The sequence below is a fragment of the Erpetoichthys calabaricus genome, chromosome 9 (genome assembly GCF_900747795.2).
Source record: "Erpetoichthys calabaricus chromosome 9, fErpCal1.3, whole genome shotgun sequence".
In the NCBI taxonomy this organism is placed as follows: Eukaryota; Metazoa; Chordata; class Cladistia; order Polypteriformes; family Polypteridae; genus Erpetoichthys; species Erpetoichthys calabaricus.
In genome coordinates, this window is record NC_041402.2 from 182,958,650 (window position 1) to 183,073,258 (window position 114,609).

The window sequence follows — 114,609 nt, forward strand, 5'->3', positions numbered from 1 at the left end:
CCATTTTTGCTCCTTAATTCCAGCAATGATTAGAGAGAGAGAGAGAGAGAATGAAGGCCACCTTTTCTACTTAATATCTGGGCTGGAGTAAAGTAAATGTATCCAAGTGCAGAGCAGGTCCAAAGTCATGCTTCCATAGCTAAAAGATCTCTCCATTCCATGTTAATCAAAAGCGTTTTCTGCAACCAGAGGATCAGGACCTCCTAAAGGGCGGTGTACAGAGCCTGTGTTACACGAGGCAAAATGAAGGGCTTGGCTGCGGATGTCAACTTTTAACATTTATCTGTAATCTAATAGAATTGAGTGTACTTTTGCTATTCTTTTAAGCCAAGCATTTCAGTAGGAACTTCATATCATTCAGTAGTGAGACTGGTCTGTATGATGGAGAATTAAGTGGACCTTTAGTGAGCGCAGGAATGACCAGGGCTGGTGCTTGGCATAGTTTTCTATTGCCGGTTTATCTTTATTGTCAAACATGACCAGCATTAAAGGAGTCAATTTAACAGAACGCATTTTATAAAATTCCACCATTAGGATGTTAAGAATGACTTGATGTTACGGTGGTCAGGACACGGTCCCCCTCTATTTCGGGTGCTCCATCTGTGATCTTTGTCCTGGTGTTGGTGGCATATGTAATGGTTTGGAGGGTAGAAGTGTCCAATAGGGCACAATTTGAAAGTACTGGCGCCGAGCAGGTTGGTGGTGACTGGTTTTTTGGACAGGACACAACACCTTTTTATAAGTTTAGCATTGCAAATGAATATAGCATGAATGTAAATAAATGTCCGATTTATGAATACCAAACTGATCTGAAGTTTAAAAAAAAAAATTGCTTAGCACGCTCTAGTGTTTTGAAATGGAAGTAATGGGGCCGGGAACCAAACATGAAAACACAATCCTTGTGTACCTGGGGCAAGAAAACGAACACTTTGAAGTATTCCCTTAAAACGTATACATTCACTTTTCAAGCAGAGGAAATATTAATCTGCATCTTGATTACACAAAAACATTTTTGTGAAATTGTAACTTTTTTAAATACCAACTCTGCCTCACCTCATTGCTGGTCTTCCTCCTGCGCTAACCTTTCGGCTCCAGTTGTGTGGCTTCACTTTGAGAAGCCATCTTGGCAGCTGATGTTCCATGTTGAGGCCCAGATATGAAATTCTGTCTCTGTTCTATAGACCACTAGACAATAACTACAAAATGTTACATGATCACTCACAGTAGGAGGAAAATTAATTTGAAGTGAATTCAAAAGTTGAATGAACCACAGCTTGGCACTATCCCATCATATTATGGGCTTCATCCAATATCCACCACAATGCAACAGTGAAACTTAAGCCAATGTTGCATTGTTTTTTTGGAACTGAGGCCTGTTTGACTTGCTGTCTTATTCTTATTGCTGCACCATGTAACATTACACAGCCCATGTAGTGACTAAGCACAGATCTTCTGGTTCAGTCATGCTCGCCCAGATGGTGATGGAGCTGGTAACGTATGAAAGGGTGACAGCTGCAGTGGGTTTGGCAGCAATCTCTGCGCCCCCCCCCCCAATTTTGTTTTAGTACAGAAGATCTCTGACAGATGAGCTTTGTCTTGAGGAAATGACTTGATGGAACTCCCTCCCTGCAGAGGTACCAAAAGCAAATCCAGAGACATTTACAGGAAAATGTGACAATATGGTGAGGGTTGTACTTTGTGTCCATTAGATAGCATGATGATGATGACACCTCCCGTGCTGGGAGAGGTTTATCAACCATGTCACTGTCACAGCCAATGATGACTCCTAAACCAGCTTTCAATCACCCTAACTGTTCTGGCACAGTTGTCATCTTATGCTATGATCACATGACATCAGAAGGATTGGAAAACCATTTTGGAATTGAACATTTCAAATGAATGTCCTACCATGTCCAAGTGACTTAATGCTGACCTTACTCTTCTCAGTCTATCATATAAAATATATAACTTGGTTAGCCAGAAATGGCATTTTATGTGGTTGGACAGCACTGGGAGTGATGGGATGTGGTACGCCTCAGTTCCATTTCTCTTGCCCTTTATTCTACATGAAAACACTCGGGATTCTGTTGCGGGTTTTTTTTTCCTTTGCGAGCCAGGTAATAAACCAACAGTGACTTCACCGTTCTCCCAAAAATCCGATACAAACCTCACGTGAACACACTCGAAGGGGAAGATGAAATAGCACAAATTGGGAGCACCGACAACACAATACAGCGTTTTGCTCTCCAAGCCCCCCATTTTCATTATCTTCCACAGAGGGTTGAGGCTGGTACTGCTGCTCGGTTGCCAGATAGTAAAGCTTGCACAGAGAGATGATGTGAATTTCAACTACAACACATATAAGGACCCTGTTAGTATTGTTACAGGTGTCCTCCAAGTCCGATATTTATCACAAGGCGGATTACATGGAGTTCATGAAAGGTGACTGCAGGCTGGTCCTTCTCTTTTAAAAACAACAAACAGAATTGGGATATGACTATCAATGTTCTCTCGAGTTTATTTTCTTCACATTCATTAATCTACCAACTCTAATAATCACCACTTCAACCTACCCTAAACACACTTTAACTTGGTCACTCATGTAATACTCTATATACTCCTCTGCTTACCAACCTCAGGAGTTGGGCAGGATATTCAAGTCTCGTTACAGCTACGTGAGCAGGAAATCTCTTTACACCACCGATATGCAGGCAGACAGAAGCCCAAGTGCATATGCCAAATAGCAATGTGCCAATAACAGCGGACTGCATAACGTGCAGTGAATCCACTTGACTTGAGCATTCCTAGTTTTCTCTGTACATTTTCCATTCTTTTGCTCTGAGGTTGATGTGTTTCCTGAGCAGATCTTTTCTCCACCCTAGTAGTCCGCTTCTTCTCTTCTTCCGTCGGCATCTTTTCACGTTAAAACCGATTAATCAGTGTTTGTGTTGCAATTACTTAGTACATTTTCCTTAATTTTTCACTTAAGTCTTCAATCTACCTCAAGAATGATTTAAGATATGAAGAGGGAGGGGAAGTGACAGCAAAAGTGGAAGGGAATGAGAACGGCACCCGTATGCATGCACCGCCCTGCTGGCCGCTGCCGAGAGTGGATTCTTCAATAAAATAAAAAGAGGAATAACCTTGGAGGTCAATCATCACCCCTAAAAAGCAGACAGTAAAGGTCACACAGTATATGTGTACTAAATTTTTAAGATTTAATATCCTGAAGAGACAAACTGACAGCCACGGTAGCATCTATTATATAAAAAAAATCTTTGGACAAGAGGAGACTTTTTCAGAGCGATGAGATGTGACTTTCTTAAGAGACACTCTCACATTCCGTGAGACAAAGAGTAGATGACAAGTAGTAAAGAATTCAAAAACATTGGTGTGACACATACAAAGCAGGTTAATTATAATAGTATGAAAATCTCCAAAGATCATATTAGCGCAAACGGAAATTATCACTTGGTGAAATAGCGGAACAGCAAAAAGAGATCGAATATATTGTTCAGATTTAAACTTTAAGTCGGAGACTGGTAGATTGTCTAATGCGTGTTGCCATCAGGGGGTGGGGGGCTGGAGGTTGGTGAGTGAAGCCCCCTAGTATTATATTAGATGATCCTGGTCTCCAATCCCATACTGTGGCACCTTTTAACATAATTGAATATGCCAAGGCCTAATCTATACAAAGCAGGTGCTGTTCAAGTTTTCTGTTACAGATTTGGATGTGGAAGTAATGAACCTGTGGTGTCTTTCGGGATGTAGTTAAAAGGCTCAATCAGAGCCAGCAGGATAAGAGAGTCACTCACAGTAACAGTGAGAACAGCTCAATACAGGCTGAACACTTGATGTCTCAAGTCTAACAATCTTAATGAAATCAAAAACATGTAAGTGCAGAATGTATCAAGCAAGGTAACGTTGGCACAGGTACATTTTGCACAGTAACAGCACTTTAGCACGCACCCTTTACACACATTCACTGCCAGTGATATTCCTCCATGCCCACTCCCTTTCCTTGGCCCTTGCTGGAGTAATTGCAGCCTTTGTCTTCAGGGTTCGGATAACTGGCACATTGGCACCAGCACCTCTTAGGCTGATCACATGGAGGTTGCTGCCCTTGTTTCTCACTTGTTTGATTAGTGCCCAAATCATAAAAGTGTAACGTTTACCATAAGTGCATGTAATTCCACATCGACCTATTCAGGAATGCTCGAGCCACATAATCTGCTGCTGTAAAAACCAAAACCATAATTAATTTAAAAGAATCAAGATTTTTTAATTTCTTTGTAGAATAGACCCCCTTAAAGTATGGTTTTATTAAGAGCTTCAATTCCCTAAAGTGGATGAGTCTGGGGATGGACGTTGTTGATCTTTCATACCAGCAGCCATAGCACCTGCACTTCAAAACAGGTTATCCACTTGAAGCCAAGCATGTTTGTGCCTGGCCAGTACTTGGATAGGAGACCATCTAGGAAAAGCTTGGGTTGCTGCTAAAGACATATTAGGGATACTTACCCCAAGGTCAGTATGTGGATCCCGCTACCCTGGCCTGAAGACCTCCAAGAGGCTGGTCCTATAACACGTAGGACCACTGCTTTCAGAACATCTTTAGCCTCAGTAGTTTGCCCATCAGACAGATACTGGGGTGGAGGATACACTCATCTACATGCTCCACAGATCCTACTCTCACTTAGACAAAGCCAGCACCACAGCCAGGATTACAATCTTTGACTTTTCCTGTGGTTTTACCACAATTCTACCCCATCAAGGGGAGAAAAAGCTTAAGGCTTTGAAACTTAATGCTGCCACAAGCTCCCGGCTCATGGACTACCTGACCGACAGTCCCGTTTCCGCTCCTGTTCACCTTTCTAAAACAGACTTTAAGCAGAATACCAGTGCTTGCCAACTATAGAATTTTTTCAGATAACTCATAGGCTGTATTAATACTAGAGATGAAGCAGATTACTGGGAAGTTGTGGAGGACTTCATCTTGTGGTGCAGGGACAACAACTTGCAACTCAACAATCGGCAGGTCAGAAGAACTGGGGGGGTGGACTTGCAATATGCCAAGATGCCTCCATCACCAGTCACAATCTGGGGGAGGACGTAGAAGTGGTGCAGAGCTACAAGTACGTTGGAGTCCATATAAACAGCTAACGGGACTGATCTGACAACACAGTGGCACTGTATGAGAAGAGCCAGAGGAGGACGGTGTTTCCTAAGGAGACTCCACTCTTGTGATGTGTACAGCAAGCTGCTAGAAATGTTCTAGCAGGTCATAGTAGTCCGTGTGCTGTTCTAGACTGCAGTCTCTAAGGGAAGCAACCCAAGCTAAAAAGAAGCACAATGCCTGAATAAACTTATCAGGAAAGCCTGGTCCATCACAGGGTGAATCCTAAACACACTGAAAGCTGTTGTAGAAAAAAACAAACTGATGGGGGCAAAAGTGGATGCCATCATTAAAAATCTCGTCCATCCACTCCAGGAGGCACTATACTGGAGCACTTTTACCCACAGGCTCATTCCACCATGGCGTGCTGAAAACCACCAGCGCGGGTCTTTTCTTGCCACAGCGATCAGGCAAGTCATTGCTACCTTCCTGGGGCACTCATTAAATTTTGAAATATCTGCACAATATACATTTTTTATTTACTTATGAATTGATTCGATTGTATTTGTCCTGAAAGTCTGTATCCTTGTTTAGGCATCTGAATTTCCACTTGGGATTAAATGAGAAGTCAAGCAAAATTATACTTTATTGGCTAACTGAACAGATTTCAATATGCAAGCTTTCAATGCAACTCAGGCCCCTTCTGCAGGCACTTTAATTGGCACCCTCCTTCAGAAGATATATAAAATTGAGGTCTCGATTCTCTCGGCTTATAAAAGATCTCTGGGCATCTTTTGAAATAGAGTAGGGCATACTCCAATGTCCTGGCTAAAACTGCCCATTACGGCCTCGTTCATTTTGTCCTCCTAATCATCCCCCGTCTCAAAGGGTGAGGGAGAGCACAATTATTAAAGTTAGGCACAAACATGGCTGACAACACATCATCCAAGTTAATGCTGCACCCCACCACCATCTATGTAAAACGTCAAGTTATATTAAATGTAATTATTACTGCTGCTGTTTGTGTAGCGTGGTCACCAGAACTGTACCCAACTTGGGGTCATTTAGGCATTACAGCCCGAGAAAGACATCGCTGAAGCTTTTCAAAATGTAAAAGCTGCAGCTAAAATAGATCCGATAAGAGAACTGGAGTCAAAGCAGAGCTCAGATAGATTTTCAGGGCCGTGCTGAAATGACTCCATCAGTCAAAAACAACTTAATTTGAGAATTCCCCTCACCGCAATGCAAGAGGTGTGCCTAGATTTTATGAAACATGCACCTAAAATTAAAAAACAAAAACCACTTGAAAGACAATTGATATGTCCTGTATTTAATGTTTCTAATATAACTATAATAGTAATGCTAATCAACATTGGCCTTCCAGATCTTTACTGGTTTAGAAGTTTCTTGAACTGGAGTAGTGTCCATGGGCCTCTCTTAACATTTGCATATTTTTTCCCCCCAACAAATCCTTAATTTCATTAACACTGAATCTTATAATTGTGTGAAGCAAAGCTAAGGGGCTCATGTTTTTCCTGTTAGAGATTATAAAGAATACATTTAAAAAGTCATAATAAATTTACATTGTCATATTTGCTATACAACAATTGTTTAAAAAAGTTAGTAAAAAAAGAGTAAAAAAATTTAAACTAAAACAAAAATTATTCTTTACCAGCATGCAGTTAAAAGTCATGGGGGTGTTTCAGATTATTAAAAACCAACAGTAGCAACACAGTTTAGTCCAGGGTCTTTTAGCAGAAATAGGCCCTGCTCCCCTATTTTAGAATAAAACAAGACTCCCCAAGAACACTTTGGCTAATACTCTGTACTTTACATACTGAATTACCAAAGCAAGCAGGCGACACGTTGGCCAGTCACTGTTGGAGAACACGTCAGTACTTCAGCTCACTTCCTGGATCCCGTGAAGGCTTGCAGCAGGTCAATAGGCAGAGGGAAGATGATGGTAGAATTCTTCTCTGCTGCAATGGTGTTGAGTGTCTGCAGGTAACGCAGTTGTAGTGCGGATGGCGATTCGGCAATGACCATGGAGGCCTCTTTTAGAGCTCTTGATGCATTCATCTCTCCTTCTGCTGCAATCACCTAGTGACAAAGAAGAAACAGGCAAAGTCATAACTAATATGGTAAAGGAACTACCAGAGTGAAGGAAAAGCAAATGGCGATAGGAGAAAAGTGTGCCATCTGCAGACAAGATCAGTAAAAGTAAACTCACCGAGCAATTTGCAAAGGCCAAGTCAAAACCTAACAGTACCTCCAAAAAGGTAAATACAACACATTCCAAAAATGTTTATTCTACACCGCTGTCTCATTTCAGGAAAAAAAAAAAAAAAGAGCCAACCAGTTATAAAACTGAAGGCAGAGGCGCTTGCTCTGGCACAAGAACCATCCAAGAGGCCAAAGACTACATAAGAGTAGAGCGCCTTATTGAGAATGTTAAGACACAAATTTGGACAGGGGGGCAATGGGATTCACACAGGACTAAGAAATAAACCCTGTAGTCTTACCTTTGCCCGGGCCTCACGAGTGGCCTCTGCTTCTGCTGCCATGGCCCTCTGTAGTTGCAAAGGCAGTTTGACATCTTTTATTTCCACTCTTTCCACTTTAATGCCCCAGGCATCTGTTGCATCATCCAAAGTGCTCTGAAAAGGGAAGAGAATGATGCCAGGTTAGTAAATGACCTTGTCTTCAGCATATTTTCCAGTAACTGGCCACTTTAGGTCAGTCAACTGCACTTGGGCTATGGTGGATTGTTAATTTCACATGTGAAGCTCCATTTTACTTATGTTAATGAAAATTCACTTTTGAATATTAATAAAATAACTCCATCGCCACATTTATCCTGAATGTACCTTCCAACCCATGAACTCAACAGTTTCTTCCTGCTCAGGACACCCGCAGATTAGTTTTATCAGAACTGTCTGCTGCCGTATGGAACATGACAGGCTGGTTTTCATGAAGATTTCAGCCAAATAAAAGTCTCCTAAAATCAGGATACAAATGGGTGTTGCTACCCAGCATTATCTCACTCTTGTCTTTTCCTTTAGGATTCACTTCTTAAAATTATTTGCCAAGTACTTGTGAAACATCCACAAAAAAACCCATTCACTCCGATCTGCGATACACTTGTACAACCCACCCATACCCACCACAATCCCACATGACAGAAGCAGGAATGCCCTCCCCTCCGATACCTGCATGTTATGTGCAATCTCCTCGCGATCAGACAGGATCTCCGCCAGGTTCTTTGTTCCCAGCACATTCCGTAGGGTAGTCTGTGCCAATAATCGTGTTGCTGCATCTGCATTAGTGATGTTGGCTACAGCCAAGGTGGCATTCTGTACATGGTAATAAACTACACCATCCACACTGACAGTGACGGAGTCTTTTGTAAGCACCTGTTGAGTAAAACCACAGGACAGGTGAGATTGGGGGTTGCGAATCACCGTATTTTGCTAAATGTGCCCTTTGGAGAACAAGTGAGGCAAACAGCAAATGGTGTAATATACAGTTAGGTCTATAAATATTTGGACAGAGACAATTTTTCTAATTTTGGTTCTGTACATTACCACAATGAATTTTAAATGAAACAACTCAGATGCATTGAAGTGCAGACTTTCAGCTTTAATTCAGTGGGGTGAACGTTTGCATAAAAATGTGAGGCAACTAAAGCATTTTTATAACACAATCCCTTCATTTCAGGGGCTCAAAAGTAATTGGACAATTGACTCAAAGGCTATTTCATGGGCAGGTGTGGGCAAGTCCGTCGTTATGTCATTATCAAGTAAGCAGATAAAAGGCCTGGAGTTGATTTGAGGTGTGGTGCTTGCATGTGGAAGATTTTGCTGTGAACAGACAACATGCGGTCAAAGGAGCTCTCCATGCAGGTGAAAGAAGCCATCCTTAAGCTGCGAAAACAGAAAAAAACCATCCGAGAAATTGCTCCAATATTACGAGTGGCAAAATCTACAGTTTGGTACATCCTGAGAAAGAAAGCAAGCTCTGGTGAACTCAGCAACGCAAAAAGACCTGGACGTCCACGGAAGACAACAGTGGTGGATGATAGCAGAATCATTTCCATGGTGAAGAGAAACCCCTTCAAAACAGCCCACCAAGTGAACAACACTCTCCAGGGGGTAGGTGTATCGATATCCAAGTCTACCATAAAGAGATGACTGCATGAAAGTAAATACAGAGGGTGCACTGCAAGGTGCAAGCCACTCATAAGCCTCAAGAATAGAAAGGCGAGATTGGACTTTGCTAAAGAACATCTAAAAAAGCCAGCACAGTTCTGGAAAAACATTCTTTGGACAGATGAAACCAAGATCAACCTCTACCAGAATGATGGCAAGAAAAAAGTATGGAGAAGGCATGGAACAGCTCATTATCCAAAGCACACCACATCATCTGTAAAACACGGTGGAGGGAGGCAGTGTGATGGCTTGGGCGTGCATGGCTGCCGGTGGCACTGGGACACTCGTGTTTATTGATGATGTGACACAGGACAGAAGCAGACGAATGAATTCTGAGGTGTTCAGAGACATACGGTCTACTCAAATCCAGCTAAATGACGTCAAATTGATTCATGATACAGATGGACAATGACCCAAAACATACAGCCAAAGCAACCCAGGAGTTTATTAAAGCAAAGAAGTGGAAAATTCTTGAATGGCCAAGTCAGTCACCTGATCTTAACTCAACTGAGCAGGCATTTCACTTGTTGAAGACTAAACTTCAGACAGAAAGGCCCACAAACAAACAGCAAACGAAAGCCGCTGCAGTAAAGGCCTGGCAGAGCATTAAAAAGGAGGAAATCCAACATCTGGTGATGTCCAGGAGTTCAAGACTTCAGGCTGTCATTGCCGGCAAAGGGTTTTCAACCAAGTATTAGAAATGAACATTTGATTTCCAGTTATTTCATTTGTCCAATTACTTTTGAGCCCCTGAAATGAAGGGATTGTGTTAACAAAATGCTTTAGTTGCCTCACATTTTTATGCAATCGTTTTGTTCACCCCACTGAATTAAAGCTGAAAGTCTGCACTTCAACTGCATCTGAGTTGTTTCATTTAAAATTCATTGTGGTGATGTACAGAACCAAAATTAGAAAAAAAGTTGTCTGTCCAAATATTTATGGACCCAACTGTATGTGAACACACAGACTAAACCAACCTGCACCACCCCACCTCAAAATTTGCATGAAAACCTACCACACTACTTTCATGCCCTACAACAATGGCAAGAGTTGTTTAACTGAATTAAGTTTCTCTTGCAGAACACTTGATGTGACTAACGCTTGTTCAGAATGTTATCAGTTAACCTTTTGTGCTAAACTCATTCCTACAAAGAGCACTCATCTACTTTTTCTGTCACCAAATCTAGACCAGTTCACCACACAAATACACAATGGCCAACTAGGCTCCACTGCACAGCATGAAAAACGAGGCCACGAGTGATTGTCTTCTAAAAGTACCATCTTAATTCAATCATTTATTTACATGTGGGACAGTCAACTCTGGTCCTGACACACCAGTGTGGCGAAAGATTTTATTTACTGGTTTACTTGTTACATATACTTTGGAGGTCAGGTGTTACATTCAATTTTGGGGCATCTAAATGGCTTTGCATCTTCTTGCAACCAATCTTTAATCAGAGATCAAGGCCTGCCATAAAATAAAATCTTGTTGGATTATTATTAATTTCTGGACATAGGAAAATGAAGCATATAGCCAAGTTGAGCCCTAAGATACCATATTTTTACCATAGCTTCCTTTGTTCAAGAAAAGATTAAAAATGTTTTCAGTATTTTAATACAAGTAAAAACACACCACAAATGATTTATATATTTTCTTTACTAATTTACGTTGCTATTTCAAAGGTAATTTGAATTTAAAATTTTCTCTAAAATGTTAATGTTCACATTTGCATTTATATTAAAAGGATGTTGCAAACTTGCCTCCAATTCTTTCAAAACAATGAAAACAAAAGGACTGTAAGGGAATTTTAGATCCATGGAGGGTGGGATAGTAGCTAAGGCATTGAACTTCAAACCCTCAGGTTGTGGGTTCAAATCTTGCTACCGACACCGCATGACCATGAGAAAGTCACTTCACCTCTGCTCCAAAACAAAAGCATTTGAGATATCCATGGTAACTTGAAATTAACCGGTTACAGTATATAGGTGAACATACTGAAGGAGTAGTGAATTAGCGCCCATTTCTTAAGACTGGCAACTTTTTCCCTAAACTACAGCCCTATAAATAAAGAGAAGTTTACCAGATATGTCCTAATGATAGCTTCAGTCAATCAAAGATCTCTTTATTAGTGTGTACAGTCCTAGTCTCCTTCATACTATTTCACGTTTGAGCAACGTTTAAGAAATCCAATCCAATTCAGAATTAGACTTCTCTTCCACTACCGCTATTAAAACAAAAAATGCTCTTAATGAGCAGTCATAACTTTTATACACACATGGAAGGAAAGTAACATAAGTTTAAAAGAGAAAAACCAGAACTAACTTATGATTTTACAATTGTTTTTTCTACATCACAACACCACCACGCACACTTCGGTATTCTAGACATGACTGATTGTGATTGAGGAACAGATAGATTTTCAATTAAAAATATGGCCAGTTAAAGGCACGAGTCACATTCTAAATGTTTACAATAAGATGTTCACCCAAAGGGACCTGGTAACAGCTCTTAAGCTCTCTCTTACATGCTAAGGATAAATACTTATTATCAAATGTATTTATTTTTTTTTTTTACTGGCAAAACAAAATGAAGATTCACCTCTTGTGGGGGAATATCAAAGCTTATGGTACGTATGTCCACCCTAATGAAACTGGTAGTGCATGGCAGGATACAGTAGAGGCCTAGAGGACAAGAAATGCAAAATTTAAAAGGAGTGAAACAAGATTTTATTATTTGCAACACAGAGAAATATATTACAAAGTTGATCCACAACAATTTAACCCCTTAACTCCGAAACACGTGACTGTATAGAAACACAAGTATAGTATACTTGTGTAGAACACGTTGCACTGGTCCCTTTGCCCCAATAAACACATTATAAAAACACACCTACAAATCTACAAAGTAATCAACTGTATAAGGCCCTGCCTCAAAATTATGATCTTGGGCAAAATACCCCATCTCAGCTGCAGGGATGGAAGTAGTCATAGTTTACAATTTGAACTTTTGTAGAGTCTCAAATGACAAGAGTGGGGGGGGGGGGGGGGTTGGAACAAACAAAACACAGAACGGTACTGTAAACCAAAAGAGGCAGCCAATTCAAATACTGACCCCGCTACTAGAAACCCTATTCCGTTTAAAAACCCTTGTGCAGTTGATATCAATGTCTTAAACAGAAAATCTCCATTTATAAGAACTGTAGGTTGACATCAACTTGCACTTGTGATTAAACATAAAATTAATCGCACAGCAGAGTATATATAAAGAGGACAGTTATACCTGGTCCTTTTGCACCGCCTGGCACCATGCGTCCTAAGCGAAAAATAACGACACGTTCATACTCCTTCACGATCTGGTTAATAAAAAAAAAATAAAAAAAGAAATGACAATCAGAAATGTTAAACACAATTACCAATTTGGTTGATTTCAAAATCCTGCAGCGCACCTGCTGGAATGTAATCCAACTAGAGTTTACACCTTTGTGAGACTGAACCTTCAGTCTTCCTCATTTATATCCTAATCTTGACAGACTAAAAACATGATTAAGCATTTGCCTTTAATGAAGACCAAAATAAATTAATGGAGATGATGAAAAAAAAAAAAAATCAGAAAAACAATACTATTTTTACATTTTCTCACAAGAACTACGGCTGGGTTTGATAGAGATCTTACACATTGCTTCTGTTGGCTAGCGATTTGTAGCAACTACCTCAACATTACAAATTATACCATATTAAATTAGCTGCACAGGACAGAGTCTACATGTACAGGTCTAGTTCTAGTGTTTTTACCTTGATACACATCCAAATGGAGAGTGGAAGCGTGAGAAGTGTAAATAGGAATGAGAAGAAAACCAGAATCCAGCCACAACATCCAATACCTTCACTGACTTCCTCTACAAAAGAAAACATTAAAATTACTATGCATTATATTAAATTTTGGACATGAGTGTCACTAGGCCTTGTGCCCTAGGAACCCGAACTATTCATAACATTTCAGTAATTATTTACTGCTCTGATACTGATCTTTCTGATCATAAAATAGGTCATTACAGTAGCAATTAATGAAAAGAATTCCTAATTAATTGCAGAATTATAGTATTTGAGGGTTCCTCTAGAGCGCCTCTTTCTCTTTCCTCATAACCGCCTTAAGTTGAGTTTGGTATTCTTCTGTCCGGCCATTTTTGGTCTGGACCATCTGCAAGAAAACGAGACACACAGGCAGACGCTGATCATTGAGATCCTCCCCCATAGACAATAGGTTATGGTGGGGGAAGGAGCAAAGCAAACAACTGCCCAAGTATGATTATACCAATCCATGACCACTAAAATTACAAAAATAAAAACAGCCACCAACACTACATTCCTACAAATTCTAAACGAGTAAAGAACACACATTTGCATAAAACAAATGGGTGCAGACAAACAAAAAAAAAATATTCACAAGACAATTGCTACATCATAACCACCACAGTAGATAATAAAAAATAACGTCCAGTGTACAATATAAAAATTGAGCCACACCAGCTTGCTCTCTAAGTTATCAACTCAGTCAAACAAAATATACTGCTATTATTTAAAAGAAGTCTCTAAGAACATTGTTACATCACACAGGTGAGGCCACTTTATCAAATAATGCATCCCTTCATAGCAATGATAGGATTTTGCTGCAGCAATTCCAGAAATTACCAACAATTTGAAATTCTAAGACTATGCTTGCTTAAGACGTATATTAACAACAGTAATTCAGCTTAGCAGTATTACAAATCAAAACATATTACAACTTGGAACATCAATTAAATAGGATTTAATTTCTTACATTTGTCTGTTGATCTTTATACTTTTCAAAGTTCAATACATTATTTTTACAAGACAAGGGGTACCACTACCTTTGGTTATCAGATCAATAACGAACCTAGGAACGTAAAATCTAGCTTTTGTGCTCCAGAAGACCTTAAAAGCCTGTGAAAACAAACGGCATGTGTCTGTGACTGATAAAACACAATGCGTCTGGAACAGCAGATCAGCAAAGCCTATGGACAATCTATTGTTTACAATTAACACAGGGTACTTTAAAATTGCTTCTGTCTGCACCACTCATCTTATATAAAAAAAGAAAGTTAATGTCTTTGGTAAGCCATATAATCAATTTACACATAGATCTGCTTGAAAGACAAAAACAACTCTGATAGAATTAGTGTATTGTGTTACTGTGAAATGGAAAACACACACACACACACACAAGAATCTGCACAATTTTAACCCAAACTGGATGGTACTAAAACCTTACACAGAAACACCCAACAGCCATATTAAAACTAACATGAAATATTTAACAACAGACCACCCACGCTACGTACACGTTTTTTCAAAGAGAAATTTTATGGGAAGGCTCTTCTCTGTGATACCTCAGAGAAACCAATGGTGCCTAAATGATTATTTGTCCCCATCTCACTTTAATGTTAGAAAATAAAAATGTGTTACACAAATGACATTCTTATGGATGTACTGTGAATTTCCCATTGGGATTAATAAAGTATCTATCTATCTATCTATCTACTGTATTTGTAGTGGCTTCATACATTCCTAAGGTGTGCAGTTTGATATGTTCATGTGGAGAAAAAAAAAAAATGTTAAAATGGTGTGTGTATAGGAGTGTTTTGATTAAAATGCTTCATGGTGAATGTGTTTCAAAGACCAGCTGTGGGGTCATATGCAAGTAATTTATTCCTTCCAATATATTTTGGCCCACAGATTTTTTAACCCCTTCTTTAGTCCCCAGCAGTTACTTTGAGTTGGACTATAGATTAATAAATACACACAGTAGTGACGGCAGCACTTCTGCATCTCAGGGTTGCTGAGACAGGTCTATCCTGGCAGCAGTGGGCTAGGGGCGGAGTGGTGGCTCTGAGGCTAAGGATCTGCACTGGTATCCTTCAATTGCTCCAGGGGCATTGTACAATGGCTGACCCCAAGGGGTATGCGAAAACTAACAAATTACTAATACAAGAAATTGTATAAGGTGGAAAAAAAAAAAAAAAAAAAAAACCACTAGAAACCTCCAAATGGGTAAAACTGTCAAGAGTCTGATACTGCATTGACATGCTATTGGACAGAAGGGACATTTGCACATTGGAAATTTCATGCGAATGCCCTACAACGTCAGAGCTTTGAGACAGATCTGTTTTCCCTGAATCAAGTAACGGAATTCAAGACTTGTGGTATAAAGCAGACCTTTCACCTTGGTCAACTGGACAAAGTTTAAACATACAATTTGTTCAGCCAAAAATGGCATTTTTTGTTGCCAAATTTCATTTGGAGCATCAATACACCTTTGTTACATTTTACGTAGCTCTTTACTTTCACACACACTTTTTTGGGAACAGACCAAGTGACAATTCAGAATAATCTCATTCTTCTAAATATCCCAACAGAAAGCCAAATAAATGCACAGAGATGGGAAGGTGAAACACCAGAAGTCAGAGACAGCATGGGAACACAAAATCGTCTCTTAATCTGATGTAACAATACTGCCATGCCCTCTGGTCTTAAAAAGACTTGTACAATCCACTTCCTGAATTCTCTTTCAGTTTAATGCATTACATTTACATATTTGGCGGACACCTTTATCTTATTTTATTTTTTATTTATTATAAAAATTGTATTTTATATTTTATTATTATTATATATTATTTATTTATTGTGTCTTACAACATTTAGGACACAACTGGTTAAATTTCTCTTGGTCTTTCCAATTGGTGCACAGGCCGGTGAAGCGACTTGCTCAGGGTCACACTTACGGAAGACAACAAATTTTGAATGCTACAATGTTCTTAGGCTGCCTAGACCAACGCCTGTACTGTACAATGTCCCGTAACGTTCAAATCTCACCAACTACAATGTCATCAAACAAATTACCCAATGTACAAAATTTTCCCCAAGTAGTCTTCCATTGGCTGGATAAATAGGCGTTGTACTCACTGTGCTGCGTTTGGTAAACAAACCAAATAAATATGGAAAATGAAGCGTTGCGCGAACTGTTATCGAACCTCCATGAAATCTACAATTTGTGCAAATTTAAAAGTCGTCCACGATACACTCGCGGGATATTCACAGACATGTTTCGCTTACTTGGAAGTCTGCAGTGTGAAACTGAAAACTGAAGCAAAGTAACGTGCCATTTCCTAATTCGGACTTTTGGGGGTTTAAACGCCTTTAAACGGGTAGTTCGAAAGAATCGATGGAGCAGACAGGGTCGACATGTCCATCAATGTTTAAACGCCCCTGACCTAAACGAACGGGACCCACGAGAGCAACTGAATTGAAGAATTGGAAAGAGAGTAAAAACGCACCAAACAAACTAGGCGTGGGTCTGCCGAGTAAAACCCGCTGCGTTGATTGGTGCTATAAACGACACAAGATGGGCTAAGCCAGTGGACCTCCATCGGCAGTGATAGCCCATTCGATCTACTCCCTCCCTTCCTCCCTCTCTCTCTCAGGGTCGCTTGATGGGCGGGTTTCCAGGTTAGCTTATTTTAAGCAGTATCTGGGTCACAAAAGCAAAAAAGGCCCAATAGCACAAAGAAGTGATCTGCACTTTCTAAAATGATCTCATTTACATAAAAGGGACACCTCGACATTTAAAAAGCCACCAGAAGGTAACCCTCTCCTCCAAGGCACTGTGCTGTTGGAGAAATCTCCCCACCGGCTGTTATTTAGAAAGTAAAGCAGGCACAAAAACATATTTCTTCCAAACCGCTGCAGGCTTTATTTTTTTCAGGGCGGTGGGCTATTTTTACTGCAACATTCAGGCAAGGCGGAGATTCAACAGACTGACGCAGCTGTTAGGAGGCGCAACTACGGATAAATAAGAAAGCCCCCCGCATCTCCAAAAAAGGCAAAAAGTAGGTCGTGCAGGAACTACGAGGACCCTTTTAACGCTCCCAAAGGATTCCTTTAATAAACAGTTGGCGGCCTTAAGTTCGTGCAGGATGCCGAAGCCCATACAATGGCATACACCATTTTGAAAGCGGGCTCGTGGGGAGAACCAAGGGGCGGGTGGCGTGGCTCACGTGCCCGCCCAAACAAACCCGCGTCTGCGAAGTTCTTCAGCACGAGTTACGAACCGACGTGAGGTTCATGTAGACGCGACTGGAGCCTTCCCAACCAACTGAGAAGAGTTCCGCCTTGTGTAACTTTTTGAAGAAAAGGCGCCGCCGAGGGGTTTTGGGGGAGTGTGTGCGCGCGCAAATTCAGTGCCTCCGGTCACCACATCCGTAAGCACATTAAAAAAGGACCTTAGAAATACGTTCACTTTTCACTTGCCTCTTACGTAATCTTTAAAACTTTAAATCGACACGCAATATCTAAATGTTCTAAGCACAGTTAGCTTACTCTGAAACTGCACACCCCGAAACCGAGTTTTTGCGTTTACTTTTTTTTTCTTGTAATTCTTCGTTTTCCCTTTTCTTTAAACCCCCTTCCCTTTCTCCTGGTCGTCCATACCTTCGTCTGCAGTCTGCGTCCGCAGAGGCTTCATCTCTTGCTTCTGTCCTTCTTCCATCACAATAACTTCTTACTGTCGACTTCACCAACACACATCAAACTCACGCGAAAGGTACGGTGCGGCGCTCATAAACAGACAGAATATGACCACGCCCCCTGACGAAAGACCCGCCCACTCGGGCTATGTATCTACGATGCGGGGGCTGGAATGCCCTTTTAACGCTTCATATAAACATTCAAATCACCGTTCTCGTAAGTTTTTAAACGTGATAACATGTCGTAAGAACGCCCCCTTCACCGGGAGGCGCCCCTCCAGAGCTGCTTCATCCCACAGGGCGGAGACCCTGCAGATGATTGACAGTATGATGGAGAGATTCATTCAGGATGGTCAGATTAGGGGGAAAATTCTTTCCCCATTTTTAGGAGGGACAAAAATATAGCATGATGAGCATTCTTAAAAATGTTTTTTTTTTAATGTGAATTATATCTTCCATAATTTTCCTGTAACCCAAAAGCCTGATGAAAACACCAGCACACTGAACGGTCACCTCTCATTGCTCCGCCCACTCCTCTCAAAAGCTCATGTTTAATTGGTTAGGGTTCGGAGTGGTTTATGATTGAAGTGCCACCTTGTTCGGCCCCAGACGGTTCTCATCCCGTTCATTTTTCTAACTTTTTAAACAAGAAGCAGAGTTCCAGCTAAGCGCAAACGCAAGTCTGTGGCAAGTATTAATGAAACTGTCTGCGTAACGCAAGATTATAATAGAAACTTGTGAATATATTTCAGTATGACAACTGCCGTTTGTAATGTCAACTCCTCAAGCATTACGCTACAGGCAGAACTTTACCAGCAAACAGAGTCAAGTACCAGTTTATAGGTAATGTCTTTATTGTTTAAGTAATAACCTTTGCAGTAATTATATTTTGGGGTAAACAGTATTTTGAGTTATTTTAAAACGAGAGCACACAAGACTGACTTTTACATGTGTAGAGCGTTTCCTAGGAGAGATTTTAATACAGTAAGTTCATTAAAGAATACATTCACAGTTTCTTCATTAGCATGATTCGTTTGTTAAGGAAGTATTGCGTTAAATTAGAACTACGAACGCTTTGAAATCGCTTAGGGGTTTTCTTTTAATATTCTCCTAACCTCCTCCTAACTATTCGACTACTCTGCAAGACTAGTTATGCAATATGTCGAGCTTTTTGGAGTCTCCCACTTTTTGGCCATCTAGACCCAAAAAACCCTAATTTTAGACCATATTTTGTACAGGAAATTTGCAACCCAGGTGTCTTCAGCACAAATGATCAGAAGGGCTTCAACTGTGTATGCCATGTCAACTGAATTAAGAGGTTAAAAACTCTTAATGGTATACAAGTGGTCAAAGCTAAGTGTTGGAACACTTCTGAAAAAATGGGATCGGAAATGTACTGTAGGCATGTGGAGTGTCAGTTTATAGTACTTTGAGGTTGCTGATTATGAATGTTATATTTTTTATATTTGATTCTTTATCAGTGACCTAAGCCTTTTAGGAGGCAGTCCTAGAAGGTTAAAAATTACAAATTGCAGACATACGCACATGAGATATCATTTTAGACTATTTCAAGGTAAGTGATTTTTAAAGTTATTTTTTATTTTTGATCATTTACTGTGGATCTTGCCATGGATCTCTATTGGATGGTAAAAAATGAAAATTTTTTATTAAAATCAAGAATATTTATTTATTTTTTGGTATTTGGTACACCATATTAATTCCTGAGGGAAGAACAGCACCCCAGAGCAATTTTCAGGTTAAGTGCTTTGCTTACGGGCTCAGCAGAGTAGGATCCCTTTTGGCAGTAATGAGACTTTAAACATTTAAATTGAGGCACACATTTTGATATTTCAAATATATGACACAACTACTTTTGTTTATTATGTATTTCTACCTCATTAAGTAAATCATTATTTTTTTGTATGAATACCCCGCATAAGGGCGGCGGCTTATGCTAATTCAGACTTTTTACCATTTGTAATGATAACTACACAAGTATCTACAGGCAGAATTTGTGCAGGAAATGGAGTACAGAGCCAGAGGGTGGCTCACATTAAACAATTTAAAGGCAATGCTACCAGATATTAACAAAGTATGTAAACTCTTGACTCACTGGAATTGTGGCATAGTCAATAAAAAGTCAAATTTTCGGTCTGTGAACGCTGTTGGAAATAATTACTTTTGCCCTGCACAAAGTCAATGTCTTAAACAAGATGTCAAATTTATAGTTAGTATAAAATCTGTTGACGGGGTTATAAAGTGAGTTTTAAAGAATTCACCCGAAGTGTATATAAGTATTAGGGAGTTGTACCTTGTTAGCCATTATGGATGCAATGAGAAGTCAAGCCAAATGACACCTTTTATTGGCTAACTGAACCGATTACAATGTGCAAGCTTTCAAGGCAACTGAGGCCCCTTCTTCAGGCAGTTTGCCTCAAAAGCTTACACATTGTAATCGGTTCAGTTAGCCAATAAACGGTGTCATTTTGCTTGAATTCTCACTGCAACCCTAAATGTATGTTGTCACACACGTGCGATTGGGAGACAGCTGAAGGGCCTAAATGATAGCAATTCCACGCCAGACCAGGGAGACTGCGGGGTGTGCCAATTGTCTCTCTCAGTCTCTTGCAGACCACCCACAGGAAATCCCACAGGGTACTGGCGCTACTAATGACGTCACTTCTGGTAAAATAAAGTACATACATAAATTATGCAATAACATTACGATACATCCTTCTTTCAACAGTAATTCGGCTGGTGGAAGACCAGACGGTGTTAACGGTTGTAGATATTCTACAAGATATTGTAAGTTGATATTTTCATCTTCCTCGCCATCATCACCATCTGTTCCATCATAATCTATTGACACACATTTAACCAATTTGATGTGCTACCGATCGACATTTTGTGCATAAATTCGTTTGACTTTATCGTTTCTCGGTGCTAGGATTGCCCGTGTACTCATTTCTTCTGCTGATAACCCTTTGGGAGGAAATTCTTCAATAAGATTTGGACATAATACGTCTTCTTTTATTGGGAACTTAAAGTGAGGAAAACATTAAAAATTATAAGAGCTGAGAGCGCAGGAACTGTGTCTGACAAAGGCATTCACACGAATGAGAGGTGACAGGACCGCGGGCATGGGCCGTGAACCGGAAATGGTTGAGAGGAGGGCAGGACTTGAAAAAAATCTCTTGGCAATAGTCTCGTCTTAAGATTCTTTTATAATAGACAGAGATGTACATTAAAAAAAAACATCAACATCAAATCAATAATATGTTGAACAATCATTGTAAAAGTTAAATAAATCGGACTCTGCAGCTGCATGAATAAAAAGTTTGCCATGATAATTTTATTTTGGTGAACAATTCAGGTAAATTACCACTTTCAGTAAGCGGAAGTGGGTCAAGCGTTGCAAGAGATTTTTAGTAATATGTGTAATGTAATACTTGTACACAAAATTTTGTTCACGTAAAGCAAAAACGTTCTTAAATATGTATTACTAATTTGTACGTCAAACGGAAAATTGTGATTATCTGGCAAAGCGGTCATTTTTCGGAAAAATGTAAAGCAACAAAAAATGCTTAGAATTTGGTGCTTTACCATAATATGATGTGAAATTACCTGAAACGTTTCCCTAAAAATATAAAAAATTTGATAAAGTACCACTTCTGGTTAGCAGAAATAGCTCAAAAGTTGATAGAAATCTACGTTTTGTACCTAATACTTGTGTGCAAAATTTGGTTGACCAAAGTGAAAGTGTACTCAAGTTATCGTGTTTACATACACAAACACACACACAGACATAATTCCTTCGGACTCATGGAGGTCAAAAACATTGAGATCCATCAAAATCTCTAAATCGACTTTTTGGAGGATTCCCATTTTTTCCCTATACAGTGGAACCTCGGTTCACGAACGTCTCGGTACACGTACAAATCGGTTTATGACCAAAAAGTTCGCCAAACTTTTGCCTCAGTTCACGACCACACACTCGGTATACGAACAAGCCAGGTTACCTTTAGGTTTGTATATGTTCAGTCTCTCCCTGTGCATTTCCTGTGCAGCGAGCAAGAGAGAGAGAGCGAGAGCGCGTGACACACACACACACACACACAGAGGCAGCGGGAGAGAGAGGCAGTGACAGAGGCACACACACAGGCAGCAGACAGAGAGAGCCGCGCACACACACAGGAGCACGAGAGAGACAGACGCGGGTGCACACACACAGGAGTGCACTAGAGACACACACAGGCACTCCAGGCTCGCAAAAGAGAGACACACGCACACACACAGGCACACGCGCGTACGAGCGAGAGAGGGAGGGATGCATAAGGTAGAGAAGGCTTGTTTTTGTTTTCAGTTCTGTTTACAGTGATTGTTGCAATGTTACTTTTCTTGGTGGTTTATTAAATTACGGATTTTTCAAATGTTCAGTTTTCCCCCTGTGCTTAAAACTCATTAAAAAAAGTGTTTTTAGCGAGCGGTTCCTAGCACTATAGCGCGAACTATTGCAGTGTTAGTTTTCTCTGTTGTTTGTTTTCTCAGTGTTATTCAATGTTTTTACATTTAGTTTACTATTACGCTGTGCATTCTATGGTATAATTAACTAAGCGTGTGCTTAAAAACTAAAAAATATATATATTTACATACAGTTCGTACGGTCTGGAACGGATTAATTGTATTTACATACAATCCTATGGGAGAAACTGGTTCGGTTCACGACCAACTCGGTTTACGACCAGAGTTTTGGAACGAATTATGGTCATGAACCGAGGTTCCACTGTACTTTGTATACGAGAAAGTAAAAAACGCAATATTAAAATTCTGGAAAGGCCGAGATGATGTACTTGGTTAATAAAGATTCTGTGCACTGCAGACTTGCAACTGAAGAAAAAAAATAAATAAAATTGCAATAAAATGGGAAAATCCGTGTGCACCAAGTTGACGAAGACATATCCCTCAAATTTTAGTTGAAGGGTGTGCCATCAATACATTTATTTATTTATTGATATTAAGAGGTCTGGTTTGCCAAAAAACCTTCCCCACTCCAATTCTCCACCACCTGTACTGTTGACACAAGGCTGGATCGATGTTTTTGTCAGATCGTTCATCACAGCAGAAATCGAGACTCACCAGAGCAGACAACATTTTTCCAGTCTACAATTGTCTGCTTTTGATGCCCACATGCCCAGTGCAGCCTTGCTGTCAGTTATAGAACCTGTCATGATCTTCTGCTGCTGTAGCCCAGCTGCTTTAAAGTCCGACATGCTGTGTGTTTAGAGGTGCCAAATGAGTCTGCCGTTCTCTGCTGACTGCTCTCATTCACCCATGCACTCAACTGCCAATCAATGGATGTCTTCTGTCTGTCTGCCATCCCATTCTCTGTAAAGTCAACAGACTGAGTCCATGCCTGGCACCAATAATTATACTCCTGTCAAAGTCATTTAGAGCACATGGGTTGTCCATTTGTGTTTGATCAAACAGCAACTTAAGCTCTTGACCATGTCTGCCTGCTTTATAGTTTTGAGATGAAAGCACACACTAGTTGTAGCAAAAGATGTTTTATAAATGATAGAAAAATCTGCTTTTCTTTAGTAAAAAAATAACCAAAACATTAGACCATTAAACAGTCTAACGTGAACAAGTTTTATACAATAGTAACTGGCATTCTTCTTCAAAAGCTCTGTAAGAAACGTTCTATAAAGTTTTAAAAGTATCTAAAAGAATATCCCCAGTATATAAAAACGGCTGTAAAACTCGGGATTCCTCTTGCCATGAGACACCGAGTTATTCCTTGCAGCACACATCAGTTTGTTTCCAAGCTTGGTGTCTTGAGTGGGTCTGTTGTCCCTTTGCCTGGACACAAAGTGCCAGTTTACAAATGTTAGTTGGACCATTCAGACGATGAAGAGCGCCACCACTTTCTTACTCTAAAAGTTCTTCCTCTTCAGACTCGGAAAAAACTTCAGAAAACTGGAAGCTTGTTTTTCTTTGTTCGGATTCTGGGAGCTGCTTGTGTTTCTTCTTCTGAACTTTCTTGAATTTTTCTTGTAAACGTGGAAGGGTTTTGAGGTAAAGGAAATCAATAATTTCTAAGGGTCAAAAGAAAAAAAAAAGTTATAGATGCTTAATCAGTATTTTCTTCACAAAGTATACACTGTAAAAGAATGACAATGTTCAGTTCTTATCTTGTAAAATACTTGGGGGGCTTTTCTATTCTTTTAACTAAGAGACGGAACTGTCCCCTCCGACTACACACGGAGCTCGATTCACTCCTGAAAGAGACTTCGGTTTGTTTGAAGTGTTTGAAAAACGTTTCTGTTCCTAAAATCTCCTGTGTGTCTGTGCAACTCTGTGACCCAAGCGTGACAGCGTATGTGGATTTCACTTTCACCAAACAACAAATCTTTTAATTTTCATGGATAGGCCTCTTCATTGGGAAGAAACACTACTTTTCCCTAATGGCAACACAAAGTAGACGATGTACAAGTCCTCCGACTTAAAGTTTAAATCTGAACAATATATTCAATCTCATTTCACTGTTCCGTTATTTCACCAAGTAATAATTTCCGTTTGTTTATGCTAATGCGATCTTTACTATCATTTTTTTTTTAATTATCTCTAACCTGCTCTGCATGTGTATCGCGGCAATATTTTTGAATTCTTTACGACATTCTACTTTATCATCTACTCTTTGTCTTTTATTTTTCCGGCCATGGGAGTGGCACAAAGTCTCGTTTAGCGGGACTTGAAAGTATCTCTCTGAAAAAGTCACGTCTCGTCCCAGGCTAAAAAGTCTCGTCTCAAGATTTTTTTTATTATAATAGAGAGAGGAGTCCATCTGACAAAGTCAGTGCATCTTACCTACAGACAGTGAAGTGACTTGTAAGGGGTCGTCAAGAGCATCAGCTTTAAAATGTGATGGACCGACTATAAGGAAGATTTTATTAGATTTTCTAGTCTCTAGTCTTTCAACAATTAATCATTTTTTTCCCCCCAAACACCAGCAGCGACCACCTACTGTATTTGGAGATGTTTATCTGCTTGAGGAAGGAATATTAAAGGAGAATTAATTATAGTAAATGTAAGTGACGTAGGGTGGTATAGTGGTACAACGGATATTGCTGAAACCTCACAGCAGAGGTCTGCATTATCATGGAAATCAATTCACTTTTTGGTGTGAGACTAAAATTTAAGCGTAGTGAGCGGATGTGGGTGACTCGACCTTATTGTTGCGGCAGTCTGAGCGTACACCAGAGGTTCCCAACCTTTTCTATGCTTTTTTTTGTTTGCACCCCCTACAAAAGTAATCTCACATCTGAAGATGAAGAGGTAAAATTTCTCATTTTTGAACCATAAATTGGACCACTGGAAGCGAACTAACTGAACTCAAAAAATAAGCTTTTAACTCTACATAAAATTCAAATATAAACTGGACAATTTATCTTTATAAATCTCAATCTTGTAAAACATGTCCCCTATAAAGCTTAGACGCTTGATTGACAATCCGTTAAGCGCTGTGAGGAAATGACACATCATCAGTGATCAAGGGGTTTGGGGGAACTGGAGACCCCCATGAAGCAACGGGTGCCAGCGTGCCACTGAGCAGTGAAACACAGTCAACGAGCTGTGAATTTCTTGCTACTCCAGCCGCTTTTAGGATCCTTCACGATCGGTGTGCACGCTTCAATGTTTAATGAATGGTTCGATGTGGTGAAGCAAAATGCCGACATACAGATGTATTCATGTTGCTTTTATATTCAAGCGTAGCATATTCCCCAAAGTAACGACACGATACATTTTAAAAGTCTCACATACCATCTTCTGTGCTGTCTTTTTTTTTTGTACCTTACAATATCATCAGAATGTACAACGGCGTATTTGAGCCACAGAGAAAAAAAAAATAAGGACTCAATGAAAATGTCTATTTTGTGATTAAAGTGGAAATTTCGGCTTTAAACTCAAAATGTTCACTTTAACCTTATAGTTTACTTTTATCATTATAATACTTTATCATTCATACTTCATCATTTATAATATTCCAGCACTCTGCACATTTACAATTCTTAGATTTATACTTGATATCACTTTCATGATGAAATGCATTAAAATATGTATGTTACATTTTACAGATAAATCGTTAACTTTGTTTAAATAATGAATACTGTTAATAATTACACATATGGGGTGACACGGTGGCAGAGCGGTAGCGCTGCTGTCTAGCAGGGAGTCACGTCCCTTGTGATCCCTGCCTGGAGTTTGCATGTTTTCCTGGTGGGTTTCCACAGTGTGCTCAGTTTTCCATCCAAAGACATGAAGGTTTGGGGATTTAGTGAAGCTACAATGACCCCAGTGCATGTGTGTGCTTGTGTTCACCTTGCGATGAACGGATACCTCGTCCAGGGATTTTGTTTCTGCTTTGTGCCGATGTTGCTGGACTGGGCACATCCCCGAACTGATGGATGCAATCATTAAACATCCTTTTCAGAGATATTGTGGCAAGGTGTCCTCAGAATTTAACGGATGTTTTGGGCACACGCATTGCATCGCATGAAATATAGACCTGGTCTTAGGCGCCTTACTTTTCAGCTGACGATCTTGACTAGGGCTTATCTTCAGGGAAACACGGTAGTACACTGGTCAACAACCTTTTGCAGCTTTTGTCTGACTACAATTACGTTTTAATCGCTGACTTTCAGAACAAATTATAGCCATTGGAAAGTCCTTTTCTGTTTTGCTTTCAATTTCATTCGTAAAGGAAATGCACATCTCCAGGTCTGCTAATATTATTAACACCTTAGCATCTGCTCTCTATGACTGTCTGTCACCAGTTTATCCAGGGTGGTCATTTGAGAGTAAAAGACTGGTGCTAAGAGTCCCTGCAACATATCAGCCAAGCCACTTGGTGTTTTCTTGATGGCAAAACACTTTATTTCAATCTCCACACAGCTTGGTTGCATTTCACATTGCAAGCTTTATCACAATAGAACATGAACACAACAATAAATACTCATTATGAAGAGCTGATAATGGCCACCACTTTGCATTGATTATGTGGTTTGATTACTGATTTTTAATTCACTGATGCCTTCATTCAAGGCAACTTGCAACATCTAAGATAAAATTGGTTACAGTGAAGTGAAGTGACCTGCTAGTGGCCACACAGTGTTAGTAGCAAGATTTGAATCCACAAACTCAGGGTCTGAAGTCCAAAGCCTTATCCACTACACCACACTGCCTGTCTGTAGGAAGAACCCAAGAAAACAGGCAAGAAAAATTCAAAACCAATAAAATCACACAGCAAAAGCAATACTCACAACTGCAATGAAAACAATGAATGATTCCCACTCCTAGGCCTTCTCGGCTCACTTATATAGCTAGAGGGAGGGCCCAGGAGTGGAGATTTCAGGGTGGTCCTTCCTCTTGGGCTCCACCCACAAAGGACAGGAAATATGAAAATATTGAAAGGATCAGAATACAATAATTGATTAATTCAATTTTGCATAATACACAGAATTAAGTGACCAAAAACATGAAAGTTATCTACATTGAGAAAACTAACCTGGAAAGGTCTTCATCTGCCAGTTTGGAACATTAAGTATCTTCAATCTGCTAAACAAGTTTTGTGTGTAGGTAGGGGTTACATCTCTAAAGAGGGAAAGAAAGAAAAAAATGTTTTTAGGGGCATAAGTTATATTACTTAGTTATTCATTATCGAAAACAAAATGGAAGCAAGGTGCCCAGACTTGTATAGGGAACACTCCACACACAGATAGACAGTGGCCATTTAGAATCACCAATTAACCTAACCTGCACGGTTTTAAAGATGTGGGAGAAAATAAATAAGAGTATCTAGGGAAAACTCACAGACACTGAGCGAGAATGTGCATTTACCATATGGACTTTCAGTATTGACGATGTGGGCTCAGCTCCATGCTCCCATCCAGCTTCTGGGAGCTCTTGAACCCGACACCGTCGGTAATGTCACCAATGAGCTAGGCAGTGAAGACATCAACAATGGTGCAAAAAGTGCAGAGTGCTTTAATTTAAAAATCAGCAAACAAAAACAGTTCTGTCCAAACAAAAAGTGTAGTTCTCCACAGTTCCAAGAAATAATCCATGAAAACAGTGAAAAGTGGGGAAAAAAAGCAATAAATAAATCTGTTAAAAATAAGAAGTTAAAATGCAGTCTCTCTTATTACGATCTCAGCATACCTCCATCTCTCGTTCTCCCTGGCTCACCCACTGCTCGCATAGCCGGCGGAGTCCCAGCAGCTACGAGCTCCTTTCGGCTGACCTCTATCTTGGCTGCCTCCAGGCATCATGGCCAGACCGTCCAAGGTCAGCTCTCCTCCCTTCTTACTTTGCACTCACGTGGTTGCACCTTGGAAGCCTAGGGAGGGCACCTGCCTTGCTCGCCACACTCCACCCGAATGTTCAGTGGGGCAAACTAGCCCCTAGAGCGCCACAGCTAACGTTCCTTCGCGGGGCCCCAGCTCGCACTGTTTCCCCATTTCAGGTGGCCAGATCCTCCTGCTAAGACTGCCTTTCACGTCTTTTAACCTCTTTTCTCCTTTGATCTTTTTCCTTTTCTTTTCCTCGATCGATCCCCATCCTTGATTTCTCCTTTCCCCTTGTGCCGGCCCGTATATATACACAAGTCTCCGTGGGCGCAGTGCCTTAATCACACGCCACAGGAAGCCAATGAAGCAATTGAGTACGACCACACCCTAAAGTAACAGATTACTAAAGTAACAGATTTAACAAATTGGCTTTTAACCTGAAGAAGGCTAACAGCCATAATATTGTGTGTAACCATTACTTATTTTTTTTGGTAGATGCAGCTCCCTGTAACTCCATAATATTAATATTTGTTTTGCATAAAATAACTTGTCACATTATTTGTAAAGAAAATTGTGCACTCCAAATTCATAATGATTCCGATTACATTATTCGCGTTTAGCAGATGCTTCTCCTGTCAGCGAGGTTGTTGTGTACTCATTTTTGTTACCGGTCTAGAAAATCACGGGGCCTGTATAATGAAGCAGAAAAGGAGGTCATCTCTCTCATGTCCTACTCAAGTCCAACCTCTCATGAAATTGCACAATTTTAATTCCAGTTTTAATTGCATCATATAAAGGAAACAGGAAACTGCCTCCTCGTATACATTACTTTGACCTAAAACTTAACCTAGATTCAGAAAGTCTTCAGATCCTTTCACTTTATGAACACTTTACTGTCTTGTATATTTAATTTTAAATGGATTAATTTGAGCATTTTGACCATCAATCTACACTCAATAACCCATAATGACAAATTGAGGAAATGTTTTCAGAAAGGTATACACATTTGTTAAAAATCAAAAACTGAAATCTCTCATTCTTGTCAGTATTCACACCCTTTGCTGTGTCATCCAAATTGCGTTTAGGTGCGTCGTGTTTGCTGTAATTCTACTTGAGGTGGGTCTGAAACATGATTGGAATCCACCTGTGGCAAACCGAATATTACAATTTATTTTTGAATAGCCAAAAAATGCCGCAATGGGCTTTAACTCTTTGTGGGCAAAGTCAGTCCTGGAGGGCCGCAGTGGCTGCAGGTTTTTGTTCCAACCCAGTTGCTTAATAAGACGCCCTTATCGCTCAAGTAACACTTCTGTTTCATTTTAGTTGTCTCACTGGTTAAGATTTTGAACCTTATTGCTTATTTTAATCTTAAACAGCTGTACTGTAATTTTTTAATTGTTTCTTATTAGCAATAAGATGCGAATCACAAAGGAAACCAGCATTTCTCCATTTCGCTTGTTTCCATTTGCACCTGTGTGTATTTATCATGCACTATTTGGTTTAATTAAATACTTGGAAGGAAAGTGAAGAGAAAAAAGTGAAGCACTGAGAATTACTCCTCCGTTTTAGACTTCAGATCATTTGGATAATAACCTTAGAAACGGGAAGAAAATCCAAGATATGAGAATGACCTGACATTGCAGAGTTATAGCACTAACAAGCTATGAAATTTAATCATTGACAAGGATTGTTTTTTAACTAAGCAACTGGGGTTGAAGAAAAACCTGCAGCCCTCCAGGACTGACTTTGCCCACACGTGCTCTAAGATTACAAGGAAAAACTCCAAAAAAAAAAAAAAAAAAAAAAAAAACCCTGTAGAGAAGAAAAAAATGGAAGAAACCTTGGGAAAGGCAGTTCAAAAAGAGACAAGTGGGTGTCAAAAACAAAGGGAGTACAGTGATCCTTCACTATATCGCGCTTCGCCTTTCGCGGCTTCACTCTATCGCGGATTTTATACGTAAGCATATTTAAATATATATCGCGGATTTTTCGCTGCTTCGCGGGTTTCTGCGGACAATGGGTCTTTTAATTTCTGGTACATGCTTCCTCAGTTGGTTTGCCCAGTTGATTTCATACAAGGGACGCTATTGGCAGATGGCTGAGAAGCTACCCAACTTACTTTTCTCTTTCTCTCTCTTGCGCTTTCTGTGATCCTGACGTAGGGGGTGTGAGCAGGGGGGCTGTTCGCACACCTAGACGATACGGACGCTCGTCTAAAAATGCTGAAACATTATCTTCACGTTGCTAGATTCTGTGCAGCTGCTTAGTGAAGCCACGGTGCTTTGCATACTTAAAAGCTCGAAGGGCACGTATTGATTTTTGCATGTTTGTTTTTCTCTGTCTCTCTATCTCTCTCTTTGTCTGCTCCTGACGGAGGGGGTGTGAGCTGCCGCCTTCAACAGCTTTGTGCCGCGGTGCTTCGCATACTTAAAAGCCAAACAGCCCTATTGATTTGTTTGCTAGAGATTGTTTTCTCTATCTATGTGACATTCTGTGCTCCTGACACGCACTCCTTTGAAGAGGAAGATATGTTTGCATTCTTTTAATTGTGAGACAGAACTGTCATCTCTGTCTTGTCATGGAGCACAGTTTAAACTTTTGAAAAAGAGACAAATGTTTGTTTGCAGTGTTTGAATAACGTTCCTGTCTCTCTACAACCTCCTGTGTTTCTGCGCAAATCTGTGACCCAAGCATGACAATATAAAAATAACCATATAAACATATGGTTTCTACTTCGCGGATTTTCTTATTTCGCGGGTGGCTCTGGAACGCAACCCCCGCGATGGAGGAGGGATTACTGTAATTACAATACAATACACAGAACAGAAGACAAGTTCTGTTTAGTTTAGTAAGGTGCCCACACCTATGTACTTAAGTTCACACTGCATGTCAAGGCAAAAACCAAGTCATGGAAGTCCAAGGAACTGTCGGTAGACCTCCACGATTACATTGTGGTGAGGAACAGAGCAGGGCAATGAATGGTATAAAAAACCTTTCTAAAGCTTTGAATGTTCCCATGAGTACTGTGGCTTTAATAATTGTGAAGAAGAAGAAGTTTGGAACCACCAGGACTCTTTCTAGAGTTTTCCTTCTGGCCAGTAACCAGAGTAAGTAGGGCTTTCATCAGGGAGATGACCAAAAACCCAATGGTCACTCTAACAGCGCTTCAGAAGTCCTTTGCTGAGATGAGAGAACCTGTCAGCAGCGCTCCATCAATCAGGTGTTTATGACAGAGTGGTTTGATGGCAGCCATTCTTGACTAATAAGCATATGGCAGTGAGAGCATGAAGAATAAAAAGACTCTGTGGTCTGATAAGACAAAAACTGAACTCTTTGGGCAGAACTCCAAGCACTATGTTTGGCGAAAACCAGACACTGCTTATCACCTGTCTAATAACATCTCTATAGCATGATGGGGGCAGCATCATGCTAATGGGGTGCAAGGACAGGGAGACTGATCAGAATTGAGGGAAGGATGAATGCAGCCAAATACAGAGAAGTCCTAGAAATAAACTTGTTCCACAGTGCATGCCACTTCAGACTGCTGCGGTGGTTCACCTTTCAGCACAACAATCACCTGAAGCGTATTGACAAGACCGTGCTGGAGTGGCTTTGAAACACGTCTCTGACCGTTCTTGCATGACCCTGCCAAAGCCCAGACTTAAAACATCAAAGAACATCTGTGGAAAGACCTGATGATGGAAGTTTATAGATGCTTCCGATGCAATTTAGGTAGAGCTTCAGAGGATCTGGCAGGAAGAATGAAATAAACTGAAAAGCTTGTGGAAACCTACTAAGAAGACTCAAAAGGATGAATTGCTGCCTACAAAGTACTGAATTAGGGGTCTGAATACTTCAATGAATACATGATTTCAGTTTTTGATTTTTAATGAATTTGTAAACCTTTCTGAAAACATGTTTTCCCTTTGTCACTATGGGTTATGGAGTGGACAAAAATGGCAAATGCATTCACATAAAATTAAACATAAAAGACAATAAAATGTGCAGAAAGTGAGTGGATCTGAATATTTCTGAATCCACTGCATATGCAGAGAATCTCTACATATACAGTCCTGTATTTATTTACCATTAGCTGGAATCTGTTAAAAATTAAAATCCAAAGCTGTAACCACAGTTTCACACTTGAAAAAGTAAATCAAGAAAAAAATACGACATACCCCATAATATCTGTTAACTCCTCCCAGTCAATGTCAGAAGCATCTTCCACATTCATCTGGTATAACCTACAAAAACAAAGATATCAAATAAATGTAATCAAAACCAAAATTTAAAATGTTGTGGCATTCAAAGATGAAAAGTGAAAAAAAGAGATCTCTGAAATAATATTTTAAAGTTCATGTTGCGATCAAATGTTCATTTACATCGCTTTAAGAGAGGCCCACCGAATCAACAAGATAATTAGAAGGGCAAGTTCAGTAATAGGACGCACTCTGGGCACACAGGAGGTCGTAGCAAAAGAGAGCATTAAAACACCACCGAGTGCCATTTTGAACAATGCTCCACATCCACTCCATGACAAATTAACACTGAAGCCTTTCAGCCAAGTGATTATTCAGCAGAAGTGTGTCAAGAAATGCGCCCGGGGCTCCTTCTTACCAACAGCAATACATCTGCATAATGCCTCACTGTGACAGCCAAGTCAGAACTTTTTTCTTTTTAATTTTCTTGCTTTATACTCAGTCTGGTGAGTGTTTAGACCCAAGTGTGTGTGTATATTTATACATAAACTAGGGGGTTTGCCCCCTGCTCGCTTTGTTTGCCAACCCTCCCGGCCTGCGCTACGCATCACCCACTTTGCATCTCTGCCGCTGATGTTGTGAAGAGAGGGTCGCTCCTCCAAAACCCCCTCTTATACGGTGATAAAACAAATACACTTTTTTTTTTTTTTTTAACCTCCTCTTTGCCCGATCAGCTGCTGGTTTGCTGTTGCTGGCTTGCTGCACACCGCTTCGAACATTTAAAAGCCTGTACAGCAGCTGTCCTACTCTTTGTCTTTTATTTCTGGCCCTGGGTGTGGTTAAATCTGTTGGCACAAAGTCTCATCTTGTGGGACGCAAGTTCTTGATAGTTTTTAATTTAAAAACCGGAATAAGAATCTGAAAATCTAACAACATCACATTAAAGTTCAATAACTTCTGAAAAGAATTATACCAAACATATATATGTAGGTTTTAAAATAAGCCCGATTTAAAGCATGACAAAAAATGTGACATAAAAAGTCACATAAAATCGTTGCACTTTTAGGCTTAGGATTTTTATAAATATTATATTATATATATATATATATATATATATATATATATATATATATAAATAATTTATATATTGTGGAATATGACCCGGACACAGACAGGCAGACACATTTATATTACCCCACACATGTTTATTCAGGGCTTCCATTATACAAATTCACTACTCACAACCCCAATACCCCTCAGTCCGGGCCAACACAATGCCTTCTCTCTCTTTTCTTCAGACCGCCTCCTTCTCTCCTTCAGAGACCTTGTCCACTCTTCCACCCGACTTGAGTCCATCTCTGAAGGGAGGCAGCCCCTTTAAATAAGCACCCGGATGTGCTCCAGGTGTGTTCCCAGCAATCTCCCATCGACAGGCCCCAGTGTGGTGGAAGTGCCGGCTGTCTCCCCGGAAGCACTCCGGGTGTCCCTGTTCCTCTTCCCCCCAGCACTTCCTGGTGTGGCGGAAGTGCTGAGGTCCAGGGTCCTCCAGATATTGGGGTCCCCCTGGCAGTGACCACGGGCCCCTACAGGGTCGAGCTTCCCAGCTCTGTACCCACAGCCCCCAGGGTGGTCGCCCCCTCGAGGTCTGGAGGAGGCACAAGCCCTCCTCCGGTCTTTTCGGGCATCCCGGCTGGGTACCACAATATATAGAGAGATTTATGTATTTACTTACTTATCGACCTATTTATATATATTTATTTGTTTAAAGAGCTTATATAAAAGGCCAGATTTCTCCCCGAGGACAAATAAAGTTCTATTTATCTATTTAGTGAGAAAAATAATAAACAACATCCAACATGCATTAAAATCTGATAAGCCGAAACAAAGAAAAAAACAAAAACAAACAAAGTGTATGAGGTAAGCATGGCTGGACAGTGGCAATCTGCCAGCTGCTTGTGTTCCATCCAATTAAGATGGAAGTGAGCCAACACACTGGAGGTCTGAGCAGTTAGGACTCCACTGATTATGTCCAAGATGGAAGTATGGCCTTATTGTGGTTTCCTTTAAGACTGATCTCTATACAAAGTTGAGTCAAATGAAAAACAGACATTGACATTTTGCATTTTCTTTCTCTAATTCTATGGACTCAAAAATAGTTCAGATTTGTTTTCCTAATAAAAAGGAAGTATGTAGCCCTAAAACTGCTATTAATTTCTTATTAGTCATCTCCAATGATTTTCCTTAATAATTTTTGCTTTTAGTTTTTGGAAAAACAAGTCCATGTCCAATAAAAATATGGGGGATAAAACACCAACACACTTATTTTCTGTCTGTTCTGTTTATCCATTTTCTGAACTTGTATTACAGTGCAGGTTACCAAAACTCTGTTGTAAATATTCCACATTTTCTTCCATAGTCACTCATCATATCAATACTGGCTGATAATCAATTTGGAGTCTGATACCGAGTCTAATTATTCTTGATGAGACTAAACATCAGATGAGCAACTTATTTCGCAAAGTAGCCCCAAGATTGGTGAAGTTTACCAAACACCAAGAAAATATTTGGAAAATAGGCTTCTCCACCGATATATTATTTAAAAAAAATGTAAAAAAAGATTTTCTCTGAGACACTTTAATGTCCCATGAGACAAGGCAGACAGACAAAAGGACAGCTGCTGTACAGGCTTTTAAATGTTCAAAGCAATGCAAGCGGCAGAGACGCGACGTGCCACCGGGGGGGTGGGGTGGGGGGGTGCCTGTTTGGTGTTCAAGTAGGGGGCGAGCAAGCAAAGCCCCCTAGTATTCATAATTTATCACTTTGATTTTGCAGTAGATGTGAATGATGAAACAACTTAAGGAAATCTATTTTACCTTTTTAAATGTTGTTTTGCCCTTGAACGCTGTATCATATTTTATCTTTTTTATATTTTGTGCTATCCTTGCATATCACATCAATACTGCCAAGACATGATAAGTGTACATAGCCAGTAAAGTGAATTCTCATTTTGATTGGGACAATTCTTTTGTCTGACATGTTCAAAGAGAAGTGAAGTAAACTGACACCTTTAATTGGATAATATGCAAGCTTTCAATGCTAAAATTTAACACATTAAAACAAAGTCTAAACAGAAACAAAGAGTTTTATCATATGATAAGAGGTCTATTTACATTTCTCGGTCTGACTCAATTTGATTACATATCCACATTATTAAGGAAAACTCAAAAGACTTTGTTGGCCAGTTATCTTATCAGATTTTGACATTGTTCTCCATTACTGTTAAATGAATCTTAGGTTGGCGAGGTCTGTTAATTTTTGACATTGACGATAACACATTTAAAAGGTTTTTGAATGCTGCTTCTTTCCTAGTATATATAAACACAGGGAACTCCAGTTTCTGTATTACATCTTGCCTGAAGAAGGGGCCTGAGTTGCCTCGAAAGCTTGCAGATTGTAATCTGTTCATTTAGCCAATAAAAGGGGTCATTTTACTTCACTTCTCATTGCATCCATAATGGCTAACACAGTACATCACCCTAATACTGCTGACATGTTGAAGAAATATTTCTTGAATATCTCAACTGAACATTAATCTTCACTTTAATTTACAATTTCAGATCTGGATTTTGGCTTACCCATAGTTCAACAATTAATTAATGGACATACAGTTAAGTCCATAAATATTTGGACAGAGACAACTTTTTTAATTTTGGTTCTGTACGTTACCACAATGAATTTTAAATGAAACAACTCAGATGCAGTTGAAGTGCAGACTTTCAGCTTTAATTCAGTGGGGTGAACAAAACGACTGCATAAAAATATGAGGCAACTAAAGCATTTTTTGAACACAATCCCTTCATTTCAGGGGCTCAAAAGTAATTGGACAAATTAAATAACTGGAAATCAAATGTTCATTTCTAATACTTGGTTGAAAACCCTTTGCTGGCAATGACAGCCTGAAGTCTTGAACTCCTGGACATCACCAGATGTTGGGTTTCCTCCTTTTTAATGCTCTGCCAGGCCTTTACTGCAGCAGCTTTAAGTTGCTGTTTGTTTGTGGGCCTTTCTGTCTGAAGTTTAGTCTTCAACAAGTGAAATGCCTGCTCACTTGGGTTAAGATCAGGTGACTGACTTGGCCATTCAAGAATTTTCCTCTTCTTTGCTTTAATAAACTCCTGGGTTGCTTTGGCTGTATGTTTTGGGTCATTGTCCATCTGTATCATGAATCAATTTGACGTCATTTAGCTGGATTTGAGCAGACAGTATGTCTCTGAACACCTCAGAATTCATTCGGCTGCTTCTGTCCTGTGTCACATCATTAATAAACACTAGTGTCCCAGTGCCACTGGCAGCCATGCACGCCCAAGCCATCACACTGCCTCCACCGTGTTTTACAGATGATGTAGTATGTTTTGGATAATGAGCGGTTCCACGCCTTCTCCATACTTTTTCCTTGCCATCATTCTGGTAGAGGTTGATCTTGGTTTCATCTGGTTTTTCCAAAACTGTGCTGGCTTTTTTAGATGTTCTTTAGCAAAGTCCAATCTAGCCTTTCTATTCTTGAGGCTTATGAGTGACTTGCACCTTGCAGTGCACCCTCTGTATTTACACTTTCATGCAGTCTTCTCTTTATGGTAGACTTGGATATCGATATGTCTACCCCCTGGAGAGTGTTGTTCACTTGGTTGGCTGTTGTGAAGGGGTTTCCCTTCACTATGGAAATGATTCTGCTATCATCCACCACTATTGTCTTCCGTGGACGTCCAGGTCTTTTTGCGTTGCTGAGTTCACCAGTGCTTGCTTTCTTTCTCAGGATGTACCAAACTGTAGATTTTGCCACTCGTAATATTGTAGCAATTTCTCGGATGGGTTTTTTCTGTTTTCGCAGCTTAAGGATGGCTTCTTTCACCCGCATGGAGAGCTCCTTTAACCGCATGTTGTCTGTTCACAGTAAAATCTTCTACATGCAAGCACCACACCTCAAATCAACTCCAGGCCTTTTATCTGCTTAATTGATAAGGACGTAACGACGGACTTGCCCACACCTGCCCATGAAATAGCCTTTGAGTCAATTGTCCAATTACTTTTGAGCCCCTGAAATGAAGGGATTGTGTTAAAAAAAAATGCTTTAGTTGCCTCACATTTTTATGCAATCGTTTTGTTCACCCCACTGAATTAAAGCTGAAAGTCTGCACTTCAACTGCATCTGAGTTGTTTCATTTAAAATTCATTGTGGTAATGTACAGAACCAAAACTGGAAAAAAGTTGTCTCTGTCCAAATATTTATGGACCTAACTGTATATTGCTGGTTTCCATTTCTATTAATCAGAAACAGAAGTCTTGCAGTTCTGTAATATTCTGCAGTCCTTTTACTTGTTCCATTATGGCTTATGTTCTGTATTTATGCTGGAGCAAAGCAAATTCCAACCCACTCACCCAAATAACCCTCAATCTTAAACTAAAACTACAGGAATATTCCCTTGAAGGAGGCCCAGAATATTCGGTTGTAACTCCCATTAGGATGAAGCAATCTGCACCAAAAAATACACTATACACCTTGACGTATGTGTAATTGATTGCATTACATACGATGCTGGAAGTTGTTTCCATTTCCTGCCAGACACATTTCGATGCGGTGTTCCATGTTCCTGAATGTATTGGTAAGCATCTCTTTGTGGGATGGGGGGGGAATTGCTGGAAGATTAACCAGTTGATTCTGACATTGCTTAAACGAACTGGTGACCCGATAGGTTCGTACCATGAACACGTGCTGCTCAATACTGTACACCACCATCCTGATGAGAAGTTGAGTGACTGAGTGAAGGGGTAAGGGCAGTATGCACCCAGAAATTGCAAATGGAGGTTAAACGTCGCGATGGCTGTCTGGCACCTACCTCATCGCTCAGATGCAGGGGCATCCCGGCTTGTTCGAAGCTCCATATACTGAGGAGCACATTGCACGTTGTTTCGTTCAGATTGCTTCATCCTAGCAAGTGCTATTACAGAATATTCAGGGCCTCTTTCAAGTGAATCTCCCTGTAGTTGACATCCTTTTCTGATGGGCCACCTCCCACAGTCCAGAAACACCTCCGAGGTCAGTCGGTGTGTCTAACTGGCTGAAGAATACGCAGACCTGTCTGCATGCCCTGCAATGAAACACCACAGGACAAAGTACACCCTGCTGCTGCTAAAGACTGACTGTAATGATTCTATGACACTAAAATGGACAAGCAGATTTGGGAAACTGACAGAGAGTGTCCGACTCAAAATAAATGCATATTTTAACAGTTTCTTCTTTAAAGTACATACTTTTTAATGAGCTTGATTTTGGAATGAATACTGCTGATGCTTTGGAATGAATTTTTCGTGTTCTGCATTTTCTTCTGCAGTATTTGCATCCTGAAAGGAAAAAATATTAAGAAATTGCATCACTTTTTTTTTTTTTTTAGACTTACATAACAAATGTTAATTAGATGTTTAATTTTGTGGCACTAGAATAGAGCTGAACAGATAACCAAAAATTAACCATTATTGAAATTGCTGAAACATAATAACATGAGCTTTGTGTAGTAAGAGAAGCAGGCATTGTTATATTTTGAGTTGATAATGAAAGGCTGCACACACAATGATACAATGAACACTCTGCACCACACTTGCAGGTGCTGTCTTCAGTTGCACAAACAACAGGCCCTACTTAACCATTGGAATAACAGCAACAACAACATTATATTTACTATCATTGAAAAAAAATTTGTTATCATTCTTATTGTGACTGAACATCAGCGCCAGCCACACAAGGAGTTCCTCAGGGCTTTGTCCTCGGCCTTCTTCTCTTCTGTATTTATATGCTTCCCCTTGGCCATATTATTTGTAGCTATGGACTGGGTTATCATTTTTATGCAGATGACACTCAACTCTATTTCAATGTCAAAAGTGCAACTTCATCAGTGTTTTCTCAGCTCACAACTTGCCTCAGTGAAATTAAAACCTGGATTGAGCAGAACTCTTTGAAATTAAATTGCAACAAAACTGAACTCCTGCAAATTGGCACTAAAGCACTACTTAAAATGAGCTCCTTTTCAGTCACTCTTGACGGAGGTCTCATCAGACCTGCCTCTACAGCAAAGAATCTTGGTGTCATTTTCGATTCCCCCTTTTCTTATTCTGCCCACATAAACCACATTAAGAAACTTTCTTACTTTCACTTCGGTAACATATCCCGTGTTCGCTCATTCCTCTCCTTTTCTAATGCTGAGAAACTTGTCCATGCTTTTATCACATCCCGCATCGATTATTGTAACTCACTGCTGGCAGGTGCCCCTTCTAAATCTTCCATCACAGCTGATTCAAAACTCTGCTGCAAGAGTCCTTACTTTAACCAGCAACATTACACCCATCCTGCTTCGCCTTCACTGGCTCCCTGTATCTTACAGGATTGAATATAAAATTCTATTAATAACGTACAAAGCTTTAAATGGCCTTGCACCGGACTACATCAGTGACCTTCTAAATCACTCTGCTCCTGTTCTCTTACTAAGGTCCTCTGATTCTAGTAATCTTGTTGTGCCTTACACTAACCTGCACTCAATGGGTGACAGGGCCTTCAGCTCCATAGCACCCAGACTTTGGAATGACATCCCGAAATTAATTAGATCAGTCAACTCCATTCAGACTGGATGATTTCTCTGTACTAGATTGTCTTACAGGGATCAAGATAAGATACAGTCCCTTTTTAGATGACAAGTAACTTGTTGGATGTGCCAGACCCCCCAGAATGGGTATACTGCCACCAGTTTAAGGCCAATGCTTGTATTGTCATGTTGTTGCTTTATACTCTGTGTCCTGGAGAATAAAAAAAAAGTCCTTTCTTGTAACTGCATACTGCTTAAATTAAGTTTTTTTTTTTTGTACATTTTGCTCATATGATCAATGAACTAATTTACAAAGGAATTGACAGGACCCTTAAGGCAATTTCACTAACTAATGCACAGAGGAAATTTAGATTGGAAGCATCCTTTCTTGCAGACTAATAATATAAGACACAAATACATTTTTCAGTATTGTACCAGTAATTAATAACTTCAATGCATCTATTTTGTTATCCAAAGAATTTATGGTGCTTTTAGTTAAAACAGTCAGACAAGTTTTATAACATTGCAAAAACAAAATGGACACAGTAAGAGACTGTACAGATACAGTGGACCCTTGACTTACGAACTCAATTCATTTGCAAGAGCTGGTTGTAACTCAAGTTGGTTGTAAGTCAAGACTATTTTTCCCATAAGAAATAATGGAAATACCCATAATGCATTCCGAACCTCCCACAGCAACACTTAACCTTTTCATAATAAAAAAGGGTTGTATAATGTGCATAATTTACCAAAACACCAATAATTTTTCTAATGTACTAACCAAAAAGTTATAAAAAGTGCCTAGCCTACCAGAAACAACAATTTCATACTGTACTCACCATTTAATTTGACATCTTTGGGCTGCAGGAAGGGAGGAGGAGGAGAATGAAATGTAAGGTGGTTATTGTTTGGAAGGAGCCTCCTTATACAAATCTTTTCTTTGTAAAATTGTCGAGATGGTGGATTTCGACATGCTGTACATATTAGTGAGATCGGTCACACGAACACCACTCTCATATTTCCTCACAATTTCCTTCTTCTTTTCGATTGTGATCACTTTCTTTACCTTCATTACCTTCTCTTCCTTCCTTAGCAATTATCGAAAAAAATTATATAAATCACTGCACTGACCGAAATTACGTCCACAAACACATGTATCCGGGCTCCGACTGACACTTACGAATGCTCTCGGCTGTTTGTTTACAATCGCACAAGCGGATACACATGACCGCATTCAGGTCGTAACGCAAGATGTTGGTCGTAAATCAAAACAAAAATTTTGGTTGTAAATCAAGTTGTTCGCATGTCAGGCCGGTCGTATCTCAAGGGTCGACTGTTACATACAGGATCAAAGTTTTTGGGCAGAGCCATCCAATACCAGTACAACTTGCCAAATATATTTGTTTGTAATGTCACGTGAACCAGATACCAAAAAGTGTATTAGAAAGTAAGACAAAGCAACGATTTCATCTGGACATCGAAAAACAATTTGTGCATCAGGCCAACTGCTGAATCAAAAAGCCTCACTGGACAACATTGCTGATTTTCAGTAAGCTTTTCTAAGACTATATATCTATCACTTAATTTTCTATTATACTTTTTACTTTTTCGTTCACATAGTATAGAGAAAGAATAGGAATCGTGAAAAAAATTCGACCTTGAGATTTTGATGAATCTTGACGTTTTAGACCTCTTCCCAGGTCCGAACATATCATTTTTGAAATTATGTCTGTCTGCGCGTAATTACGATAACTCGAAAACACTCCGACCTTGGTCAATGAGATTTTGTACATCTGTTTTATATCAAAAATAAGGATTCTTATCAACATTTGGGCCACTTCCAACAACCAGAAGTAGTACTTTAACTGAATACTTTCACAAATTTTCAAATAAACTATAGTAATAATTACAGACAGATGATTCAAATTTTGTATAGATATTTATAATGATAAATAGCAAACAGATATGAAATTTGAGAAAAATAACTCAACCAGAAGTAATCTGAAGTTTTTGTATCATGCAAATATAAATGTTTATGCAATATTAAAAACTGCATTCAATATAACGCAAATTCTTTCAATAACTATTGTTTATTTTATTTTAATTTATACATCATCGGTTTAACTATAACTTGTAAACACTGAACATGCCAGATGTTCAGTGAGATGCAAAAGATGAACAATGGGAATGTAATGGGAACAATAAGCTGCTACGTCCCCGTCGTGTTCCTGGTAATACATTTAATTTTATGATACATATTTTTTCAATTTCCGCCATCATTATCATAATTAAAATGTAACTAAATGCAGTTTTACCTATTACAATTTATTGCAACAAATATTATATAACTAGTCATTAAGCCCATTACAATAACGGGTGCTAGAACAGTAGTGCATAAACATTAGTTGGAACAGTCTATATTAAATGGCAAGGGACCTTGACCTCATTCTGTTTGTTGGTCGTATTTTTCTTTGTCTTTCAGCCTTTCTTTTGTTGACGTTTACTTGCTGAGCTGACCGTTCTTCATGGGCTGCCGCCATGTATTGTGTGTCTTTAATTTTCTGTGACAGTAATACGGTCTTGTACGTCAGTAATATACCTTTAATTTTCTCAGCCGGTAATACAGGCGTGCGCGTCGGTAATATGCCTTTAATTTCCTCTCGCAGTAATACTGGCTTGTATTTCTGTAAAATGCCTGTAACTTTCTCTGACAGTAACATCGCGCTTCGCACCGTGCCCCGCACATGCGCACTTCACCAGAAGACACACACAGGGATTTTATTAAAGAGGATACTAACACTTTTTCTATGTTTTTAGGTGACTATAAATCTTTTTACTTTGCACGTAATCTAGATAATGCATATGTAATCATGAAAAAGTTCCACCACCGTTTTTGAACTGCCTAACTGCAAAAATATCATTTTAATATAAAGTTTGATTATAAATAGAGATACATGATTGTGTATTGATATTATCAATTAGTTATGATGAGAAACAAAGATATGATATTTGAGAAATATTGAGCATCTGGAAGTGGTTCTGATGATCTTTTCCTCTATCTCAGTATACGAGAAAGTCGAGGGGAGCGCACTCCCAATTTTTTCTATTGGTAGTCTTATATGTTAATAAATACCATGATGCTTTTAAATTTCTATTTTTTACCTTTATATCCAGAATGACTGAAATAAATATTAGGGCACCTGGTGCAGGAGAAATTGCTATTTGCTTACCCTTACAGGGTTTTATCAAGGCTGAGAGGTCGCAGCTCTGAAGTATGCCTGTTATGCTCCCTGGTTTTACTTGCATTTCTGAAGTAGTAAGAGGAGGAACTGATTTAGTAAACTATTTTAAGAAATAAAAAATGTGAGCTTATTTCAAGTTTACCTTGGGTACAAGCGCTGGAATAAGTCCAAATTTTGCTTTTTTAATTAGGTTACTATGTCATTATCTCACAACTTCAAGGATTCATGTGAAACTTATATATAACTTGGATTTTAAGGTTTCAATACAAGAAAGTTTTGTAGAAATCTCTACTTCTGCACACAGGAAAACAAAAATATCAAGAAATCACATATAAATAAATACAGGCCACAATCAAAAGTTTACCACTGTACTCTGCAGCTCATCCAATTTCGGGTCTTAACTTGTTCAGAAACCTTCTTCCATGGAATATTCTTATACAGTTCATTTGTGAGTATGATCTTGTGCTCTTCTTTATTGTTTGCCTCCGACTCCTGCTCCAGTTCTTCTTGAAAACCTGTTGGATCCAGCCTGTTTTTAAAGTGGCTTTGTACGGCTTTCATCAAGGATTTCTTTTCCACGGGGGTCCATGGACCCTTAGTATAGTCTGAAAAACAAAGAAATCTTTGTTTTCTTTGTTGGCTGCTACGTTCAAATCATTAACAAAAATAACTAGAAAAATTTTTTAAACTGAGCCAAGTGGCTTGTGTAAACATTAGTATTTTAAGTGCAGGATAACAAGTGCAGGATATACATAAACACTTGTTTTGGGGAAAATGCTGCTTTTAAAATGTTATATAGTTACTTATTATTATTAAATGTAACACATTACAAACAGTGCATTACTTTTGTGTTACTTTTTTTCTTTTGTATGAAAAACTGCACATTTCACTGGCCAACATTTGTTATTAAACCCTAAACCCAGAGCTGGCTCGTGCCAATAGTTTGATGTGTGCAAGCAAAATAATTGCACCTTAATATGCTGAAAGAAGGAGATTAGACAGGACTCCCTATGGACTGGGGTGTTTGCAGATGACATTGTGATCGATGAAGTGGAGATGTGCTCTAGAGAGGACAGGAATGAAAGTCATTGGGAACAAGACAGAATACATGTGTGAATGAGAGGAAGGTCAGAGGAATGGTGAGGATGCAGGTAGTAGAGCTGGCGAAGGTGGAGGAGTTTAAATACATGGGATCAACAGTACAGAGTAACGGGGTATGTGAAAGAGAAGTGAAAATGAGAGAGCAGGCAGGGTGGAATGGGTGCAGAAGAGTGTCAGGAGTAATTTGTGACAGATGGGTATCAGCAAAAGTGAAAGGGAAGGTCGATTCCAATATGTACAGAAATGTGCTGACAGTACTCCATCATTACACACAGAAGTTAAATATGGTGTACCGCAAGCCAGTTTTCACTTTACATGCTTCCACAGGGATCTATCAATAGAAAATATCATATTAAATTCTCACTGGTATGCAGATGACACCCAGTTCTACCTTTCTTTTAGATCAAATGAACTTTCTCCAATGTTGTCTTTAATTAGTTGTGTTAGTGAATTAAAGGAGTGGATGGATGAGAACTTCTTATCTTTAAACACTGATAAAACAGAGATGTTAATTATTGGAGGTAATTATACCGATTGCAACAATATTTTGTCAAAATTTAACTCTGTTAGAATCGCCCGCAATCTAGGAGTTATCTTTGACTCTAGCATGTCATTTAAAGTGCACAATACAAAGTCATCCAAATCATGTTTCTTCCATCTTAAAAATGTTTGGAAATTTATGCACTTTATAAATAGGATTCTGAGAAATTAATTCATGCATTTATTTCTAGTAGAATTGACTACTGCAATGCGGTGTTCATTGGATGTTCAAATTGTTCTTTATATAGCTTCCAGTTAATTCAAAACGCTGCTGCAAGAATTATTACAAGAACAAGAAAATACGAACACATAACTCCAGTTCTTAAATCCTTACACTGGCTCCCACTTAAGTTTAGGGCAGATTTCAAAATCCTTCTTTTAACATATAAAGCCTTAAATGGCAAAGGTCCAGCTTACTTATCTGAACTTGCACATTAACATCTCAAAATGCTAGTCTGCTTATGACTCCAAGGATTAAAAAAATAACAGTGGGAGGTCAAGATTTTAGTTACAGGGCCCCTAAACTGTGGAATGGTCTGCGTGCTACTGTAAGAGATGCCCCTTCAGTTTCAGCTTTCAAATCCTGGCTAAAGACTCACTACTTCAGTTTAGCACACCCTGACTAGAGCTGCTGATTAACTGTACAGACTGCATCTCTGTTGTTAGTTATTAGATAGATACTTTATTAATCCCAAGGGGAAATTATTAGTACTAAAACATAAGTAATATGATATTTATAATTTGTTATTAACCTTCACCTATTCTGTTTCTCTTTGCGGTACTCAAATGTGGCACTTGGTGCCACTGCCCTCCTGCCAAGTTGTTTTGCCTGCCTAAGGTAAAGTCATCTCTGATGGAGGATTGCAGGAATCGTCAGATAGCGGGATCCTTTCATCGGATTGGCTGGCCCAGCTCTGTCTCAGTTATGGAACGAAAAGGGGGAGGCAGCTTGATGGCTGAGGTTTCCAGGATTCTAAATTATGTGATATCATCAACTGTTAAATTCTGCTCTGTACTTGTAATATTTTTTTTTCTATTACAGTGTATTATATCGAGGATTAGTTGTGTTCTATTCTATGTATTGTATTGACCCCCTTCTTTTTGTCTTCTTAGACAGTCAAGGCTGGAGGGCTGTCAAAAGACAGGGACTGTTAATGCCCATTGCGGCACTTCATGCGTGATTTAGGGCTATACAAAAATAAATTGTATTGTATTGTACTGTATTGTCTACAGGACGGTAGTGAGACCGGCTTTGTTATATGGGCTGGAGACAGTGGCACTGACCAATAAACAGGAGACAGACCTGGAGGTGGCAGAGTTAAAGATGGTAAAATTTGCATTGGGTGTGATGAGGATGGAAAGGATTAGAAATGAGGACATTAGAGGGTCAGCTCTGTTTGGACGGTTTAGACAAAGTCAGAGAGGCAAGATTGTGTTGGTTTGGTCATGTGCAGAGGAGAGATGCTGGGTATATTGGGAGAAGGATGCTAAGAATGGAGCTGCCAGGTAAGACAAAAAAGAAAGGTCTAAGAGGTGGTTTATGAATGTGGTGCGAGAGGACATGAAGGTGATGGGTGTAACAGAGCAAGATGGACAGAAAAGATATGGAAACAGATGATCTGCTGTGGCTACCCTTAACAGAAACACCTAAAAGAGGAGGTTTTCATTTTAAATATTAAACTTTCTATTTTTGCCCATCAATCTACACACAATATAACCCATAATGACATATTGAAAAAATGTTTTCAGAAACTATGTCTGTAAACCAAGAAAAGGTAGGACTGGAGTATAAATAAAAATGAAAAATAAACTAGATTCACTAGTTGTGGTGCCTACCACAGACAACAGCATGTTGTCCTAAAAATGTAGACACAAAAATAAAAATAAAATACAAAAGGCACATATCATCTAAGGGCAAGGACACAGACAGTAAACTGCGGTACACAGTTATGAAAAATACCCTGCAGAAAGTCAATTGTAAGAAAATGTGTGCTTGGTACTTTTGGAAATTATTATTTGATCTCTGCATCTGGACCTTGATATGGAAACCATCATCTGTACACCTGGCCTTCAGCACAAAATTTCTCCCATTTTAGAGTAGTGGATTCTGCAAAAACTGTAAATCCCAACTGCTGTGTGAGCCCATAGTGTTGCATTAGCAGCCTTTATCCCCCTTCTCCAACACCCATTTACTTCATTTAAACATACCTCCTAACTGGGACCACTTCATCTCCAGTGAATGCTGGTTTCGTCCAATCAGTAAAGACAATTTGCTCCACTTGTTTCCATACAGAGTATGAAATCGCTTGAGATCATTAATCTCACTCTCAGTATACCTGGTAGATGACACAGCAGAGTTCAGAGGATCATGGACACATAAAGCGTGCAATAGTAATTTACAGAAATTCTTTCTTCTGCATTCATATTAAGATTACAGGTTTTTACATATCGGTTCTCTAAGGTACATTTCAAAGACAACATAATAATCGCTGGCAGAGATACAGGGGAATTCAAGTATCTTTTAATCTATAATGATGTGTGTTTTTAATTTGTTGCAAACCTGGAATGAGGAATACATATTTTTGCAAAGCTAACTTTATATTAGGATTTCTCTGCAGTTTATTGTTTTGAAATTATAACTGGAATTTACACACTGATGAAATGCTTATATTTTTTCTGTACATTTTACGTAGGTTTACTTACATGTCGTTACAATTACTAACTTAGAATTCCTACTAAGTCATCACTAAGGGAAAACTACTGCAACATATGATAGTTAAATCAAATACCTGGGAGTGCAGCTGGATCATAAATTGGACTGGACTGCCAATACTGATGCTCTGGGCAAGAGAGGACAGAGCCGACTATACTTCCTTAGAAGGCTGGCGTCCTTCAACATCTGCAATAAGATGCTGCAGATGTTCTATCAGACGGTTGTGGCGAGTGCCCTCTTCTACGCAGTGGTGTGCTGGGGAGGCAGCATAAAGAAGAGGGACGCCTCACACCTGGACAAACTGGTGAGGAAGGCAGGCTCTATTGTAGGCACGGAGCTGGCCAGTTTGACATCTGTGGCGGAGCGACGGGCACTGAGCAGACTCCTGTCAATCATGGAGAATCCACTGCATCCACTGAACAGTGTCATCTCCAGACAGAGAAGCAGCTTCAGCGACAGACTGCTGTCACCGTCCTGCTCCACTGACAGACTGAGGAGATCGTTCCTCCCCCACACTATGCAACTCTTCAATTCCACCCGGGGGTGTAAACGTTAACATTATACAAAGTTATTGTCTGTTATACCTGCCTTGCACTCTCCACCTTGCATTTTCTTTTTTTTAACTTGCACTGCACTTTTATTGCTCTTTAATTAATTTTGTATTTATTAGTATGCTGCTGCTGGAGTATGTGAATTTCCCCTTGGGGATTAATAAAGTATCTATCTATCTTATCTATCTAAATTAATACACAGTCATGGACAGAAATGCCATAACACAACATATAATGCACTCTGATGGATTATAGGTTAAATATTATTATGTAGCGAGTCAGGCGTCTGTAGTGGTGTATGGATCTAAAAACAGTGTGGTTCAGACTTAGGTGGTTGAATGAGTGAAAAGCCATGCGGGGTTTAGTGGGGAAACTGGCTGATTGCTCGATCATACGCATGTTCAATCAGCTTAGCCATTCATCAGTGACGCTCCATGGGTCAGTAGTGAAAGCACATTTACCCACAAAGGAAAAACGGGACTGAGTAGGACAGAAAGGCATGGGAAAAAGAGAAAGAAATTTTGGAAGAAAGTTCTATAAAACGGGAGATAAAATGTGGGTTGGGAGCCAGTGTGAATGGAAGGTGGCAAAGCAGTCGGGAAAACCTTGTGGAAGAGTATAGTGAGGGGTACTCTGGGGAAGACTAGATTGCTCCTGCTGAACTGCTCCAGGGATTTGACTGTATTCTGTACTATACTGTAGATGCTGAGGGATGGCAGTAGGGAGAGGGAGTCAGGATCAGCGTGTCCTGGTGGAAGCTGATGGAAGGTACCTGGGACAGGAGTCGCACGAGACCCACGTTTGCCCAACCTGGCTCTGATTTGATCCTTGGTTTTAACAGATTATTTATTGGAATTCAAGTTCCTCACTGAGCACTGTTTTAATGTATTAGTTATTGAATGTTTTGAACTGCACTGCATTTTGCTTGGACACTCCTTTTGGTTTTAATAAATACACAAAACAATATGCACCAGTAACCTGTTATTTCTTTCCCTTAGTCCATCTCAGTTCATGATCATACATATTCTGGTAGATGGAAGATGCCAAGGCTGCTGGCACCCAGGCTGACACAAATGGCATAAGCATTCATATATTCCAATGTGAAGTCTGATTACTAACACAGCTGATGTGCAGAAAATTAATTAGAAAAGCAAAGTCTGTTTAAGGAATCTTGTAGAAGCAGAAACCTGCATATCCAGATGAGATACAAGGACAACTTACTTACTGGGTTATCAAACTAGCTTGATACATAAAACAATATCTGCTGACATGTCAAACTTTTCATGTTCTTATTTACTAGTGTTACTAAATCAGCTTTTCTTACACTCACAAATGCAAAAAGAAATGTTGCTTTTTCTGTACTGTCAGGGTTTTTATGGATGCTTAAGAGGCTAAAAGAAATACATACCTTCCCATGTAACTCAGTTTATCAAGTTTTCTTCTTGCATGATTGTAAACAAGTTGGCATGGTCTTGGAATTCCTTCCGCTGGGAATACAAAAAAAAAAAAAAAAAAACTTTTTGAAATACGATGCACAGTGTAAAAATCATAACACTTAAAATGGAACGTGTAACATTTCCTTTCGATACCAAAAAGCCTAAAATTCTGGTACCATACAGTTTTAAAATTTGTTTTTTGTGGTTTTCCACCGGCATACCACGCCACCCTTCTAAGGATACTGTATATCAAAGGCAATCAACAACATAAACAAAAGCCTCGGTGGCTACAGGTTTTCATTTTAACCCAACTGCTTAATCAGAAACCAATTCTTGCCAATCTCAGGCCTTAGCTAATTTTTTGGCTTGTTAGTCTACACTGTAAGGTTCTTGTATCGTAGATTTTTCCCTTTCCAAGGATATTATCCAAATGATTTGAAGCCTAAAATGGATAATTTTTAGTCTTTCACATTTTCCATAAAGTGTTTTATTAAATCAAACAGTGCATGATGAACACACACACACACAGATGTAAATGGAAACAAGCTAGATGGACAACTCCTGGCTGCTTTGTCATTTACATCTTATTACTCATAAGGAGCCATTACAACAATGAATGCAGCTGTTTAAGATTGAAATAAGCAATTAAAGGTGGGGAACCTTAAAAAGCGAGACCACTAAAATGAAGTATCAAAATATCACTTAAGTAATAAGCGCTTCGTCAGCAATAATTGACTTCTAATTAAGAAACTGGGTTGGAACAAAAAACCTGCAGCCAGTGCGGCTCTCCAGGACCGACGTTGCCCACCCCTGCTCTAACTCAAAACTGAGTATACTCCATTACCCAAGTCTAACGTCCAGCTGCCACTACATACTACCAGTTACTCCAATGCTCCACTGTGATCTTCTTGTGCACAAATTTTCCACTTTGAAGAGACAGCAGGTGGTATAGATATAATGTCCGCCTGTGAATAACTGTTGCTGAATAAGCACAAGATGATTAACCTTTGCCAGTAACATGTCTACGTTCATGTCACAAATGGTTTTAATTTTGTGACTATCCGCATGATGTCTTACAATATGAATGTTGCAATATGTATTATTTTCCACAGTGAAAAATGGACTCAGGGCAATAGCATGGTAGGTCTAGCAAAACCATACCTGACAGAGTGACTGAGGAATGGCAGAGCATGGCACTGCAAACACACTGAAGACATATAAATTAAAGACAAGTTAAAATGATCAAACGTTTCTTTAACTTATCAGATGTTGCACCAGAAAAAAAAAAAACAAGAGGTTTAATAATGACACAAATAATGGGAAGAGTGAAACCAAAAGCAATGACGCTTACCCAGATTTGTAAAAAAATTATTCTGTTCTCTTAAGCGTTTGATAGTTTTCTCTTCTTCTGGGTAACGAGAAGGAAAGATCAGCTTATCAGAAGAAGAGATTCCAGTTTGTTTCATTAAATCTTCTATGTTGGCGTTCAACCTCTCATTTTCTGCTTTTGCAAATTTTCCAAATTTTATACAAATTCCTGTGGAAAAAGGGGGTAATTAAACCAATATTACATGAAATTCAACACAATCTAAATGAATCTATATGGATGAAGGAGTTTGAAGCCAATGACCACAGGAAGATAGTTCATATGGAAGATCTTTTGATGAAGAAAGCTTGAACATAATCGCTTTGACAAATCTAAGAAAAAAAATAAAATAAAATAAAAAAGATGCAGGCTCAGTCCTGTCACGTATCTGTGTTTGGGCAGCAACTTCAGGGCTTAAGTGTGGCAAGCAACATTACTTTAAACCATAAAGGGGCACATTTGCTGTCCTTTCTCTTTATCCCGCAGTTCTGAGAACAACTTCAGGTACAGCATGTGACCCAACATACAGAGACTTGAGGAGGCCCCACCCCTTCTGGTCTGGACGTTATAAAAAGAGGCGGGTCCAAGGATGGTCATCTCAAGCAGATGGAGCTCCTGAGTTACCAGACGCTAATATTTAAGGATAAATCTGGTATATTTCAAGTCAAAATTTCATTAAATTTTACAAAATATCTTGCCCACACTGGCACTTTACAGGGTATGAGGCATAGAGGAAAAGCCTAACAACTTTCCAAATTCATCCATCTTTCTAGCCAAGACAATTGAGTACAAGTGCTTTGTGTGACATGTTTTGAAACAGTTCACAACGCACACTTGGGACAGTAGAAGCATGTTTCTTTACACAATTTTCTTATATATTTTTTCCTGTTGCTTGCACACGAGAGGGTAGAATGTCAGTATCTGACCTGCACGATTACAGCACCCTTTGACTTTTTGTGGGCTACCACAGCGCAAGGCTTAGTGGCTTCCACATTTCTTCTGACATGAACATTGACGGTTGTTGTATTGTGCGCAGCATTCCAATCCTTGTGCCTTTTCGCCACACATCTGCTTGCATCACAATGGACCTTCAGGCAAATGAATTCACCAGGCATATCACGATGGTTCGGTCATACAGTGCCAAATGTATCAATTTTACTATCAGTGTCAATGTCTGATGACCAGTTCACAATGTCATCACTAACGCTTCATTCAACTGATGGTTCAGTTTTAGTTTGTTCTCAAACTGGCTTTACAGATTTTAATTATATGACATTGTGTACGGGCAGCACAGTGGCGCAGTGGTAGCGCTGCTGCCTTGCAGTTAGGACACCCGGGTTCGCTTCCCGGGTCCTCCCTGAGTGGAGTTTGCATGTTCTCCCAGTGTCTGTGTGGGTTTCCTCCAGGCACTCCGGTTTCCTCCCACAGTCCAAAGACATGCAGGTTAGGTGGATTGGTGATTCTAAATTGGCCCTAGTGTGCACTTGGTGTGTGGGTGTGTTTGTGTGTGTCCTGCGGTGGGTTGGCACCCTGCCCGGGATTGGTTCCTGCCTTGTGCCCTGTGTTGGCTGGGATTGGTTCCAGCAGACCCCCATGACCCTGTGTTCGGAATTCAGCAGGTTGGAAAATGGACGGATGGATGGACATTGTGTACTTTTTTCAGTTGAAGGCCCCACCCACTCATGAATATTGAGGAGTTACCATAGAGTATCAAAAGGCATAGAATAATTCAAAAATTTTTTTGCACTATGATGTTGCTTCAACAACAAGAAAGTAGCAGAAACCAAATGTTATTTGGGCTTAACGCTCCATATCTCATCAAAACAAAGTAACCCAAGTAGGACTTGGGAATAAATATATTTACATAGAATTCCGAGCCTGAGAGACACTGAAGGTTAATGCCAAGGAGGTAAAGCCAGAGGTTGGTTGTTTTTGCACTTAGGATTATACTAGCAAAATACCCACACTTTGCAGCGGAGAAGTAGTGTGTTAAAGAAGTTATGAAAAAGAAAAGGAAACATTTTAAAAATAACGTAACATGATTGTCAATGTAATTGTCATAGGCTTTTAGTATTGAGAGTGAATTTGATGATTGTAAAGAGTTTAATTTATGATTGTAAACGTTGTGTATGAGAAATGCACATTTTTAGGATGCAAGGATCTCTTTGTAAATGACATTTACAGTTCTGCCCTCGGGCTGTAAAATGACCAAGCTGTCTGCTGAGCTCATTCTTGATCATGCAACATACAGTTGGCCATATGAGAAGCCATCTTGTGGCAAGTCAATGGCAACCTTTTTTTAGAGTCAGGCCCTGTGACTTATTTATTGTCATAGCAAAGCAGACCCTTACTGGAAATTGGAGGCGTTTGAATTGGAATGGGAGGTCAGAGGGTATGAGAGGGATGCGAGGAATAAATCCAGTCTCCCCTGAGCCAGTTCCAGTGAAGACAGTTGCCTCAATGAGCAACGCCGGATGTCATTATTGTATATAGGCAGGGAGCCAACCACGTGGTAGGTGCATGGACAGCGGCCGTGCAGAAAAAGGAAGGGGGACTAGGGGGACCCTTGTGCGTCTCTGCTGTGAAATAAATCCTCTGTTAACGGAAATAAGGAATAAAACCGGAAAAAGGAGAGGTCAGTTCCGAAACTTCCTTACAGCATAAAGGTGAGAACCGCCAAAAAGAAGACGTTATTTTCAAAGTTCGTTACGGGGCACGGCACGAAATGAAACATACTTAACGTTTATAAGTATAGTGTGAAGGATGGGCATGGGAAATTTGGGCTTCCTACGTATAATGGAAGTCACAAAAATACTGAGGACGGGTTTCCCCATCTATATATACAGTTTAGGGGGTACACCCGTTTCCCCCCCTTGGGTGTTGCAATAGGACATGAAACATAGCTAACTTTTGTAAGTACACTGCAAGGAATGAGCATGTGAAATTTCAGCTTCCCACCTATATGGAAAGTGGGAGTATTAGTGATGAGTCAGTGAGGGCTTTGCCTTTAATATGTACAGATTAGAACAGAGCACTCTATGACTTTTTCCACGAGCTATTCCTTCCAAAGAAATATATATAAAAAAAAAAAAAAAAAAATCACTTGGACACATATATTTGTAACACTATCTGAACTTTTGTAACATTTATCAACTGCACTATCCTTTCCTTTTAGATCCTTGAAAATGAATTTGTGCAGCTTAAGAACAAAAACCTGACAAAAAGAGGAGTATCTCTGCTTACCTTCTTCATGGAATTTCTTGAACCGCTCCAGGTCGTATTTAAACATACCAAGAATTAGGCGTTTGCTATACTTCCTCACACAGGGAACATATTTTTCCAATTCATTTATTAAGTCTTCTGCATCAGTGGGCTCCTCATACCCTTCAGGACTAAAAATAAGTCAAAAATAAAAATCAATAATAAAAACAACATTTATATAACATTTCATACAAAGAGTGTTGATCAAAGTTCTTTACAAGACATAAAAGACAGAATTATAACTACACAAGAAAACAGATAAAATATGTAAATAAATATAGACAGTCTTAATACACAATTCGCCTGCCTTCTCACTCACTCACGTCCGTCCGAAGCCGAATGCGCAGTCACCTTCTGCGCAGCTGCCCATAAAACCTTACGAGACCGAAATCCAACCCCAACATCTCGGCAGGCGGCGGATTTAGCCTACGCATTTCGGGATTATTATTCTGAAATCCCAAATCCTTGTGCCCAGGCGTAGGATATTAGCCCCGATCACAGCTAACCCTCACACTCAAAATAATATGCAAGAATATATTATTATTAAGTACTTTCAGCGGCAGGAACGACTCCACAGCCATCACAATCATTACACTACTGTCATCCGCAGATGTTGATGTGTTCGAAGCGAGGTACACATTCTAAGCCGCATACAAATCTCCACAGGTGGCGCGGTACGCATTGTCGTGCGCTGCTGCTGAGATCTGAGTAAAATAAAACGCTGCTGGCCTATTCGCACCAAGCACTGAATGTTCACCACACCATCTGGAGTGATTTTAATGCCCCTTGCATCCTCGCCCTTTCAAAACTGCTTATTCTCGCAACTTGGTGCCAACGGCTGCAAAAATTGAAAGAGAAAGGCGACTTTGATTAAAGCTCTAAAGGCCTGAAAGGCGATTTCGACTACAGCTCGAGGCCTAATTACGCATTCTGATTCAATTACGCATTTATTCAATACACCTATATCAGGTTTGTGGTGCTTATACTTATTACTATTCCATATTGTACTGGAACATTCATCATTCAATATTATACTATAGGCCTGGAAAATTCATCAACTAACAGTACAAGCCTGTACAGTAATGAGTAAAGCGGACTAAAATCATTACAAAAAAACTTCTTCGTTTCTTCTTCTACTTTTCGTTGATTTGTATTTCTCATTTTTTCCCTTTTACTGCCATAGGCCTACATCATTATAAAATATGGCAATTTTTATGCACATGACACAAAATAAATTAAGCTTAAAGACTACATGCGTTTCCAAATTCAAAGGGCATTCCCTGTCAAACTAGCATTCGCCATGACTATAAACAAGTCACAAGGACAAACATTTGACATGGTAGGAATATTCCTTGCCGAACCCGTTTTCAGCCATGGCCAATTGTATGTGGCTTTTTCAAGAGTCAGAAGGGTGAGTGATGTGAAGGTGCAAGTTAACTCTTTTAGGGCGGATGTCGACTTTTGTCGACAGGAGGGGTTGAGGGCGAATGTCGACAAAAGTCGACATCCAGGGATAGAGGGTGACAATCAGCTGTTAATGGCGACAAAACTCACTGTCACGTCACAGGCATTCCCTCTGTGCTTGGAGGAACGCTAGACTCGTTGACTCGGCAACTAAACCTTGCGTGTGCGTGAGTTGCGAAATGTAAACAATGGCAAGATGGCATCGACATGTCACAAGGGAGCGAAGCGAGTGCAGAAAAGAAAACACCCGGTGGACAATGTTTTGCGCATTATCGCGGAGTCGGACTCTGATTTTTCAGAATTGGATTTTATTGACAGTGATCAGGAGATCGAACAAGAGAGTGAGAAGCCGGCATCAGCTGATCGGACACCAGCCGATGCCGCGCCAGCTGAACGCATTCACGCAGCCGATGCATCTACGGCAAGGTTCGCGTGGGAGGAATACACAGACATTGATCCGTGGGCTACCGGACTTCACGGCTTGCTGTTGGACACGACAGATCACCAGCTGCTGAACTACTTCAGGCTGCTCTCTCCTGATGCTGCTTTTCAGCTACTGTCAGACGAGACAAACAGGTAGGCAGAGAAATTTTTTGAATTGCAGGCTGCGCTTGCATCGCATTCTCGTTTTTCAAAGTGGAAACCCACAACAAAAGACGAGATGAAGCGCGCTGTGGCATTACAAATAGAGATGGGACAGAACTGGTGATATAACTTCAGAGAGCATTGGTCCAAACGTGCTTTGTCCCCTGGTGGCTTTGGACAGGTTATGCAGCGTGATGATAGGTACGTGATGCTGCAAAGTTTTATTCAGAAAACTTGGTGGCAGTGGCATGGCACGATGGCAAACGGGTGACTTGTCTCTCTACAGTACACACTAACAATATATGTGAGAAAGTGCAGCAATAGACAATTGAAAAGTAGGCACCAAAGCAACACATATTGTAAGCAGTGCAATGTGGCAATGACTGAAATTGGCTGCTTTGAGCGAGATCAGGCTTTGCAAGACTTTGCTGTGTAAAATGTATGTGATATGTGTGTGAAATTATAGAGTATGCAGGCTCATACAACATGCAAGACAGTAACATTTGTCAAAAGTAAATATTTTTTGTTGATTTCAATTGCTTTGTGTTCTTTTTTTTTTAAAAAAGTTAGTTTTTGGAAAAATATTCAGCCCTGCGAGAAAAGAAACAAAAAAAATTAGCCCTAAAAGAGTTAAAGATGGGCCACATCAAGGGAAATTACTACCAAACAGTGAGAGTGTCTTCACAAAAAATGTAGTCTACAGAGAGATTTTACAACTTTAGTTGCATACTGACAGGCCTCCAGTATACAAACAAAAAACGTTGTCATAGATAGCATGTATTTTTTAAGTGTACAGTATTTTTCGCCGTGATAAAGTCATATATATCCCAAACCTCTTAGTTAATTATCATTACTTACATCACTTTCTTATTTATTTCTTACTTATCATTTGTTCTTCATACACTTGTGACACAAACTCGTGCCCGTTTCATCTTACGTTGTCGAAACAGGCTTTTTGTCTAGTATATATATATATATATATAAACAGACAATGTAGTGCCATGAAAAAGTTACCTGCCCCTTTCTGATTTCATCTACTTTAGCTTATTCATAACACTTAATTGCAACTGATCTCCACGCAAATTCAGTATAATACAAAAGACAACCTGAGTAAACACAATAAAGGTTTATGATGATCATTTGATTCACTGAAGATAACAGGTTTACAAACACCAATATCACCCCTGTGGAAAAAGCAATGGCCCCCATAGTCACTCCACCAAAGAACCAAATTTAAATGACAACAGGTTAAATTCAACTGGACGCACACAAAGCTCGATGGCTGCTAACCCTACTGAATCTAAACATCACTTCAGTGGAATCTTTCCAGGAATATGAAGTTGGCTAAAAGGTCCGAGCATGCAGCACACCATGCCTCTATCAAAAGAAATTCCAGGCAACTGGAGAAAAGGGTTACAAAACTAATTTCTAACACCCTGAGAATTCCAGGGAACCACTATGGGAGCCATCATCTCCAAACAGAGAAAAAACTGGAACAGAGATAAGAGGCCAAGACTGGCCAGACTTGCAAAAACCACTTGAACAGCCCACAGACAACTCATCCAGGAAGTCGCTGAAGAACCTGAACGAATATCAAGGAACTACAGGCCTTTCTCAGCTCAGCTCAGAACATCAGCGTTCATGATTCCACTATTAGAAAGACACTGGGCAAAAATAGTATCCATGGGAGAGCTGTTGCAAGGTTGAAAACCACTACTAAATAAGGAACATAAAGACTCATCAAACATTTGGCAAAAAATAGATAAGTATGGACTCATGGCAAACACTCTGAAATATTCAGGCCGTCACCCATAAATTGTTCCATGTTAGGAGATTTTTTGTTCGTATACTTTTCTCAACAAAGAAAAGTTATAAACCAAGTGCCTCAGAGTTTTCAAAAGCTGTGAAGATCCAAACTGGGGCGACGCTTTCATCTCCTACAAGAAGATGCAATCTGCTTAGAAGTGCAATGCATGGTGGTCATCCACACAGGAAGTCACTGCTTAAGTGACAGCTAAAGGCGGCTTTGCGAAGAACCATATTAACAAAGGTGTAAACTTTTGAGAATTTATCGTCTGGCCTGATGAGGTGCTAACATTGTGTTGCATCAGAAGGGGAAAAAGTACAGTGAGAAGTGCATGGTTCCGACAGTGAAGCACAATTCTCGTAGAGTTCATACAGAGGCAAGAAAAATGTAAGCAAAAATGTTGGAATGACTCGTTTTCAGTCATAAAATGTGATCTGATCTTCATCTAAGTCACACATACAGACAAACACAATATGCTTCCACTAATAACTCACCAACAATTATAATCTTTCAGGTCTTTGTTGAACACACTTCCTAATGTGCTGTGGGAAAAGTAAGTGAACCCTTGAATTGAATAACTGGTCAAACCTTCTTTGGGAGCAAAAACCCATAACAAGCATTTCTGGAAGCTGCCGATCCGGCCTGCAACAATGTTCACAAGGAATTCTGGACCATTCCTCTTTATTGAACCGCTTCAGTTCAGCCCTAGTCTTAGGATGCCTGGTGTGAACTGCACTCTTGAGGTCACTCTACTACATCTCTGTTAGGTTAAGGTCTGAGCTCAGACTGGACCACTCCAAAAGGCCATTTTTTAAGCCATTCTGTAGTCAAAGGCAAAGTGAACTTTATTGTCATCTCAACCATATACAAGTGTACAGATAGACGAAGTTGCGAGGCTCAGGGTCCACAGTGTAACAACATGAAGTGCAAATAATTGATTAAAAATAGATACATACTAGTTGATTACCCAGTGGCTTCGCTCACTGAGCGCAAGGAGAAAAAAATAAAATGTAGTCTATAAGTTATTAAACAGTAAAACATTAACATTTAAGAAGTAAAGATACATTGAGCACTACTGGAGTGGTTTCGGGTAAACTACATTTTAAAGGCGCTATAACACAACAGGTAAGTAGCAGATCCCTTGTGAAAGGCGCTACACGACCGCTGTGGTATAGAAATTACATTTTCTATGTGATCGTCCAAATTTTTGCCTGAAAACCTTGCACTACATGCCTGTGATTTACTTGTTAAAATAATTAATCACAAACGCAACCTTGAATGTTGTGGGGTTTTAGTAACCCGAACTTACCTTAAGGGACAGTAAGTAGTTGTAAGTAGTAAGTAGTCCTGCTTTGATGGCGCCGATTACACTCATTCGCAAAGATTTCCACTCTACCAGGAGCCGACTGTGACACTTCAAGTTCCCCAACAGTGCGAGAAGAGAGGACGCTGCCCGAAACTGCGAAGCTCTCGACTCAGCAGAGCAGCCCGACATTCCGCACCTCCCAGCGTCCACTTTGTTCTCACGACCCCTTGCAGCTGAAGGTGGTCTCGTCTTCACATTGTTTACAGGTCGGCGCAGTTAAAAAATAGAAAGACGCAAAGCTGTTTTCCTCATCCCTTCTACTCGTACTATCAAGTACTGCCAACTAAAAAAAGTTAGTGTGGCAGTTTCAGCGACAGTCACGTGGACGAATTAATAAAACTTTTCTGTCAGAATGCGCCTGGTGGTGGACAGTTCAGCGCTGTAGTCCAGACAGGAGGCGTGGGAGAGGGCGACGTGGGGCGCACATAAATTCATAAAGACGATATAAAAATGGCGTCCACAAACGAAGTGATTAGTTCCTGTATTATAATATGTTCTGTGGTCATAGGTCATTTCCATATCGCGTGGTCATACGTAATTTCTGTTTCATACGTAATTTCCGTTTCAAACGCGAAAAGAATTTTATATATATATATATATATATATATATATATATATACATACATACACAGACACACACACAGTACTTGTATAAAAGAAAGATTTCAGCTTTTGATTTTTAATCAATCTGCAAATCTTTCTGAAAGCATTTTCACTTTGTCATCATGGGTTACTGAGTGTAGACTGATGGGCAAAAATGTCTAATTTATTCATTTAAAATGAACACAATAAAGGGAGTAGAAAATAAAGGGGTCTGAATACTTCCTGCACCCTCTGTACACGTGAACATGCCTAACAAGTCGATAGAGAGATGGTGGAGATAATTCCAATTCTTGTCAAATTTTGTTAAATTTAGACACTGGATCAGAGTTAGGCCCTCTTTATCCATATCGATGTGTAGAGTCTGACATGCTGAACCGTGACCAAACTTTTACTGACCTGTCTAGTTCTAGTTGGCCTGTCTGCGCTGTAGTCGAATCAGCAACTTCAGAAGCTCCCCTCTTCTGACTGCGTTTTTGTTTTTTGCGTTTATGGGATGGCTGGTCAAAACTACTAATTTCCGTTGTACCAACACCAAGGGCCTCTGTGAGATTTTCAACATCTGTCCTTGCAAGCTGATCATTTTCGTTCTCTCCTTGCTGATCAGAAAGCAACTCTGACATCATCACTTCATCAGGACTAGCCTGTGTATGCCGCTTTTTCTTTTTCTTTTTGCTAGATTTACTCAGTTCTCTAAAGTTGTTATCATTTAGAGGTGACTCGTGGCCTTTGTTTGTTTTCCTTATTTCAGCCACTCCACCATGAACTTGCTGATCATGAGATGTGTAGCCGTTCTCTTCCAGCTCTTGATGATTCAAAGTCCTTTGTTTTTTCTTCTTTCTAGCATCACGTACAAATTCACTCTCCACTGCGTGCTCAAAGCTATCATCCCTATGTTGTTTCTTGTTTTTCTTCTTTTTGTGCTCCTCTCTTGGTGTGTCAAGCTCCTTCACTTGTTCACTAGCTTGATCCACTTGCCATCTCCCCTCTGTCTCATCAGGACTTTCCTGTATCTCTTCTTGTCTCCGTTTTCTGTATTTCTTGACTCGGGCATACTTCTCTGTCATTGCTCCCGTTTCATCTTGGTTTCCATAGCCGGTCACTTCACCCATGTGACATTCTTCAGTCTCTGCTACCCTCTTCCTCTTCTTCTTCTTCTTCTTTATGTGAAGATCTCCAAGTGTGCCACACTCCTCCACTGGTGCAAAAGTAAAACCACCCTCTTTCTTTTTATGTCTCTTTTCTGTTTCCCTAAGGGATTCCCTTTCTTGGAACTCATCACCTAAAACCTGCTTGTGTTTCTTTTTTTTCTTTTGTGCTTCGTCTCCAGACATATAATCTAAACATTTTCCCACAACACCATTAAAAGTCAGAACAGAAGAAGGAGTTGTCTCGTTCGATGTTGTGTTCTTCTTCTCCTTGTTTTTCTTTTTGATTTTTCCCTGAAAGGTTGTTTCCATCATCCATGTAATTTTTCATTCATGTCTATAATCAAGAAAACAAAAAAAAAAGTCAAGTCAATTTTATTTATAGAAGTCAACCAATGTGCTGTACAGCTTCATAAATACACCAATACATACTGTGACAATTCTAGAGGGCGTAGCAGCCACTCATCCCGACACAGACAGACACAAGAGGCACACTTACAAAACTCACGCTTTTTATTTCTTCTTTTCCAATTCAGCACCTTACACAGTGCTCCAATCACCTGGGGCCTCATGTATAACGCCGTGCATAGAATTCACACTATAGCATGGCGTACGGACAAAAGCGGAAATGTGCTTACGCACAAAAAAATCTAGATGCATAAATCTGTGCGAACGGCAACTTCCACTCCGACATAAATCCCGGTCAGCGTGAAAAGTAACGCACGTGCACGCGCCTGCTGTCCCGCCCCAACTCCTCCCAGAATTACGCCTCTTTGAATATGCAAATCAATATAAATAGCCCTTAAGCTCAGTGTTCTGTGAAAAGACAATGGGAAAATAGAAGAATTTCAGCGAATACCAAGTGGAGGCAGAGAAAAACTTACTATTTGTTGGTTTAAACAGGGATATAAACAACAAAAGGAAGATGACCAAGTGACATAGGGTGTCGGAGAAACTCGAAAGCTCAAGTTCACAAAGTCGCACATTGCCCGAAATAAAAAAAGTTGTCACATACCAAAGTCGTCGTGAAAAATGTCAACTTTAATCTCAAAATTTCCACTTTTATCATGTAGTTTATTTTGTCATTAAAGTTGAATATCATAAACTTCATCTTACAATCGTTTCATTTACTAGTTTCTCAAATCCCATCGTAACTAAAGTAGCACGTTAAATGCTTTGTGTTGTATTTGATCTTCTATGTGCTCTGTGTGTGTGAATCACTACGTGCTTCCGGGCTTTCTCTTCCTCCGACAGGACACTGAATCCATTACATTCGTGATATTACAGCTCTCTGAATAATTAAAATACTGAGATGTATACGTGATATCTTTTTCATGATGATAGGAGTTAAAGCATGTTATTAAACATGGGAACACGGTGGCGCAGTGATTATTCATGTCTCACGCAAGATGCTTGCTGCGCCATGCACGACATTCGATGAAATACTTTATTGTAGCAGTACTGTCTCTTTCAATGTACTAACCGCCAATTCCTGTCCTTACTTTTCTTTCTCCAAACACCCAATCCCCACACAATCAGCTCTGTAATAGATGTTAAGCCATCTGTAAGCTTAGAACGCAGATTCTTCAAAACTTTTAAGGAACATTGAAATATCTTCGTAGTATGTGTTTAATTATTTTATCCATATGTCCATCCAGTGTCGCGCCAGTCCCAGCAAGAATACAGCACAAGGCAGGAACAATCCGAATACAGCGCTGCGGCACTGTGTCCTCACATGTTTAATTATTAACAATATAGATTATTTAAATGAAGTTAAAGTTTTATCTGTATAATAAACATTTTGCTGCATTTCACCTTAAAAATGATATTGTCATCATATGTAAATACGCGCTTTATAAAGTGGCTCAGGTTGTGCAATATTATAACTATCGTAAGTTTACAGTGAGGTGATTGTACTTATAAGCGCAAGCAGTTCTACAAGGAGCACTTGATGGACTGATTGATTGTGTTTAGAGTTCTTGGGATGAAACTGTTTCTGAACCGCGAGGTCCGTACAGGAAAGGTTTTGAAGTGCTTACCGTATGAGAGCAGTTCAAATAGGCAGCATGGCTGAGGCAGCGAGTGCTTGATGTTGAATACCGATAATTCTCTTTCCGATCAGATGCTGTAGATCTGTGATTCACACTCAGATACAGTGATATAAATACTCTGAGTGGTGCAGTGAGAGTAATATGGAAAATGATGATCCGCTGTAGCAACCCCTAACGGGAGCAGCTGAAAGAAGAAGAAGGTCCAGTGAGAGTAACAACGCTAAAGCAGCTATGGTATTTAGAATAGTTTGACCATTCTGTGGACCATTATATTGTTACAGGTTGATTACAAGCAGATGCCTTAAACTAATAAACAATATGCAGTTAGTTTCAGTGTACTGTATATGATAAAGCTGCATCAGGGATGTGGATCTAAAAAAGAAAGGGTAACCACACAGGAACAGTAGCACTGCTTTGACGCTGGGTGCCGCCAGTTTGCAAAACCGAGCAGAGAACTTGCGTACACCACGGTTGGAGCTACTGTGAAAATGTGCATGGCTTTACGCCAAGTTTAGGTTTTATACAACGCGATTTGAGCGTGGAAACGTTCGTATGCAACATTTTTGTGCGTACGCACCATTTATACATGAGGCCCCTGGTGTGGTGGAAGTGCTGCAGTCCATGACTCCTGAATTGTCCAAGCGCCCTCTTGTGTCTCAGGGGAGGTAGTGCCTCCCTCCTGATCTTCTTATCTTCCAGGCGTCCTGGCTGGGCAAGAGCCCCAGCCGTCCACCACAACACATATACAGTAAACACACCAAAAATAAATGTACACATACGACAGGGGACCCAAAAAATGAGACTTTTTCAAAAGCAATCATTTTATTTAAAATATTTCAAAAAACTTACTAGTCTCCTTCACAGTACTACCCATTTGAAGACACACACTTGTCCAATCTCCTTTCCACTGATCAAAACATTTTTGGAAGCCCTCAACTGGGATGTTATTTAGTGCTGTGGTCGAAGCAGTGATCACGTCCTCCACACTGTTAAATCGGCGCCCTTTCAAGACCCTTTTCATTCTGGGGAACAAGAAAAGTCACAGAGGGACAAGTCCGGTGAGTAAGGGGGGTGGGGCACAAGTGTCATGCCCTGATTAGTCAAAAACTGGCGAATTCGCAACGCTGTGTGTGCTGGGGCATTGTCATGGTGAAGGAGCCATTCGCCAGACTGCCACAATTCTGGCCTTGTCCTCCGCACTCTCTCTCTCTCAGCCGTCTTAAGACCCCCCCCAAGAGTACTCTTGGTTGACCGTCTGACCCCTTGGAACGAATTCCTTGTGCACAATGCCTCTAATGTCAAAGAACCAAATCAGCATCGTTTTCACATTCAATCACACCTGTCTGGCTTTTTTGGGCCTTGGTGAATCAGGATTCTTCCACTGGCTCTGTGCTGGTTTCGTTTCAGGGTCATACCCATAACACCAACTCTCGTCACCTGTTATGACCCTGGACAAGAAGTCTGGGTCACTTTCAAGCTCCATTTAAGTCTTTGCACACATTGAGTCGAGTGTTTCACTGGGCATCTGTTAGCAGACGGGGGACAAATTTGGCCGAAACGCCTCATGCCCAGGTTTTCAGTCAAAATGCGCTGAACTGAGCTCCATGTTACTCCTGTAGCCCAGAACGGGGTTGATCCTCAATGATTAAAATTTCCATTTCTGAAGCGCGAAAACCATTTGACAACTCTCGCCCGACTCAGAGCTTCTTCCTTGAAAGCCATCTGAAGCATTTGGAACGATTCCGTTGTTGTTTTGCCAAGTAGAAAACAAAATTTCAAACAAGTTCTTTGTTCTGTGAAATTCAACATCATAATTTCAACAGGGTCGCGAGAACAACTTCTAAAAACAATGCCTGCATGACGCGTGAGATTGTTTCACAGAGGCGTCCGCCTGGCTACTGACTGGCAAGGGATGAGAGAACAAGCACTGACCTTGATCCAACCCCCTCCACTCGCCGTCCAGCCACACGGAGGCCAGTCTCATTTCCTTTGGGTCCCCCCTCGTACAAGTTTAAAAAGCTAAGGCAAAAAGATACGCTTTCAAGTGGGATTTAAAAGCGACAAAAGTTGGTGCTGATCCAATATAAAAAGGCAGACTCTTCCAAAGCTTAGGGGTAGCTACTGCAAAAGCACTGTCTCCTCTAAGCTTAAGTCTAGCAAATAAGTTGTTTTGAAATCATAAGGTGATCATGAATGGATGTTGATCTGTGTCAATAATAAAAAAAAAAAAGTATAAAAACTTCATTACATTTAGAAATGTAAGAAAAGAACATGACGTTCAAAAAGTCTGAATTAGTGTAAGATGCCCTAATTTTGGGTGTTCAATAGAAGCTATAATGATTTACTTCATGAGGTAAAAGTACATAATAAACAAGAACAGCTGCGTCAAATATTTGAAATATTAAAATGTGTGCTTCAATTTAAATGTTTAGTCTAAATAGTCTTGGCTGTTATTAAGATTTGTCATCTGTACCTCCCTAAAAAAGGCCCTTAGTGGGCTAAATGCTAGTATAGGATCAAAAATAGCACCATATTCTTAATCACTGGCCTTGAAATAGTCTAAAACGATACCCCACATGCTTATGATTGAAATTAGTCATTTTTTACCTTTTGGGAAAGGCTCTTAAGAGGGATAGGACCACCAGTAAACAACCAGATATCAAAAAATATTATATTCTTTTAAAGATCCCAGAGTACAGTGGGAAAAGGATCTCTCACTCAACATCTTCGAAAAGGAATGGAAGGAAGCAATGCACAGAATTCACTCGAGCGCCATATGGGCAAAGCATACAATTATTCAACTTTAAATTATCTATCGAGCGCATCTCTCTCTCATTTAAAATTGTCCAAAATGTTTTCCCGGGCAAGATCCAACCTGTGAATGTTGCAATCAAGTTTCAGCCTCACTGGGCCACATGTTTTTGGTGTACACCAAATGAACATCATTTTGGACAAAAATTTTTATGTGCCTCTCAGCCAGCCTGGGCATCACAATCCCTCCTAACCCACTAACAGCTGTGTTTGGTGGGCTCACAGAGGGGCTTAAAGTGGAGAAGGACAAACAAACTGTAATTACCTTTACTACGCTATTGGCACGTAGACTTGTCTTGCTTAACTGGAAGAATCCTAACTCACCTCTTAAGTCAGTGGTTAACTGATGTTATATACAGTTAGGTCCATAAATATTTGGACAGAGACAACTTTTTTCTCATTTTGGTTCTGTACATTACCACAATGAATTTTAAATGAAACAACTCAGATGCAGTTGAAGTGCAGACTTTCAGCTTTAATTCAGTGGGGTGAACAAAACGATTCAATGAAAATGTGAGACAACTAAAGCATTTTTTTAACACAATCCCTTCATTTCAGGGGCTCAAAAGTAATTGGACAATTGACTCAAAGGCTATTTCATGGGCAGGTGTGTTCAAGTCCGTCGTTACGTCATTATCAATTAAGCAGAGAAAAGGCCTGGAGTTGATTTGAGGTGTGGTGCTTGCATGTGGAAGATTTTGCTGTGAACAGACAACATGCGGTCAAAGGAGCTCTCCATGCAGGTAAAAGAAGCCATCCTTAAGCTGCGAAAACAGAAAAAACCCATCCGAGAAATTGCTCCAATATTACGAGTGGCAAAATCTACAGTTTGGTACATCCTGAGAAAGAAAGCAAGCACTGGTGAACTCAGCAACGCAAAAAGACCTGGACGTCCACGGAAGACATAGTGGTGGATGATCACAGAATCATTTCCATGGTGAAGAGAAACCCCTTCACAACAGCCCACCAAGTGAACAACACTCTCCAGCGGGTAGGCGTATCGATATCCAAGTCTACCATAAAGAGAAGACTGCATGAAAGTAAATACAGAGGGTGCACTGCAAGGTGCAAGCCACTCATAAGCCTCAAGAATAGAAAGGCTAGATTGGACTTTGCTAAAGAACATCTCAAAAAGCCAGCACAGTTCTGGAAAAACATTCTTTGGACAGATGAAACCAAGATCAACCTCTACCAGAATGATGGCAAGAAAAAAGTATGGAGAAGGCGTGGAACAGCTCATTATCCAAAGCATAGCACATCATCTGTAAAACACGGTGGAGGGAGGCAGTGTGATGGCTTGGGCGTGCATGGCTGCCAGTGGCACTGGGACACTCGTGTTTATTGATGATGTGATGCAGGACAGAAGCAGCCGAATGAATTCTGAGGTGTTCAGAGACATACTGTCTGCTCAAATCCAGCTAAGTGCAGTCAAATTGATGGGGCGGCATTTCATGATACAGATGGACAATGACCCAAAACATACAGCCAAAGCATCCCAGGAGTTTATTAAAGCAAAAAAGTGGAAAATTCTTGAATGGCCAAGTCAGTCACCTGATCTTAACCCAACTGAGCAGGCATTTCACTTGTTGAAGACTAAACTTCGGACAGAAAGGCCCACAAACAAACAGCAACTGAAAGCCGCTGCAGTAAAGGCCTGGCAGAGCATTAAAAAGGAGGAAACCCAACATCTGGTGATGTCCAGGAGTTCAAGACTTCAGGCTGTCATTGCCAGCAAAGGGTTTTCAACCAAGTATTAGAAATGAACATTTGATTTCCAGATATTTAATTTGTCCAATTACTTTTGAGCCCCGGAAATGAAGGGATTGTGGTAAAAAAAAAGCTTTAGTTGCCTCACATTTTTATGCAATCGTTTTGTTCACCCCACTGAATTAAAGCTGAAAGTCTGCACTTCAACTGCATCTGAGTTGTTTCATTTCAAATTCATTGTGGTAATGTACAGAACCAAAATTAGAAAAAAGTTGTCTCTGTCCAAATATTTATGGACCTAACTGTAAGCGTGTTTTTTAAAAAGTATTTATAACTTTTTTTTTCAACTTTTTAGTCTTGGGTTTGTTTTAGTATAATTTTGTAATCAATATTTTAACACTTCTTTTAATATTTCTATCCGTTACTAGCGCCATCTATTGGTGAAATATTTAACTATTCTTCATATGAAAATTTAATTTCTTAATTAACATGGATTAATTGATTAATTCGTCAAACTGATTATTGATTTGGAAGTAAGTGTGCAAAATGTCAAGTCATTTGGACAACAGGAAGTGGTTTAAATATCGATTACATGATTTGTACCAGACAACAAACAGGTGAAGTTAAAAGAAGCGTGGTAATAATAAAAGAACTCACAGAATACAGGAAAAGGCGGATAACAGCAAGTTGACAGAATCGTCGGGTGCACAAAGGAGTCGAATACATCATAAACAGTAGCAGACGATCCATCCTCAGTTCAGACGATCCTGATTCAGTTTTACACAGCAGTCATCGAGTCTGACCTCAGCTCGTCCAGAACAGCGTGGTTCATTCACATCAGTGACAAAACAAGACAAAAACAGGCTAGAGCGAATAGTCAGTCGGGTCTGCCACCTTACAGGACCTGTATTATTCCAGAGTCACGAAACGGGCTATGAAAATTATTACTGACCCCTCACACCCAGGCCAAAACCTTTATGAACTTCTTCCATCAACAAGGCGTTACAGATTAATATACGTCAAAACAAACTGATATAAGAAAAGTTCACCTACCCCCCTGTCCACCAAGCTCACAAATACTTAGTTACATCCCCCAGGCTTCCCAAGGTCTTACAATACTTTTTTTTTGTTTGTTTCCAATGTTTTACTTCAGCATTTCTTGCACAGGGTTTCACTCTGCACTTTGTATGTCTATATATTTACATTGTCTTTTTTTATCTTTCATCTGTGTGATTAACTGTTGTGTGTGTGTCGATTTGTAATTATATACTGATAATTGGAGAGTCGCCAAAATCGAAGTGAAATTCCTTGTATGCGTGCATTCATGGCCAATAAACCTGATTCTGATTCCAAAAATACAAGCGAACGCACAGAGGGCAGAAGCCATAGAAATGAGCGAGGGATAAATATGGGTTACGCAAAAATAAATTGCCTTGTGGACATAAGTAACTGAACATAATAATAATAATAACAAAATGAATATGATTTTCAACATGATTCAAATTTACTAAAACGTACTTACAAATACATGCACGCCTTACTTTCGATGAGTTCTTCTTCCCACTACAAAAGGCACTTCTCGATCCGGAAGTAAAATAATATCAATCGGAACAGATGTCCTCTTTATAATGCGCAGAAAACTATTAAAATATGTATTAATACGCTCATCAAGAGAAGAGGTTAATTTTCTAATAAAAGGAGACCGCAACTTCAATATTCGTGCTCCACATGTGAGATTTTTTCCGAGTTCCGTCGCGATGCGATGACGTCACTGAACCCCGTGTTCCCGTCAACGATGTACGTAAATGTCCCGGCCATCTTGGAGCGGTCGACCTCGCATTTTTAAAAGTGCGTAAGGTGTAACGATTTCACTTGAAGCTTTGACAGACGGTCTCAAAACAGCGCAACTTGTAAACGCAAGGCGAGACGAAATCTGCAGCCAAGACAGTAAAGGATCACTTTTTCCACAGCTGAGGGCTGTTTTATTACTAGCTTGCATTTTAACACCAGAATGGATCCCCTGTCCTTTACATTGCTCGCAGTCCTCAAAAGAACAGATTGCCATTGCCGCACTAGAAGGAATTCTGTTTGCGACATTGCAGGTGTGCTGTTTTTACAGGCTCTCTTGCAGCTGATTCTTAAATTGCTCATTTGCATGATGGAAAACCAGCTCCTACTATGGGTGACACATCCCAGGTTGACACTACTCATCAGTACTGTTACATAGCTCTTTCTTCAATGCCACTGGCATCAGCCACCACTTCCAAATCCTCGCAGTGGCACACAGCTCTTCAGAATGTCACGGTGGGCTTCGTTTTCGTGTGGCCAGTGACAAAAACACATTAGCAGAGGTCTTGAACACTTTGTTGTTAGGTGGCACAGGGCAGTGCAACAGAGATGTTAAACCCTGCACGTCTGTGTACTGATCTGACGATTACAAGTGAGCAGGTGAGCCACCTTGTGTGGAGCTAAATATGTATCTCTTGGCCATTTTGCTTCATTTAACTGATGTTACAAACACCATTGCAGGTCTGGATCAGACTCCATTTGCCTTGTAACAACAGTGAAATCTGCCTCATCCTTCACCTATGCAGCCCTGCTTCACATGGCTCACCTGTGCTCAGTGGCAACTCTATCTGTCATGAGCCTGAAGTAATGCCAGTGAAACTTAGCTGATGTAGAAGTGTTGGTGGAGCTACAGAGGTAGCAGTCTCTCAGCTGCCTTCCTTTCTGTACTGCTGCTGCAAACAGTACATCAGATCCCTGATCTCAGCCTTGAGACTCCCTCCATCTCTTCAGAATACCCAGTCGTGCCCACTGCAGTCTTTGAAGCACTCTGCATTTTGTTAAATCGGGCAGTAAATGTTATCCTCATCCTGCTTCTGACACCAATGTAGCATTGGCACAGAGTACTGATACAGATCCTTTTGCTGTTTACATGGAAGTTTTAGGTGGCTCGTTATATTTAAAAGGTCAGCTTGCCTTTGCCACACTACATGGAACTCATTTGTGACTTTGCAGGTATGCCGGTTTTGTAAGAAGACCTTGGGTAGGCTCCGAAGCTGCTCGTTTGACAAAGTGGATCCTGTGTCACCCAAAGAGTTCTACTTTTGACCTGTCTGTCCATAGGGCAATTTTCCAACAGGCATGGAGATCATCCAGGTGCTTCTTTGCCAATTTCAGATGAGCACTGATGTTACTCTTTGAATGCAAATATTTCCACCTTGCTACTTTTCCTTGAATCCCATTTTACCCTTAGTCTCTTTCTTAGCACGGAGTCCTTACCAGTGACTTCAGCTGAAGCTGGAGCGGCTTGTGGTTCTTTCATTGTTATTCTGGGAACACCTGTGATGTTCTGAAAGAGCTGTTGCTGTGCTCTTGGGATAATTTTGTCAGACGGGCATTTCGTGAAAAGATTCACCACTGGATCAAATGTCCCTTTTTTCCTCATCTCTTTTTATTTGATAGTGGCATAGTGTTCTTCTACAAACCTTATGATGACATCTCCAATGTCATGATGAGGATCAATATTTGGTGTGGTTTAGATTAACCTTTAGTGTTTAGTCAAAAGATCAATTTACTTTGGTCAGCTATTTTTGACTAAATAACTAAGGGGGCAATTACTTTTTCATAGGGACAATACAGGTGTTGGATAACTATTAAATATATTAAGTATCAATTTAGAAACGGTTGGTCTATCTAAAATTACTATTTGTTTAAAGATCTGAAGCCATTAACTGTGGCAAATACACAAAAATAGAGGATATAAGAGTGGGTGAATACTTTTAGGCAGCACTGGATTATAGTTATTATATATATACTAGCCGACGCCCGCCGTAAAATACGGTGGTGTAAGAATAGGAACAGAAAACTGTGAGAAAGGAATTCAGAAATCAAGTAGAAATAAATACTCCTTGAAAGATGCAGTGTGCATGCAGAATTTCAGGCCAAGTAGGATTACATGTGAAAGTGATAAATAAATCAGGCATTCCGAATTTACGTACTATGGCCATGGCATCCTGACAGTTATCCATCCATCCATTTTCCAGCCCGCTCAATCCGAACACAGGGTCACGGGGGTCTGCTGGAGCCAATCCCAGCCAACACAGGGCACAAGGCAGGGAACCAATCCTGGGCAGGGTGCCAACCCACCGCAGGACACACACAAACACACCCACACACCAAGCACACACTAGGGCCAATTCAGAATCGCCAATCCACCTAACCTGCATGTCTTTGGACTGTGGGAGGAAACCGGAGCGCCCGGAGGAAACATACGCAGACACGGGGAGAACATGCAAACTCCACGCAGGGAGGACCCGGGAAGCGAACCTGGGTCCCCAGGTCTCCCAACTGCGAGGCAGCAGCACTACCCACTGCGCCACCGTGCCGCCCCCTGACAGTTATGTTGCATGTATCTTGGACTTCCTGGAAATGTGGACGGTAATATGATTATTTTGCCTACACGTACGTTATTTTCAGTGTTTGCTTGCAGTGCGTCTGTATTCATACATTGTATTGTTCCACGTGCAGATCTTGTTGATGTAATCTGAGATAGTTGAGACACACGCCCTCTGTTTTAACATACGCATCTACGACGTACTGTTGGAATAGTTTGCCGCTGGAGTGTAAAATACTAAATGTATTCCTCATTGCTAATCTGTACGCGTAAAATTGGCATTGAGTGAGCCAGGAGTGTATATATACATACACTACTCAAAAAAATTGAAGGAACACTTTGAAAACACATCACATCTCAACGGGTGGAAAAAAAAATCCTGCTGACTATCTCTACTGACATGGTGATGTGTTAGGAACAAAAGGATGGCAGCCACATCATTTGATGGAAATGAAGATGATCAACCTACATAGAGCTGAATTCAATTCAATTGAAGACACCCTGAAAATCAAAGTGAAAAAATGAGGTGGCAGGCAGGCGAGTCCATTTGGCCAAAATTTCATTGCAGTGACTCCAAATCATACTCAGTAGTTTGTAATAATAATAACAAAAACTGCATTAACGTGCGATAAAATAATTGTCGGCGTTAATGCGATAACAACATGTTAAGTTGCCCAGCTACTATATATATATTAATTATATGGTTAGGGTTAGCTTTTAAACTAAGACGGAAAAAGTAACATTTTTACATCTATATCATGCATAGCAAAAAACTAAAATGCAAGACAAAACTTTACCAACTGAAGTTTGATCAAAAAGAAGAGCAGAAGGGAAAATAATTTTGAAAATACAAAAATAATTAAAAACTTGCCCTAGCCTCCTTAGTATTATATTTAACCTGGGAAAATGAGGCAAGAAATGCTATTATGAGTAATAAAATCATGCAAATACCAAAACATTAACATAATAACAGTAGGAAAGATATTCCGAGTGTCCACTGCCATACTGATTTAGTACACGTCCTTTGTGCGACATGTTTTGAAACAGTCACCGACATTGTAATCAGGGTAGTGGAAGCGTCTTTCTCTGTGCACTTTTCTGATATTTTTTCTGTTACTTGTGCATGAGAGGGTAGAACGTCAGTAATTGATCTGCATGATTGATGCCCCCTTTGTTTTGTTGTAAGCTACCACAGCGCTAGGCTTAGTGACTTCCACATTTCCCCTGACACGTACATTGACAGTTTCTGCATTGTGAACTGCGCTTAAGGAGCTAATGTCTGTCTTGGTCTTCCACTTGCATGGTTTTTTGCCATGCACCTACTTGAACCACAATGCAGCCTTACGCGACTGAAGTCACCAGGCCTATCACCACAGTTTGGTGGTACAGTGGCTTATGCATCAGTTTCACTATCGGTGGCAATGTCTCATGACCAGTTCACTTTGTCATCACTATCATTTGATTCAACTAATGGTTCAATTTCAGTTTATTCTAATACTGGCTTTACAGCTTTTTGTTTACGTTTTTTTTTTTTTTGTTGAAGGCTCTGCTCCACACATGAATACTGAGGGGTTATCATAGTGTGGCAAAATGCATAGAAGAATTCTGGATGTTATAATATCCACAGCATGGCAGTACAATACTGACCTGAGTGTTATTTGGGCTTAACATTGTAAATTTCATCAAAACAAGTTAGATAGATAGAAGGCACTACTGTATATAACAGATATATAGATATGTGAAAGGCACTGTTAGATAGCGCCTTTCACATATCTGTTATATACTGCCTTCCACATATCTGTTAGATATAGCGCCTTTCACATATCTGTTAGATATAGCACCTTTCACATCTCTGTTAGAGATGTGAAAGGCACTATATAACAGACAGATGGATCTTTATTGTCATTGTTACTTTTACAAAGGAACAACGAAATTGAAAGCGCAGTCGACTCAGTGTGAGGCATTAGAGTTAAAAAGACAGGAAGAGAGAAAATAATAACAAACCGAATAGTAATAAAAGTATTTTACAAAATATACAAATTACACTTGTTGAGTTAAGGTCTATATTGCACATTGGGAGAGTGATATGGAGCAGTTTTATTCTGAGTTCAGGGCCATGATTGCTTTTGGATAAAAGCTGTTTTTAAGGCTGATTCTCCTGGTTTTCATTGCTCTGTATCTCTTGCCCGGTGGCAAAAGCTGGAAGAGGCAATGACCGAGATGTGATGAATCCTGTGAAATTTCTATTGCTTTTTTGTGGCATCCGGAGGTGTAGATTTGTTCCAGAGTTGGGAGGGTACAACCAATGTTGCTCTCTTTGCTGTCCTGACGACCCTGTGGAGCGCTTTCTTAGCTGCCGTACCACACACACAGTCCGTACGTGAGCACACTCTCGATGGAACAGTGTGATAAAAGGCAAGGAGAAGATTTTTGGGGAGATTGTATTTTCTGAGAATCTTCAGAAAAAACTGTCTCTGCTGCGCCTTTTTCAGAAGCTCCTTGGTGTTGGCGCTCCAGGTCAGGTCATCCTCCAGCTCAATACTCAGAAACCTGAACACCGGGACCCTCTCCACACAGGCCCTGCCAAAGATGAGTGACTGGATATCAGTTTTGTTTTTTCTAAAGTCAATAACAAGCTCCTTTGATTTTGTGGTGTTGAGGAGCAGGTTATTGACTCTGCACCATTCTGACAGCCGCTCCACCTCGTCCCTATACACCAGCTCACCCTCCTTGCCCGAGATAAGTCCGACCACCGTTGTGTCAACCGCAAACTTTATGATCTTGTTGCGATGGTGAGTGCGGACACAGTCATAAGTGTAGAGGAGCGGGCTGAGCACACAACCCTGCCGCGTCCCAGTGTTGAGACTGAGAGCAGTGGAGGTGTGGGGACCCAGCCTGACCCTCTGGGAGCGACCAGACAGGAACTCCAGTATCCAACTGTAGATGAGTGATGGAAGTTCCAGATCTGCCAGTTTGGACACCACTCATTGTGGGAGGATGGTGTTAAACGCCAAGCTGAAGTCCACAAAGAGCAGTCTGGCATAACTCCCCTGCTGCTCCAGGTGGGTCAGGGCAGCATGAAGGGCTGTGGCCACAGTGTCCTCCATGGATCCAGGTCCAGGTCTGCTGGCAGACAGGCGATGGATGATATGACCCCGTACCAGTTTCTCAAAGCACTTCTTGATGACAGATGTGAGTGCCACTGGGCAGAAATCATTCAGACTGTTCGTGATGGATTGTTTCGGCAGCGGAACAATGGTGGTGGACTTGAGGCAGGATGGGACAGTGGCCTGGTTGAAAATCCTAGTGAAGATTCCAGCCAGTTGATCCACAGTCTTTCAGCACCCATCCAGCCACACCGTCGGGTCCTGCAGCCTTCCTCGGATTCGCCTTCCTCATCACCGCTCTAACCTTGCACTCTTCCACTGTGTGTTGCTATTGTGAACAGGCGGCTGTGATGGAGCTGCTGTTGGTGTCACCTCAAAACGGGCAAAGATGATGTTCAGCTCCTCTGCCAGAGGAGCATCTCCCTCAGTGGCCAAGGAGTTGCTAGATTTGTAGCCGGTGATGTGCTGGACACACTGCCACACCTGCCTGGTGTTGTTGCTCCTCAGGTGGTCCTCTATCCTCCTTCTGTACGCTACCTTGGCCTCTCGGATGTCTCTCTCCAGGTTTGCTCTGGCCACACTATAAAGAGCCTCATCCCCAGACCTGAAAGCAGTATTCCTGGCTTTCAGCAGACTCTGGACCTCCCTCATCATCCAGGGTTTCCAGTTGGGATAAATCCTTATGCGTTTGTCCCTGGTGACATTGTTAGTACAGAACCTGACGTAATCCAGGACTGCCGTAGTGTGGTTGGTGATTGAAAACCTCCCAGTCGGTTCTCTGGAAGCAGTCCTGCAACTGTTGGGAGGCTTCCTTGGGCCATATGGTAACAGTCCTGGTCGGAGTGGGAGCTTGTCTCCTGATGGGAGTATATGCAGGGATCAGAAACAGGGACGTGTAATCAGACCGGCCAAGGTGTCCTAGGGGTTTAGCCCTATAGGTCTGTCTGATGTTTGTGTACAACTTGTCCAGTGTTTTTACTCCCTGGTTGCACACTTAAGTGTTGATGGAATTTGGGGAGAACTGCTTTCAGATCTGCATGATTAAAGTCCCTAGAAATGATGTGAACAGCCTCAGGATACTTGCTCTGTTTACTGCTTCATGCAAAAGCCCCAGAGCCACGTTAGCATTAGCATCTGGTGCTATATACACGGCAGTTACACAACAGTATGGCGTTGAATTCATGGGGAGGTATATGGGTCTGCATTTAATTATCATAAACTCCACGTCTGGTGACTATGGTGGAATTCGTGCACCAGCTATTGTTCACATAAATGCACAGCCCCTCTCCTCTTTTCTTACCGGAGCTCTCTGTCCTGTCTTGCCAGTGTGCGGTGTAGCCTGCTATCTCGATAGCCGTGTCCAGTATGAGTGGATTCAGCCACGTCTCCGTGATCAGCAGGACGCAGCAGTCCCTGATGATCTCTTCCGTTGCAATCCGCAGCACAAACTCATCCAGTTTGTTCGCCAGAGACCTCACATTTGAGGAGAAAATGCTCGGAAGCGGTGGTTTTGTGGCTGCTTGTTGACAGAATGACTTGGGGTTTATACGTTTTTAACACTGAATTCCAAGCCTGAACTGTGCTTGGGGTTAACGCCAAGGAGGTTCATTTATTTCATGGCAATCTGCTGCTTCACAGGTTTGATTCCTGGGCTGATCACCACCTGCATGGAGTGTGTATGTTCTTCCTGCGTTTTCCCCAGTTTCCTTATGTTTTCAAAGACAGGCATGATGGATTCATTTTAAACTCTACAGCGGCCCACCGTGTGTGTGTGTGTGTATTTGCGTTCAGTGATGGACTGCCATTCCTTTGAAGGTTTGTTCCTACCTTACATTGATTGCTGCTAGGGTAAGCTTTAGATCTCTTGAGCTTTAAAATGTAAAAATGAAAATTGTAGAAAAACGGACATATTGATGGAATCATATAAAAAAAAAAAAAACAAGACTTTTACCTTTGGGCGGCATAGTGGCGCTGCTGCCTCGCAGTAAGGAGACCTGGGTTCGCTTCCCTGCATGGAGTTTGCATGTTCTCCCCGTATCTATGTGGGTTTCCTCCCACAGTCCAAAGACATGCAGGTTAGGTGCATTGGCGATCCTAAATTGTGTGTGTGCCCTGTCCAGAGTTTGGTCCTGCCTTGTGCCCTGTGTTGGCTGGAACTGGCTCCAGCAGACCCCCGTGACCTTGTGTTAGGATAATGAGTGACTTTTATCTTCACGACTAGGGGGCTTTGCCCACCCACCCCTTTCCCCTTCCTCCCCCCAAAGGTGTGCACTACGCGCCAGCCACTTCGCATCTCTGCCTTTCGCGTTGTGAAGAGGAGGGCTGAACACACGCTAAGGAGATGCGGTCGCTCCTCCAAAACCCCCTCTTAAACGGCGATACAATGGGAAACACATGCAGTTTTTTTTACTTCCTCTATGCTCGACCAGCTGGCTTGCTGCTGCTGCTGCTTGTGCTGCATGATGTGTTTGTCGCGCTGCGCGTCGAACATTTAAAAGCCTGTACAGCAGCTGTCCTCCTTGTCTCGCAGGACGTTAAAGTGTCTCCGAGAAAATCACGTCTTGACCCAAGATTTTTTTTTTATATAATAGAGAGACAAATAGTGATAGTAATATTTCACAAAAAACAGCTTATTTTCCCTGACATTTTTGTTTTTGCAATAAACAACTTACTGCGTTTTTTTGAAACATGGACGAAAAAAAAAAATAATCTTCCAATATGAAAAATATTATGGCTCCTCTTGAACTTCACCTGAAATTCAGACATTTACAAAAATTATACCAACAGTTAACACATTTACAAAATACTTTACACGTTAAAATACTTTTCATTTGTCTTGAAGACATACACCACAGCTCATTGGCACAGTTTTCCTCTTACGTACTGTCTTCATCGTCGCTATTCTGAAAAATTTCACACAGCGTGTAGCTAAGCGTTCTCTTGTGCTGCTCTTGGTGCCTTGGACCATAACGATTCTCCAGTTTCTGCAGTTTGTTCTCCAGGTATGGAAGGGTATGAGCATAAAGGTGGTTGATAACCTCTGAACACCAAAACAAACAAAACAGACATCAAGATGTGAGCCTGGGTTAGCGCAACTCATCAAAAATGTTGACATTTCAGTTATGGTGACAGACCCTACACAAGTATGAAAACCCCTGCAAACTTTTTAGATCATAATTGGCATATAGCAGGTGGGAAACTTGAACTTTTGAGTGATTTGTTTTCTGCACAGTGCCAGTGGGAACGATCACTGGGAGATGCTCACCATTTTTTAAGTGTATAAATTTCAAATCAAGTTTATTGGTATGAAGTTCCAAACAAAAGTTTGGACACCCCAGATCAAATGACATATTTTCCTAATGTTAGTTTATGTACAGTTACAGTTTACTTGAAGAACTAAAAAGAAAAGCAAAAACAGTAAATGTGGAAAAGTTTAGACACCCTACTAAGTCAGTACTTAGCAACATCCCCTTTTGGCAAAAATCACAGCCTTGCAAATGTTTTGTGTAGTCAGCTTAGAGGGGCCATGAGGTCACTGGAAAGGGGTGTGTGGCACCCTCGATATCTTTGCAAAAGGATGAAGGTCCAAGTCTTTAGAGTCCTGGTGCTTCTCATTTTGCTATATGGTTGCGAGACATGGACGCTATCCAGTGACCCGAGACAAAGACTGGACTCCTTCGATATCGTGTCTCATTGTGTGACAGAGTCTCAAATGAGGCACACTGCCTGCATCGTAAGGGAGTGTCAGTTATGGCACTACAGCCATGTGACGTGATTTCCCGAGGGTGGTCCGGCTCATAGGACCCTCATCCAGATCTTGGGAGTCTTTAAATTATTTTTTTGGGAATCTGTCTTCCTTGCAGTTTGCTTACAGCTGTCTTGCATGCAGGGCTGTGTAGTCGGAAGCAGTTATCAGGTTACTGGAGTCGGGGAAAAAATATATCGACTTTGACTCCGACTAAATGTAAATTGTCATATAATGTGTTAAAATTTCCTATTTTTTTTTTCTTAATACATTTATTCATAGACACCTTTCCAAATACTCAAGGACACCAAACAATAGATAAGAATCACATTAAAAGCAAAACTAAAAATACAAAGAGATATAAAAAAAAAAGTTAAAATCAGGGAGAGCAATTGCAATCAAAGAGAAAAAGCAGTCTCAAACAGATGAGTTTTAAGTTTAGATACGAAAAGTGAAAATGAATCAATATTTCTGAGCTCAGATGGTAATGAGTTCCAGAGTTGGTGAAGGGGACAGTCAAGTGGATGGATGAAGAGGATCTAAGGGTGCAGGAGGGAATGGCAACATGGAGGAGGTCAGACAGATATTTTTATGAAAGAAACCTGGGGGGTATGCATGCTTTTGTATCATACCAAGGACCTGATCTTAGGAAAAGCATCCGTTACTTTCCAATTTTTTTTTTTTTTAAATATTCAAATTAGGCGGCACGGTGGCGCAGTGGGTAGCACTGCTGCCTTGCAGTTGGGAGACCTGGGGACCTGGGTTCACTTCCCGGGTCCTCCCTGCGTGGAGTTTGCATGTTCTCCCCGTGTCTGCGTGGGTTTCCTCCCACAGTCCAAAGACATGCAGGTTAGGTGGATTGGTGCTTCTAAATTGGCCTTAGTGTGTGCTTGGTGTGTGGGTGTGTTTGTGTGTGTCCTGCGGTGGGTTGGCACCCTGCCCAGGATTGGTTCCTGCCTTGTGCCCTGTGTTGGCTGGGATTGGCTCCAGCAGACCCCCGTGACCCTGTGTTCGGATTCAGCGGGTTGGAACATGGATGGATGGATGGATATTCAAATTATTGGGTTAAAAAACATATGATGGGGTGGCAGCCATGGGAGCACAAATGAATGTGCTATGAACTGAACCTAGGTCCTTAGTTATTAAGCAGAATTTTTTTGGCAGCTCAGCATCTTGATACACAGAAGGGGCAAAGATCAAACATTTATTGGTAGACTTGTTGTGAATACACATGGCAGGTCGAGTTTGATACCATCAGTTTGGTGAAACTGCATAATGTGGAGGACATGAAAATAACAAATAAGCCAAAAGACAAACAATAAAAACCCCACACAGAATTGAAAAATAGTTCTAGATATTGTGTGAAACTCACCAGGAAAAGTCTTCTTTGAATAGTCTGGAACTTTAGTGGTCTTCAGGCGGCTAAATTTGTTTTGTACATACGAAGGGGGCACATCTCTAGAGGAAATGAAGAGAGACCTAAAGCTTTACTCACTCGCATTTTGAATGTCTGATCACCATATGGACCGATACAGAAGAATGATTATCTACCTTTGTAGTTGCTGATCTCGTCGCAGGAGGATGTCACATTAAACGACTAGGATTGTTAAATTACATAACTCTCTGAAGACTTTCCAGCACAGTTTCATGTTTCTAAACTATCTCAAGTGCGTCCCTTTCTTGATGGCCATTAACATGCTACCTGACAGATCATAGTGCTCGTGTAAAGGTTTATGGATTTGGCACATTCAATGAAAATGATGCCCCCTCCCCCCCAATACCCCCTTTTTTCCATTTTACTGTGAATGGAAAGATTCTCTCATCAGATTGTACAGCCTGGCACAGACTTTACAATAGAACTCTGCCCAAGAGGGAGTAGGCAGCTAGTTGGCCAAGGTCTCTAGGACTGTGACTGTGTCTGACTTTGTCTTTGACTTTCCCTTTTGTAACTTTCTTCTCCACTGTCAACTGGCCATAGCTTATCAACTATTGGACAAATATTGGTGGTTTACATTTATGTTAATCGGTTTCTATTTTGTGTTCTTTGTGTTTTAACAAGTCTGTATCTTTAGATGTGGTAATTGTGTATTTAGTAATTAGTATAATCTATACTTGTATTTTACCTGAGAATTTGTTACCAGTGTTACTTATTCCTCGCCACTGCATTATATATACTGTATTCTACTTCTAGGTGAGCGCTCAATGATTGCTGGCTCTTCAATATACAGAGCCCATCCCTATGACTTAAGGCAAAATGAGATGGGCAAGTCGCAGACTAGATGGATTGAGTCACTGAGGATGTCAGAATACATAATTGTTTGTTACATAAGGGAGGTGCAACTGCCTCTGACTCACTAAGATGATATAAATAAGATTACACACACACATATATATATATATATATATATATATATATATATATATATATAAAATAGACGCCTTTGTGAGTGGCAGCCTTTCCAGCAGCTCCGTGTAGGACTTTATCTTCTTTATATTTCTACCTTTTCTCTATCTCACTGATCATTCCTACCACTTTCTTTTATGTGGACTCATTTCCTGGGCACTTTTTACTACTTGGACATGGATTTTTACACGCTGAGACTCGTCTATTCAGGCAGTCAACTTCAAGCGCTGAGAACAAATGCCCGCGCTGGTGTGGTTCCCTATTTATCTGACGAGGTAAGAAGGCCATATTGTGGCAGCAGAGCCAGCGCTAAAAGGCTAAGCGGCTAGCGAGGAAGTGGCGATACAAGACTTCGGTGCCTTCTGTGATCCTGGGAAATGTGAACTCACTACCAAATAAGATTGATGAACTGGCTCTGCTGGTGAAAAATGGCAGAAACTACAGAGAATGTAGTTTGTTGTGTTTTTGTGAAACGTGGCTAACAACTAGCACCCCAGATGCTAACATGGAGCTACCCGGGTTTAGCACAGTTAGAGCGGCCAGAGACGCAAATACCTGCAGGAAGCGGAAAGGAGGAGGACTCGCTCTCTATGTGAACACAAGGTGGTGCAAACCTGGAAATGTAAACATTAAAATCTCCACTTGCTGCAGGGACATCGAACTGTTGGCCGTAAGTCTGCGTCCCTATTACTTGCCCATCATTGTTGTTATTGTTTACATCCTTCCTCGCATGGACGTGGAGATAGCTGGTGACATCATCCATTCCGCTGCACCCTGAGGCGCTTGTGCTAATCTCTGGAGATTTTAACCATGTGACGCTGGACAAAACATTGCCTGCCTTTTCCCAGTATGTGGATTGTAACACCCGGGGAAATAGGATTATTGACCTTCTGTATGCAAATGTTAAGGACACATACAGCACCACCCCGCTACCTGCGCTTGGGAAAGCAGATCATAACCTGGTTCTGCTTCAGCTTCACTACAAACCCTGTGATGGACGACCGGCTACAGACTCCGGTCGCCACCCCCAGGCCGCTAGGAGGAGCCCTCCGGACAGCATGGTGGTGCCCCGAGTTCCAGCAGGGCCTCATGGACTTTGTAGTTTGTATACACAGCCCTACTGGATACCTTGGGGACCACCGGGAGTCGCTGTAGGGGGGCTAGTGGGCTCTTGCGTGCCCTATAACCCGGGAGTGCGTCACAGTCACGTGACTGGAGGAAACAACGTGCTCCCGGGATGAAGAAGAGGACTGTTTGCCCTGACCCAGAAGGAAACGGACTTGTGGGTTGTGCCAGGAACTACTTCCGGGTCAGGGGCTATAAAAGGACTGTGGGAAGCCCAGTACACTGAGCTGAGCTGGGAGGTAGGGTGGCGACATGTCTGGGCGAGGAGGATTGGTTATTGTAGAGAGATTAGTGTTTATATGAGTGTGGAGTGGAGGGTGCTTGGTGCACTGTATAATTATAAAATAAATAATAATTATACTTTTACCTCGTGTTCAGAGTGGTACCTGAGAGTGTTAGAGGTGGCTCCACGCCTCAACTGCTACAACCCAGAGTGAGGGAGCTACCTACAACCACACGCTCATTCAGGAAGTGGTCCCCTGAGGCAGAGCAGGCTCTAAGAGACTGCTTTGGAACTACGGACTGGGATATCCTGCAGGGATCATATAGTGAGAACATTGAGGAGGTTGTTGACTGCACTACTGACTACATCAACTTCTGTATGGACATTGTAGTTCCAGTAAGAACAGTATGCTGCTATGCGAACAACAAGCCATGGATTACAAGTGACACCAAGGGCCTCTTGAACCAGAAAAAAGGGCTTTTAAAGGTGGTGATCAGCATGAGCTCAAGCGCGTGCAGAAGGCACTCCGAGTCCAGCTCAGGGAGGCGAAGGAGCAGTACAGGAGAAAACTGGATCAAACGTTGCAGAATAACAGCATGAAGGAAGTGTGGGATGGGATGAAGATCATCACTGGCTGCAGCTCGAAGCGGGGTGCATCCATCAAGAGAGACGTGGAGAGAGCGAACCTGATGAACAACTTTTTCAGCAGGTTTTACCACCCTAACCCACTCTCACTCTCACCTCAGAGTACTGCATCCTCCACCCATCCTTCTGCTGATACCAGCATAGGAGAGAGTTTTCCCCCACCCACAAGTACAGCAGCTCAGGTAAGCAGAGAGCTGAGGAGACTTTGTGCCAGCAAAGCAGTGGGTCCAGATGGAGTATCGCCACGACTGCTGAAGGCCTGTGCGTTGGAGCTGGGGAGTCCTCTATAGCGCATCTTCAACCTGAGCTTGGAACAGGGGCGAGTCCCAAGGCTTTGGAAAACATCTTGCATCACCCTAGTCCCAAAGGTATCATGTCCTAGTGAGCTGAATGACTACAGGCCTATCGCCCTGACGTCACATGTGAAGACCACCATGGAGCGGCTGCTGCTTCACCACCTGAGGCCACAGGTCCGCCACGCCCTCGACCCTCTGCAGTTCGCATACCAGGAGAAGGTGGGAGCGGAGGATGCCATCATCTACATTCTACATCGATCCCTCTCCCACTTGGACAGAGGCAGTGGTGCAGTAAGAATTGCTGTATGTTTCTGGACTTCTCTAGCGCATTCAACACCATCCAACCTCTGCTCCTTAGGGACAAACTGACAGAGATGGGAGTAGATTCATACCTGGTGGCATGGATCGTGGACTATCTTACAGACAGACCTCAGTATGTGCATCTCGGGAACTGCAGGTCTGACATTGTGGTCAGCAGCACAGGAGCGCCACAGGGGACTGTGCTTTCTCCAGTCCTGTTCAGCCTATATACATCGGACTTCCAATACAACTCTGATTCCTGCCACGTGCAAAAGTTCACTGACGACAACTGCTATCGTGGGCTGCAGCAGGAGTGGGCAGGAGGAGTGGTATAGGGACCTAATCAAGGACTTTGTTAAATGGTGCGACTCAAACCACCTACAACTGAACACCAGCAAAACCAAGGAGCTGGTGGTGGATTTTAGGAGGCCCAGACCCCTCATGGACCCCGTGATCATCAGAGGTGACTGTGTGCAGAGAGTGCAGACCTATAAATACTGGGAGTGCAGCTGGATGATAAATTGGACTGGACTGCCATTACTGATGCTCTGTGCAAGAGAGGACAGAGCAGACTATACTTCCTTAGAAGGCTGGCGTCCTTCAACATCTGCAATAAGATGCTGCTGTTGTAGGCACAGAGCTGGACAGTTTTACATCTGTGGCGGAGCAACAGGCGCTGAGCAGACTCCTGTCAATCATGGAGAATTAACTGCATCCATTGAACAGTATCATCTCCAGACAGAGGAGCAGCTTCAGTGACAGACTGAGGAGATTGTTCCTCCCCCACACTATGCTACTGTTTAATTCCACCGAGGGTGGGGGGGGGGTAAACGGTAACATTATACAATGTTATTGACTGTTATACCTGCCTCGCACTCTCCACCTTCCACTGTGTTTATATCACTCTAATTAATATTGTTTTTATCAGTATGCTGCTACTGGAATATGTGAATTTCCCCTTGGGGATTAATAAAGTATCTATCTATCTATCTATCTATCTATCTATCTATCTATCTAAATGAAGTCTGCAACTGAAAATTGCTGGAAAGGATGTATAATGAGACAGGGCCTTTAGACTTTTTTAGTATATTCACTTCATGGATCACCCAATACTGCACACATAAAGATGACCCAGTGATAACTAATTAGAGAGCCTTAGCTACACCTTGATCAAAAACACCTGCTTATATTCAAAGTAGTGGAGAAATCAGTTTACCAAAGTCTTCTGAAAATAAAACAGTGCTAGGCCAGATCTATTAACATGAGCAAAAAAAAAAAGTGGCCATACCCAATCACATCTGCAAGTTCCTCCCAGTTAATTTCAGAGTGATCTTTCAAATTCTTTTCATACAATCTGCAAAAACAACAAATAAAAAAAGGAGTTCACCATTGACAAAAGACACAATGAAAAGCACAAACCAAGTCACGTATTGGGGTATTCAACAAGAAGAAAGCAAAGACAGCGAAATGAAAAACATTGATAGTAAACTTTTTCTTTTTCATTGTTATGCAAAGATAACAGTCCCAAGGGTAAAATGTATTTCATATTATATATACCCGCAATTTTAAATTCAAAATATTTATTTTATGCAATCACATAAACACAAAATAATTTGCCTCAATCTCTCATAATTTTATTATTACATATAATACATGTATATTGTAAAGGCCGCCTGGAAGGGTCCATAATTGCTATGGCACTATCAAAGTGCAGGCCAAGTTAGAATGTTACATAGACAAATGGCTACTGTGAATCAGGGACACTATGCCCCAAATACTTTGTATACAGCATGGAGATAGTTACTCCTGGGGCAGTAAGTCATGATGGGAACCATACCAGGAGCCTCTCATATTGTTAGGTAGAAAAAGGGAGGACTATTATCCAATATTTGTCTTCCTGCCCTATACTAGGATGAATAGGCTCCTCAGGGGGTTGTGGGGAGGGTATGGAGGTGGTACTTTGTGGCCCTTTAATAGAAGGCTAGGGTCCGGGATTGCAGGAACAGCTAGGGCTGCTAGATGAAACTCTTGCACAGGACAATCACAGGGATTAATTAACCTAACACATTTCTGACACTTGGACATTAGTCATACGTCAGTTGTAATTTGAGTTCAGTGGTCCTGTAGCACCAAGAGTAACACAGGAGGAGGACAAGCCAGAAAGAGGAGAAAAGCTGAATGAGTGAGTGAAAAGGATGAGATGGAAAAAGGTACCTCAAGGTAAAAAAGTGGGCCAGAAACTGTACTCAACAGATTGGGTCCAAATGACAAACATAAATCCTGAGGGATATAGATTTTAGATTTATATTGATTTATATTATATCTGCCCCCTGCTCATTTCGCTCGCCAACCCCTCCCCCTCCGCCAGTGCTACGCACCATTGTGAACAGGGGGGCTGAACGCACCCTAAGAAGACATGGCCGCCCCTCCAAAACCCCTCTTAAACGGTGATACAATGGGAAACAAATATAGTGTTTTTTAACCTCCTCTTTGCTCGATCAGGTGCTGGCTTGCTGCTGCTGCCTTGCCGCATGATCTGCACTTCGCCCGCCTACCCCTTCTCCAAACGCAAGCACGACGCGCCATTGTGAAGAGGAGGGCTGAATGCACTCCAAGGAGACGCAGTTGCTCCTCCAAAACGGTGATACAATGGGAAACAAATAACAGTTGTTTTTTTTTACCTCCTCTTTGCTTGATCAGCTGCTGGCTTGCTGCTCCTGCTTTGCCACGTGATCTGCATTTCGTGTGGCACTGCGATCGTTAACTAATGAGATCTTTACTCTCATTTTTTTGCGACTTTTGAATTTTCCTACTTCCATTATCTCTCACCTGCTCTGCATGTGTATCATGGGACTTGCTTCCAAAGGTTGTAAGTATGACGTGACTTGACTGTCTCGTGGGACGTGAAAGTGTCTCTCTTCCAAATATCACATCTCGTCGCAATTTTTTATTTTTTTTTATTTTATTTTTGTAAGAAATTCATCCCCCACCCTTTTCAGAGCCTGCTTAAAAGGGCCACCTTTTAGCAACTACGTATATATTTTTTGTACCATTTTGTATATACTGTATATCATACACATATTTATCTGTATGAAAATTGAAGGCATTTTATTAACAAGTAGTTCCTTGGACTTCATAACTTGTTTTTTGTCCTCACATGCAGTGTGAATTGTGGAACCTTCTATACACAGGTACACGTGTGCCTTTCCAAACAATGTCCAATCCATTCACTTTGCCAACAGATTGGCAGATGCCTCCACTTCTAATCTGTTATATCAGTTCCAGTTGTTTTCCTAACTCTGCTGTGACTGTCCTTACACAGACCTGCAACAGCGACCACATAACACCCATCCTGCACTGCTTTCACTGGCTCCCTTTGTCTTACAGGACTAACTATAAAATTCTATTACTAACCTACAAAGCGACCAACTACATCATTAACCTTCTCCATCACTATGCTCATGCCAGCCCACTAAGGTCCACCAATACTGGCAACTGGCCCCAAACTATCCTGTGCACTATGGGTGACAGAGCCTTCAGTTCTACAGCGTCCAAACCTCTGGGATAACTCCCTAAATGAATGAAATTAGCGGACTCCATCAACCGTTTTAAAACAAACTTAAAATTCTTATTTGGGGAGGCATTTAACTTCCCCTGACATACATTCTGACACTCTCTCTCAGTTTAGGTGCTCAGTATAATTTGTGTTTCTATCACAAATTATGTTATTTTTTCAGGGTTTTCCTGTAGTATTTGTATGTTTGTATTTTATTCTGGTTTATTATCTCTCAATCTATTTCAAAACTCTGCCTTTCCAGTATATACATTTATTTAGTGATTTATGCTAATATTTTGTATCTAATATTGTGCAGTTTATCTTTTATTCAACTTTTTGAATTTCTGTGAAGCACTATGAGCATGGAAATGGTGTTATATAAACAAAATGTATTATTATTATTATTAATGGTCATATGATGGTGTACTTTGTGAAAGAAAGATGTAACTAATAACTAAAGACACATTATGTATGGATTATTACCCAAAGCATATTTAAGTTCACCAGACTAAAAAAAAAAAAAAAAAAAACATAATGAAAATATATATTAATACTAGCTACCATAGCTGAAATATCTGGCGTTGCTTGGGAGGAAAATAAAGTGTTTTTTTTTTTTTTTTTTTTATTTGTTTGAGAAAAAAAACAAAAAAACAAAACAGAACTTTAAAAATAAATTAACAAACAATGAAGACTCACTAATGTGCTTGTCTTGCGGTCTTGTATGTATGTTATCATCCAGTTGACGCTCTGAGACGGCCAACTCTTTTTAATTTCAAAAGCAACAGGGGTGTGGTGGTGCTCAAACATAAAGAATGCTGGCAGTCACCTCCAGTTCGCCCTCTGGTGGTCGTTCCGAGTGTCAACTGGATGATAACATGCATACAAGACCACAAGATCACCCCACCACACTAACCAGAAGGGGGTGGGTTAGGGTTGATTTCACCCTACGGTATTCTTAGTCGACCAATGAGAAACATGTGTACCAAGTTTCATGAAAATCGCTCCAGCCATTCGGAAGTGATGCTGGAATATATACATCCATCCATCCATCCATCCATCCATTTGCCAACCTGCTTAATCCGAACACAGGGTCACGGGGGGTCTGCTGGAGCCAATCCCAGCCAACACAGGGCACAAGGCAGGAACCAATCCTGGGCAGGGTGCCAACCCACCGCAGGACACACACAAACACACCCACACACCAAGCACACACTAGAGCCAATTTAGAATCGCCAATCCACCTAACCAGCATGTCTTTGGACTGTGGGAGGAAACCGGAGCGCCCGGAGGAAACCCACGCAGACACGGGGAGAACATGCAAACTCCATGCAGGGAGGACCCAGGAAGCGAACCCAGGTCCCCAGGTCTCCCAACTGCGAGGCAGCAGCGCTACCCACTGCGCCACCGTGCCACCCATATACATACATACACACACATTATATTTTATATTAATATATATATATTTTAAGCACATACATTTGAATGATGTTTATTCTGGCCTGGATGCCTTTGATCCCATAACATACATCTCTGTCCCTGGTCATTTTAAATCGTAATAGGCACAACCTAAAAACACAAAAGACACGCTTGTGTTAGTGGCATATTAATTACAAATCTGATATAACTACTTGATTAACACAGGCATAGATAAACTTGAATAGAAAGGGATGAATAAAGATCTAAGTTCTTACCACTTGTTTCTACACTGGAGGGATGTTCGAGTCTTCACCGTACTAGCCACCGTTTCCCATGAAATATTACGATACAGGTCTTCCCGGGTTATACTGTTCAGTTTGTTTAGTTTTAAAGAAGCCACCTGCTCTTGCCCTTTGTCTTCCACACTACTTTCATTCAGTTTATTTGTTAGTTGGCTCTTAACAGCCTTTATCAGACACTTCCTCTCTGAATAACTCCATTGACCAGAGCTGTGTTCTGTATAAGGAAACAAAGTGTATGTTCTCCATTAAAAATATACCATTTGCACTACTGCTGTCTATGACCAGCATAGTTCTCCGTTTAATTCTTTGACATACTTTTAATCCTTGACCACTTCCGATTCAAAGAATGCTCACTGCGGCCAATAAGGGGAGCTATTTTGGACCAGTTGTTTCCATGAAGATTATGATATCTCACCAAATCGTCAGTCTCCTGTTTAGTGAACCTAACAGAAAACAGAAGTAGTTTTAATGTCACTGTCAACTTATTTTACTACATCTTTAAGTAACAAAGGTTAAACCAAACAGCTGTACAGCATAATAAAATGTAGCAATCTAAAATACAAATTAAAAGCAAATAAAAAGTATAAAAATTCAAATGCATGTGCAATGGAAATTAAACATTGGAGTTATTTTTGTTTTGTTTGTTTATTAAATAATAATAAAATGTAGCTTTTAAGGGAATAAGCTGTGTAACCAAGACTATAGCTTTACTATAGAGCTAATAAGGGAATGCTAGCATTGATTTTAATTGTGTATACTTAAAAGGAGTTTAGGAAAAAAGCTAGGAGAAAAGCTGACAGGCAGAATCGTTTGCAAATCGTCCTGTGCCTTTCTTATTGAACGACTCTTTTCAGTGAACCGCAAGATATCAGCTTGTCGTGAGCATAACTGGAACGACTCAGATGTGCTCAACAGGAATGCTAAAGTGCATGAGCGTCCTCAGTGTCTTTTGTTTTACTGATGCTGGTAGATGCTAAAGTGCATGTGCAGAAATGCCTGAATTATGAGTCTCTAAAGGTTTTTGTTCATTTGATTTGTGAATAAGTCACTACCTGATAACCAGTCTAATGATTCTTGTTCATTTGACTCACAAACTAATCAATAGGAGTTGCCCAATTCTCATTTGCTTATGTTGTAAAGAAACATCTTTATTTTAAATGTTTTATCATGTTTTCTGTAAAGAAACAAGATAATGGCATATGAATTCCCTCCTTAATAACCTGGTTATTCACAGAAAACTGGTTAACACAAGCAGATGTCTCTGCGAGTATTCCATCTATTTGGTAATGTAAACCCTTAACTGGGTTGTAGTTGAAAGCTGTCATTACACAACATGTATGCTGCTCCATGTGGGACCACAAGAGAAGTGCAAACTTAATTTAGGGAGTACATCTTCAGATAAATACCACAAATTGTGAAATTATCTCATATGTGAAACACTGTATCCACAGGATTGTTTTCAAAAGGAACTTCACTGGGACCCGCAAGGCACACACTTTACCATTGTATTGGACCAGATGTCATGATATACTCAAATACTACTTGGGGGCAGCAGGTTGTAATTACTGCAGCTCTTATGAGCTGTGGATGTGAGAACGAGTGTTAGAGACATTGATACAAATTTTTACTTATTCTGGTTCAGAAACCAGGAAAAATACAGCAGTGGATATTGGAAAAGCCATCCTCTAGCATGGTGGAGAAGCCAAATTCCCAATGCTTGCTGTCCTGGTCAAGTTATATATTTGTCCCTGCTAATCTGTGCCCAGCGAGTGAAGGGGATGTTGTCACAGTGGAGAGGTCTCAGCCAAATTCCTAATGCTTGCTTTCCCAATCAAGGAGATATACAATCATATGAAAAAGTTTGGGAACCCCTCTAAATTCTTGGATTTTTGTTTATCATTGGCTGAGCTTTCAAAGTAGCAACTTCCATTTAATATACGACATGCCTTATGGAAACAGTAGGATTTCAGCAGTGACATTAAGTTTATTGGATTAACAAAAAGTATGCATCATAACAAAATTAGACAGGTGCATAAATTTGGGCACCCCAACAGAGATATGACATCGATACTTAGTTGAGCCTCCTTTTGGCCTCTAGACGCCTCCTATAGCCTTTGATGAGTGTCTGGATTCTGGATGGAGGTATTGTTGACTATTCTTCCATACAAAATCTCTACAGTTCAGTTCAATTTGATGACTGCCGAGCATGGACAGCCTGCTTCAAATCATCCCATAGATATTCAAGTCAGGGGCTGTGACGGCCTTTCCAGAACATTGTACTTCTCCTTCTGCATGAACGCATTTGTAGATTTCGAACTGTGTTTTGGGTCATTGTCTTGTTGGAATATCCAACTCCTGTATAACTTCAACTTTGTGACTGATGCTTGAACATTATTCTGAAGAACTTGTTGATATTGGGTTGAATTGATCCGACCCTCGACTTTAACAAGGGCTCCAGTGACTGAACTAGCTACACAGCCCCGCAGAATGATGGATCCTGCACCACATTTGACAATAGGTAACAGGTATTTTTCTTGGAATGCGGTGTTGTTCTTCCGACATTGCAAAACGCTTTTTGTTATGACCAAATAACTAAATTTTTGTCTCATCAGTTCAAAGCACTTTGTTCCAAAATGAATCTGGCTTGTCTAAATGAGCAATTGCATGCAACAAGCGACTCTGTTTTGTGGCGTTGAGTGCAGAAAGGGCTTCTTTCTCATCACTCTGCCATACAGATGTTGTTTGTTCAAATTGCGCTGAATTGTAGAACGATGTACAGATACACCATCTGCAGCAAGATGTTCTTGCAGGTCTTTGGAGGTGATCTGTGGGTTGTCTGTAACCATTCTCACAATCCTGTGCATATGCCGCTCCTGTGTTTTTCTTGGCCTGCCAGACCTGCTGAGTTTAACAGCAACTGTGCCTGTGGCCTTCCATTTCTTGATTCCATTCCTTACAGTTGAAACTGACAGTTTAAATCACTGAGATAGCTTTTTGTAGCCTTCCCCTAAACCAGGGGTCCTCAATCACGGTCCTGGAGGGCTGCAGTGGCTGTAGGTTTTTGCTCCAACCCAGTTGCTTAATAAGAACTTTGCACTTATTGCTCAATTAAGACTTCTGCTTCACTTTAGTTGTCTTGCTCGTTAAGATTTTGAAACCTTAGTGTGTATTTTATTCTTAAACAGCTGTATTCTTGGTTTTTAATTGCTCCTAATTGGCAATAACATGCAAATGACAAGATACCAGCATTTCTCCATTTAGCTTGTTACCATTTACACCTGTGTGTATTTATCATGCACTATTGGGTTTAATTAAATACTTGGAAGGAAAGTGAAGGACTGAGAATTGCTCATCCATTTTAGCCTTCATATCATTTGGATGATATCCTTAGGAAGGGGAAGAAAATGTTGGATATGAGAATGACCTGACATAGCAGAGTTAAAGCACTAACTAACAAGTCATGAAATTGTATTATTGGCAAGAATTGCTTTCTAATTAAGCAACTGGGTTTAAACAAAAACCTGTAGCCACTGCGGCCCTCCAGGACTGTGATTGAGGACCCCTGCCCTAAACCATGATACTCTACGATCTTTGTTTTCAGATCTTTTGAGAGTTGCTTTGAGGATCTCATGCTGTCACTCTTCAGAGGAGAGTCAAAGGGAAGGAAGCACAACGTGCAATTGACCACCTTAAATACCTTTTCTCATGATTGGACACACTTGTCTATGACGTTCAAGGCTTAACAAGCTCATCCAACCAATATGGTGTTGCAAGTAATCAGCACTGAGCAGTGGCAGGCATTCAGATCAGTAAAATGACAAGGAGACCCAAATTTTTGCACAGCCAGTTTTTCTCATTTGATTTAATTTCATACAAATAAATACTGCTTCACTAAAAACTTTTGCTTGGAAAACACCCCGGTACTCCTAGGAAATGAAAGACATACCACCGTTATCTTTTTTGTTGAAAGGAGATTAAATTATTATGCAGGCTAAGAGGGGTTCCTGAACTTTTTCATATGACTGTATGTCATATCGGAGAGGTTCCAGCTTCACATTTAATCAAACCAACCTGTACTGAGGAAGCAGTGCCAAACCATATATATCTCACTATAACAGTGAAAGGGCCATTAAGCCTCCATCATGTTTCACTCAGTTTGCCTGAAATTAGGTGATCTTGTGAGTCTTTCAGTTTGCTAATGCTTGTAGCACAAGTATTCTGGAGCTAATGAACAAACTACTTATGAAAGTGTGTTTAGCAAAACACATAAAACATACTAGGACCTTGCTGTGTTTTGTCTGAAGTACGGGTTTTGAAACAGGGAATACATACTTGCCCTTGTAGCTCAGACTGTCAAACATTTTTCTCCCACGGTCATAAATAACTTGTGATGGTCGTGGAATTCCTTCCCCTGTGAATAGAGAACACACACAGAAATAAAAAAAAATTACAAATCTCTATTATGACTGCTGTCAAAAAGCAAACATATAACTCCCATGGCTCTCTGTACAGTGCATCCCACAGCTATGTCTACATGGAGTACTCCTGACTGACTAGCTGGCTGGACCCTGAACAATTTCAGAAAAGAGGCACTTTCTGAATTTCCCCATTCATGTATCTAATTAATATGCTGTCTGTCCTATAATGTAATTACAAGAGTATAAAATTTTTCCCAACATAGGTGAACTATTTTTTTTTAGTTCAACAAACTGCTTTGGTTTGCGAATAGTGAACTTGTCCTGATGTACTGTTTGGCCATTTCTTTCAATCTACCCTGATCTAAAGGTTTACTGGGTACTATTGTCACTTGTAAAGAGTACAGTGAAATTTTTGCTTTCATATGCTAATCAACATACAACATACAGCTGGTACGATGATAGTTATATTCACTAATCTTACCTTGAAACTTTCATCTTCCTTACCTGAAATATCTTAATCATTTGTTAGAAAAGGCAGCTCATCTAACATCCATTACTATGAATACAAATGTATTTTATTGTCTCTACTATAATTGTCATTTTGTATGCTGTCAAAAAATTTTAGTTGAATTATGGCATGCTTGGCATATTCCAAATTTAAAGGGATGAATTAGTTTTCTGAAAGTTGAATTTTCTCTTTCTCATTGTTCCCCATGATCATCAATGAGTAAATTCCCTGAAATATTTTCCTATACAGTCTGCCATGGAACCAATCCCCTCACTCACCCTAAATTTAGCCCAGAACTTGCCGGCTAAAATTTTCACCCCTCTGGAGACCTCAAAGATGCCATTCATGGAAAAAGATTTTGAAACATTGACAAAATAACTGAAGGAAAAAAGATGGGAATGCAAACGATGCCTTTACATTATGGGTGGCACAAGAATGATGAAGTTGATGAAGATTTTGCAGAAAAATGAATGTAGCAAAAACATCTAATTATCTGATACTAGCCATCCCCTGAGGCTTCGCCCGCGTAGAAGTGAAACAGGACAGTGAGGAGGGCCCTGCCCAGCTCCTTACTCCTGACATCACGTATATCGCTCCTGCAAGTGAACTATGATTTTTGGCACAATATGAGAAGTCGCAAAATCAACCAGAATGTTCAAGCAAATTCTAGAAAAAAGCCCAATCTAAATCTGTTAATTAGTTCTCTCGTTCGCTAGCTAAGCAGATGTGAGATACACCCCGAGTCTTACAAATAAGTAATGATTCTCAGACCTTAAACCACAGGAACACACACCGTGGTTGTCCAAAATATCAGAATTTTTTTTTAACCACAAAAATAAACTTCCCGTGATGAATCCTTTCTTTCACTGACCAATGTGCAATAGTGCCCAGTTCGAAACGTGCTATATGTAACAGACATGGGTATTACACACAACACAAGTGCACTTACCTATACACACAATAAATTTGTGCTCTTTTTTTAATTTCCTTATATCTGTAAATTCTTCTGGGTAGCGTAAAGGGTAGAAAAGTTTCTCAGCATCAGAGATGCCAGTAGTCTTCATGAATTCATTGACATTTGCTTGCAGCCTTTCATTTTCTTCTTTGGAAAATTTTCCAGATCTTATAGAAATACCTGAAAATTTACACACACATAAGATGACCATGGGTTATACTGCTTTTAAAATGTATTTACTTTTAAAGTTTATTTACTGACCAAACCGGCGTTTTATTAGAGAAGTGCCTCAAGGAGACATCTATAGAACTTGGCACAAGTACAGTCATATGAAAAAGTTTAAGAACCCCTCTCAGCTTGCATAATAATTGACTCTACTTTCAAGAAAAAAAGATAACAGCGGTATGTCTTTCATTTCCTAGGAACATCTGAGTACTGGGGTGTTTTCCCAACAAAGATTTTTAGTGAAGCAGTATTTAGTTGTATGAAATTAAATCAAATGTGAAAAACTGGCTGTGCACAAATTTGGGTCCTCTTGTCATTGTGCTGATTTGAATGCCTGTCACTGTCAATGCTGATTACTTGAACACCAAATTGGTTGAATGAGCTTGTTAATCCTTCATAGACAGGAGTGTCCAATCATGAGATATAAAGGTATTTAAGGTGGTCAATTACAAGTTGTGCTTCCCTTTGACTCTCCTCTGAAGAGTGACAGCATGGGATCCTCAAAGCAACTCTCAAAAGATCTGAAAACAAAGATTGTTGAGTCTCATGGTTTAGATGAAGGCTATAAAAAGCCACCTCAGAGGTTTAAACTGTCAGTTTCAACTGTAAGGAATGGAATCAGGAAATGGAAGGCCACAGGCACAGTTGCTGTTAAACCCAGCTGGTCAAGAAAAATCCAGGAGCGGCATATGTGCAGGATTGTAAGAATGGTTCCAGACAACCCACAGATCACCTCCAAAGACCTGCAAGAACATCTTGCTGCAGATGGTGTATCTGTACATCGTTCTACAATTCAGCGCAATTTGAACAAACAACATCTGTATGGCAGGGTGATGAGAAAGAAGCCCTTTCTGCACTCACGCCACAAACAGAGTCGCTTGTTGTATGCCAATGCTCATTTAGACAAGCCAGATTCATTTGGGAACAAAGTGCTTTGGATTGATGAGACAAAAATGGAGTTATTTGCTCATAACAAAAAGCACTTTGCATGGTGGAAGAAGAACACCACATTCCAAGAAAAACACCTGCTACCTAATGTCAAATTTGGTGGAGGTTCCATCATGCTGTGGGGCTGTGTGGCTAGTTCAGGGACTGCAGCCCTTGTTAAACTTGAGGGTCGGATTAATTCAACCCAATATCAACAAATTCTTCAGGATAATGTTCAAGCATCAGTCACAAAGTTGAAGTTACGCAGGGGTTGGATATTCCAACAAGACAATGACCCAAAACACAGTTCGAAATCTACAAAGGCATTCATGCAGAGGGAGAAGTACAATGTTCTGGAATGGCCGTCACAGTCCCCTGACTTGAAATTCATTGAATATCTATGGGATGATTTGAAGCAGGCTGTCCCGGCTTGGCAGCCATCAAATTGAACTGAACTGGAGATTTTTTGTATGGAAGAATAGTCAAAAATACCTCCATCCAGAATCCAGACACTCATCAAAGGTTATAGGAGGGCAGCGTCCAGAGGCTGTTATATTTGCAAAAGGAGGCTCAACTAAGTATTGATGTAATATCTCTGTTTGGGTGCCCAAATTTGTGCACCTGTCTAATTTTGTTATGATGCATGTTGCATAATTTCTGTTAATCCAATAAACTTAATGTCACTGCTGAAATCCTACTGTTTCCATAAGGCATGTCATACATTAAAAGGAAGTTGCTACTTTGAAAGCTCAGCCAATGATAAACAAAAATCCAAGAATTAAGAGGGGGTCCCAAACATTTTCATATGACTGTATGTAACGGTAACTTCTCATGGTTGGTTTAGTTAGTAAAATTCCAGTTAAGAGGCCACAATTTTTCTCTCTGGAGAATATATTAGGTTACTGAACCTTGAGTTCGTGCCGCTCAGGGCGAGGCGGTGCTTCAATTTGCCGCCCTCCAACATATCTGAATATGTTAACCTATTTAAATAGAGAATTAAAATGACACAGAGAAAATTAAGATAAATTTTGCATAGATTTATTCATATATAGAGAAACAGCAATAATTTTTCACATATAATTATTTATAAGCAAGAATATAGTATAGACGCAATGATAAGCCATCTTCTAATTATTAGTTTACTATAATTATGCTGCGAAAACCAGCACCAATGTAGTGTACAAGTGATAGGTGGGGATGTTTTCTGTGCAGAGCAAGAACACATTCAGGTTGATAACTAAACAAAATTATAAATTAGTTGTTTATCTTCCTAGAAATTATTATTGGTGTAATGTTTATGTTTATTTTTGTTATTGCCTCATAAATTTCAACTGCTGTGACTGAAAATTATTTTTGAAGAATTTGTGGATAAAAATCAGAGAATTTGACTTTTTTCATTCATGAGTGATGTTTTTCTGAACCCTGCTGCTTACACACAAATTGCACTGAGCCTTTTGGCCAATAATGCCACCCGGGACAGACCGCACCCTCCTAGCTATTCCATTGCTGAACCTTCACTGTATTCTGTTCTGGGTAGTGCCGGGTACCCGTGATAGTTTAATTATACAAAAAAAGTTACTTTTTTAGAAATCAAAAAGTATGAGAGATGGGCAACAAATATATATCAGTTATAAAACAAAACAGTTGATGCAGTGTGGAGTGCAATTCTAAATGTTGGTGGGGCATTTGATAACACAGTAGTCTTCTTAAAAGCACAATGTTTACTTCATGGTATAGCATAAAAAGTCAACCCTCTGAAAATTCATAGACGGATATAAAAAAGTGAAATATGTTGTAATAGCACAAAGTAAACTGTGCTACATATAAATTAACAATTGTCACTGTTGGTATATCTCACTGTATACTTTAAGTTTTAATGTCTGCGGTGGTCTGGCACCCTGCCTGGGGTTTGTTTTCTGCCTTGCGCCGTGTGTTGGCTGGGATTTGCTCCAGCAGACAACCATGACCCTGTAGTTAGGATATAGCAGGTTGGATAATGAATGGATGGATGGATAACAATAAATGTAACTGAAGTGCCCTTCATACCAACTAGATTTGTTTTGCCATTATTATTATTGCATATTTGACAGACTCCTACACATTAAGTGATATGCAAAATTAGGATATATTGCAATAGTTACTTAAATATTTTTTGACTCTAGAAGACATTACAATTAAATTACTTGCTTAGGGTCAAACAGAGTTGTTGGTGGGGACCAAACTACCAGTTACACTACACATTAACTTGGGCTTACTTAACTACCATTTGGAACACTGACAGTAAATGTATGCATCAATTCATGCTTAATAATATAATGTAACTTTCTTAAACCTGCTTAATCCCATTCAGGGGTGTTGATGTCTACCCTGGCAGGGTATAAACTTGTGCGGTGTTCAGAGCTGGCTCAGTGACAACAGCTCTTATTTTTATAGTTTTTCCTCCCACAAATGATTTGAAAGGACTATCCCTACATTATGGGGACTACTAAACCATAGACTTACCAAACTAGATATAATTAACTTTACCTTTTTCGTGAAATTGCTTAAACCTTGCCAGATCATTTTTTGCCATTCGATGTATAACACCTGTGGACAGCTTATGCACATTGGGGACAAATTGCTCTAACTGTCTTGTAACATCATCCAAGCTCATGTCTTCATCAGATGGTTCCTCATTTTCTCTGCATGCTGGAATACTGTTAAAAGAAATAACAGCAAAGAAAATGACCCTTTACTGTACATATTCCTTTTTTTAACAGTTTAAATTAACGATGCACCCATTATGTGGAGTCCAGATTTAGAGGGGTCATAGTCAGTGGCTCTTGAGATCAGTAAAATGTACACAGAAGCCATCCAAGGCTGTCCTTTAAGGAAGTCGAGGGCCTCTGTTAGGTACTCTTCAAACAGGTATGGACATGCTTAAAGTGAAAAGGTTTCAACTCCCTCCCAAGTGTCCTTTACTGTTTTTTTAAGTTGTGGTATCTTTTTTTCTTTAGACCTTCCCCTGGACCCTGGAAATTTCAAAATCAAGCACATTTTACCAATTGCAAATTCACCACTGACTTTTTGCACTTGTAAGATTGTTTTAATCTTCATCGGCTTATATGCTTTGCCTCTTTCAAAATGAACTAGATAATACTTAATACTATGTCGAGTGTCCCCGGCTAATTTGCAAAGTGAAGAGCCAATGCTATCAGGCCACACAGCTACTTTGTTTACTTGTGTTAACTGCATTATGAAACTGTAAAATATGATGCATGTGTGTATTTGTCATCACTGCTCAAGTCTGGGAATAAATAAAAGGCACATACCATACACATTAGGCAAAATTCAGCTGTTCATGTTTGGCAATATGAAATGTGGCCTTGTGTCATATATTGTATAACATCACTACATGACTGAAATGAAACACATAGGCAAATGAGAACAACTTTCACCAAAAGCTGGGTATTGAAAAGTCTGATTGAAAAACTAGTGCTAAAGTATGACATGCCAAACTGACTGCACTTTGGCAGAACCGTCACTTGCTGTCTGGATAATGATGTAAAGGTGAAAACTGTCATTTCACAACATGAACACTTCTCCCTGTGGGACCATAGGTGTTTTGCACATAAACTCAATTTAGGGAGTACATCCTCAGACAAATACGGCAAATTGTGACATTATTTCAAATACACACCACTGCATCCACAGGCTTGCATTCAAATCAAAATTCACTGGGACCCACAAAACAAACCTTATCATCGTACTGGACCAGTTCACATGATATACTCAAACACTACTGGGAGCAGCAAGCTGTAGTTACTGAAGCTTATCAATCTTACTAACTGAAGGTTGTAAACCGGATATGGACGCAGGGCGCTGGTCGCACGAGCACTGCTACGAGCCCGCCACAGAGAAAACAAAAAAGGTTGTAAACCGGATATGGACGCAGGGCGCTGGGCTCAGGGAGCGTCGAGGCGCACTCGCACTGCAACGAGCCTGCCACAGAGAAAACAAAAACGAGAGGATTCAGCGCATACGTGAATCACATTACAGTATTACAGTACGGAATCCCCAGACGTCCAAACTACACGCCGTAAACCGGATATGGACGCAGGGCGCGGGGCTGAACTTGCTGTGCTCCACTCTGCCAGCAGTCGGTGTCAGCAAAGGCAACAGAATCATGTCTCCACAAAACGAGACCGCTTTACTACAGATATACATATGTAATTAAATGACATTTCCCCAGACGCACCCACCCTCCATGATATGTCATCCATCCAGATATCGGACGGAACAGAAACTTATTGCCATTCTTGGATATCCGATTCGCTGGCGAATCGCGGGCTTACTAGTGTGTTCCATAATATTAAGACAATGAATCACGTGTGATTATTGACTTTTTAGGTAATCTCCCATGATGGACGGCTGGGGTCCTTTCCCAGCCAAGAGGCCATCATAAAAGAAGAACCCGGGTAGTGGATGTACACAAGGCACTGCTCTCCCTGGAGAGCTAGACGGCAGCCTTCCTGGGTTGCAGTGGCACCACGGATTCCCACAGGGCTCCATAGGACTGGAGTATGGCACAGTCCTGTTGGGTTCCGTGGGGGCTGCCAGGGGGAGCTGCAGAGCCCAATTTTGGACCTCCCTAAAGTGTTCCCCCAGGTGGCCACAAGTGGCATAGTTGGCTGGATTCCTAGAGGTCTACATGGCAAGGACCCGTTTAAAAAATATTTCTTGTGGCCACCAGGGGGTGCACCAGCTCCCCAAACCCAACACAAACAGGCACAAGGTACATATCCAGCACACACAAAGGCTTATTTGAGAAACTCCTTAAGCAAGAGTTTCCTGCAGCAATAATCCAGTCACAATAAGCACAATAATGGAGCACTCAGGACTTCTCTCTCTTCCTTCCTTTCTTTTTCTCTCTCTCTCTCCCCCTACATCTTTAGTCTCCACTCCTCCTGTGACAAGCTTCATCCTCCTCATCCTTAATAAAGGCAGGTGACTCCTTTTATGCTGCACTTGGGAGTACTCCAGGTGGCTCATCCACATTATCTGGAAGTACTCCCAGGTGTGGTGGAAGCCCAAGGTAGGGCTCTGCAGCTCCCCCTGGCAGCCCCCAGGGAACCCAACAGGGCTGTGCCAAACTCCAATTCCCATGAAGCCCTGTGGGAATCCGAGGCGCCGCTGCAACCCAGGGGGGCTGCCATCTAGCTCTCCACGATAGTCAGTGCCCTGTGGACATCTGCTCCCCCGGTCCTTCCTTTACAATGGCCTCTTGGCTGGGAATGGTCCCCAGCCATCCGTCACACACCATAAATTCAGACTTTACTTGGGCTCCATTATAAAATGAAAAATAGCCAGGGCAATCCATGAGTTTTACTTTCTGCCATTAATAAACCCTTTAACACCCTTCACATTAGGTTGCCAACCATCTCTTCCGAAATCTTCCACAAATTAAGTTCAATCAGTCAACACGTCAAAAGCTGTCGAGTAAGAGTCCATTTGCAGTAAGGTGAAGTGCGGAAGCAACTTGTGGTTGTGGATTTTGTGTCCTCTTTCCAACTGATAGCACCTGTTCACTTGTGAGCTCGAAAGCAGGCTGCTTGTCTCAAACAAGGCATGGAGTCAAGCAAACAAGGGAAACACTCAGTACTGCCAACAAGCGAAGTATTCACCTGTTATGTAGTCCTACAAAGTTCACTTCTTCAGTAAACTGCTCAAGTCTAGAGATATACTGCTTGATTTTAAAATTATTGGCACTGTTGCACCATAGATTCAGTGTCCTATGCCCAGTTATATTAAAAATTTCCTATCGAGTTAGAATCAGAATCTATACTTATGATGTTCAAAACATTAAAAGTTAAATTTTACCATGGCATCTGTATACATTTGAAATGGATTTTCACATCTTAAATTACAATTTTTCTTGGAAATTATTATTTTTTTGTGTGCTATGTAGAGCTTGTGGAGGACTATACCCCAGCAAAGACAGAATACTTTGGAACAAGCCCTTTCCCAGATATCTAAATACGGAGACCTACACTACTGGTCAAAAGTTTTAGAACACCTCAGTTAATTCTAGTTTTTCTTCAAATTGAAATCAGTTGAAATGCAATGAATGACCTAAAATGGTGAAAACTTAAGTAGAAAATTACCATGGATTTAAATTTAAAGTTTAGTTTAGCAAAAACTGAAAATAAAAGGAAATTTCAGAATATTACAAATGGGCCTTTTTCAGGGAAGAACTAATAGGTTACAACCTACAGATGATCTGCAGCAATTAAAGTTACTTAAGCCTTGCAGGTTGAAGGAAACAATTAGTACAGGTGTCCCAACTTCTGTTGATTACTTAAAAACCCTCTGTGTCTCTTAAAGCAGAGTTGGAACAGACTGAAGTACTACTTGGACAAACTCCCAGTGATAATGGCAATAAAACAGGGACTAACAAATTAAATGAGACAGAGCATTATTACCCTTCGAAGTGTAGGCCTTTCATTTACAGAAACTGCAAAAAAAAAAAATCAAAGTGTCAGCGAGTCCAATGTTGTCCTACACACTCTAAAGGCAATTGTAAATTGGAAGAAACTCTGACAGGAAGAGATTTGGCAGAGCCAAAGTCACAAGTCAATTAGAAGACAAGTTTTTGAGGGTCTCCATCTTGTGTGATCACAGGCGACTCGCAGCACAACAGCTTCAAGCACAGCTTAACAGTGCAGGTTGTGAAAATCAGGTGTCAGTTTCTATTGTGAAGAGACTTTGTGCTGTAGGTTTGACAGGGTGAGTGGCGATAAGAAAGCCATTCCTTAATGGGCAGATTTGGGCCTTGAAATACCAGCTGTGGACAACTGCAGTCTTATGGACCAATTAATCAAAATTTGAAATCTTTGGTTCATCACGCAGGGTGTTTGTATGCCATTGAGTTGGTGATGGTTCCTCGGTGTGTGACACCATCTGTCAAACATGGAGGACAAAGTGTGATGGTCTGGGGTTCCTTTGCTGGAGGCAGACTTGGTGACTGGCACAGAGTGACTGGGATTCTGAATCAAAAGGGTTACCACCGCATTTTCATGTTTTTTTTTTTTGTTTTTTTCAGTTTTTACAAACCTAAACCTGAAATTTAAACCTTTGGCAGTTTACTGCTTTCCTTTTCACTATTTTAGGTCATTCACTGCATTTCAACTGATTAATTATGAAGAAAAACTGAGCTGTTCTAAAACTTTTGTCTGGTAGTGTGTATAAAATGATAACTTCCAAATAAAACAGAATTCAATGTTCTTCAAAAAGTTGAACCACGTTTATCTTGTTAAAGGCTGCAAGTGTATTGTTTCTGGTAGTCCTTATCCTTCAAAAACAGTCTGACCTTTCTCCATCGATAAACAGTTTCTATGGCGGTTAACTGCAATTTTTTGTAGTTTGCTCTTTGTTTAGTCATGGGACCAGCAGGGCTGTGGAGTTGGTACACAAAACCTTCGACTCCTCAATTTATGGTACCACCCACTCCGACTCCACTATTTGTAATTAGACTCGTATATTGACTGAAAGCGCACTCAGGCTAATTTTTAGCATCCTAACCTGTTAAAATTTGGGGTTAATGGCTGTGGCGATGCCATTGTGGCTTTTTCATACTAGTTTAATTAATTAAATTAAATAATTAAACTATTTAAACTAAGTTAATTTAATTAATATTTTATTAAAGGAGCTACAAACATCAACTAACATTAAACAAAAGACAGACTTACAAAATTATCAAGAGAAGCTATAATTTTATCAACAGGGGTCTGTGTACTTTTGTGCATTTGAAATTTCGTTTCAGAAAATTTCATTAAAAAAAGAAAAGGAGACACTTATTTGATTTTCACCTTAAAATGTATAAATGAAAAACGCAAAACAATTTTTTCCTTTTTGTTCTTTCGCTCATCAGAAAGGAAAAATGCAAGAAACGAGAACGAGAAAATGCCCTTTATTTATTTCACAGTAAGTAACAGCAATAACTTACATATAAGAACTGCTACATCAATGAAGCAAAGTTTGCAAAGCTTGTATTTTTACCTGAAAGATGCGACTCCGTTTTTCTGCAGTCATGTCCTTGTCCCGGAGTGTCACTCTTTTACTGTTCCATCCTCTGCTGATGCCAGTGTAACTTCAAGGCCATCTATTGATGTGTTGTGAGGAGGACTGTTCGCATGTGTCGTCAAAAATCACACAGAAGAAGAAGAAGTACTTACGGTTTCAGACAACAAAAATGCGTCTGTATTGTTGTTTTTGAGCTATTACACTTTCATTATTTGAATCACAAATTAATCCAGAAAAGTATGTGTAATTTTAAGTTTATGACTGCTATTTGTTACCATAAAATTAAAAAAATGCCTTATTTTCCTCTTTTATTCTTTAATCAAAAATTAAAATCTGAAAGTTCCTTTCATTTTCGCTTCTAAAATGAAATTTCAAATACCAAAAAACACACGGACCAACAGGCTAGAAGAAATAATAAAGGTACAATCAGTTGTAAAGTCTTCCATTGAGAGATTTCCTGTCGTATCCCTAAAGTGTAATTTACATGGAAGAACTGTATGGACCCTCCTATACAGATATGACCGTACCCTGTTTTCCTGTCAGTGACATGCATGGCAGATGGCAGCTCAAACTCACCTCAGTGTGAAAAAGTCTGGGTTATTAAATGTGTGTGTCCCCTGTGATTGACTAGCACACTGACCAGGGTGTTTCCTTTCTTGCTGCCTATGTTGCCAGAATGGACTTTGCCCCCTCCATGACTCTGACTAAATTAAGCAGATTTGAAAAAGTACGCATGAACAGCCATGGTCAAACGTTTTGAGAATGACAAATATTAATTTTCATAACGTTTGTTGCCTCAGTTTTTAATGATGGCAATTTGCATCTACTCCAGAATGTTATGAAGAGTGATCAGATGAATTGCAATTAATTGCAAAGTCCTTCTTTGCCATGAAGAACAACTTACTCCCAAAAAAAACATTTCCACTGCATGTCAACCATGCCAGAAAATGACCTGCTGACATCATTTCAGTGATCCTCTCATTAACACAGGTGAGAGTGTTGACAAGGACAAAGCTGGAGGTCATGCTGATTGAGTTAGAATAGAGAGGTTCAATTGTTGTGAAGAAGGCTTCAGGGCGCCCAAGAAAGTCCAGCAAGCATCAGGACCGTCTCCTAAAATTGATTCAGCTGCGGGCACCACCAGTGCAGAGCTTACTCAGGAATGGCAGCAGGCAGTTGTAAGTGCATCTGCACGCACAGTGAGGTGAAGACTTTTGGAGGATGGCCTGAGGTCACGAAGGGCAGCAAAGAAGCCAATTCTCTCTACGAAAAACATCAGGGACAGACTGGTACTCAGCAAAAAGGTACAGGAATTGGACTGCTGAGGTCAAGTCATTTTCTCTGATGAATTGTTTAGGACATCCGGAAAAAACAAAAGGTGAGCGGCGCTACCATCAGTCCTGTGTCATGTCAACAGTAAAGCATCCTGAGACCATTCATGTGTGGAGTTGCTTCTCAGCCAAGACAGTGGGCTCACTCACAATTGTGCCTAAGAACACAGCCATGAATAAAGAATGAGACCAATACATCCTCGGAGAAAAACTTCTCCCAACCATCCAAAAACAGTTTGGTGACCAACGATGAACAATTCAGCCTGGTGGAGCACCGGGCCATAAGGCAAAAGCGAGACCTAAATGGCTCGGGGAACATTGAAATTTGGTGTCCATGGCCAGGAAACTCCCCAGACCTTAAATTCCATTGATAACTTGTGGTCAATCCTCAAGAGGCAGGTGGACAAACACTCAGTCAGTCATTTTCCAACCCGCTATATCCTAACACAGGGTCACGGGGGCTGGAGCAAGGCAGGAACAAATCCCGAGCAGGGTGCCAGCCCACCACAGGACACACACATACACACCCACACACCAAGCACAATTTAGGATTGCCAATGCATCTAACCTGCATGTCTTTGGACTGTGGGAGGAAACCCATGCAGACACGGGAAGAACATGCTAACTCCATGCAGGGAAGCGAACCCCGGTCTCCTTACTGCGAGGCAGCAGCGCTACCACTGTGGGTAGACAAACAAAAACCCACAAATTCTGACAAACTCCAAGCACTGATTATGCAAGAATGGGCTGCCATCTGTCAGGATTGGGCCCAGAAGTTGATTGCCAGCCTGCCAGGGCAAATTGCAGAGGTCTTGAAAAAGAAAGAAAGGCCAAACACTGCAAATATTGACTCTTTGAAGAAATGTCATGTCATCGTCAATAAAAGCCTTTGTAACTTCTGAAATGCTTGTCATTCTACTTCAGTATACCACAGAAACATCTGACAAAAAGATCTAAAAACACTGAAGCAGCAAACTTTATGAAAACCAACACTTGTGTCATTCTCAAAACCTTTGGCCACAACTGTATGCTAGTCAGATCTAACTCCATTCCTTTTCCCCTACTGAATGAAGAAGCTTCAACCCATTTTTCAAATTCCATGCACTTGTTTGAATTCAGACAAACAGCAAACTTAGTAAAGCCTTACTGACCTTTGTGGCCTCGACTGGCACTTCACAGTCCCAGAGGAATCTTCATCATCTTTGCTCTTTGTACGTCTCTTTTTCTTGTTGTTTACGACGGGCCCTGCTAATGGAGAGGAATCTGCTGCATCACCACACATGGGTTCTTCATGATTTTGATTATCGGTATCCACAATTTGCTGCTGACGCTGCTTGCTGTGGCAAGTCCTGGATGTTTTTGACCTCTTAGGAGTAGAAGCCTTTAAGGCCTGTATAAGACGCATGCTAGCAGAATGACCAGGGTGGCCTTCAGGCATTTGTACTTCATTTTTTGAGTTTTCAGCCTGGATCTGAGTAAAGTGGTCGGAAGTGAATGAGGATGAGTTCCATGAATCATCAGACATGCAAAACTCACCCTGGCTTTCAGTTTCTACTGCTGATGTCTGTTTCACTTTTGTCTTCTTGGCGTTCCTTGGTGTTAGATTCTTGCCATTTTGAGTTGACTTTAAAACCTCAGAGTTCTCAGTCACATGTCCTCCTGAAACATTTTTTTGGGACCTGCTCTTTTTTATGGATCCATGTGAAGATGGCTGAAATTCCACCTTGGATCCGTTTAGTTCAAAGGTCAGTCTTTTCTTATTCCTGTTAGTTTCTGCGGAGTTGATTTCTGATGGGACTGGAGTAAGAGACTTATGAGGGGTCGCCACAGAGTTCAAACCTGCTGCATCTTGCTTCTTTTTGGTTTTGTCCAGGACAGGACTTTGATTTTGTTCTCTCTGAGCAGAGGCGATCTCACAGGCTTCTTCCATGCTAGTATCCCTTACTAGATTTCGGCTTTGATAAAGCTCTGCTTTTCTGCCTGTCTTATCCAAGGAAGCTGGACTGCAATCATCCATTTCAGAATCCCAAGTATCTTCATCAGATGACTGTGCAATAAATTTCCATTTTGATGTATAAATTGTGGCCATTTGGCTCTTGTTTGTGTTTTTTTTTACCGTAACAGTATCCTCATTTTCAGAGTTACACAAACCACCTGCCGTTGGAGGTTCCTCATTCTCTGGCTGCGACTCCGAGCTTTCATGGCTTGTTTTCTTTTTTTTTGACACTTGTTCGAGAAATGAGGGGCCATCCGCCTCCTTCTCCTCCAAAAAACTAAGAGAGAGCTCATTGGAAGCTTTTTGTTTCTTTTTCTCTTTAAATCTACTTACAGAGCAACTTTCATCTTTCTCTATTATGAAGGCTGGACCCAAACGTGTGTCATAAGTGACATCCAAAGCCAAATCCTGTGCCCTTGACTTCAGTTTCTTTCTGGATGTCTCATCTGTGAGCGAGCTCTCTTCTGCCAGTTTCTGCAAGGACTTTTTTTTCTTGTGTGATAACGGAGTCGTAAGATGATTATCTGCCTCTTTTTGCAGCACATCTGGACTCATGTTCTTCTTCTTCTTCTGGATTGGGGTATGCAGTGTAAAAGTCCTCCATGTTTCGTCTTGGGTACCATACAAAGGTTTGTCAGTACTGGAGCATTCCTCAGACTCAGCACCTTTCAGCTTCTTTCTTTTCTTACTTCTAGACAACTTATTAGATGGGTCACACTCCTCAGCTCCATCGTAGTCCAGACATGTTTCAACCTTTTGCAGGTTCTCTTGCATTTCATCATGAAATAGACTTTCTTCTACATGCTCTTCCAAAGCATGCTTGTGCTTCTTCAGCTTTTTCTTTGATTGTATCAGGCCACTCGGGCTATAGTCTACATTGTCATCTTCATGCTCAAGCATCTCCTGTGCAGCTTTATTCTTGAATTCCATTTTCTTGTGCTTTTTTCCAGAAGTGGTCCTTCCATCAGAATCACTAGACATGTTTAATATCCCCTTTGGCTGCAATACAGATAAAACACAGTTTATATATATGTATGTATAAAAGATTAAGAGAAGAATGCAAGCAGCATGAAAAGACTCAACACGGGTTCAAAAAAGGCAGGTCATGTTTTAACAAAAAGGAGGAATTGTATGAAGGAGCAACAAAAGGATATGATCAAAGTGGAATATATGAGATTATTTATCTGGACTTTCAGAAAGAGTTTGATAAGGCGCCACATGAGAGGTTGGGCATTAAACTAAAAGAAGTGGCATTTCAGGATGTGGTATGTAGATGGGTGCTAAATTGGCTAAACAGGAAGCAGAGGGTGATGGTGTGAGGAACCTGATCAGAACTGACTCACATTAAGAGTGGTGTCCAGCAGGGGTCAGTGCTGGGGCTGCTGCTATTTTTATATATATATTAAGGATTTGGACAGGAATAGAAGTAACAAGCTGGTTAAGTTTGCAGATTATAGCATGCTAGGAGGAGTGGCAGATCATATGGAACCTACTGAATTATTACAAATGGACTTGGACAGCATACAGGCTTGGGGAGATTTGTAGAAGAGGAAATGTAATGTCAGAAAATGTAAAGTATTACATGTAGGAAGTTAAGAATGTTAGGTTTGAAAACGCAATGGGAGGAATGGAACTGAAAGAACACCTAAAGAGAAGGATTTAGGAGTCATAGTAGAGTCCACAGTATCAACTGCCAGACAGTGTTCAGAAGCCATTAAGAAAGCTAAAAGAATGTCAGGTTATATAGCGCTTTGATGTGTGGGGTACAAGTCACAGGAGGTTATGCTCAAGCTTTATAATGCACTGGTGAGGCCTCATCTGGAGTACAGGTGTGGTCTCCAGTCTACAGAAAGGACAAAGCCATGCTAGAAAAAGTCCAGAGAAGAGCAACTGGGCTGATTCCAGGACTAGAGGGAAGGACTTAATGAGGAAGGATTAAAAGAGCAGAGACTTTGCAGTTTAAGCAAAAGAAGATTAAGAGGAGACATAATTGAAGTGTTTAAAACTATAAAGCGAATTTGTCCAGTGGATTGAGACTCTGATTTTAAAATTAGTTCATCAAGAACACTAGGACACAGATGGAAACTTGTTAAGGGTAAATTTTGGGCACCACAGACACAAGGACTAAGTGACCAAGTAGTGTGGTAGATATCACGGCTTTAGGGATTTTCATAACTCGACTTGATGTTATTTTGGAGAAATTAAGTGGATAGGAGGGGCAAGCTTTGTTGGGCTGAATGGCCTGTTCCTGTCTAGATTGTTCTAAGTAGAAACAGTAGAATTGAATTTGTATAAGTAAAAGACATTCATTTATTTTGTTACATATAAATGTGGGTACATGTATTGACGATGTATCCTAGACATAGGACTAGAAAAAAAAATCTCTCTTCATTCACCTTCTAAGGCCCAGATACACAACTGCATAAGAGGAGAAGGACATGAGTGTGTGTAGTGTGAGAAACGAACGCCTTACAGTTCCTCAGCTGGCTTCTTCCCAAATAAATGCCAATTACCAGTGTCGTCTTCAACAGAGAAAAGATGATTCCGGGATGCTGACCATAATGTGCTTTGCAGTCAAGGTTCTGGGTTCTTTTGTCCAGTTGAATCTTTTCTGTTTATTTGCCAGTTTCAGATAACTTTTTCTTTGAAATTCTGCCTCTTACACCAACATACCAGAGTTTGAATTTTCTCTGTTGCAGGCAAACTAGTATTTAAAGTATATTTAAGGAAAAGCCCATCCGAGGACCTGTAAGGCGTTTGTTTCTCACACTACACAAACTCACGTCCTTATCCTCTTATGCAGTTTTCCATGCGGCCCTTTCCCATATTTTTCAATACTGTTCAGATCAAGTTTGCCCCCGTCTCTCAAAACAGTCATAGACACCTTTGTATGAAATCTTCAGTTTCTTGGCATTTTGTCATACAGAATAACTTTCATTCTGACAAAAAAAAAATGATGTTCCTTTAGAAATCTGTTCTATTTTGACTATTTGTGAATCCAGAAATTAACTTTCTCTAATTAGGTTTCCTCTAATAACCAATTAGCATTTATACATGACTAAATAAGAATAGGCTGAGGGAGTTTACTATTAGGACCAGTAGTGGCACCAGGATTTCATATTAGAGTGGGCCTAATGTTATTTTTATTACTGTTCATAAAAAAATGAGAAGTCCATTCATACTAACGTAAATGGGTTTTACTGCATGTCTAATTGGAATGTATTTGCCAAGACTAATTTAAAAACACTTGCAACTGGTGAAGATAAATTGACTGCCTACCTTTTGTTGATATGCAAGACATAAAGGTCCATCGCAAGGGCACAAACGGCCAAGTAACATTGTATAATTTGGACTAGTGTTATATAACAGAAAACTTTCCGATTACTGTATTGCCATTCCTTGTAATTTGCGTACTGTGGTAAAAAAAAATAAGCAGCAGACAGAAAAAGGTTTGGGGATGGCCACCCCGTACACTGAAAAGTCAGGAAAAGTAAAAGAAACACGGTTAACAGAAGCGGTGTTCACAACAGAAGTAACAGGCTGTATGCTGGTCTTAAATATGGTGGAAAAGAAGGAAGAGGTGGAGTTAGGGCGGCCAGAACAGGAACTGATGTGGCGGTAAGATGGATTCTGGGTACTGGAAATTACATCATCAGAGGTTGACGGAAGTGACATCAGCAGTGGATGGACCGAAGGTGATGTCATCGTAAGGTGGGGTCTTTGGCTCAACTGCAGAGGAACAAGAAGAGAGAGGATCAGGTTAGAGTGCCAACCCCCTGGTCTATCTGAACCTGTAAATTGTCCCCCCGTGCGCATCTGGTGGCTTGAAATATTTGCTGTCCTGTAATTTCCAATTTAGTAAACTCTCAATCAAGCTTTGCAATATTCACAAACAAGCACTCGACTCATGGAAAATGGCACTGAAATATAATTTTTCTCCCCACAAAAATGAGCACTTATTTTCTGGAAACAAATCTTTAGTTATAATAAGAGTGCACTGACCAGAAAATTCTTTATGTTTCTTATTTTAATGACGCGTCTTCTCCTAGCCACATAATGCCGTCTTGCAAGAAATGCCTCTCATCAGGATTCTGTCTTCCTATTATTACTATTCATCATTATTATTTGTAGCACTATTATACTTTGTACACTTCTGACTTTATACTTTTAACATTTTGCACATTTTACAGTAGAAAGACGAGAATAAAATTAATTTTCCAAGCCAACGCTTTTTATGCGTTTTTTTTTTTTTTTTTTTTTTGAGAAAAATTGTAAACCTAAGGAGGTTAAAGAAACTGTACACAATTTTAACTAACTGGTGTTCATTTTGCAAGGGAGCACAGGAGATAAGCAATGCCATAGACTGCTTCCTACAAGTTTTTAAAATGCATTCGATCAGTTTTAATCTCCTATGAACAACTGTGCACATAATATTTGGGAAAACTTGGGAGTTTTACGGGATAATGAAACCTGCTGTGAAAATGAGATCCCTCCCCAGTTTAAAGGGGTGGTTGTGATAGGTAAGGGATTTCTTTTTTTTGATAGAACTTGAAAGTATTTCATTCAAATGGTTTTAATCATTCATATCAAGTCAAGACAGTATGGATGCTGCTGAGCTCGAAGCCTGAGCAAGAAACGAAGAATAGAAACAGCTCAGGATCTCAGTTGGCAACCCCCTAGGCAGATACGCGGTCCAGCCCCACCCTCTGGAAATGACCATCTATCTGCTGCAGCCAGGTGTTACGTGGGCGACCCCTTGGCCTGGTCCAGCCACTCGGGTTCCCAACAATGAGGAGCCTAAGAGCCGGATAATCCTTAGGCAATCGCGTCAAATGCTGTAACTGACGCTCCCTCACAATGCAAGTAATGTGCCTCATTTGGGACTCCATGAGCAAACGTTCATTTGACACAAAGTCAAACCAATTGTACCCCAAGAATTTTCCGGAGAGAGACAGTACCTCAGGAGTCCAGTCTTCATCTCAGGTCACTGGATAGCATGCATGTCTCGCAACCATATAGCGAGACAAGGGAGCACCAGGACACTAAAGACTTGGACTGTCCTTTTGCATTGATATCAGGAGTGCTACACACCACCGGCCGGTGACCTCAGGACCCCCCCCATGCTCTCCCAATCCATCTACTGACTTCATAGGAAGAGTCACCAGAGACATGAATGTCACTGCCGAGGGAAGTAAACCACTCGATGAGGTCGACACTCTCTCCACAGACAGACACACTGCTGATGGCTGTGCCCAAGAGGTCATTAAAGGCCTCAAATGGCTGAGTTAAGCAGAAGTCAGGCAAAATGACACCTTTTAGGGGCCTAAGATGCCTCAAAAAGCTTGCATATTGTAATCTTTTTAGTTAGCCACTAAAAGGTGTCATTTTGCTTGACTTCTCATTACATCCATAATGGCTAACACGGTACAACACCCTAGTACTACAGACATATATGGCTGAGGTGAAATTTGAGTTCAACAACAAAGCCTTTGCCGTGGAATGTATTTCCTCTTTGTATCAACAGATGTGCTAGCGTAAATGTTAAGAGCAAGCGATCACTTATAGCATGAAAGTGGATTAATACAGCGTTATTGAGTGTCGAATAATGAATTATTATTATTACTGATATTTTACTAAATTTAATTTTCCTTTGTTTATGAACTCTCGTTGAAGAATTTATTGGTAACTGAACATATCGTTGCCACGGTAAAACGTATGAAAATGCAACTAACGAATGCCATTTCTCGATTCCATTTTAACAAAGTTTACTGTCCGCCATCAATCACAGAGCGCCCCGCTAAAATAACAATAACGTGTAGCACACCTTCAGCCTACGAACGCAGACTTCAAGACACCGTAGTGCGTGAGGAAACATCGGCTGCTTATGCACATTTACTGACGGACAGAACGGCATTCTGCACAGAGCATGCGTTAAATCAAATTAAAAACGGCGCGCATAAGACCCTCCAAATCAGAAGGGTCACTGAATTTCACAGGGCACAGATATCTTCTTAACACGGGATTTGAAATCAGTCCAGCTGTGGGGCCGTGAAGCTGAAGCGCCACTCACTGCACTTCTATGTCGCCCCAATTTTGGGTATTACTGCAAAATTACTGCTACATATTGTGCGAAGGGAACTTTTTACTGTGATGTGTGTGTGCGCACGCAATGATAAAAAGCTCCCTCAACATCAGAATAAGTTAAAACAAGTTGTATGATAAAAGTACGAAGTAAGGCTTACCCAGCAGCTTTTCTCAAGGGTAGAATGTTGCAAGACACAATAGTTACCGGCATTCCCCAATATGCTGTTGCACCCCGAGGACCCTGAAAAAGGTCTGTTGATGACTGTTATGGTTTTCATTATACGCAACACGCGTTGCGCCGTCCCTAGTCTAATACATCTGCAGCGTGCACGTATCCACATTCGCCTGTTCCTCAGATTTCAACATTGGCGCAGCCTTTCACGCATTTTTTTTATACAATGGAAAAGAGGGAAATATTTTAAATACCTGGTCGCCTTCTTTCCACAACGCGCTTCCTAGCCCTGTTAAAAAAAAAGTAAAAGAAAAAAAATTGCCCCGGAAGAACTTTGTTCGCCGGAAGTAAACATCTTTCCTGGAAGTAGTGGTGTGGTTGCCAAGGATATGAAGACGTGCGCGTGAGAATAAGCTATTTAACACACGTTTATTCATTATAGCAATACAGTACAGCTGTAAATAGTGTATTGTATATGTTGTAGTAATAGATTACAAGTAATAAAATATAAGGTAACATATCATATTCAAATAATGGAGACGAGTCAAAGTGCAGGAAGGTTATAGACGACTTTATTCCAGGGAGAACACCTCAACATCAACTAGACAAGAGTGCCCCCGAGAGC

At 40.6% G+C, this 114,609-nt stretch overlaps 3 protein-coding genes across 5 annotated transcripts; all 3 read right to left on the reverse strand.

Moving 5' to 3' along the window:
* Positions 1-6,425: 6,425 nt before the first annotated feature.
* Positions 6,426-17,968, reverse strand: stom (stomatin). The gene is made up of 7 exons (XM_028808560.2): positions 17,830-17,968; positions 13,117-13,220; positions 12,605-12,677; positions 11,924-12,006; positions 8,326-8,529; positions 7,639-7,773; positions 6,426-7,216 (listed from the first exon to the last, which is right to left on the reverse strand). The coding sequence occupies exons 1-7, from the start codon at positions 17,885-17,887 to the stop codon at positions 7,022-7,024; spliced, it is 852 nt and encodes a 283-aa protein (XP_028664393.2). The 5' UTR covers positions 17,888-17,968; the 3' UTR covers positions 6,426-7,021.
* Positions 17,969-21,190: 3,222 nt separating this feature from the next.
* Positions 21,191-69,533, reverse strand: LOC114656930 (transcription termination factor 1-like). The gene is made up of 12 exons (XM_051931798.1): positions 69,312-69,533; positions 60,472-61,557; positions 54,233-54,381; positions 50,975-51,160; positions 49,596-49,674; positions 47,132-47,259; positions 43,647-43,887; positions 38,719-38,808; positions 32,389-32,454; positions 27,430-27,515; positions 23,207-23,959; positions 21,191-23,170 (listed from the first exon to the last, which is right to left on the reverse strand). Exons 2-11 carry the CDS (start codon positions 61,533-61,535, stop codon positions 23,793-23,795), a joined length of 2,256 nt encoding a protein of 751 aa, XP_051787758.1. The 5' UTR covers positions 61,536-61,557; positions 69,312-69,533; the 3' UTR covers positions 21,191-23,170; positions 23,207-23,792.
* An 8,484-nt stretch (positions 69,534-78,017) lies between these two features.
* On the reverse strand, positions 78,018-114,311 carry LOC114656931 (transcription termination factor 1-like). Of its 3 annotated transcripts, XM_028808566.2 has the most exons (13): positions 114,239-114,302; positions 111,008-111,457; positions 106,884-108,727; positions 98,867-99,036; positions 95,183-95,368; positions 93,640-93,718; positions 89,623-89,750; positions 89,281-89,521; positions 89,066-89,155; positions 85,322-85,387; positions 80,413-80,498; positions 78,180-78,335; positions 78,018-78,046 (listed from the first exon to the last, which is right to left on the reverse strand). In XM_028808566.2, the coding sequence occupies exons 2-13, from the start codon at positions 111,065-111,067 to the stop codon at positions 78,024-78,026; spliced, it is 3,129 nt and encodes a 1,042-aa protein (XP_028664399.2). In that variant the 5' UTR covers positions 111,068-111,457; positions 114,239-114,302; the 3' UTR covers positions 78,018-78,023. The 3 variants fall into 3 exon arrangements, with proteins under 3 accessions (XP_028664399.2, XP_028664400.2, XP_051787748.1); XM_028808567.2 differs by lacking the exon at positions 111,008-111,457 and having other exon boundaries at positions 114,239-114,311; XM_051931788.1 differs by lacking the exon at positions 114,239-114,302 and having other exon boundaries at positions 111,008-111,619.
* Positions 114,312-114,609: the final 298 nt, after the last annotated feature.

Bases quoted from the DNA above. Each gene is read 5' to 3' on its own strand.
- LOC114656930 (XM_051931798.1), bottom strand. From the start codon at position 61,535: ATGATGGAAACAACCTTTCAGGGAAAAATCAAAAAGAAAAACAAGGAG. The intron at 51,161-54,232 runs GTAAGCAGAGAT...CTTTTTCCACAG, and splicing joins CAAGAAATTCCATGAAGAAG to GAATTTGTATAAAATTTGGA. The intron at 43,888-47,131 runs GTATGTTTAAAT...TTTGTTTTTCAG, and splicing joins GAAGTGGTCCCAGTTAGGAG to ACTATACTAAGGGTCCATGG.
- LOC114656931 (XM_028808566.2), bottom strand. From the start codon at position 111,067: ATGTTACTTGGCCGTTTGTGCCCTTGCGATGGACCTTTATGTCTTGCA. The intron at 99,037-106,883 runs GTCAGTAAGGCT...TTCTTTTAACAG, and splicing joins TGCCAGTCGAGGCCACAAAG to TATTCCAGCATGCAGAGAAA. The intron at 89,751-93,639 runs GTATGTATTCCC...GTTTTCTGTTAG, and splicing joins AGTCTGAGCTACAAGGGCAA to GTTCACTAAACAGGAGACTG.
- stom (XM_028808560.2), bottom strand. From the start codon at position 17,887: ATGGAAGAAGGACAGAAGCAAGAGATGAAGCCTCTGCGGACGCAGACT. The intron at 13,221-17,829 runs GTATGGACGACC...TTTCTTTTGTAG, and splicing joins GACGCAGACTGCAGACGAAG to AGGAAGTCAGTGAAGGTATT. The intron at 12,007-12,604 runs GTATAACTGTCC...CTTGTCCTCTAG, and splicing joins AGGCGGTGCAAAAGGACCAG to GCCTCTACTGTATCCTGCCA.